Source organism: Panthera uncia (genome assembly GCF_023721935.1).
Source record: "Panthera uncia isolate 11264 chromosome B3 unlocalized genomic scaffold, Puncia_PCG_1.0 HiC_scaffold_1, whole genome shotgun sequence".
NCBI classification, from domain to species: Eukaryota; Metazoa; Chordata; class Mammalia; order Carnivora; family Felidae; genus Panthera; species Panthera uncia.
The window spans coordinates 32862875-33004765 of NW_026057582.1; the positions used below are offsets into that span (position 1 = coordinate 32862875).

The 141891-nt window shown below is 42.8% G+C and overlaps 6 protein-coding genes across 12 annotated transcripts in view; 3 read left to right on the top strand and 3 right to left on the bottom strand.

The window, feature by feature from the left end:
* Positions 1–4808: 4808 nt before the first annotated feature.
* RDH12 (retinol dehydrogenase 12) lies at positions 4809–13561 on the bottom strand. Its single transcript, XM_049612604.1, has 7 exons — positions 13494–13561; positions 11480–11598; positions 10836–10991; positions 10066–10170; positions 9047–9256; positions 7125–7314; positions 4809–4973 (listed from the first exon to the last, which is right to left on the bottom strand). Exons 1-7 carry the CDS (start codon positions 13559–13561, stop codon positions 4871–4873), a joined length of 951 nt encoding a protein of 316 aa, XP_049468561.1. The 3' UTR covers positions 4809–4870.
* Positions 13562–24588: 11027 nt separating this feature from the next.
* Positions 24589–42742, top strand: RDH11 (retinol dehydrogenase 11). 4 transcript variants are annotated; one of them, XM_049612606.1, is made up of 7 exons: positions 24589–24715; positions 27646–27764; positions 28114–28269; positions 29647–29751; positions 30309–30518; positions 33624–33813; positions 40864–42742. In XM_049612606.1, exons 1-7 carry the CDS (start codon positions 24711–24713, stop codon positions 40964–40966), a joined length of 888 nt encoding a protein of 295 aa, XP_049468563.1. In that variant the 5' UTR covers positions 24589–24710; the 3' UTR covers positions 40967–42742. The 4 variants fall into 4 exon arrangements, with proteins under 4 accessions (XP_049468563.1, XP_049468562.1, XP_049468565.1 ...); XM_049612605.1 differs by lacking the exon at positions 24589–24715 and adding an exon at positions 25032–25142; XM_049612608.1 differs by lacking the exons at positions 24589–24715; positions 40864–42742 and adding exons at positions 25032–25142; positions 36343–36801.
* Positions 42743–44593: 1851 nt separating this feature from the next.
* VTI1B (vesicle transport through interaction with t-SNAREs 1B) lies at positions 44594–74848 on the top strand. The gene is made up of 6 exons (XM_049612612.1): positions 44594–44716; positions 66289–66347; positions 68510–68701; positions 71475–71648; positions 73188–73249; positions 74520–74848. The coding sequence occupies exons 1-6, from the start codon at positions 44602–44604 to the stop codon at positions 74614–74616; spliced, it is 699 nt and encodes a 232-aa protein (XP_049468569.1). The 5' UTR covers positions 44594–44601; the 3' UTR covers positions 74617–74848.
* ARG2 (arginase 2) lies at positions 74810–106279 on the bottom strand. 2 transcript variants are annotated; one of them, XM_049612611.1, is made up of 8 exons: positions 106039–106279; positions 105067–105139; positions 82384–82561; positions 79836–79995; positions 78849–78943; positions 78555–78659; positions 77436–77569; positions 74810–75294 (listed from the first exon to the last, which is right to left on the bottom strand). In XM_049612611.1, the coding sequence occupies exons 1-8, from the start codon at positions 106147–106149 to the stop codon at positions 75089–75091; spliced, it is 1062 nt and encodes a 353-aa protein (XP_049468568.1). In that variant the 5' UTR covers positions 106150–106279; the 3' UTR covers positions 74810–75088. The 2 variants fall into 2 exon arrangements, with proteins under 2 accessions (XP_049468568.1, XP_049468566.1); XM_049612609.1 differs by having other exon boundaries at positions 77436–77572; positions 106039–106278.
* A 12673-nt stretch (positions 106280–118952) lies between these two features.
* On the top strand, positions 118953–126942 carry PIGH (phosphatidylinositol glycan anchor biosynthesis class H). Of its 2 annotated transcripts, none has more exons than XM_049612616.1 (4): positions 118953–119244; positions 124041–124250; positions 124724–124804; positions 126144–126942. In XM_049612616.1, the coding sequence occupies exons 1-4, from the start codon at positions 119065–119067 to the stop codon at positions 126234–126236; spliced, it is 564 nt and encodes a 187-aa protein (XP_049468573.1). In that variant the 5' UTR covers positions 118953–119064; the 3' UTR covers positions 126237–126942. The 2 variants fall into 2 exon arrangements, with proteins under 2 accessions (XP_049468573.1, XP_049468572.1); XM_049612615.1 differs by having other exon boundaries at positions 118956–119244; positions 124721–124804.
* PLEKHH1 (pleckstrin homology, MyTH4 and FERM domain containing H1) overlaps positions 126826–141891 on the bottom strand; it is a 53307-nt gene continuing 38241 nt past the window's right edge. For both annotated transcript variants that reach the window (XM_049612614.1, XM_049612613.1), the window contains exons 14-29: positions 141642–141803; positions 140609–140689; positions 140090–140272; positions 139582–139690; positions 138688–138800; positions 137868–138044; positions 137410–137507; positions 136742–136919; positions 136074–136229; positions 134876–134976; positions 133951–134092; positions 132665–132807; positions 132405–132534; positions 130378–130464; positions 129942–130088; positions 126826–129000 (exon numbers count right to left, since the gene is read on the bottom strand). In XM_049612614.1, coding sequence (XP_049468571.1) covers positions 128839–129000; positions 129942–130088; positions 130378–130464; positions 132405–132534; positions 132665–132807; positions 133951–134092; positions 134876–134976; positions 136074–136229; positions 136742–136919; positions 137410–137507; positions 137868–138044; positions 138688–138800; positions 139582–139690; positions 140090–140272; positions 140609–140689; positions 141642–141803 — 2169 coding nt within the window. In that variant the 3' untranslated portion in view covers positions 126826–128838. The remainder of the gene's footprint in view (positions 129001–129941; positions 130089–130377; positions 130465–132404; positions 132535–132664; positions 132808–133950; positions 134093–134875; positions 134977–136073; positions 136230–136741; positions 136920–137409; positions 137508–137867; positions 138045–138687; positions 138801–139581; positions 139691–140089; positions 140273–140608; positions 140690–141641; positions 141804–141891) is intronic.

The following is a 141891-nucleotide window of genomic DNA, read 5'->3' on the forward strand; positions in this document are numbered from 1 at the left end:
TTGCTGCAGTGTCTCTTTAATGATGGACTCCACGAGGTGTGAGGCTTGACAGTTTTCAACAGTCAAGCTTCTTGCCACTTAACTCTGAAGTGAAGTCCACATCCAAAGGAAAGCAAATATTGTAGAGAAGGAGGCATGGTGATACTTGATGCTTGAGTTCTGGTTATTTCTGAGATTCATCCCTGCCCTTTCCCACTATTCATATCCAACCCTTCCTTGAATTTATGAGCAAACTATTCTGCTTTTTGGCTTAAGCTTGCTCAAAATGGACGTCTAGCTTGTAACCAAAATAGGCCAAATACACACGGTGTGTCTGCCAAGGCTCAGAGGCATAGCAACACGGAGTACAGAGCTGAGTTGGACAAGGGCTAGGTGTCAGCCAAAATCTGTGACAGCTAGTCATCACTTAGGTCATCTGTGCCCTGGAACTGTTTGCTTCTTGACTTTTATGTTTCTTTGGTTTCCTTTTCCTCTAGTTTCCCAGACAGGTTTCATCTTTATGAAATTTAGGCCAGTCTCAGTTGAGTCAAAGGGAAAAATTTTCCACACCTGGGCTAGGCTAAGTAAGGGTTTCCAAGCATAACAGAAGCCAGGATCATGAAGGCAGTGGGCCTGGAGCAGCTAGAGAAGCACCTCAGGGCAGAGAAGTCCGGGATGACTGTAATCCCTGAGTCCTCCTCCACAGGATCTTGTCTCCCGTATCCTGAGGGGCACTCTGCCAGGCAGGAAGGCATATCCATAGCATGAGTAAAGTGGAAGGAAAATGGCCTCTGTGGTCATGGGAGAAACTGAGAAGTGGAGGTTGAATGATGCTAACCCATCCACTCCCAGTGTTGTTTGTGCTGGGCCAGGGCCTTTCCCTTGCTTGGTTGGTAACTTGGGACAAGTCTTTCTAAAAAGATGACAGGAGGCCAGGGCTGCCACTTGTTCCTTGTCCAGGTTGAACAGACTAGACAAAACTTCTGGTGTTGAGCAGGAGCCTATATGGAGGCACGATGAAGTCTGAGCACATGGCAGTTACAGAGAAGTAGGGCTGAGAGAGGTTGTGTCTCACAGGAGCACCTGAAGGCCACGAGAAATGGTTGAGTCTGGATCCGAACAAGGGGAACAACTATCGTTTTATATTATGAAAATACCAACAACATGTAAATCAATATACACACCTAATTTTTTCCCTCATTTTTAGCATTCTTTGCTGTTCAGTTCTCATATATTTGGTGTTAGGCACAAATGCATCCAACTATCTGAAATAGGATAGAAAACTTCAGATTGAAAATATTTTCCCTGACCAAATAACACTTCACAGGTTTCTTTAAGTGAGAGGCAGTGTAGTATTGTGGTTAGGAGCAACTGCCCTGAGCCCTCTGCCACTTTGAGCTGGCTGAGAGCTGTGCCACATGCCAAGGATGGCAGGAAATAATGCACATTTCAAGTAGAGTCATTCTTCAGGAAGGAAGGGATAGTATGGAGGTTATAATTAGGGGAGTTGCACTGGAGTAATTTCCATGTTTTCCAGAGACCAGGGTTAGATAACAATGCAGGGAATGCCCCCCCTTGCCCCCCAAGTCCAAAAGTTAAGAGAAAGAATTTCTCCACCAGACACCATGACCTTAAGGTCAGCCCTCAGCCCCCAAAGTTCCTAAGGCCATTAGGCTTGAGGGGAGCAAAGTCCTTTCCTTTTGGGTGCCAGATTCTCATGCAAATTGCTTTCATCTGTCTCCCCAGCTCACCCAGGTTCCTCCTAGCATTAGACCCTGAGGATCTTATATTCAACCTGCCTGTCTTGCCCTGAGTTCTAGGTTCTGCTCCCTTGCTGTTAGAGTACCAATACCCAACCTCTGTACTCCAGATTGAGGCTAAAAGCCCCCTTGCCCCCCGCAATTGGCCCCATGGTCTCTGAGTATCTTAGAAAATGTACAAAGAGGTTTTTCAGATTTCAGATATTTGACACAAATCAAGAGTAGTATAACCTTCATCAAGCCAATCATACTAGCAAGTAACCTGGCAAACGTGAAAAGTTTATAAAATGTAATAGCCCAAAGGATTCCAAACACACATAATGTAAAGATTCCGTGTATTTTTAGGAACAATCTTTTGAATGTGTTAGCATTGTCTCTCTGAAAAAGATGTCCCTCTGAAAAAGAAGACTCCAATTTAATAAAAATGGCTATACTTGAATGAGTGATAGTGGAGGAACCCAGCCTTGGGAGCGGGTTTACTCACGAACCGTGTACCACCAATACCAGTGTTGCCTAGATGTGGTAATTGGAACCAACTCTTTGTAGCTCATACCTGGTTTTGTTTCTTCTACCTACAGCCAGCCCCCTCTGAAGTGCATAAGTGTCCCACCCCAAGCCCACCCCTCTTGCTTCAATGTGCCAATGCTTATTAGTGCTTAAACTAGCACACAGATGGGAGTCCTTGCTCTCATACCCATTGTCTGCTTGTTCTCCTTACTGTGCAGAGAGCAGCTCTGCACGCTTGCCTTCCACAGCCCACACTCCTGCTTTTTGGTTTATGCTTGTTCCTGCAGCCCAGAAGAGACATCCAGGATCATCCATGCCCTGCAATGCTCTTCACCAGCCTTGCCTCCTACCCTTGCGTGACCTTTGGCTGTTTTGTTTTGTTTTTTTCCTCTCTTTTTTCCCCTCCAGTCTTCACCAGGCTTTTCATCAGACCCAACAGCCTATGAGCACAGACTGTAGGTCCCAATAGCAAGCATATATTGGTTGCTTCCCTAGTACTATCCCCCCACCCACCCCTTTGCCCCTTCATGTTCCCAGATTTTTCCTTGGAATTTTTTGCTTCTCCCACCATGGGAAGCAATACAGCATAGCAATTAAGAGAGCAGATCCTGGAGTCAGACTATGGGTGGGGGGGGTCCATTCCACCAATTATCAACTGTATGAACTTTGGCCAACTACTTAACTTCTCTGTGCTTCATCAGTAAAATGGAGATAAAAATAGAGAGTTCGTGTGAGGGCAGCTAATCCTAATTAATGTAAGTGCTGTATGTTAGCTACTATTCTTCCCCATTGGGTGGGGATGGCGGGATGGCCCCCAGCTCAGGTGTGGATAATGACTGACTTAAGCCAATTAACATAGCCCATCTGTAGTATCCATTCAGGCCAATGAGGCACAAGGAGATTTGCTGGGGCTTCAGGAAAGAAAAGCTTCCTCTTTTTTTCAGGACCATTTCTCTTTCCCTGATTTGCACAAACCAACTGTAAGAAGACATTTGTGAGACAACGAGGGAAACTTGAACTCCAAGAATTAACTTATATTCAAAAAGTATTAATGTTCTCAGGAGTGAAAACGGCATTGTGGTTTTGTAAAAAACAAAGGTTCTTATTTGGATATGCACATTATTTATGGGCGAATGTACAATGTCTGGAATGTGCTTGAGAATATTCCATGTCACCTCCAGAAAAAAATGTCATGGAGGAAATAGACAAAAAAAGATTGGCAAAAGTTACTGTTGAAGCTGGATGATGGGTAGGTACATGGGGATTCATACTACTTGTTACATTTTTATCTACTTGAAAATCTAAGGAATAAAAAGGTTTTTTGAAAAGTCTCCTTGCTATGGAAGGAAAGGGTATTTTTGTCATCCAGAGGCCCTTTGGATGCTTTAAAACTAGAACCAATAACATGATTTCCTGTGTCAATTAGCTGACAGATGGGGCACATCTGCACCTGCCTCTTCTTGGTGAACTTCAGCACTTGAGAGAAGCAGCAGGTGGCCCGGAAACACAGCATAAGAGAGCAAGGGAGGCGAGGAGAGACATCAGCTGCGATTTTTGGTCAAGGGTTTATGAGGGCTTGGTTTTTCTAAATCTATGTATCAAACTAAAAGAAATCCTATATTACCTCTGACCTTAATCTGTAGGGGATATCAGCATCTGTGTGATTTAAATCCCTTCTGTTACATGTTCTGTGATAAAATCGGAGAGCTGGAAGAAACTGGAGAAAATACCCAACTGAACCATCTTATTTTGCACTCAGATGTGATATTAGAAGATTATGGTTGGTTGGGTGAGATACTACTCACTAAACTAGAAGACTGGCTTCCCCACTTTGTTGCATTTCTCCCTTGCTACCCTGACAAAATAAATAAGGCAATAAGATGAATGCACAGACTTTATTTTCTCTACAAATTTAGGTAAAGGCAACTTTGTAGAAGGAAACTATCTACATGTTCAAAAATGAGAAAGCCCAAACTTACTCAGTATTATATGTTAATTATATCTTAATAAACCTAGCAAAAAAAAAATTTTTTTTAACTTCTTAAAAAGAACCAGAAAAAGAAAATGGGAGGGCCCAGCTTCATGCAGTGGCTCCAGGATGATCAGAGAAAGAAACTAAAGTTGGCCAAGGATTAGCCATGATTTTCCTGAGTTGGTCCAGACTCCGGAGTTGTGACTAGTATCTCAAAGAGAGATCAGTCCAGAGTTTGGGTCTATAGTCCCTGGAAATACAGTGTATAACGCTGACGCTCCTGTCACCTCAGCTGAGCATGCTTGCTGGCATTTCTGGTATTGGTGAGGAAACTGACCTAATTTTCCAGGCTCTTCTGCCATCCTTGTGCCCAGCCTGGCATCTGTGCAGCCCTCCTGCCTGGAGAGGGCAGCTGACTCTGCAAGCCTTGGGGAAGAATTCTCTATAGGTGTGAACATCTTGTGCCATGGAACAGCCTCACAAGAGAGTTGGGTGTGCAAAGTTTTCCAGAAGAGACAGGAGAATCGGAGCAGGACAGGATCCTCAACAGCAGCCAACCAGGAGGACAACCCTTCAGAACTGGCCTTTTCCTTGGTCCTGTTTCAGTATGATGTGGACTAGGCCTGATAAAGCTGTGGCTCTTCCATCAGCACTACTCCCACTGGATTCCTAGAAGCTCACAGCTGACATTCCACAAGCGCTCAGCTGTTTCGTTATCTCGGGCCCTTGGAGACACCCAGGTCCTCTTGCAGTCACTGGAGGGCAGAGAAACAGCATGAACGTCCAGGAGTGGAAATGGACAGTCTGGAAAAGTTTTTGGCCTCTTTATCAGAATATATTTCTTTTTTGCTTTAAAAATGTTTTTTTTTTTTAATTTTATTTTAGAGAGGGACAGAGAGAACAAGCAGGGTGGAGAGGCAGAGAAAGAAAGAGAGAGAGAGAGAGAGAGAGAGAATCCTAGGCAGATTCCATGCTGAGTGCAGAGCCTGAGTAGGGCTTGATCCCATGACACTGGGATTATGACCTGAGCCAAAATCAAGAGCTGGATGCTCAACCGACTGAGCCACCCAGGCGCCCCCAGAATATATTTCTAAATGTATAAAATATTTGGATGAAAAGGAACTAATTGTATTGAAATTCAGTTTTGAAATATTTTAAAAACAGGGGTGCCTGTGTGGCTCAGTCGGTTAAGCGTACGACTTCAGCTCAGGTCATGATCTCGCGGTTGGTGGGTTCAAGCCCCACGTCGAGCTCTGTGCTGACAGCTCAGAGTCTGGAGCCTGCTTTGGTTTCTGTGTCTCCCTCTCTCTCTGCCCCTCCCCTACTCACACTCTGTCTCTCTCTGTCTCTTGAAAATAAATAAATGTTAAAAATAATTAAAAAATAAATAAAATGAAATGAAATAAAATATTTTAAAAACAGCTTCGTGGTAAAGTGATCCACAGGCTCCTTTGTTAATGTGCTCTGTAACAAGAGCTAGTGCTGGGGCCGACAGCCACCTGCTTGTAAAGTGGCAGTGAGCAGAAGTGACATCGTGAGACACCTGCAACAACTGCCAGGGGATGTGAAAATACTTAGTTTTATTGGTGACAAAGTCACAGGTATCCCTGCTACTCTAGAAGGTGATGGCCGACATTGGTTATCAAAGTGAAATGTCAAATTTCAGATGGAGATTAGTGAAAATGAAGATGTAATTACCTTCCTGTCCAACTTCACAGACCCCTTGAATTCTATCCATGGACCCACTTGTGCCCCATGAACCCCAGACTAAGTACCCTGTTCTCTTTTGGAGGGAACAGGGGACTGGAAGCTAGACAGATTGGGAGGTGGGGGCAGAACACAGTGTTCATGGTGTTTTTCTTTAAATAGTATTTTGTTTTGGGGGTGCCTGGGTGGCTCAGACAGTTGACCATTCAACTCTTGATTTTGGCTCAGGTTATGTTCCAAGACTTTGGGTTCAAGCCCTGTGTCAGGCTCTGCACTGACAGTGCAGAGCCTGCTTGGGATTCTCTCTCTCCCTGTTTCTCTACCCCTTCCCCTGCTTATGCTCTCTAAATAAATAAGTAAATAAATAAATAAACAAACAAACAAACTTAAAAAAAAGAAAAGATTCTCTTTCTCTCTGTCCCTGACCCTCTCCCCCACTCGTGTGCACACACTCTCTCTCTCAAACAAACAAAAAAAAAAGAGTACCAAACACTTTCAAGAGCTTAAGCAACATTAGCTATTATTTATCCATTCTTCTACTGTTGGGCACTGAGGTCATTGCCAATGCTTCATTTAATAAATGGTGTACCAATCAGCAGCTTTCAGCAAACAGGAAAGAATAGCAGACTGGGATGGTTCAAGCCATGGAATGGGAAGGAGACTGAATCTTGCCCTTCCTTTTATTCCCAACATCTGAATTCCCATTGAGTTTGTGGCAAGACTCAACAGTGAAATGTCTATTTCTGTTATTCCAACAGATAGTACCACTCTTGGCAGCATTGGGGGACAATGGGGAGAGGTAACCTTGCCCCAGCGCTTTGTGCTAAGTTGTATTAAAGAATTTATTAAAGAAGTCAGCCAAAAACTTCAAGGAGGAGAAAAAGGATCCAGAGGAAGCCCTCTGGATGTTCTTTCCAAAGCATAACCAACAGGGACAGTCTGACGGCCCTCAGAAAGCCACAAAACTTACTGAAAATGTGGCACACAGTTATAAAACAGAACCATAAAAGCAGCTCTTTTCAAGTTTCTAATGTAAGCTCCCTTGGAAAAGTAACAGCATTTGGTGTGCAGGCCCAACCTAAACCTGGATTCCATTATCACGCACAAACTTGGCCACTAGCGCAGGGTGCAGAGCCCAGGGAGCCCTGTGCCTTACCACATACAAACTGGTGGAGAAAACCCGTGCCGCCTCCACACACCTGAAGTACTTGCCACTCAATGGCTCCAGGCCCTCAGCCAGGGCACAGTGCAGGCTGGTCTGTGCCCCCTCCCGTGCCGACTTGACGAAGGGGGAGAAGATCCGCCAGAGCAGACACAGCAGAAAGGAGTGCCGGATCAGCTCAGAGCTGACCACGCCTGGGTGCACAGCGTAGGTTGTGACCCCTGTGCCTGGGGCAAAGAAAGCACAGTTAGCCCAGGGACACATCGGAGCCCAACAGTTCATCTCCTGTGAAAAAAATGCACAAATGAGAAGGGACTCAGAGAACAAAACCCCGGGTTCAGAAGGTACCTCTCCCAGCCAAGTAGAATCTATCTCTTCCAGAAACATCTATAGCCTTCTCAGCCTTCTATGTTCCACAAGGAGTTCTTGATTGAAGATCCTTCCATTTGAATGCCACTTTTACTCTGTGGCTTAAGTATTAATAGTAGAAACAACCACATGTAGTAGTAGGAGTAGTAGTATCAATTATGGATAGTAGTATCTTTGAAATTTCTATAGAAGGAGCTTAGGGGAAGCGACTTGTTGGGAGGTAGGAGGCTGGAAACTTGTTTTGAGCTGTAATTGTTGAGCAAGCACATTTTATGGGGAGGGTACTTTGAGGGGTATTGATAGAGATAATGGAGGTTAACATGGTCCCAAGACACCACTGGTACCTCTACTATCTTTAGTACTTATTATGTGCAAAGGCTATGCTGCCTGCTTTACATGTATTATTTCATGTAATTCTCCATGAGTCTTGTAAGGTGCCCATTTACAGTTGACATAACTGAACTCTTGTCACAAAGAAGTTGAGTAAATTGCCCACGGTCATACCTAATAGGCTGCAGGGCCAAGGTCTGAACTCTGAGGAAGAATAAAGAGCATAGACTCTAGAGCCAGACTATCTGCATTTGAATCCTGGCTCAGCTAGGAAACTTTCTTGGTCAAGTTTCTTAATATATCTGTAGTGAGATATATCTATCTCTTCATTTGTGGAGTGGGGGAAAATAATAGCACCTACCTCATAGGTATGTTGTATTAAATGAGTTTAGACATGTATAATATATGGCACACACAAAACTCTCAATTATTATTGTCATTATTATTGTTTCTTCTAATAATTACCCTATTCTTCTACCCTCTGTATTCTGATAGTAAATACCATTGTTCCCAAACTCTGGTGTATTCCCTGTGGCAAATGGTCCCCCAGGTTTGCAGATGTCAAAGCCAGCAGCTCAGCAAAAACTTCAGGGGAGCACAGAATCATAGGATTAAGTGAAGCCTCACCTCATTTTACAGCTGAGGGAATGAAGTCAGGGGAAATTAAAGGGACATGCACATATACACAGGTGGATCATATGTGGTACACCAAGAGCTCAGACCCAGGGGGCCAAAATCCAATCTGGTCTCTCTGACTCTAGGTAGAGGCAGCCCTGTAGCTTAGCTCACCATGTGAACCTCAAGGCAAATAGCACACACAGAAGGAAGCACCCTGGATTTAAACCAGAGTACCCATATTCCAGTCCTGACTCCTCCACTTGCCATGTAACCTTGGGCTAGCCACTTCTTGAAACCTCAGCTTGGATCCATAAAATAGTAATAAGAGTACCTGCCCTGCCTATTACAAGAGGTTGCTGTGAAAAGTCAAATAAGATGGTAAATAGGAGAAAAGATGTGACATAAATGAAAGGTAACTTTATAGATTCCTAACCCCTGTTCAATTTTAAGTTTCCCAGGAACAAGAATTATTTTTAGTCTGTTTATGACCTTGTTCACCTTAGTGTGTAAAGCTACCATTGAAATGCGCATGTTTGATATCTTGACTTCGCAAGTTTCTGTGAACCTCTAATCTAAACAGAACCTCTAATCTAAATGGAAGTCCGTTTGCCATCTTAACCCTGGCCCTTTCTCCAGACTTACCTTGGAGCCTCCTGGCCAGCTCACGAGTAAAAAGCACATTAGCCAGCTTGCTGTGGCAATAAGCAAAACCTCGGCTATAGCGCTTCTCACCCTGGAGGTCATGGAAGCGAATCTTGCCAGCGTGGTGGACTACCGATGACAGGTTCACCACCCGTGAAGGAGTGGACTCCTTCAGCCGCTCCAGGAGCAAGTGGGTAAGAAGAAAGTGGCCTGTGAGGAGAGCCAGCAGGGGAGATTGAAGAGTGGGGTGACAGCTCAGGCTTAGGGGTGGGAGCTGATGATAGGACTTCAGCATTAACTCCCTATCTTCTGGGCATGAACAAATTTAGATGCTGTGATAACTCAGTGCAAATGATCAGTCAGAGTGAGTGGATTCCTCAAGGCAAGGGCCAGAGCTAGACTATAGGCAAGGCAATATAGACTTGATCTGTATTTATTTGTCCCTCTGCCCTGTCCCAGTCAGGAGAAATGCCTCCTGATGGCTTCCAATCACCCTCTGGCCATGATCACACAACTGAGGGCCCAAATACATTTATGTACAGAAGGAAGGATGGAATAGTAAGGTTAAAGTATTTGCCTAGGACCAGAGAACGTGTTCCATGAACTCCTCACTAGAGCCATGAACCCTGAACCCCAGCCTTATTCATACCTCAGACCCTCAAGATCTGCCTCCTCTGTAGCCTACCCCTTGACTTGCTTGGTCCTTAGTTATAAATGTGACCCCCTCCAGCCAAACACAGATTCCTGCACCCTGCATGCCTGGCCCTGCATGGGAAGGCTTGCACTACCACGGCCCCATCCAAGAATGACATTCTTCTTCCTGGTGTCTCCAAGTTTTGGGGCTTCTTAATGGTATAAGTAGGAGGATCTCACTTTTTGTACTGGTCAGGAGAAGGATAGTAAACAAAACCCCCAACTCTATGAAGCTCACTAGAGATTCTCAGTAGTGGTATAGGGTCATCTCCCTACAGAAAACAAGATGGGGTTTTCTTGCTTTCCAGTCACTCAAAAATACTTACCTAGGTGGTTGACTCCCAGGTGGGTTTCAAAGCCATCAGCTGTCTTAGAATATGGACACATCATCACCCCTGCATTGTTGATCAGAATATGGAGCTGCTTTTCCTCTATAAAGTATAACCAAGGAGACCCTGAAGTTAGCAAGGAGCCCACTAGCTGCCTGTTGTAATCCTGAGTATTTGCTTCTTTCCCTTCAACCTATCTCAGTGATATTCAATAACCACGGTCATTGGATTTCTAAATTTAGTTATTGATATCTGCCTGGACGTTCATTCATTCATTCATTTAGCAAATGTGTACTAAGTACTAACTCTGGGCTAGGCTCACTCAGCTATGCGCTGGACACCCAGTCATAAAACAAGACAGACATAGTCCCTGTCTTGCATGGATTTCATAGTCCTTGGTAAAAGGTAGTCATTTTCCAACAGACTGGAACATTCCAAAATGGTGGCAGCAGCACAACTTCATTTAGTGCCTGTGGCACAGAAGGTTGATTCTCAGGATGAGAAAAGAGAGTGGCATCAGGGCCACACCTTGATGCCAAGGTGCAAGCCCAGACAGAGAGCCCAGCATTCCCATTGCTGAGGAAAAAGATGATAAGGATCCTGCCCAGCTTGTCCACCACCAATTCCTTGCCCTGCTGGTTCATGTGGCAGAACCTGTCCAGTGAGATCGATGGTGGTTCTGATGTAAAGGTCACAGATGATACAGGGTGGAGCAATCAGTCCCACACCCAGTTTCCTGCTTTTCTGTCTACTCACAGGGGCCTTACCTGCTAGAAAGCCCTCAGCAAAGGCTCGGATGGATTTGGTATCAGATAGGTCCAGTTTCCGCACCAGCACCTGGGAGTTCTTTGTATCAGCTCGGATTTCACTGGCTGCAGACTCTCCCTTCAGTACATCTCTGCAGGCAATATATACTCTGGCTCCTGGGGCCAAAACAAAGACAGGGCAACATGTTCAAACCCTAGGCTGAAAAAGAGGATGTGAGCTTGAGACCGGTGGACAGAACATTCTCCTAGCCATCCCTAAACAGTGAGTGGCTATATTGCCATCTCAGGGTTCTCACAAGTGAACTACTCAGACCCTTTGCTGTCAGCTTAACCCTAGGCTGGGAACCCTGGCTTTTACACTCTGGTATTTAATGTGGCTTGGTATCTACCTTTAGAATAGCTGATTTGAGCAATATTTACATGGACGTCATTATTTCCCTTATACAATAGGGAAGGAGAAGGGAAGAAGGTTTGTTTAAGGGTACAGAGTAAGTTGGTGCCAGAGCTGGACTTGAATCCCAGGTTCCTTGAATTTCTGACCAGAACCTCCAAGCCCAGGAGGAAAGACAAGGAAATGTGGACAGAATCCCCAGTGATAAAGGCAGGAGGCACTGTCCTATGAACACAGAAGGGGAAGGACTTGCCTCTACGAGCGAGTTCTCTGGCCGTCTCCTTGCCAATGCCTGTGTTGGCGCCAGTGATCACCACTACCTTCCCAGGAAGTTGCACATTTGATCTACAAACCCCACCAGCAAAGAACTTCCTAGAGGCAAGGGAAACAAAAGGAAAACAAAAGCATTCATGCATTATCCTTCCCAATTCCAGACTGAGATCAACATAAAATCCATCCATCCTCAAAGAGAAATTTCTTTAAGTTGTCGTCAGGAGACCCAAAAAAGTGAATCTTTAGGGGACACTCTTTTCCCACTAGGTATCCTGCTCATTGGCTCAGGTTGTAAGATCATGTGCCCAGAAACTACAAATGATCATTTGGACGAAGTGAATAAGTGCTCTTGAGCCAGGGCCAACGGAGACCTTCCTTGTTAGATAACACAGATACCTAGCTTTTATCTCTAGAGGTTCCCAGAGGTCAGCTTCCTCCTCTAACCTGCATTCAAAACATATGCATGATGAGCATTAGTAGAATCAATGGTCCTGAGCCCTAGGTCTTCAATAAGCATCAACAGTGAGTAATTGATTAACAGCACTTCAAGAGTTCCCATATACATATATGGCTCTTGGGCTGCTTTCCAGTTTTAGAGAGCTGACATCTTCAGAGGCTTTCTGCCATCCTACTAGAAATTCCATTCTAGCCATCAGCACACAGACAGAAACCTCTTTTGTTCAGACATCTGTACAGAGAACATCCTTTCACATAAAGTTGACTTGACAAGTTCTGAAAAAGAGGGTGGGAACAGGGGAGAACTAACATTTCCTAAGCATCATCTGACTGGCACTAGGCACTAGGCTAGGCACTTTCCATAGAGAACTTATTTTATTTTTATTTTTATTTTTTTAACGTTTATTTATTTTTGAGACAGAGAGAGACAGAGCATGAACGGGGGAGGGTCACACAGAGAGGGAGACACAGAATCTGAAACAGGCTCCAAGCTGTCAGCACAGAGCCCGACGCAGGGCTCGAACCCACCGACCGCGAGATCGTGACCTGAGCCGAAGTCGGACGCTTAACCGACCAAGCCACCCAGGCGCCCCTAGAGAACTTATTTTAATCCTCTCATTCTGTTAGTATTCCCCTTTTACAGAGGAGAAGACGGGGGTCAAAGAAGTTCAAGTCATTTGCTAATGGTGGCAAAATTAGAACTTAAACCTGGTTTCTATGCCAGGACCTAGAGCAACACTCTGTTTCTGATGTGTTCATTTATCTTCTTTATTGTCGGCATTTTTTTAAATGTTTATTTATCTTTGAGAGAGAGACAGACAGAGCACAAGTGGGGGAGGGGCAGAGAGAGAGAGAGAGAGAGAGAGAGAGAGAGAGAGAATGAATCTGAAGCAGGCTCCAGGCTCTGAGCTGTCAACACAGAGCCCGACAAGGGGCTTGAACCGTGGATCATGAGCTGAGCCGAAGTCGGATGCTTAACCAGCTGAGCCACCCAGGTGCCCCTATTGTCAGCAATTTTTAAAATTTTCACTCAGAAAGCACATTTCTTTGACACCTCCAGAAATCCCACAGCAGAAAAGCCATCCCAAATCATTAGTTGAGGGTAGTCTCAAAGGTAAGAGAGTTTGTTTCCTTTGCAAAATTTCTGGTACTTAACAATGAATCTTTCAGCAATGACCTCCCATGGTAACCCAGCAGGGCAACCTTGAGTAGGAGCAGTGAAGAAAGGACATAGAGACCTTCAGAGAAACCCAAGGGAATAAAGTGATAGAGCAAGCACTCCTACCTTGATTGTCTGTCATAGAGTCAGCTATCCACTAGCATCAGAATTTAAACCAGCCCCTTCTCTCCCAGCCCCAGGTGCTTCCTTCTCGGTTTCATAACTACCTCCTTCCTGCTTTCTCTGCCCTGACTTTCTTTCCCCAGTCTCCATCCCTTTCTCTTCTTTCAGCAGCTGAGAACTCATCTACTTACAAGCTCTGTGGCTCCCAATCCAGGACTTTGCAAAATATTCCATGAGTTACTGAATTAAAACAAACCTGATGGATGGAGCTATCACATACAGGAAAGAAAGGAAGGAGGTGAGCAGTCCCAAGACAACCAGCATCTTTTCAACTTCTTTAGTTGCTGCCGCTTTAGCAAAAGCACCTTAGACTCCAGGTCTGGCTCAAGCTCCTGGTCTAACTCCAACTCCTGGCTGCTTCACGCTGCCTCTCCTCCTCTAGTTCCTCTCACTCCTGGGCACTCAGCAGCAGCAAGGCTCTATCTGAGCTTAGCCCAGAATCCCATTTAAATCCGAGCTGTCAGAGCACAGCCTGCTGGGAGATGTAGTTCTCGGGGAAGAAGATGGAGGAAAGAGCAGTACTTCAAACTTACTGGCAAAGGGAATGGGGGAAAACTAGAGCAACTACCGGCTAACTCCCCACCCTCGGTTATTTCTCTTATTTAGGGAATGTGTTCTCCCAACCACGCCCACCTCTACTCCTGCAAGACAGAATATTTTTAACTTTAGCAACAGACCCCATGACGCTTGGAATACAAGTGTGATTAAAATAGAAAAGAAGGGGGGCGCCTGGGTGACTGAGTCAGATGAGCGTCCAACTCTTGATTTCAACTCAGGTCATGATCCCAGGGTCATGGGGTCATGCTCCACATTGGGCTCTGAGCTGACAGTGCAGAGCCTGCATGGGATTCTCTTTCTCCCCTTCTCTGCCCCTTCCCCACTCACTCTCTCTCTTTCAAAATAAATAAATAAACATTTTTTAAAAATAGAAAGAGAAGGTAGAACCCCCCAGAAGAATAGTGAAAGAAGTCAGGAGAGTGGTCTCCTTTGGTGGGAAAGGGATAGAGACTGGGAGGGGGCATGTTGGGAACCTCTGTGGGGATAAGTGTTCTGTTTTTTGAGATGGGTACTGGTTACAGAAGTGTGCTCATTTTGTGAAAATTCATTGAGTCAAATGCTTGATTTGTGCACTTTTCTGTGTTTTATGTTATGTATCAATAAAGTTAACACATACGTGTACATACCAAGGAAAGAGTTTCAGTGCATGGGCTCTAGAGTGGACTTCCTGGTTCAGATCCCAGCTGATCTACTTACAAGCTCCATGGCCCTGGGTAAGTTATTCAGTTTCCTCACTGTGCAATGGGCATGGTAAAAAAAAAAAAAAAATATATATATATATATATATATATATATATATATACCTACTTGTTTTTAAGTATTAATTAAAGAGATAGAAATTTTGAGACAGAAACTTGCATATAGGAAACACTGTAAAAGAGTTGGCTGTTTTGATTAACTGTATTGATTCCTGGCTCCTTTGCTATCCCACTTGCTTTACTCATGGGGTGAAGGGCAAAAAGGGAGAGGTTGTGAATGGGAGTAACATTTCAGTTGGATGCTATTAAAGATGAGGGAAAACACAAGACAAAAAGCTAGCAGATATTCTCAGAGCTCTCTGGAAATGTGTGAGAGGGTGGGAGGAGGGTTCACAGCCCTTGCTCACTCAATATCCCTCTCCTGGATGGTACAACAGGCAAGGAGTCAGAACGATACCCAAGAGTCATATCCTGGTTCTGCTCCTTCCTTTGAAGCCAGAGGAGGCTCCAGGAGGATGCACGTGATGAAGAAGAATCCTGTGGCAGGCAGGTGTTCACTCCCTCATTCATTTATTTAACATATACTTACTAAGCACCTCTTGGTGTCAGGCATTGTGCCCAGTATCCTGAAGACACAGTTCCTGCTCCTTGGGAATCTCATGGGCCTGATGAACAGAACAGATCATTCCAAGGAGGGATCTCTCTTGACTCCCATGTTGCCTCTCTCCTTTCCTTCCACGTCTCCTGCTCTGGCTCCAGTTCACTGCATCCACGTCAGCTGCAGAGCCCCCAAAGTCCAAGAAGCCCCTGAGGAGATCTTCCCACTGGCACTCTCCAGGGCCCCTCTCATAGAAGTTGATGCCCACTGAGCCAGCATGGTCCAACTGATTGGGCAGTCTTTTTCTGACACACCCAGGGACACTGGGTCTGCAACACCTCACAGATTTTATGTGAAAACAAGATCTGTTGGTGTTTTATGCTTACAGTCCTTCCTTCCCTATGAAATCAGGGCCAGGATCAGCCAGAGAGACAGACCCAATGCCATACTACACAAGGGAAAGTACATCTAATGATCTCAAATCTGGATACCTTTGAACTAATGTTTTCTGGTTCCCCAGTGCTACTGAATCAAACCCAAGATCTTCTGCATTTGGGGAGATGATATTCAATTTATCCAGAATTATGGAAATACACAGTTTGCTAAACACACACACATTAAATATTATAATCCTAAGACCACCTTTCAGTGATTGATTAGTCCCACCAAATGTTAAACTGTGTTACAAAGCAATAATAATTTAAATAGTGTGGTGCAAGTGGGAGAATAGTCAGACAACTCAACGGAACAAAATGGAAAGCCAAAAAACAGATCGAAATACATGTGGAAATTTAGATATGATAAAAGCACTATTTCAAATCAGTGTGTGGGGCAGGAGCGAGATAGATTATGTAATAAAGTATTACACTACCTAGGTATCCAGCTGGGGAAAAGTAAACTTGATACTTATCTTACTCTTTACATCAAAATTTCAAATAGACCAAAGATGAAACTACAAAACATGGAACCATTAATGTATTAATAAGAACCATTGGACAAATTTTAAAATAATTTTAGAGTTGTAAGACCCTTTTAATAGGATAGGAAACCCAGATATTAAAAAAAGAAAACAAAAAAAATCTTCATGACAAAACTACCATATATTAGGCGAGACAAAAGAGAAACTGGTGGAGGGGGTGGAATATCACAACACATATTGCAGACAAGAGTTGAATTTATTTAGTATTTAAAGAACTCATACAGATAACTAAGAAAAAGAATAAACAACCCCACTGAAATAACAGTTTGAAGAACAGGAAATACAAGTGGCTGTCCAACCTCACTCAGAACAAGAGAGATGCAAATTAAAACTACACTGGAGCTACTTCTCACTTAACAGATTGGCAAAGACCAAAAAAATTATAACATGGTCCACTGATGACAGCATGAAAAAATAATGATGGACTGCTAGTGGGAGAGTTGATTGTTACAGCCTCCGGAGAGAAGTGTGATAACATCTAATAAAGGAAAGCATGCACCTGTTGACCTGGACATTTCACATCCATTTATTTATAAGGCTGTTATTGCAGCAATACGTATATATAGCAAGAGCTGGGAAACCTAACCGTCCACCAGAGTACAGCCATACAATGGCTTTTTTATAGCTATAAGAAAACAATAAACACTTTTTAAACATATGGATAATGGAACAATCTTTGAGACAAGTTAGGTAAACAATCAGGGAGGACGACAGTGTTTATAATATCCCACCATTTGCTTAAAAAATGGAGGGACTATATGGGCATATTTGTTTGTATATGCATAGACTATCTCAGAAAAGATAACAAGAAATAATAGATAATGATAGTCACTTCTAAAAGGACAGGGGGACTGGAGGAAGAAGCTTTTCACCAAATGTACCCTTTTGTACCTTGTGAACTTATAACCTATGGCTTATTAAAAATTAAATTAAGTTTTTGAGCAAAAAGATCCAGATGACTTTGAAACACCTTACTGGTTTAATTTTATTAATCATTGCAATACCACAAAACAAAGCTATTTCTCAAACCAGCATGGAGACATTCTTAAACATGTGTTGCCACATAAGCAAAGCCATTATTATGACCTTCATCACTGTAATCGACATTGTAATGATTACCTCATCATTGTAATCAACGCCAAAGGACCATGGAGCAGTACCTGGTTTTTAGGAACTTTCAGTCTGAAACAGGCATAGATATAAACCAGAGAGAGAAAACAGGATGAAAATACCAGAAGACCCAGTACAGAGCAGATCTGAAGTTCAGGGATGAAAAAGCACTCATCAGTTGCAACATCACTGAGAAGGGCCCTCTTCCTACCCCTGGCAAATCACAAGTCAGAAGATAACACCATCTTCCATGGCATTCTATGAAGCTGGGAAGCTGCTCCATGATTTGACCTTTGGTCCGAATTTAAGTGGAGTCACTGCACTGGCTACCTGGTTATCCCTGTGCTGATTACTCTAGAAAGGAGCCTGTTATGAATTAGAGTGGGAGAGGGGCAGCTGGGTGACTCAGTCAGTTAAGCTTCTGACTCTTGATGTTAGCTCAGGTCACAGTCTCAGAGTTCATGAGTTTAAGCCCCACGAATCTGTGTTGACAGCTCAGAGCTTGCTTGGGATTCTCCCTCTCTCTGCCCCTCCCCTGCTCGCTCTCTCTCTCTCTCAAAAAAATAAAAAATAAAAAATAATCAGAGCAGGAGAAAGAACTCTTTCTCTCGTTCCCCTCCACTAGTCTTAAAATCACAGATTCTGGAAGGTAGGCAAGTAAAAGGTCACAAATCCATTCCTACTGCAAATCATCCCCCACTTTCCTGAAAGAGCTCATACAGTGCCACATAGATATTTCCATTTCCAGTCATAAGGAGCTTGCTGCCTCCTCCCATGTCCCTACCCCAAACTTCACCAAAATGGAAACACATATTTGTATTTGTTTTATCCAATAATAATGATTGTTCTTTTTTCTCGATTTTAAAAGGTGAAATAAACACACTATCTTTCCAAAAAAGAAAGGAAAGGCAGGAAAGGAAAGGAAAGGAAAGGAAAGGAAAGGAAAGGAAAGGAAAGGAAAAAAGTTTGCTGCTAATATGTAAGTTCTATTGATTTTCCCCCCATGGGTCAGTGATTCTTACCTATAGCAGGCAGTGTTGACATTCCAGACCAGATAATTCTTTCTCATGAGGCTGTCCTGTATATTGGAGGATCTGTGGCATTCAGTAGTAGATACCAATAGTTCTACTACTGCCATGTGAGAACTAAAATGTCTCCAGACATTGCCAACTATCCCCTGGGGGACAAAATCCACTGCCTTCCAGGATGGGCCTTCACTATAACAGTATGATAAAACTTGGATTAGAGCACAGTAATAATGCCTTTGACTCAGCTGGAATCTAACCAAGCTAACCTGCTAATCTGGTCAGTCAGTATGTTAACTCTTCAGGGCCTAGGGCCGCTGCCCATCTCCAAATTCTTTTGCCCTTCAAAACTTCATCTTCTCCCAGCTTAGTTCTGTCTACCTCTTTTTTTTTTTTTAAGTTATTTATTTTTTTAGGTTTATTCATTTTTCAGAGACAGAGCGTGAGCAGGGGAGGGGCAGAGACAGAGGGAGACACAGAATCTGCAACAGGTCTCAGGCTCTGAGCTGTAAGCACAAAGCCCTACGTGGGGCCCGGACTCACGGACGCTGAGATCATGACCTGAGCTGAAGTTGGACACTTAACCAACTGAGCCACTCAGGCGCCCCCCCCTCCCTTTTGTTTTAATTTTTGTTTGAGAGAGAGAGTGCAAGCAGGGGAAAGGGGCCGAGGGAGGGAGAGAAAGAGAGAGAGAGGGAGAGAGAATCCCAGGAAGGCTACATGCTCAGTGCAGAGCCCAACATGGGGCTCAATCCACCACTCTGGGATCATGACCTGAGCCAAAACCAAGAGTTGGACGCTCACCTGACTGAGCCATCTTAGGTATCCCTGAACACGAATGTTTATAGTGACTTCATTATCGTCAGATGAGTCAGCAACTTCCTGGACCCTGGGTCCCTTGACCTCCTCATTTCCAAGAACCTCCTCCCCTCCCTCATCCCGGACCTTCAGTCTGTCCACACCAGGAACCATCCACCTCTAACGTACTACATTCAGACCCGCCACCATTCTACAGCACCTCCTACTCACTTAGCTCTCTTGTGGCATGAATCCCAACACTGCGGTTTTTTAGCGCCAGGAGTACCCCCAGACCACTATAGCCCCTCCTGTCATCACTTCCTTAAATTTTCCAATCGAGATTTCACTCTTCACTTCAGTCATTCTCTTGCCAATATCCTTGGCCTCCTGGCCCTCTTGTCTTTCTGTCCCAAGAGCCTAATAAAACCTCAATTCTGGATGAACCATCCATCTGTCTGCTTTGTGCAGCTGGCTGATGAGAGCTGCTCGAAAAAAATCACATCACCTTCCATGTTGGTGCCATTATAAGTACATAGCCGCCAACACTGCCCAGGGCCTCCAACTAAACCGTCAATCCTTTTTTTATTTCCCTAAACCCCACTAACCTAATCTCCACAGTGATTTTTTCACATGTGCACTCCTCTTCTTAAACTTCTTGCCTACCCCCCTCAATTTCAGCATGTGTTCTGGCCTCTACACACACATATACACATATACATACATACATATATACATACATACACATATACACAATTAGGACCATCAGAAAGAAAATTCTTTTATACTCTGCTACCACGCTCATAAATCTTTGAATTTATGCTTATCACATCTTTCTCTCCTCCTAAGATGAATTTCACTCCATCTCATCCTCTTCTGCTTTCTTGGGGACCCATTCCGTCACTTATCTTCTATCTCCCCATTCAACTTTTTCCTCTGTGCTCTTTAAAAATGGTCCTTCCATTCCACCTCCCCCTTCTGATAGGAACCTCTTCTCTCCTTCCCAGCTTGATAGAGTTGTCAATACTTTCTTACTTTCTACTCAGCCCTCAACCTATTCCAATCAGGGTCCCACCGACCACTTCTCTGAAACTGTACTCCACAACGTCACCAATGACGACTATGATGCTACATCTAGTGGACACATTTTAGCCCTTATCTTGCTTAACTTTTCAGTACTATGGCACATTTGAATACTTTCTATTTTTAACAGCTTTATTAAGGTGTAATTGATGTGCAATAATCTGCACATGTTTAAATTATACACTCCAATGAGTTTTGACATTTGTGTACACTCATGAAACTCTCACCACAGACAAAACGATGAATCTGTCCATCACCCCCAAAAGCTTCCTCATTTTCTTTGGTATAACCTTCCCATCCCTCTCCACTTCCCCCATCCCCAGGAAGCCACTGATCTGTTTTCCATCACCACAATCTATGATCCACATTTTACACTTTCTAGAGTTTTATATAAATGGAATCATACAATATTCACTCTTTGTTGTCTGACTTCTCTCATTCAACATAATTATTTGGAGATTCATTCAGGCTGTTGTGTGTGTTGGAAGGCTATTCCTTCTTATATCTGAGTAATACTTATTTCATTATGTGGGTATAGCATCATTTGTTTATCCATTCAACCTGTTGATGAGACATTTGGGTTGTTTCTTGGTTTTGGTTATTGCAAATAAAACTTTTATGATCATTCACACACAAGTCTTTGTATGAATAAACTTTCATTTCTCTTGGGAAATTACTGAGGAGTCCTATGATAGGCGTATGTTTAAATTGTATTTAATTTTGGAGAATGCCTGGGTGGCTCAGTCGGTTGATCATCCGACTTTGATTTCAATTCAGGTCATGATCTCATGGTTCGTGAGTTTGAGCCCCATGTTAGGTACTGCGCTGGCAGTGCGAAGCCTGTTTGAGATTCTCTCTCTCTTTCTCTCTCTCTCTCTCTGCCCTTCCCCGTGCACTCTCTCTGTCTCTCTCAAAATAAATAAACTTTAAAAAATTATATTTAACTTTAAAGAAAATTGACAAACTATTTTCCAAAATGGTTGTACCATTTTACATTCTCAAAAGCAGTGTATGAGGGGTGCCTGGGTGGCTGAGGTCCAACTAAGTGTCCAACTTCGGCTCAGGTCATGATCTCACAGTTCGTGGGTTCAAGCCCCGCGTTGGGCTCTGTGCTGACAGCTCAGAGCCTGGAGCCTGCTTCGATTCTGTGTCCCCCTCTCTCTCTGCCCCTCCCCTGCTCATACTCTGTCTCTCTCTCAAAAATAAATAAACATAAAAAATTTTAAAAAAAAGCAGTGTGTGAGAATCCCACTTGTTCCACATTCTCATCAATACCTGGCCTGGTCAGTCTTTTTTATTTTAGCCACTATAGTAGATGCATGGTAGTATTCTAGTGTGGTTTTCATCTGCTTATCCCTAATGACTAATGATATTGAGCATTTTGGGGTGTGCTCATTTGCCATCTGCATATCTTCTTTGGTGATGTATCTGTTCAAATCACTTGACAACTTTAAAGATTGAGTTATTTTCTTAATCCTGAATTTGGAGACTAAAAAAAACATTCTGACTACAAATACTTTATCAGATATGTGATTTGCAAGTATTTTCTCCCCATATTTGGTTTCTTTTCATTATCTTCCAAAGAGCAGAAGTTCTTAATTTTGATGAAGTCTAACTTATCAATTTGTTCTTCTTTGGATCATGCTTTTGGTGCTGTTAAGTGATATGTCTTGAAATAACTTTTTAATGCATTCCATTACACCACATTCCCCAGATTCCTTCCCGTGCCAGTTACCAATTTATAGCCTCTCAGCTCCAATTCATCCTGATTGCCTGCTCTGTAAAAGTGGAAATGGACACTTGAAATAGGTTTTTCTTTGCTATCTGGCATAATGTTAAACTTTGTCAATAGATGGCACTAGTGAGACATTGCAGGAGGAAAGGGGTTTGCTTCTTCTTTCTGCTAGCTGCACAGGCTTCTGCAGCAAGCTGGGCTCCTGCAACACGAGGCTCTTGCGGTGCACACACCTTCTCTCTCGGCACTCAGTGGCCAGCAGCTTCCTTTTCAGGGTTTTGGAACAGAGCTCCTTCAGTGAGACACCTCCCTGTAGACAGCTTTCCCTGGCACTGTATACATTGAATTTCCAGCAAATTCCACAGGTGTAGCACCACAGCAACGTCTCTTGCATTCAGAATTCAGTGCACTGTGCCTGACCTTCTCCAGCAAGGTCTGGGAGTGAAGGCGTCTCTTCCTTGGGGGCGCTATTTCAGCCCCAAGTGGTGGCTATTTTATATGATATTGTATTATTTCTATTACATCTGCTATTAAAATTTTAAATTATTATATTTTATTGCTCTTTTTTAAATGTTTATTTCCTTTTGAGAGAGACAGAGAGAGACAGAGCATGTGTGGGGGAGGGGCATAGAGGGAGACACAGAATCTGAAGAAGTATTTTTGTTGCTCTTCTAATCTTTAGAGTTCTCTTTACTTCTTCCTAGCCCACAGGTTGGCAAACCACGGGCTAAATACAACCCACTGCTTGTTTTTGTAAATAAGTTCTATTGGAACATGCTCACTCATCTACATATCATTTAGGGCTGCTTTTATGCTGCAACAGAGCGTAGCTCTGAGTAGCTGCAACAGAGACCATAGGCTCCCAAAGCCTAAAATACTTATTTTTCTTTACAGAAAAAGTTTAATAACCCCCATATTTGCCAGTTCCTCATTACTCTAATCTCCTGTTATGGTTCATAATTCTTTATATTAAACTTTCCCTGTTCAAATTACTGTGTGGTTTCTCTAATCTCATTGGACCCAGTCTAATACCTTATCAACCTCTCTGTCCATTTTTCAGGATCCATTTTCAGGCTCATCTTCCTCTACCTATTCCATAATGTTAGTGCTGCCCCAGACCCTCCTCTCTACTTTCTGTCATCGCTTCTCTAAGCCACTCATTTGCTTACCCATCTTCCATTATTGGGTTTAACCAATGGTTTTTAATCTGGGTTCTGTGAATGAAATTTCATGCAAATTTTGTATGGATGTGCAAATGCACATACATATGGGGAGGAGGTCTCCAGCCTCATCTTTGGGCAACACGGCTTAGTAGTTAAGGGCACAGACCCTGGATACACCTTTCTTAAGTCTGAATCCCAGTTCTGTCACTATGGCCTGGGATAATTTATTTAACCTTGCTATTGCCTCAATATCCTGGTTTGTAAAATAGAAAAAAATGTAGTCCTACCTCATAGAGTTATTGTGGGAATTAAGGTAGTTAATTTATAGAAAGCACTTGGATAGGGCCTGACACATAATAATTACTATTGAAGCATTGGCTATTATTACTATTTCTAGCACTCCCTCTGGCCCCTGTGCCCCAGCTAGACCAATGCTTTCCATTGCTCTGGTGCCCCTGCTTTCTCAGACTCTAAGCTCTCCAGTGGGCTTTTCCCTCTGCCCAGAGCACTCTTGCCTATATATTGTTTGCCCACTAGCTCCTGACCTTCCCTCAGGCCTCAGCTCAAATGTTATTTCCTCAAAGAAGCTTTTCCTGATCTCCAGACTAGGAGAGGCTTCATGCTATGATCCTTGTTGTTTCCTTCATGAGATCATGTTGTTTCCTTGCTTGAGTTCATGTTTCCCATGAGTTCATGTTGCTTCATGTTGTTTCCTTGTTGAGATCCTTCATGCTCTGATGCTTTCCTTGTTTTCCCTCATAACCCTCATCATAATTTATTCAAGGTGATCCTGAATCAAGACATTCCTCCCTGATAGCCCATAAGCTCTGAGAGGGCAGAGGTCATTTCTGCTTGGCTCCCTGCTGTACCTCAGCATAATGCCTAGTACACTGTAGGAATACCATAAACATTCATCAAATGAATGGATGGAATGAATAAGGAACAAAATACATGAAAGTCTTTTAATAAAGGTATAAAAACCTGTATACATATTAGGTATCACAATAATGAGCATATGACAAAATCTGATGATTATTAGATAAACTAATGTTAAATCAGTAAAAAATTGTATTGTGTGAAGGAAACCTCCTCTTCAAGTTCTATAAAACACTCATTAAAATTGATCTTGGAACATGTCTTTCAGTCAAATGGAAATGAATTATCCCAATTATTGACTTGTCAAAACATCCTCTGCCTCTACCTCCTGGAAGCCGGATATAGGCCTCAGATGGTAGAGCTGAAAGGAATAATTGAACAGGGAACCTGTTTGTTCTCAGAGAATTTTCATGGCCTTAATTCAAGACAGGATTATGCATTTTCACGAGTAAGCAAAACCAACTGTGCTAATCTGAGAAATTCATTGCTACCCTGGGAGTTAATATATCTAATCCAAGTCACCAGGAAAACTATGTTCTATTATCAATTCACATTCAAACAGGAGGAAAATGATAGCATTATAATTCAAACTAGACACAATAAAGTGATTTTCTTGGGAATGTCTTCAGGGATGGGTTGCTTACACTCCATTGGATGAAGGAATCCCTAAGGCGAAAGGATTCCCACCTCCCCATTTCTCTACCAACTGTCAGACCTCAACCGATCCTCCTCCGCTGTCTAAATGGCCTTAGAACACTCCCCAGAGGCCAATCTTTGATCTCCAGGAGAAACAATGAGGTAACTGCCTCACTATGGGGAAAACTGAACCACGGTCTGGACTTGGGAACCGGGAGATAGAGGACTGGGGAGATTTCGCGAGAACGCTGGTGGCCAGAGGGCTGTGGGAGAGCTGGACGATCCTAGAGGTCCTAGAGGCTAGATGATTGAGGACTTTTTGCGTGTCAGAGCAAGGGTCAGCTTCTCTGAGCAGCTGGAAGCACTAAGCTTAGGACCAAGCTGTGGACTACATTTCCCAGACGGCTTTGCTCCCTGGGCTGTCGTACTGAGACTAGGGCGTGTCTGGGAGGAGCAGCCACAGTCCGGCAAGGCTTGCTGGGGCATCTCGCTCCGCTTGTGCAGCCCAGCAGCCAGCCAGGATGGTCGGGGTCCTGCTCCTGCTCCTCCTTCTCCCCTTTTTCCTGTACATCGCTGCACCCAAAATCAGGTCTGTGCAAATGTATTGCCTTCTCTTGAGAAGAATTCAGGGGGGCGTTAGTCCTCACCGAAGCTCTGTTCTCCAAAAGAAGGAAAAGGAAAACTCCCTGGGGGGCCCCAGTAGGTCGAGGCCCGGAGTTCGGTTGGTCGGAGGAGGTCCAGCTGTCCTGGATGCGGGGGGACGAGAACAGGAGACTTCAGGCGGTGGGAGGGGGGCTGCATTCCGCAGCACCCCACTTTGTTTCTCCGATCCCTTTTTTCGTCTCCGCAGCCTTTGCTTCCCGCTCCAGAGAACCCCGTGTGCAAGGCTACCTCCAACACTTAAGTTTCCAGCATTGGGGGGTTTTAGACCCTAAAATGGAGTGAGGACCTCAACACTGTTTTCCCCTTAGCTCCCACGCCTTGGACTAGTCCTATCTGGCTTCTTGCTTCCAGCCTTTGAAGTACAATGGAGCGATTCGACTTTTTGCTTTCTGAAACTGTTCCTCGATGGGAATCGTGGTATCCGCAGACCCATTGCTTGATCTCTTGTTGCTGTTAGATTCGCTTTTTCTGTAAAGGAAAGAAATGAAAGGGTTTCGTCCTTGGCGGTATCCTGCCTTCAGAGCACGACTCATAACCTGGGGTTTGGGGGTGAGACAGAGAGCTTGAGGGGTAATGCTTTCTGGACCTAGTGACACAGTAGCCAATGGCTGGCTGAGTGACACAGAAAATCGGCGGAGTTGCACAAAGGCGCCTGCTGATTGGTTCTGAGTAAATCACCAGTAGTGACGGTGGACCAGTGACTGATGAGACACAACCCTTTCTGGGTGGGGGAGGGGGGAGGAGGGGCGTGGTCACCACCCACCGTCTTGCTCCTCTTCTAGTTCTTCCTCCCTTCTGAACACCTCGTGCTCCCACTCAGATGAAAACGCTTTTTATTTTCTTTAAAAAAATTTTTTTTTAATGTTTAATTTATTTTTGAGAAAGAGAGCATGAGCAGAGGAGGGGCAGAGAGAGAGAAGGAGACAAAGAATCTGAAGCAGGCTCCAGGCTCAACGCTGTCAGCATAGAGCCCGACGTGGGGCTCAAACTCACCAACCGTGGGATCATGACCTGAACCCAAGTCAGATGCTTAACCAACTGAGCCAGCCCAGCGCCCCGCTTTTTATCATTTTACACCACAAGATTCTCTTACCCAAATAGAATCTCAATGAAAAGTTGAACCTGAACTGAAAATACTGCTCACGTCTCTGTGAGATTTTTCTGAGGAAGATTATGCTGCAAGGGTCATATCTGCAAACGCCTGGCTAGGTCATGGGAGCTAGCCCAGAGCTAGACTTTTCATAGTTGGTTGTCCCTTTCATTCCTGTTGGTAAGGAGAAGAGCGAGCTCAGTGGAGGTCCTGATAGTTGTTGCTCCTGGAGCTAAAACTGAAAGGATGTGAGAAACTGAGCAAGGAGGCTTTTCTCTGAGAAGGAAGATAGCCTTAGGTGAGCACCATGAGTTAGTTTGCTTCCTATCGGCCTGTGTCCACTAACCAGGTAGCGTTCATGGCTAGGAGTGTGTGCTTTGCAATTCTCAAGTTCAATGAAAAATACTGACATGCTCTTTAAAATTGTATCTCCTAGTCAAGAGATTCTTTTTACTTGAGTCTTGAGATTTGCAGAGAAGAAAAAGAACAATTTGAGACCTGTTAATCCCTGTTTGTGCATTCATTTCTGTGGAAAAGAAGGATAGCACAGTGCTTAGGAACAAGAACACTCAACCAGCTCCACTTTGTACTGATTTATGTCTTTTCTTGAATAATTAAAAAAAATTTTTTTTAATGTTTATTTTTTATTTTTGAGAGAGAGAGAGAGAGAGCGCGCGCACGAGTGGGGAAGGGGCAGAGAAAGAGGGAGACACAGAATTTGAAGCAGGCTCCAGGCTCCAAGCTGTCAGCACAGAGCCAGACATGGGGCTGGAACTCACGAACTGTGAGATCATGACCTGAGCAGAAGTCAGACGCTTAACTGACTGAGCCACCCAGGCGCCCCTAATTTATGTCTTTTCTTTGTCTTAATTTTAATTGTGTGTGTGCATGCGTGTTTCTGTTTCTGTGTTTCACCTCAGGTTGACAAGCTTTCATAATTTTAACTTTTTTGTTGAATTATGTATCTCTAGGCCATAAAGTGCCAGTTGTGGGCAGATTGACATTAAGTGGACCAGTTCTTGCTTGTAGGCTGAGTCTTGTGATTCCCCAAGCCTGTTGAAGAGCTCAAACTGAAGCCAGGTGCCTGGACAATCAAATATTTATCTAGTTGTTATACTGCAAGGGGCAGCTCTAAGATTTGCCATTACAATAAAATCAATTTTGTTCTTGAGCAAGAGCAGAAAATTTTTCTTCAAACTTACTTAAATCTGTAAAGGGACAGTACTAGAAAGAACCAAAATAAACCTTAGCCTGGGATTGGAAGACATGGGGGTTGCAGGAACCTCTGGCCAGGGCAAGGAGAATGAAGAACTGATGAGCTCTCCCTTCCTCTCTACAGGAAAATGCTGTCTAGTGGGGTGTGTACATCAACTGTCCAGCTTCCTGGGAAGGTGGCTGTGGTCACTGGAGCCAACACAGGCATCGGAAAGGAGACAGCCAAAGAGCTGGCTCAAAGAGGCAAGATCATCTGCTTCTAATTCCCTCCTGCTACTGCCATTTTATCCCTCACAAGGATGACCATGCTCACTATTTCCTCCTAATATTGGAATTTAAGAACCTTCCAAGTGTCCCACAGATTCACTGGTCTCAACCTAGTATAATGCTCTGCATGTAATGGATACTTAATGAATATTATTTATTTTTCCTTTTTGATTTGCTCACCAGATACCTCTGTCGTGAAGTAGGGGTAAAATTCCGATTAAAAAAAAAAAAAACAGTAGAAAATTACATTCATAAATCTATAGGTCTGTAATGTCCACTCCAAAGCAGAGCTGACAGTTTGTCTCTTTTATATGTTGATTGGCAGGAGCCCGTGTGTATTTAGCATGCCGGGATATCCAAAAGGGGGAATTGGTGGCCAGAGAGATCCAGACCATGACAGGGAACCAACAGGTGTTGGTGCGGAAATTGGACTTGGCTGATACTAAATCTATTCGAGCCTTTGCTAAAGATTTCTTAGCAGGTAAGTGTTGAACCAGAGATTATGTTTTTGGTCTTGCAATCAACATAGCAGACTTAGCTAAAGGAAAAGGTCTTTCTCCCTCTTTAATACGTAGAAATACTAGATCGTTTATAATAAAAAACTTTCATTCATAGCTGACTCCTTAGTAACAAAGGGGAATGAATCCTCAAGAGGCAGAAATAAAAAAAAAAAAAATGGATTTAAAAAGTCATAGCATGCAAGGCACCTGGGTGGCTCAGTCAGTTAAGCGTCCGACTCTGGATTTCAGCTCTGGTCATGATCTTGTAGTTCATGGGATTGAGCCCGCATTAGGTTCTGCACTGACAGCATAGAGCCTGCTTGGGATTCTCTGTCTCTGCTCCTTCCCATTCTCTCTTTGTCTCTCTCAAAATAAATAGGTAAACATTAAAAAAAAAAAAAAAAAAGTCCTAGTAATGCATAAGAACTAAAGCCAAAGATCTCAAGGAAGTATCTGAACTCAATATGAGCTTTAGGGTCTGGAGTCTAAACACTCATACAGGGACAGAAGATAAGGACTCAGGCCCTGAGAGCTGGGGAGCTGTATCTCAGGCTTCACATAAGGTTGGGACTCACAAAAAGCCATCTTGTCCATGATAAAGAGGCATAAAAAAAACCTCGCCACCAGCTCTAAGGCATGACAAAAAAACTCATCTTCTCTTCAGGACATAGATGGTTAGAGAGTCATCTGTAAGATATTAGAACCTCAAGTTGGCATCATCTATGGGGGAGAATTTATTACATCACCAAATGATGTAAGAATCTTGAGCTGAGGAATTAACATAAAATCCTATAGAATCACATCAAAATCAAATCCAAGAGTAGTCTGTAGGCATCCCCTCATAATACAGGGATCTTGGCCTCCCTAAGTAAACAGCTTCTGCTGATATGAGCTTATAGTTAGAAATTAAAAACCACGTGAGAAAATAAACCAGGAGAAAGAGTTGTCATATGTAACAAAGAGGTGAAACCAGTATTTCTTTTGGTGCCTTTTGGAGTTCTCCAGTATCAGGGGTACATACAGAACATCCTTTTTTCTCCTGCTTGGATTCTTCCCATTCAGCCCGGGAAGTCTTTCTATTAGGAGAGCTGGGTAGAACACTTTTTCGAAAGCAATGAGTAAGTAGCTCCTTAATTGGAAAGATCATAAAGGCCACTTGGTTGTATAAGATGGAATTTTGCTCTGTGCTAAAAGTATGTAGGATTCAACTACAGTCTTAAATAATGAAAAACAATACAAAATACATCTGAAGGGGAAATGGAGGAAAGATTGAAGCCGTGGGTCCCCATTTCTAAGGCAGACTTCTTAGGTATCACCGCTGTGGCTGGCTGCTTCCACACTACATCTCTTCCCTGCAGAGGAAAAGCATCTTCACATTTTGATCAACAATGCAGGAGTGATGATGTGTCCCTACTCTAAGACAGCAGATGGCTTTGAGATGCACATGGGAGTCAACCACTTGGGTAAGAAATCTGGCCTCATCACAAAACTGGAGGAAACCTAAAGTTCTCCTTGGCAAACTTAGGGGTCAGATTGAGCTGTCCTTGTGATGCGATTGGACACTGGGCCCTAAAAGACCATAAGTGAATAGCGAATATTATGGTCCTGCCTGAAAGCCCAGGGATAAATTTGAGGCCCACTTGAGGCTACACCAACTTTTTAATCTGTGATTTGGATTCAATTTACTTTGGGGCATTTTTAACAGCCTAATTGGACTGAGGACTGTGTTGCTTTCTTTGTAGTGATCCTCACGGCGAACATTAGGTAGAGGCTGCCTGCTCTTAAAGAGTGATATTAATCAAAGTTGGAAGAAGACAGGACTTCATATTCACATGTTCCAGATCCCCCTCATGGATGGATGGCTGTCCTATTTTCCTAAACCCTCACTGAGCTTGTTCTGTAGTTGATAATGAATTAATGAGGCAAAAAGCCTTATTCCTGAATTCTCTGCAGAGCTCACCACGACTCCCTTAACCCTGACATTGGCCTCGAACTGTATTAATTCTAGTTTTTCTTGTAGGTCACTTCCTCCTGACCCATCTGTTGCTAGAGAAGCTGAAGGAATCAGCCCCATCAAGGGTAGTGAATGTGTCTTCCCTAGCGCATCACCTGGGGAGGATCCACTTCCATAACCTGCAGGGTGAGAAATTCTACAATGCAGGTCTGGCCTACTGTCACAGCAAGTTAGCCAACATTCTCTTCACCCAGGAACTGGCCCGGAGGCTCAAAGGTAGGCTTAGAAGAAATGAATATAGAGATATAAGTCAATGGGAAGTAGCCAAAAGCCACAGGAATACATTCTGTTTTCGGGAGCCTATCCTCTGGATAAAACCTGCTTTCATGACTATAACTGGGTATTATTTTAGTAAGTAGCCCAAAACTGAATATTGGAGGTGGCTGGCAGGAGATGGGGAAATTCTGACTTTGAGTCATAAGGCTTAGCTTTAGTACTTATCAGCCGTGTGACCTGTAGCAAGCTACTTAACTTTTCAGGACTTATTTCCTCATAAGTAAAATGGGATTATTTTATAGGTTATTGTCCTTATTAAGTCAGGTCTCATGAGCAAGCAAGGTTTTTTACTCATAATGAGACTAGATAGAAGGGAGGGACCTGAACTGGCACTAGATACAACCATTAGGATAAAACAGGTGCTAGGACAATGGTGGGAGGAGGGGGGGCGGGATGTTGCCCCCTAACAGCAAAAGGTTAAGTAAGAGAAATGCATGCTTGAAGAGGGAATTCTCCAGTCACAAATACACAGAGGTCCTTAGCACTGTCCACTCTGAATTTTCAAGAAAAAGAAAGGTAATCCAGGGTGGACAGCTGGAGTTACTTAGGAGTTGAGGCAGGCAGAATTCTGGCTCAAGAAGTCAGACATAGAAGCCCCATTGTTGGGACAGGATCATCAAGTTATGTGGACAGCAATGTGGGGGAAGGAAGCTGTGGTCAGCTCACTTCATATGCCCAGTCTATGCCCAGGACGTGACATTGTTTATCAGCTCAGGATGGATCAGAGTAACTGGATGGTGAAAACTATCCAAAGGGTTGGTGGGGGAGCTAGGGTGCCCTTGAGGTGGAGAGATAGACCCAGCCATGAGGATCCGATAAAAGCAGAGGATACACAAGTGAGGAAGCCTGAGAGATGTGAGGATTAGGTGGGAGACAGCTGTGGTGCAATGAAGGCAACCTGGGCATAACAGAGGAGTCGTTCATTCATCCATTCAGCAGTCAAGTATTCAGTATCCATGCTCTTCTATGCACTGATTCAGGGCTTGGAGATGGAGTGGTGCCTGATACAAGTACAGTCCCTTCTTTGATTTGGTTTAGATCCACTGGGGGAGGGAGATAATAAACAAGTATTTATACATTATCACATGTAAAATCAGTCTAGGAATACATGAATAATTCTCTTTGTAATAAGTTCCAATAATATAGAGCTAAAAGTGAAAAAAACCCTTTACTTAATCCCCACTTTCTCCCTTCTTTCTCCCCTCAAGGAACCACTGTCAACAACTTGATGTGCACCTGTCAATCATTTTTTATGCATTTATATACGTGTACATCATATATAAGGAACTGAAATTCCAACACAATATTTTGGAGATCTTTCCATGTTGTACATACAGATTTACCCCATTCCTTTTGTGGGCTGCATTATATTTCACCATATAGATGAGCCTCCGTTTATTCATTAATTTCCTTAACAACATCTGGAATGTTTCCTTTTTGTTGTTGTTTAATTATAATTGTAAATACTATGAAAGGGGAAGTACAAGGACCTATAATGGATTGGGGTGGGTGCTTATTCAGTCTAAGGGATCAGGGATTTCTCTAAAGAAATGAGTTGCAAGCTAAGCCTTTATATAAGATGATTAGAAATTAAATGGGTTACAGAGCAGGTGGAATGAGGCATCTGAGGAGGTTGAGGAACATTCCAGGCAGAAGAAAGAGAATGCACAAAAGTCTTGGCTCAGTTTGAGAAATGGAGAGGCTGCTGTGGTTAAAATGAAGAAAGCAAGAGGAAGAGAAATCTGACCTGAGACTGGTGAGGTCGACAGGGGCAAAATCCTTAGAGGCTATGGTAAAGATTTTGGTGTAAGAGCAGTGGAAACCCTTTAAAATGGGGGCAGGGCTGTGTACAGCAAGTGATTTCTATAGTCTAGGTGATTGATGACAGTAGCTTGGACTACAGTGGTAGAGATGGAGGGTAGTGGACACTCCTAAGAGATATCTAGGATGGGAAAACCCTAAAGCTTGTTGAGCATGGTAACGTGGGGAATCGTCAAGAGTTAGGAAACACTGCAAGATCCAGGTTTGGCCTTAAAAAGTATGAAGTTAATTGAGGACCTATGTATCTGCATTACTATGGGTCATCTAGAGTAGATGTCAAGTTGGAAATAATATATATCCACAGTCCTTCGTCTGCAATTATGAAATCCACAAAGACATGAAAATTCCATTTTTTCAGAAGCTTGACACCAAAGCTCATTTGGCAACAAAATCTCACCTGTACCAGGGAGATTAGGTAATAAGCAGTATATGTATAGGTGTTCGTATTATCTTTCCAAAATCAATAAAAATTTGGAAACCTCTTTGACATAGCCATGCATAAGTGTCATTTAGCACTTACCATGCACCAGATACTGTTCTAGCCTCTTGTACATAAGAACTCATTTAATCCTCAGAACAACCTTGTGAGGTGCAGGTATTAGGATTATCCCCATTTTAAGAGGAAACTGAGTCACAACATCAGGAGCTTGCTCAACGTCACACAGCTAATGAGTGGTAAAGCTAGGATTTGAAACTGGGCGGTCTGCCCACAAAGTTCATGCCCTGAACCACTACATTACACTGCCTCTCGTAGTCAGTTAAGAGTTCAAAGGAGTATAATGTACCAAAAAATGTGCATACTGTAAAGTTATAGAGAGGGATTTTAGCAAGCCATGAGAACTCCAACATTTGAAGTTTGAGTAGAAGATGATGAACTGGCCCAGGAAGCTAAGAGGAAGCAGCGAGAAAGGATAGGAAAATCAGGAGTGTGGGGTCATGGAAGCCAATAAAAAGGCAGCTTTGAGAAAGAAGTAGTCAGTAGTGTCAAGTGCTACTAATAGGTTGAGTCCTGGCTCTACTGTTTGCTAACAGTTAGTAACCTCTTTGAGCTTTAATCTTAACCTGTGAGATGGGGAGATATAAATTACTGTGAGGAATGCTTGTAATACTGTTGGGGGAAGGGAGTCTTCATGGGGTCAAATGTTTATTCGTATCCTCTGCTCTCTTCGGCCATGTGGCAATATCAAGTCCTGTCTTCCTCTCTCCCAACGGCACCCCCATTAGGCTCTGGCGTTACGACGTATTCTGTACACCCTGGCACAGTCAACTCTGAATTGGTTCGGCACTCACCTTTCATGAAGTGGATGTGGTGGCTTTTCTCCTTCTTCATCAAGACCCCTAAACAGGGAGCCCAGACCAGCCTGTACTGTGCCATAACAGAAGGTCTTGAGATTCTAAATGGGCATCATTTCAGGTATGAATATATCTGTTTTTGAAGACGGGGTTTCATTGCTCAAAGGAAATAATTTGGATTTGTACTCTTCTTATAAAGTACATTGGGCAACATAGCTTTTTTTGTTGTTGTTTTTTAAACAACATCTTTTGGGGCGCCTGGGTGGCGCAGTCGGTTAAGCGTCCGACTTCAGCCAGGTCACGATCTCGCAGTCTGTGAGTTCGAGCCCCGCGTCAGGCTCTGGGCTGATGGCTCGGAGCCTGGAGCCTGTTTCCGATTCTGTGTCTCCCTCTCTGTCTGCCCCTCCCCCGTTCATGCTCTGTCTCTCTCTGTCCCAAAAATAAATAAAAAACGTTGAAAAAAATTTTTTAAAAATAAATAAATAAATAAACAACATCTTTTGCATCTTTTTTTTTTTTTAAGTTTATTTATTTATTTTTTTGAGAGAGATAGAAAGAGAGATAGAGATCAAGTGGAGGAGAGGCAGGGGGGTGGGGAGGCAGAGAATCCCAAGCAGGCTCCATACTGTCGGCGCAGAGCCCAATATGGGGCTCAAACTCACAAACCATGAGATCATGACCTGAGCTAAAACCAAGAGTCAGATGCTTAACCAACTGAGCCACCCAGGCACCCCTCTCTTCTTTTTTTTTAATGTTTATTTTTGAGAGAGAGAAAGAGTACACAAGCAGGGGAGGTGCAGAGAGAGAGGGGGACAGAGGATCCAAAATGGGCTCTGTGCTGATAACAAATAGCCTGATGCAGGGCTTGAACTCACGAACCATGAGATCATGACCTGAGCCAAAGTCAGACACTTAACTAACTGAGCCACCCAGGTGCCCCAGCTTTTGTCTTTTGACTAGGGTTGTTACCTTTAAGAGGGGGACTGACTCATTCACATTTTTCGTGGTACTTGTAGGTTTGATTTTCTCCATGCCATCTTTTATTAATATGGCTGTTTCTTTTCTTCCTACTTTTTCTTATGTCCATCCAGTTTTCTTTGTTCCTTTTTGGACTCCTTGTTTTGTTTTGTTTACATTAAAAAATTTGTATTTTTCTATTGTCTTCAGGACTAAAATAGTATCAATGGACTCTGTTCTTGAATAAGTGAAGACTTTTAAAACTTTTTATTGTAGAGGGTTTTGAACATACACAGTCGTAGGTAAAATAGCATGTTGAATCCCACAGTACAGCCTCAACAACCATTAAGCCATAGCTAGTGTTCTCCCATCCCATCCACCAGCCCTTCACATATTTTTTTCCTCTCATGTTATTATTTTTTTAATGTTTATTTATTTTTGAGAGAGAGACAGAGCACAAGCAGGGGAGCGTCAGAGAGAAAGGGAGACACAGAATCTGAAGCAGGCTCCAGGCTCTGAGCTGTTGGCACAGAGCCTGGCACGGGGCTCAGACCCACAGACCGTGAGACCGTGACCTGACTTTAAGTCGGACACTTAACCGAATGAGCTACCCAGGCACTCCTCCTCTCACGTTATTTTGAAGCATGTCTCAGACATCACATAAGATTGAAATTTTAGCATGTTTTTACCTCCTCTTCAAGATTATGTGGAAATAACTTGCACTTTTAGAGAAAGGGCTGCAAATAAATTAAAATTGGAAAGAAAGGTAGATAGATCATGAAAGGCCCATAATGCCAGACCTGGAGAGGAGCCACAGAAGTTGTTTCAGTAGAAAGAGAAATAATCTGCTCTGTGCTTCAGAGAAACATCCCTGCTGACTTTGTTTAATGAATGGATAAATAACCCAAGTGAGAGATAATGAGTTCCTGATTTAGGGTAATGACAGTTGGAATGCAAAGAATGATTAAGAGAGAGAGGCCCTGAAGAGGCAGAATCTTTACCACTTGATGAATAATTGAATGAGAGGTCGGGGAGGAGTTGGTGACCTGGGGGTCAAGCCTGACTTACTATGAGGTTGATGATGACATTAACTGAGACAGCAGAAATGGAAATATAATGTGTATAGCTTAGGGTTCTCTGATTGCAAAGCAGTGGAAACAGACTCAAGCTAACTTGAGCAAGAAGGGAATTTATTAGAATATGGGGGTTCTCCTAGGTCCAAAGAGCAGACTGAAGAGCCAGGCTTAGAACACACACAGTGGCCAGTCAACTGGCCGGGGCACTGTTGCTGGAACGAGTATATGCCAACTATCTTTAGTCTTTGTTTTGTTGCTCACCATCCGCTCTCTAGCAAGGAAGCACTAGGTCTTCCATCCTCACATCCTCACTCCCTTGGTTAGGGGAAGACCAGCACTTGATTAATGGGCTCTCCAAACTGTGGGAAAGAGGTAATTTTACAGAAAGGAATCAGATTGCTGTTGCCAAAAGAATGTGGAATGGATCAGTTGCCCTCTATAATACACCTGGCCTTATACATGTTGAGTGAGTGCATATCCATAAGTCATGGAGTAGAAATGTATAGCAGATAGTTGGAAATGTGGGTCTGAAAGTCAGGAAGATAAATTTATATGGTTTTATACACTAGAATGATTTTCCATGAATGACTGGATTCTTCTTCCCTGGAAATTTTAAGGTTTTGACTGAGTAATCTAAAGAAAGCCGGCCTCAAATTCATGACTTAGTAAATATTTAATTGGCTTTTGAAGAGCCTTTCCAGTGCCAAGGATTCTCAATTGTAAGCATTTTGAAGATCCAACAGCAGCTGTGTTGACCACTATCAAGAAATGAACTTAAGTCTGTCTTGACTGAAACATTAGAAACTTTGCACTAGTTTTTCTTCCTGACTGAAACCACAAACCTACTTTTGTCTCTATGGATTTGCCTGTACTGGGTGTTTCATATAAATAGAATCATATAATATGTAGCCTTTTGTGACTGGCTTCTTTCTCACTTTGCAAAATGTGTTCAAGGTCATCCATGCCAAAACATGTATCAGTACATCATTCCTATTTATTGCCAAATAATATTTCATTTTGTCGATGTTCCACATTTTATTTATCCCTTCATTAGTTGGTGGGCATTTGGGTTGTCACTTTTTTTAATTGAATAATGATGCTATGAATATTCATGTACAGATTTTTTGTATGGACATTTTTCTTGGTTTATATACCTAGAAATGGAATCCCACTGGAATATGGGTCATGTTAACTCCATGTTTAACTGTCGAGGAATTGTCAGGGTGTTTTCCAAAGTGGCTGCAGCATTTTGTGTTGTCATCAGTAGTGTATGAGGGTTCCAGTTTCTCCCTCATACACTGCCCTTGCAGTGAGAGAGTGACACAGAGTGTGAGTGGGGGAGGGCAGAGAGAGATGGAGACACAGAATCTGAAGCAGGCTCCAGGCTAACTGTCAGCACAAAGCTCAACGCAGGGCCCAAACTCATGAACCGTGAGATCATGACCCGAGCCAAAGTCAGACACTTAACCAACTGAGCCACCCAAGCGCCCCTCTGTCCTTTGTTTTAGCCATTATAATAAATATGAAGTAATTTTTCTATTTATGTTCTTCTAGTTTTTCTCATTATGGTTTTCATTTGCATTTTCTTGCTAGTGATGTTAAGCATCTTTTCATGTGCTCATATTTGTTTATCTTTGTTGGAGAAATGTCTATTCATATCCTTTGCCCAATTTCAAAATGGATTATTGTCTTTTTATTGTTTAATTGTAATGATTCTTTATATAGTCTGGATGCAAGTCCCTTGTCAGATGTGTGATTTACCAATATTTTCTTCCACTCTTTGGTTTGTCTTTTTACTTTCTTTATGGTGTCTTTTGAAGCAGAGAAGTTTTTGAGGAAGTCTAATTTATTGACTTTTTTCTTTTGTCACTTGTGCTTTTGGTGTCCTAAGAAACCATTGCCTAACTGAGGGGCACAAAGAGTTATTACTATGTTTTCTTCTAACAGTTTTATAACTTGAGCATTACATTTCAGTCTGTGATTCATTTAATTTTTATATATGGCATGGGGATAGGGTCCTGTTTCATTTTGAATGTGGATATCCGGTTTTCCAAGAACTGTTTGTTGAAAAGATTATTCTTTTCCCATTGAATTTTCTTGGTAGCTATATTCAAATTCCTTGGGCTGCAATAGCAGAATACCAGAAATTTATTTTCTTACAGTTCTGGAGGAAAACAGTTTTCTTATAGTTCAAGATCAAGGTGCCAACAAGATTGATTTCTGGTTTCTTCCTGGCTTGCACCGGGCTGCCTTCTTGATGTGTCCTCAGATGGTTTTTACTCTGTGTGCACACTCCTGGTGTCTCCTCTTATAAGGACACTAGTCCTATTGAATTGGAGCCCTACCTTTTTGACCCTATTTAACCTTAATTATCTCCTTAAAAGCCCTTCCTCCAAATACAGTCACCTTGGGGATTTAGGGATTCAACATGGATTTGGGGGGACATAATTCAGTCCGTAACAGATTTATCAAAAATCAGTTGACCATAAATGTAAGAGTACTTCTATACTTTTTTATTTTTTCTTTTCATTTCTTAAAAAATTTTTTAACATTTATTCATTTTTTGAGAGACAGAGACAGCATGAGTGGGGGAGGAGCAGAGAGAGAGGGAGACACAGAATCTGAAGCAAGCTCCAGTCTCTGAACTGACAGCACAGAGCCCGATGCAGGGCTCGAACTCACAAATCGTGAGATCATGACCTGAGCCGAAGTCGGATGCTTAACCGACTGAGCCACCCAGGTGCCCCTTTTCTATTCATTTCTATGTCTGTCCTTATGCCAGTAGAATAGTCTTTGTATTAAGTTTTGATATAGGTCTTTTTACATATACTGGTTGATACTACCCAAAATCCTACTGGAAATATCAGCACCATGACCATGCTGATGCATAACCACACTTAAGTAGCTTTTTTTTTTTTTAATTTTTTAAATGTTTATTCACCCTTGAGAGACAGAGAGAAAGAGTGTGAGCAGGGGAGAGGCAGAGAGAGAGAGAGGGGAAGACACAGAATCTAAAGCAGGCTCCAGGCTCTGCACTGGCAGGAAGAGCCCCACATGGGGCTTGAACCCACAAACCATAAGATCATAACCTGAGCTGAAGTCGGACGCTTAACGGACTAAGCCACCCAGGTGCCCCAACACTTAAGTAGCTTTTACTGTGGTATTTGAATACATTTTACAGCATGTCATAGCTTATGACACACAGCACTTTCCATTGTGTCCATTGTGTGTGTCATTTGCTCTTCATTGTAACCTTGCAGAGAACATCAGGTATATATAGAGTCTACAGAGGCTTACAGAGGTCCAACTGAGAGAGTCATACAAAGCCTTTTGGTTCTCGGTGATGGTCTTTTTACTCAGCAGTGACAGGTTGTACTGGTCATGCTGGTGAGTTCCCTTAAACAGAAGTACCAAGAAGCCTTGTTTTGTAAATTTGAAGATATCTTTAAGTGGTGTTTCTCAAAATTCTATGTGTTTTAGAGGAAGTGGCTGAAAACAGATAACTGGGCCTCAACCCTGTTCTGATTCAGCAGGTTTGGATGGGGCCTGACAATCGGCATTGCTAACAAGCTTCCAGATGATGGCTCCTGCTAGTCCATAACGCACTCTTTGATTAGCAGTGTCTTAATGGACGTAGTGTTAGGAGTTTGCTTCATGTACTTATTTCAGACTTGCCAAGTTTCCTTTTCATCTTCAGAATTTGCTTAGAATGTCCTGGAAGCAGTTTTCTTAAAATAGTATAATTTTTAAAATTGCTTCTTATGTAACTTAAAAGATTGCAGTTCATTTACTCAATCACTTTATTGAATGCCTGCTGTGTACTAGATGCAGCGAATATAAAAATAAGTAAAAGGGGGCACCTGGATAGCTCAGCTGGTTAAGTGTCCAACTTCACCGGAGGTCATGATGTCCTGGTTTGCGGGTCTGAGCCCTGCATTAGACTCTGTGCCGACAGCTCAGAGCCTGGAGCCTGCTTCAGATTCTGTGTCTCCCTCTCTCCCTGCCCCTCCCCCCGACTTGTGCTCTGTCTCTGTCTCTCTCTCTCTCAAAAAATAAATAAATGTTAAAAAGATTTTTTTAAGGGGCACATGGGTGGCTCAGTTGGTTAAGCATCCGACTTCGGCTCAGGTCATGATCTCATGGCTCATAGGTTCGAGCCCTGCGTCAGGCTCTGTGCTGACAGCTCGGAGCCTGGAGCCTGGAGCCTGCTTCGAATTCTGTGTGTGTCTGTCTCCCCCTCCCCCACTCATGCTCTGCCTCTCTGTCAAAAAGAAATAAACATTAACAAATTAAAAAAAATTTTTTTAAATGAGTAAAAGTCTTTGAGAAAATTGCTGATAAGTGCAGAGTTTGAATACCCCTCCTGCATTTGTTTTTTTAGATGTTTATTTATTTTGAGAGAGAGTGCGAGTGGGGGAGAGGGGCAGAGAGAGGGAGAGAGAATCTTAAGCAGGTTCCATGCTCAGTGTGGAGCCCAATGTGGGGCTCAATCCCACAACTGTGAGATCATGACCTGAGCCAATATCAAGAGTCAGATGCTTAACCCACTGAGCCACCCAGGCACCCTGTCTCTCTCCTGTATTTAATGGGGATTTAAAATAATAACACAGATATTATAGTTAAATGTATACATATAGGGGCACCTGGGTGGTTCAGTTGGTTGAACATCTGGCTCTTGATTTCAGCTCAGGTCATGATCTTACAGTTCATGGGTTCAAGTCCTGCATTGGGCTCTGTGCTGGTGATGTGGAATCTGATTGGGATTCTCTCTCTCTCTCTTCTCACCTCCCCTGCTCTCTCTCTCAAAATAAATAAACATTTACACACACACACACACACACACACACACACACACACACACACACATATACAGCAGAATATAAAGACTTACTGCTATACATTACATATCAAACAGAGCATTCTCATCAGAGGTAGTCTAGTGAGGAGATCTAAATGGTAATTACATTTTCTCCGGGGCAAGAATTGGAGAATGAAGAGGTAAGACAAAGACTGGCCCTATGAAGTGTATAGAGGGCATGTCATCCCTGGGTTGTTTTTCTGTCACATTCCTTGTTCGAGGCAGAGAACAGATTCCATTCTTAAACCCTGTGTTTTAAGTCTCTCTCTTTCATTTCCAGTGACTGCAGTGTGGCGTGGGTCTCTGCCCAGGCTCGGAATGAGACAATAGCAAGACGGCTATGGGATGTCAGTTGTGACCTGCTGGGCATCCCCATGGACTGACAGGTGGTAGCAGTTGGACTCAAGAGAAACCTATAGCAGACTACTCAGTACTCCCTGCCAAAATGATTCTCCTTCATGGTGACCAAAATCGTCAGTACAAAGAAAACAAATCTTCCAGCCTTTCCTGCTTGATGTCTGAGAAAAGCACAGTGTACATTGCCAGATTCATCAAAACACCTTGCATTTACTCCAGATTTAGTTTGCCCTTATTACTGTCAGTTGCAAGAGATATCAGACGATAAGATCCTCAGATGACCTGCGAGCTGATATTTGCCGTCTGAAACCTACTACCTAGGAGAATCTTAGCTATGGCAAGGTCAATTTATGGTAGTTTGGATTAGTTTCTACCCTCTTTGTTCACAATATAGTTCCTCCCAACCACCATCCAACCTTCATTTCAAGAGGGCCACACTGCAGCCTCAGCCGAACTCTGAGTCACAGTGGCTTGACTCAAGAGCAGGACTCATCCCTCACCTGTTAAGAAAACCATCATATGCTAACATCTGAATTATTTCCGGAAACTCTTAACTGAATCTGGATTATGGCATGGCTTTATCTCTTGACAACCTAAAGCCACTGCTATTAAAACACTTTCCAACATCTAGACCACAGAGAAGAGCTTCCTTTTCTAAGAAGTTTGTGGGGTTTGGAGGATGGCAGAAATAAAAATCAAGCTTAAACTATCATTTTCTTACTGTTTCTCAGACCAGCAAGTGGGTAAAGAAAGGGGCAGTATGGGAAGATAGACCATCTACCTGACTTTAGTTAGTGACCCCAGACCGATGGAGGCCTTTTTGTGTCTTAGTTTCTCTTATAAAACCAGAAGAAGGAAAAGGCTATTTGGTGATTGTCACTGAGTTTACCTTTGTGTTCTTCTGTAGTCACACAGTGGGGCTTATTTTCACAGAATTCAAAATAACTACAAAGGAAGAGTATTAAACTGGACCCTGGTGGAGGCAAATGTTCAAAGATGGAGCAGTGTCATCCAGTCTTTGATACAAATGAGTAGACCAGCAAAGGGAAGTCAACTCTGTATATATGGTTAACTACTTACCCAGAAGCACATGGGTAGCAGGGAAGAAGTCTAAAACAGAAAAATCCTGGAAGATAATGCATGCAGTAAAGGGACTAGTTAAGGACTTAAAAAAAAAAAAAACAACAACAACAACAACAAACAAAACTAAAGATGGTAATATGTAACTGGAAGAATTGAGGGCGAGCACCTGAGTGAGCAAGACTGACACTGTACTGTCTTCATAAGCACCAATCAACCAATGTGGCAGAAAAAGTCCCAAAATAAACCCCCCCAATTCTTTATTCAGCAAAATTATCCTAAGGACGGATATTGGTAATTTACAGTCACTATAGTAATCTTTCAGGGCATTTCCTTACATTATCTTAACATGATTAAAATGTCTATTTGCTAAAAATCTACATTTAATTTGGAGAACTTTTATCAAAAGTAATGCTGCCAAAGGAAATTGGAGGAATAATAATGTTCTTATCACTTGTTTAGAATATGTTATTCTAATAGACTTTGATTTTCTTGGACTGACAATTACATATTCACTTTGGTGGGGTAAAGAGTTATGGGACCACAGTCTTCTCATATTTGTAAATGGATATTTTGTTGAACGTGTTTTGACCATCAAGCTATATATTTAAAAATGGTCATTTTATGGAAAAATTGGAAATTTTTAATAGTTAAGTAGCATAACTAATATTTTACTTAATTTATGTTAAACTATCAATGACAAATAAAAATTTTTTATTATTTGTAATGTTTTTACTTACCTAAATAAAAGCTGTAAGAATTAGAGTCAATGAAAGAAAACAATTAAATGAAAGTTTAGCTATAAGAAGAAAATGCTTTTCATTATTATGGTTATACAGTCATTTCTCATTTTTAAGGATAATTTGTCTCAGAGTCTAACCACAGTATAGTCTCCATTGAAATGCCATTAACTTTGGTTGTGTGATAATTTGATTATTCATTCACTCATTTCCTGCTTTTGTGATGCTTTTCAAACATTTTTTTCCATCTCAGGCTATTATGCCCCCCTTTTGCACCTGTCCTTTCTAGAACAGAGTTGTGGGACTTAATCACATTACACTTCCACTAACAACCTCAGATTTTGCTATCCTTATATTCAATGAACATTAAGAGCTCAATGCATTTGTTGAATCAGTGGTCATGAATCAGTCTGATAAAAATAAAGTTCCAGGAGATCTATGAATTATCAAATCACTTCCCCCTGAACAGTCATATATCGTTTAATATGTTTGGGAAGTTTTATATATTGGGCTGCCAAGCAAACATTTCAGAAAGGGCTTTGATAGGAAAATCATGAAATAAGTTGAAAATAGAAATTCCCTGCCATGGAACCATGAAAACCCACGTTGCAGAATAGGACTTTGTCACTGTTAACACATTACACGTAGTGGGAAAGAGACCCGATGAAGCAGAGTGCGCCTTGCTCACCACGTTATAAAATAACCAAGCACAGAGAGTGAATTTTTTATTCACCAACATATGCCCAGATACAGCATAATGACATGCTGAACATTAACAAATACCTGCTGAGGGGCACTTGGGTGGCTCAGTCAGTTAACCCTCTGACTTTTACTCAGGTCGTGATCTCCTCGTCCGTGAGTTCCAGCCCCGCACTGGGCTCTGTGCTCACAGCTCGGAGCCTGGAGCCTAGAGCCTGCTTGGGTTTCTGTGTCTCTCTCTGGCCCTCCGCCACTCACGCTCTGTGTCTCTCTCTCAAAAATAAACATTTAAAAATACCTGCTGAGTGAATGAATGCACCTAGGCGAGCACAGAGACTAGAGGCTGCGAGCGTATCTGGGGAGTCACTGCCTAGGGACTATTTCTGAAAGCATATGGCTCTGGGCGTTTGACCGCTCCAATAAAACGTTTTTTGTTTTGTTTTGTTTTGTTTTTACCGCTGCAGGGCAAGCAAGGAACCTGCCCCAGCTCTCTCTCAAGGGCTGAAAGCTAATGTTTAGTCAGGACACGAACTGAGGAAGTGAGAGACGCCAGACGAGGCGATGATAGCGAAGATGATTTCCAAACGCTTACGGATACCAAACTACTGCTTGTCAGCACTACCCACTGGGCCTGTGGCGTTGACAGAACCACCGCCCCCGCCAGCGCGTGACTTCGGAGTCCGAGTGGCTTCCACGCCGAACTACAGCCCCCGGCATGCACTGCAGCGACCGCCCCTCACCGGAAGGCGGGGCCCTGGAGACAGGCGGTCGCGCTGCCCGTCCCGCGGGTCCCCCACAGTCCCTTCCGTTGTGGCGCTCTCCCCAACCCTGAGCTGGGTATTTCCGGGGCTTCAGGACTCCGCTCGCTCCGATGCACCACCACCCTCCCAGGAGTCGCCCAGGCGGGCAGCCCACCAGACTTCCCGTCAGGCTTTCGCGCCCGCCTCTCCCTCAGTGACGGTATGAAGGGGGTGGGCGTTCCGGCTCGGGAGGACCCCGCCGCGGCCCCGGAAGCGCCTCGTCCCCGGCGGTGGTGGCGGCGGTCGCCGTGATGCCTGCGGGACTGGGTGGCTGACCGCCGGGATAGGAGCGGGGCCAGTGCCCAAAATCTCGGTGGCCGCTGCTCGAGCGCGGCCTGCGCCATGGCCACCTCCGCTGCCTCTTCGGAGCATTTCGAGAAACTTCACGAGATCTTCCGCGGCCTCCATGAAGACCTGCGAGGGGTGCCGGAGCGGCTCCTGGGGACAGCGGGGACAGGTGAGGCGAGGGTGGGACGCGCCGTGGGGAACTCGGCCCCTTGCGCGCTCTGGGAATGCGAGCTCCCCACCCCCTTCTCAGATCGGGTCCCTCTTCCCTCCGCTGCGCATCCTCAGACACGCCCCCTAGGGTTGGCTGGGTCTCGGCGCCCAGCATTTCCCTGCTGCTCCTTGAGGGTGCTCAGGGTTGGACCTCGGAGTGTCGTCTCTTTGGGATTCTCTTACCACTGTAGCCGTCAGAATTTTCTTGTGTCATTTTCACCGTGGCAAGAAGATCATAGGAGACCTTAAGTCTGTGTCCCTGTATTTCAGTAAAATTGCTTTCTTTTGTAGCTGTGTATTTTGCTTTATGAATTTTAGAGCATTATTCTCAAGAAAAATCCATAGTTTTCACCAGACTGACAAAGGATACGTAGCACCAAAAGGGCCAAGAAGCCAAAGGAAACATAATTTTGGAGTTGTTGAATGATCAGGTTTTGTGGGGGAAGTGGTCTTTAAAAATCAGGACTGTGAGTTTAGGTGTGGTCCCCTTCCCAACTTTCTGTCATTTGACTTCAAAATTCAGGTTGCTGCAAGCTTTGCTTGGAGGAGTTAGTTTTCCAGTAAAATCTCTAGGAAGACCTGTCACAGCTCTTTGCCACTCAGAACAAATATGTCTTGATGGCAAGACTTGATAAGACTTTATTTTGTAGTTTTTACTAAGGGTCAGAGCTTGAGTGTTTGCTCTGTGAGTTTCCTGAGGTCATATGAATTGAATAACTCTGGTCAGAATGCCAGAGAATGTTAAACATATTTATTGGGAGAGGCTGCTGTGTGCCAGGCACTCCCCTAAATGATGGTAGTATTGCAGATTATTGCAGTGAGGAGACTTAAAATCTTTGTTCTAGTGGGTCCCTGGTAATATATAAATATTAAGAGAAGAGTTATGCAGGGCAAAGGAATGGAGAACTCTGATAGTAAACAGGGTGGCTGTGAAAGTCTTCTTTGAGAAGGTGCCATTTGAGCAGAGACTTGAATGAAGGGAGTCCAGCATGTGAAAATTTGGGAGAAGTGAGGGTGAGGAGAAAAGAATAGTATTCCAAAGTTTCCTTAAGCACAGTGAGCTTGGTAAGCATTGCAAAGGTTCTTAAACAGAAATGAGCTCTTCTAGGAAGAGCAAGAAGTCCAGCGTTTGCCAGTGAAATGAGCAAAGGAGACAGTGGTAGCAGATGAGGGTAAAAAGAGTTACGCAGGGCCAGGTCACGTGTGGCCTTATAGAGCACAGTGAAAGATTTACACCTTTTTCTAAATCTGATGGGATGCACTTACAGAGTATTGAGCAAAAGAGTGATGGGATTTGATTTACATGGTTGAAAAATAGACCATTTTTTGCAGCCCAGTGCTGAATTAAATTTTGCAGTGGTGGTTTCTGGAAGGGTAAATAGTGCAAAAGGGTATTCCATTTTGAAAAATAGAAAACTGAGTTCTATTTGCCTTTATCATCTACCTAACTTTCTTATTGCTGCAAAGAAGATAATCAAAAAGGTGTGAATATCTAGCCAAGCACAAAATACTCTTTTTTTTTTAATATTTATTTATTTTTGAGAGACAGAGACAGAGAGCACGAGTGGGGGTGGGGCAGAGAGAGAGGGAGACACAGAATCCTAAGCAGGCTCCAGGCTCTGAAGCAGGCTCCAGGCCGTCAGCACAGAGCCCAACGCGGGGCTCGAACTCATGAACCATGAGATCATGACCTGAGCTGAAGTTGGACGTTCAACCGACTGAGCCACCCAGACTCCCCACAAAATACTCTTAATACAAGTTGCTGGTAGCAGACTTAGTTGTTTAATGGGTAAGTAAATACAATGTACACGTATCTATAGGTTATAATATGAATTTCAACAATTTTCCATCTCTTTTCGCTACTTTGCTCATACTGCTCAATAAATATTTGTTGAATAAATAGAATTTAGTTGGGCAAACACACTGTGTCTTATCTCTGAATCCTTTTTTCCTAGTTCTGAGATTACTTCATGAGCTTTCCAGAGCTTTAATTTCCATCATAAATTATTAGGTTCTGAATAATGTACGTAACAGCTCTTGAATTTAGCTTATGCTCTGTAATTGAACTGAATCAGTTTTTAATAACTCTTTCAGAATTACTGTGTATCAGTCACTGTCTTGGACCCTAGGAGTTTCAAGAGCTCTTGCCTTAATGGACTAAATTTACAGCAAAGTGTGTGATTGGTCCTAAGACAGTTTTGAGACCATAAAGAAAAGGTTGACTTGGGTGTTAGGGGAGGGAAGCAGAAAGGAGAACTAAGTATTAAGGGGTTGAGTGGGAGTTTGCCAGAGGGAGATAGGAAGAGGCAATAACAGAACAGAAAATCAAATACTTAGAACCATGAATGGAGCTTAGGGTATGTGTGGGAGATTAATAGTAGATCAGGAAAGTGAGACACAGCCAGATTGTGAAGGGACTTTATATCACATTAAGACATTTGGGCTTGATACGAAGAATCGGTGAAGGATTTTAAGCAGCTGACTAATATGGTCAGATTTTACTTTAGAAGGAGAATGCTGGTGGCTGAGTGGAGGATGAAAGAGAAACAAGAATCTGGATATAGGGGACCATACTAGGAGCCTTTGTGGCAATTATCTGGGTAACATGGGAATCTAGAGAGTCCTAAATCCAATTTCTGAGGCAGAAATTAAGATCGGACATGGGGAGTGAGAGACAGATTCAAGGGTGTCTGCATTTTCTCACTTGGTTATTTGGGTGAATGATGAACTTAAATAAGAAATATAAAAGTAGGTTGTAGATGAAAGAAAGCATCAAGTGTGCTTATAGAATAGAGATCATAATGTATGTCCAGTCTAGCCTGACAAGATATTTCTTCTCCTGCCACTAAAAATAACATTAATGGGGTGCCTGGGTGGCTCAGTTGGTTAAGCTCAGGTCATGATCTCACAGTTCATGGGTTTGAGCATAGTACTGTGCTGAGAGCTTGGAGCCTGGAGCCTTACTTCGGCTCCTCCCCTGCTCGCTCCCATGCGCACGTTCTCTCTCTCTCTTTCTTTGTCTCTCTCTCAAATAAAAATAAACATTAAAGAAAAAGAAATAACATTAATGAAGAAGATCTGTGAATTGGGAAGCAGTATACTATAATATTTAACAGCAAGGATTCTAGAGCCAGACTGCCTGGGCTCACATCCTGGATCCATCTGTTAGTAGCTGTGTGACCTTGGACAACTTACTTCAACCTAACTAGTTTCTCCCTGCAAAATGGGGTAAATCGTCGTATTTACTTCATAGGGGTCTTGTTAGATTAAATTAGTTAATATATGTAAAGCCCATAGAATGAATATTGCCTGGCATGAGCCATTCACCATTGTTACTATTATATAGGAAATGGGAGTTTTATTTAAATAAAACATAAGAATACCAGCTCTGTATGCAGCTATTGTCTTGCCCTACTTTCTCTTTTTTCCCAGAGCACTTATCATCTTCTTTTTTTTTTAATTTTTTAAAATTTTTATTTATTTTAGAGAGAGAGAAGGGGAGGGAGGGAGGGAGGGAGGGAGTGGGGGAGGGGCAGAGAGAAAGGGAGACAAAGAATCCGAAGCAGGCTCCAGGTTCTGAGCTGTCAGCACAGAGCCCGACACGGGGCTCAAACTTACGAACTATGAGATGATGACTCGAGCCGAGGTCGAATGCTCAACCTACTGAGCCACCCAGGTGCTCCAAAACTTATCTTCTAATGTACTAGACACTTTATGTATTTCTGATGTTTATAGTATAGTATTTGTCTTCCTTTCACTAGAACAGTGGTTTTCATAGTTTGGTCCCTGAACTGTCAGTGTCAGCATCATCTGGGAATTTATTAGAAATGCAAATTATTGGTCTCTACCCAAGATTTACGGAATTATTAACTGTCTTAACAGCCTGTTTTAACACCCATCCAGGGGATTTCTGATGCATGTCAAGTTTAAAAGCACCTGAGCCAAAAATAAGTTCTATATTTTCTCCACATCTTTGTCAGTTGGTGTTATTTCTTGTCTTCTGGTTATAGCCTTTCCAACAGGTGTGAGGTAATATCTCATGGTGATTTGCTTTGCATTTCCCTGATTAGTGATGTTGAGTACCTTTTCATATACCTGTTGACCATCTGTATGTCTTCTTTGGAAAAATGCCTGTCCAGATCTTTTGCCCATTTTTTTTTTTATCAGATTGTTTGGGTTTTTTGCTCCTGAGTTGTATGAGTTCTTTATCTATTTTGGGTATTAATCCCTTATCAGGTACATGATTTGCAAATATTTTCTCCCATTTGGTAAATTGCCTTTTCATTTTGTTGATGGTTTTCTCTGCTGTGCAAAAACTTTTTAGTTTGATGTAGTCCCATTTGTTTATTTTTACTTTTGTTACCTTTACTTTTGGTATCAAATCCAAAAACTCATCACCAATACTGATGTCAAGGAACTCTGTGTTTTTTTCTAGGAGTTTTATGGTTTCAGGTCTTACATTCAAGTCTTTGATCCATTTTGAGTTAATTTTTGTATACGGTGTAAGATACTGGTTAATTTCCATTCTCTTGCATTTTTCTGTCAAGTTTTCCCAAAACCATTTATTGAAGAGATCATCATTTCCTATGAGGTTATGGAAGAGAGTGTGTGTGTGTGTGTGTGTGTGTGTGTGTGTGTGTATCTCCTCCTGGTTCCTGACACACAGCTCCCAAAATCCTTGTAATTCCCTAAGTGATAAGAACACTAGGAGCATCTTTTGTTCTAATGAGGTGACTCTGTGAGCTCCTGGGTGGGGACTGGTCACCAGAAAGACCAACCTGTGATTAGAAGCTTGGATTTTCAGCCCTATCTTTTGTCCTCCAGAGAGGAAAGAAGAGCTGAAAATGGAAGTTAATAATTGATCATGCCCGTATGAAGTAGCCTCCATAAAATCCCAATAGTATATGAGGTTTAGAGAGCTTCCAGGAGGGTGAAAATATCCATACCTGGAGTGTGATGCACCCCGGCTCCACAGGGACAGAAGCTCCTGTGTTCAGGACTCCCCCAGACCTCACCCTGTGTATCTCTTCATCTGGCTCTTCACCTGTATTCTTTATCATAATCCTTAATAAATTGGTAAATGTAAGTAAGCATTTCCCTGAATTCTGTGAGCCACTCTAACAAGTTAATTGAACCTGAGGAGGGGGTCATAAGAACCTTCAATTTGTAGCCAAATTGGACAGAAGTTCTGGCTAACCTGAGGACCTATTACTTGTGATTGACTTTTAAAGTGGGGAGGGGGGGCGCCTGGGTGGCGCAGTCGGTTAAGCGTCCGACTTCAGCCAGGTCACGATCTCACGGTCCGTGAGTTCGAGCCCCGCGTCAGGCTCTGGGCTGATGGCTCAGAGCCTGGAGCCTGTTTCCGATTCTGTGTCTCCCTCTCTCTCTGTCCCTCCCCCGTTCATGCTCTGTCTCTCTCTGTCCCAAAAATAAATAAACGTTGAAAAAAAAAAAAAAAATAAAGTGGGGAGGGGTGGTCTTGTGAGACTGAGCTCTTAATCTGTGGAATCTGATGCTGTCTCCATGTAGATAGTGTCAGTTGAGTTGAACTGTGAACATCCAGCTGGTATTGCAGAGAAACGTTTGGTGTGGAGAAAAACTTCCACACGTTTGGTTGACCAGAAGTGTTCTGTCTGAGTAGTAAAGGAGATACACAAGAAACACAGGAGGGACTGAGTTTTTCTCTATACAGGAGAGAAAGACATAGAAGGGGGAAGGACTTGGTTTTCTAATGTAGTTCCCATTGTATATTCTTGACTCTTATTGTAAGTTAATTGACCATGTATGTGTATATTTATTTCTGGGCTCTCTATTCTGTTCCACTAATTTTTGCATTTTTTTTAATGCTAGTACCATACTGTAGCTTTGTAATATCAGGAGGCATGATACTTCCAACTTTGTTCTAATTGGGATCTTTTTTGGTACCATACAAATTTTTGGATTGATTGTTTTATTTCTGTGAAAATTGCCATTGGAATTTTGATAAGGATTGCAGAGTCTGTAGATTGCTTTGGGTATTATGGACCTTTTAACAGTACTAATTTTTCCAATCCATGTGCATGGAATATCTTTTCATTTATTTGTGTCTTCAGTTTCTTTCATCAGTGTTTTGTGTTTTTAGTGTACATATCTTTAACCTCCTTTGTTAGGCTTAGTGTTTTATTCTTTTTGTTGCAATTGTAAATGGCATTACTTTCTTAATTTCTCCTGATAGTTCATTGTTAGTATATAGAAATACAATAGGTTTTTGTATATTGATTTTGTATACTGCAACTTACTGAATTTATTTATTAAATCTAATAGTTTTTTCAGTGGAGTCTGTAGGGTTTTCTGTGTATAATATGCCATCTGCAAATAGTGACAGAATTTACTTCTTCCTTTCCAATTTTGAATGTCTTTCATTTCTTTTTCATGCCTAATTGCTCTGGCTTCCAATACTGTGTTGTATAAAAATGGTGAGAGTAGGCATCCTTATTCGTGATCTTAGAGGAAAAGATTTGAGCTTTCCACCAGTGAGTATAATGTTAGCTGTGGGCTTGTCACATATGACCTTTACTTTGTTGAAGTATGTTCTCTCTAGATATATCCAGTTTGTTGAGATTTTATATCATAAATGGATGTTGAATTTTGTCAGATACTTTTTCTGCATCTCTTGAGCTGATCATATGATTTTTGCCCTTCATTTTGTTAATGTGGTATATCATGTTGATTTGTAGATACATTCTTGCATCCCTGGAGTAAATCCCACTTGATCAAGGTGTATGATCCTTTAACGTGTCGTTGAATTCAGTTTGCTAATAACTTTGTTGAGGATTTTTGCATCTATGTTCATCAGGGATATTGTTTTTTTGTTGTTTTGAGAGAGGGCACAAGTGAGTGAGGGGCAGAGAGAGAGAGAGAATCCCTTGAGGGACAGAGAGAGAGAGAGAGGGAAGGAAAGAGAGAGAGAAGCAGGACTTACCTGAAGTGGGGCTGAAGCTCACCCGATGTGGGACTCGAACTCATAACTTGAGTCAAAATCAGATGCTTAACGACTGAGCCACCCAGGCACCCAGAGATATTCTTAATTTTCTTTCTTGTGGTGCCTTTGTCTGGTTTTGGTATCATTGTAATGCTGGCCTCATAAAAGTTTGGAGGTGTTCCTTCTTCTATTATAAGCTCTATATTTTGTCTGTTTTGTTTATTATGTATCCTAAGCACCTAGAACAGTGCCTTGTATATACTAGGTGCTCCACAACTATTTGTTGAATGATTGTAGAAGTACTGTGAATTGTGGAGAAACTTACAATAATATATGGTTGCCTATTAAAACTGGGTGTAACTTTATTTTTATTCTACCACATTTTCCACATTTTCATCACTTGTAAAATGGATATCTATACCTATTAAAACAAAGGATGGGATAACAGACAAAATATGTCCCTTTTTAGGAAGATTGTATGGCAGTGATAATCTGTTAGCATATGTGATAATTATTAATCCATTTTATATAATATTAAGTATGTACATAATTTTTAATGCATATTGCTTAATATATAATTACTTAATAATATTAAGTATGCCATAATGTCTAGTCTTAGTTTGTAGCATCTGAAGAGGTCTCTCCAAATACCTCAGAATGCTGTAAATTATTATTAGATAATACTCTGCCTGTAGTCATGTTCTAGTTTGGGTTTTGTAGCACCTGAAGGCAGCTCCAAGTGTATTAATGAGTGTTATAGAATTATTGAAAAGTTTCCATTTTAACTCACTCAAATTTCAGCGTGTGTCTTTGAGACCTCATTATTCTGGAAACCAGCAAAAATAGTCACTATAAAGAGACTATAGAATCATATGCAACTGGTTGGTAAACAATTAACTTATTGACTGCAGAATTTTAATTTTTCTAACACTCTTCATATTCTTTGGTGAATTTTGTTTTTACTCTTAGTTCTTTCTACCTAAGGATTTAATTTTAAAAACAATGGTAGTGGGGCACCTGGGTGACTCAGTCCATAAAGCATCTGACTCTTGATTTTGGTTTGGGTCATGATCTCATAGTTTATGAGTTCAAGCCCCACATAGGGCTCTGTGCTGACAGTGCAGAGCCTGCTTGGGACTGTCTGTCTGTCTGTCTGTCTCTCTCTCTCTCTCTCTCTCTCTCTCCCCCTCTCCCCCTCCCTCCCTCTCCCTCCCCCCTCCCCCTCCCCCTCTCCCTCTCCCTCTCCCTGTCCTTCCCATGCACACAGGCACATGCTCTTTCTCTCAAAATAAACTTCAAAAAATGGTAGTTGCTATTTATGAAACTCTCAATATGCCGAGCATTTGCTAAGTGCTTATTATGTGTATTATCTCTTTTAACCCTTTCAGACAACCTTATAAGGTCGGTACTGTTATATTTCTTATTTTCAGATAAGGAAACAGGCTTAGAGGGATCTAACACAGGCATATCTTGTTTTATTGCACTTTACTTTATTGTGCTTTTCAAATACTGCATTTTTTACAAATTGAAGATTTGTGGCATCCCACAGTTTGTGTTGAACAAATTTATTAACACCATTTTCCAACAACATTTGCTCAACTTAATGTCTGTCACATTCTCATGAAACTTCAGACCGAAATTAGGCCAGTTAATAACCCTATAATCGCCTTTTAGTGTTCAAGCGAAAGGAAGAGTTGCATGTCTCTCACTTTAAATCAGAAGCTTCAAATGATTAAGCTTAGCGAGAAAGATATGTCAAAAGCTGAGATAGGCCAAAACCTAGGCCTCTTGACCAAAGAGTTAGCCAAATCGTGAATGTAATGGAAAAGGTTTTGAAGGAAGTTAAATGTGCTGTTCCAGTGAACATAAGAATGATAAACAAGCAAAACAGCCTTATTCTTGATACGGAGAAGGTTTTAGTGGCCTGGATAGAAGATTAAACTAGCCACAATGTTTATTTATTTATTTATTTTAATGTTTATTTATTTTTGAGAGACAAGGAGACAGAATGCGAGTGGGTTAGGGGCAGAGAGAGAGGGAGACACAGAATCCAAAGCAGGATCCAGGCTCTGAGCTGTCAGCACAGAGCCCGATGCAGGGCTTGAACCCACAAGCCGTGAGATCGTGACCTGAGCCGAAGTTGGATGCTCAACTGACTGAGCCACCCAGGCGCCCCATAAACTAGCCACAATGTTATCTTAAGCCAAAGCCTAATCCAGAGTAAGGCCCTAACTCTTCAATTCAAAGCTGGGAGAGATGAGGAAGCTGCTTCAGAAGAAAAGTTTGAAGCTAGCAGAGGTTGGTTCATGAGGTTTAAGGAAAGAAGCCATCTTCCTAACATAAAAGTGCAAGGTGAAGGAATCCCCAAGTGCTGATGGAAAAGCTGCAGCAGGTTATCCAGAAGATGTAGCAAAGATAAGTAACGAAGGAGACTGCACTAAACAACAGATTTTTGATGTAGACGAAACAGCCATCTAGGATTTTCTTAACTAGAGAGAAGTCAATGCCTGGCTTCAAAGCCTCAAAGCACAGGCTGACTCTCTTATTAGGAGCTAATGCAGCTTGTGACTTTGCGTTGAAGCCAGTGCTCCTAGACCATTCCAATAATCCTGGGGCCCTTAAGAATTATGCTAAATCTACTCTGCTTATGCTCTATAAATGGACCAACAAAGCCTAGGTAACAGTACATCTGTTTACAGCACGGTTTATTGAATATTTTAAGCCCACTGTTGAGACCTACTGCTCCAAAAAAAGGAATCCTCTCAAAATACTACTGCTCATTGATGGTGTATGTGGTCAGCCAGGTGCTCTCTCATGGAGATGTACAATAAGTTTCATGCCTGCTAACACAACATCTATTCTGCAGTCCATGGATCAAGGAGTAATTTTGACTTTTAAGTCTTATTATTTAAGAAATACATTCCAAAAAAAAAAAAAAAAAGAAAGAAAGAAAAGAAATACATTCCATAAGGCTCTAGCTGCCAAAGGTAATGATTCCTCTGACAGTTCTGGGTATAGTAAATTGAAAACCTTCTGGAAAGGTTTCACCATTCTGGATGCCATTAAAAACATTGATAATTCAAGGAAGAGGTCAAAATAATGACTTTAATGGGAGTTTTGAGGAAATTGATTCCAGCCCTCATGGATGACTTTGAGGGCTTCAGGACTTCAGTGGAGGAAATCACTGCAGATGTAGTAGAAATAGCAAGAGAACTAGAATTAAAAGTGGAGCCTGAAGATGTGACTGAATTGTTGTAATCTCAGGATAAAAACTTTAACTGATGAGGAGTTGCTTCTTATGGATGAACAAAGAAAGTGGTTTCTTGAGATGGAAGCTACTGCTGGTGAGGATGCCGTGAAGATTGTTGAAATGACAACAAAGGATTTAGAATATTACATAAACTTAGTTGATAAAGCAGTTCAGGATTTGAGAGGATTGACTTCAGTTTTTAAATAAATTCTGAATAAAATGGTATCAAACAGTTTTCATGCTACAGAGAAATTGTTCATGAAAGGAAAATTCCATCAATGCAGCAAACTTCATTGTTGTGTTATGTTAAGAAATTGCCACAGCCACCGTAACCTTCAGCAACCACCACCCTGATCAGTCAGCAGCTATCAACATCAAGATGAGACCCTCTACCAGCAAAAAGATTATGACTCACTCAACTTCAGATGATAGTTAGCATTTTTCACAGTAAAACATTTACTTTAAAGTATTTTTAAATTGTGTACACTTTTTAGACATAATGCTATCATACACTTTAATAGACTACAGTATAATGTGAGCATAACTTTTGTATGCACAGAGAAACCAAAAATTCATTTGACTTGCTTTATTGCATTCTTCATTGTGGTCGTCTGGAACCAAACCTGCAATATCTCCAAGGCATGCCTGTACTTTTACCTCCTATATGATGTGAGATCAGATAAACTATCATAGGCTACAAATAGAGGGTGTAGTTCCTAGAAATGCCACGGTGGGGCACCAAAAGCAAATTTGCCACCTGATCCTGGTGAAACAAGTTATTTCCACAGCTTTAATGGGTCAAGGTAGTCTTTCTTGGGTTGGTAAATCAAACCACCTATAAGGAAGACAGGCTGTCGCCTTAGTTGAACATTGAGGTACACTTTCTTTAGTCTTTCAGAGCTGGCTCTTTTGTGGTGTGTCATCCACCCAGTTTACCAGTCACTTACATGTGACTGGTTTGGGAAGGCATGTGGGGTGGGGGATAGTGTTTGGAATGGCTCACTCTTGGTTTTGGTGCCCATTTTACCTATGCAGTCCTGCAATTTTGTAGTTAATTGTAGTGTTAACTCTAATTCCCTAAAAAATTAAGTCTCAACAAGTTTTACCTGTTGCTGAAGTCTATACCCAGGGAGCATAAAAATGCCCCTCAGTGCTATAATGTACAAAAGCCTTGGATTGGGAGTCAGGAGACTTGCATTCTAGAACTAGTGTTGCCACACATTTGCTCCTCTTATGACCTTGGGGAAGGCAGTTTCTGCAGGCTCTAGTTTCCTCAACTGTAAAATGAGAAGGTTAGACTAGATGATCTCTGAGGTCCATTTACACTCTAACATTCATTGGTTTCACAATTCTGAGACTAAAGCATACAGAAGCACCTACTGATACCTCTCAGTTGGGTTCAGCCTCTTTTGAACCTTTAAATATCTCCCTCCTTGGCTTCATCATCAGAAGGGAGAATTTCAAAGGTTTTTTTTTTTTTGTTTTTTTTTTTAACCTTAGGATTCCATAAAGGATCTCACAATGTGAAAGTCTTAAAATTGTTTTCAAAAAGAGCGTATTTCTTTTAAAAGTATATAAGCTGTAGAGAACTCCTAGGAGAAAGTATGTCATGATTTTAGGTAAAGAGTGGGAGTATCCCAATTCCAAAAAGACTGAGCATAACAGAATCATGAAGAGAAAGAAGTTAGTGAAAGGATCAGTATTCTGTGAGCTACCTCTTTGCCTCCTACTCTTATTTATGTAACCACTTTCTTTGAATCATTCTAGAGTTTGCCTCTTAAAAATGCAGATTTTCAGGGGGCCTGGGTGGCTCAGTTGGTTAAGCGTCTGACTTCAGCTCAGGTCATGATCTCATGGTTCACTGGTTCAAGCCCTGCATCTGGCTCTGTGCTGACTTCAGCTCAGAGCCTGAGGTCTGCTTCAGATTCAGTGTCTCTGTCTCTCCGCCCTTCCCCCACTCATGCTCTGTCTCGCTCTCTCTCTCTCTCTCAAAAATAAATAAACATTAAAAAATTTTTTTAAAGATGCAGATTTTCATATCTTTAATAAAGGAGGAAACTTTATGACTAACAGTTGTAGAAAAATCAGAGCTAGGAAGGGGGAATGCACTTATATGTGGAATATTTCTTCATTCTGTGTGCCTTGGATCAGAAGTGAGTGTGCTCAAGTTTGGAGATGTGCGTATTCAGAGGAGTGGTGACACTAAGCAACAGCTTATTACAAAGTAATATGATATTTCTCCATGGAAGTAGCCATTCTTGATTGCAGATAATATTTCACTGCTGGTGGCTGAAAACATAGCCTATTCAGGGATAGTGACAGCTGCTTTTGTGCTTACTTCAGTTACATCGTGGATGGTCAAGGTGCAGACCATTTGCCATGGCTGAACTTCTTACTATTTAAAACAGCAACAAAGCCTCATTTGTGAGCGGTGTAGAGTCAGAAATGGTTCACCTGGAGTATCTTGTATATATTAAGGGAATGTCACTTAACGTAAAGGAGGCATAGTAAAAGGTGCATTGTCATTTACTCTTGTAGGTAGTAGTAACATCTAAGGAGCACACTACTAGGTTTAAAGTTCTAGAAGCTATGGGGCTTAAAAAGAAAAAGTAAATTTCCCTGTTCTGGAGGAACTGGATTTCCAATTGAGAATATAGAATGTACACATCCAGGATGGTTTATGATCACTTAAAAAGCAACAGACGACTGACATGCTAGATGCTATTGTGATTAACAAAATGTAAATCCATATAAGGCATTACTGTGGCATTATATTTTACATGGGATTGGGTTCGAATGTGAAGGCTTAGGATGAAAACCAGAGTAAAGAAAATTACGCCAGAATATCTGAGGATAGCATATTGAATACCCACATGCCATCCCTCCATAAGCCCAACTCAGCTGTTTTCTTTGGCATTGGAAAAAATTGTCCTTCCTTCAATCGATGAAGTGCTGGCTTGTATTTAGGAGTCACAGTGAATGAAAAATAATATAACTTTAAAAGACCATGTCCCCATACACATGCTGCAACATGAATGAACTTTGAGGACCTTATGGTAAGTGAAATAAGCTGGGCACAAAAGGACAAGTATTTTATGATTCCTTTTGTAGGAGATACCTAGCCTAGTCAAATTCATAGATACAGAAGCAAAATGGTGGTTACCAGAGTCTGGGGGGATAGGAGGTGGAGAATTAGTGTTCATTGGGTATGAGTTTCAGTTTGGGGTAGTGGAAAGGTTCTGGAGATGGGGTAGTGGTGATGATTGCACAACAATGTGAATGTATTACTGCCCCTTAGCTGTATACTTATAAAAGGTCAAGGGGTGACTGGGTGGTTCAGTTGATTAAGTGTCCAACTCTTGATTTTGGCTCAGGTCATGATCTCACAGTTTGCTGCCAGTGCAAAGCCTGCTTGGGATTCTCCCTCTTCTGCTGTCTGCCCCTCCCTGGCTTGTGTGCACATGCTGTCTCTCTCAAAATAAATATTAAGCTAAAAAAAATTTTTTTTAAAAAAAGGTCAAAATGATAACTTTTATGTAAATTTTACCAAAATTGAAAAAAAAAAAGACTGTATCCCCAGATTGTGAAGATAATTTCAAAAGATGAGCTCAAAAAAAACAATGTAAGCAGTGGTAACTTTGTGGAATAGGTAGATTATGTGTGGATTTTCAGGGAGAACATTCATTTGGACACATTTTCAGAAATTAAGCTGCTCATAAGTAGGGATAATTTTTGCTTGTTACATATGAAGAGATAAGCTACCTACTTGTTTTATAGCTAAGGAAGGAGGTCTGGTCCCAAAGAGATGAAGAATTATTATCCATATTAGATGTTGAGTCAACTCCAAGGAAAGGACCAGAATCTAACTCCTTTTCTTACCAGTGGTTCCCTCTTTCACAAATGTTTTACCGGGTGATATTATGCCGGTCCAAGTACCATTTTTACTGTTACTTAATCATTTTTATATCAACTTATTTCTTATACATTTAATACATAAAGTTATTTTAAAAGGAAATTTTATATTACCATTTAAATAATCTATTTATTTAATGTTTACTTGTTTTTGAGAGAGAGAGACAGAGCATGAGTGGGGGAGGGACAGAGAGAGAGAGAGAGAGAGAGAGAGAGAGAGACACACACAAAATCCAGGCTCCACTCTCTGAGCTGTCAGCACAGAGCCCAACATGGGGCTTGAATTCACGAGCCGTGAGATCATGACCTGAGCCGAAGTTGGATACTAAATTGACTGAGCCACCCAGGTGCCTCGAAAATCTTTTTTTTTAGTTTGAAGTATTTGATTGTTTATTTTACATAAATTTCAATTCTCCAGCTATTAATACTTACCTTAATTTTTTTAAATTTATTTTTATATTGACTTTTTTTTAGGTATAATTAATATACGGTGTTACATTAGTTTCAAGTGTACAATATAACGATTCAACAGTTTAATACATTATTTAGTGCTCATCAAGAGAAGCGTACTTCTTAATCCCCTTTATCTATTTCACCCATCCTCACATCCACTTCCCCTCTGGCAGCCATAAGTTTGTTCTCTGTATTTAAGAATCTGTTTTTTTTCAGGGCACCTGACTGGCTCAGTTGGTTAAGTGTCTGACTCTTGATTTCAGCTCAGGTCATGAACTTACAGTTGGTGGGATCAAGCCCCACATCAGGCTCTGCGCTGACAGCACAGAGAGGCAGAGAGCCCTCTGCCCTCTCTGCCTTGTGTGCACGCATACATACTCTCTCCCAAACTAAATAAACGTTTAGAAAAAAATAATCTTTTTTTGTTTCTTTTTAATTTTGTTCATTTGTTTTGTTTCTTAAATTGCAAAAAATGAGTGAAATTGTGTGGTATTTGTCTTTTGTTTTCTGACTTATTTCACTTAACATTATACCCTCTAGATCTATCCATCTTGTTGCAAATGGTAAGATCTCATTTTTTTTTATGGACGAATAATAATATTCCATTTTATTTTTTTATTAAAAAAATTTTTTTTGAATATTTATTTTTGAGAGAGAGAGAGGGACAGAGCATGAGCGGAGGAGGGGCAGAGAGAGAGGGAGACACAGAATCTGAAGCAGGCTCCAGGCTCCGAGCTGTCAGTGCAGAGCCTGACGTGGGTCTCGAACTCATGAGCCGTGAGATCATGACCTGAGCCCAAGTCAGACGCTCAATCGCCTGAGCCACCCAGGGCCCCAATAATATTCCATTTTATACACACCACACACACACACGCACACGCGCACACACACACACACACACACACCCTCCACATCTTCTTAATGCATTTATCTGTGGATGGACACTTGGGTTGCTTCCATATCTTAGTTTTCGTAAATAATGCTGCAGTAAACATAGAGGTGCATATATCTTTTCAAATTAGTGTTTTTGTTTCCTTTGGGTAAATACCCCATAGTGGAATTACTGGATCATATCATATGGTGATTCTATTTTTAATTTTTTGAGGAACCTCCATAGTGTTTTCCTTGGTGTAGCTGCACCAGTTTACATTCCCAACAACAGTTCATGAGTGTTCTTTTTACTCCACATCCTCACCAACGCATGTTATTTCTTGTGTTTTTTTATTTTAGCCATTCTGACAGTGTAAGGTGATCTCTCATTGTGGTTTTGCTTTGCATTTCCCTGCTGGTCAGTGATGTTGACAATCTTTTCATGTGTCTGTTGGGCATTTGTATGTCTTCTTTGGAAAAATGATTGTTCAGGTCCTCTGCCCATTTTTTAATTGGATTATTTGGGTTTTTTTGTGTTTAGTTTGGATATTATCCCCTTATTGGATATACTATATCCAAACATCTTTTCCCATTTAGTAGGTTGCCTTTTTGTTTTGTTGATGGTTTACTTCGCTGTGCAAAGCTTTTTATTTTGGTGTAGTCCCAGTAATTTCATTTTGTTTTTGTTTCCCTTGCCTGGAGAAGCATATCTAGAAAAGTATTTATGTGGCTAATGTAAAAGAAATTACTGCTTATGTTTTCTTCTAGGAGTTTTACAGTTCCAAGTTTCACATTTAGGTCTTTAATCCATTATTTTTGTGTATGGTGTAAGGAAATGGTCAGTGTCATTCTTTTACATATAGCTGTCCAATTTGTCCAGCACCATTTGTTGAAGAGACTTTTTCCCATTATTTATTCTTGCCTCCTTTGTCTTAGATGAATTGATCAGATAAGTGTGGGTTTATTTCTGTGTTCTCTGTTCTGTTCCATTGATCTATGTGTCTGTTTTTGTGCCAGTATCATACTATTTGATTACAACAGCTTTGTAGTATGTCTTGAAATCTGGGATTGTGATACCACTATCTTTGTTCTTTTTCAAGATTGCTTTGACTATTCAGGGTCTTTAGTGGTTCCATACAGATTTTAATCATACATTAAATACATACATACAAATACAGATCATTTGTTCAAGTTCTATGATAAATGCTGTTGGTGTTTTGATAGGAATTGCATTGAATATATTTTCATTTATTTGCATCATAATTCAATTTGTTTTTATTAGTGTTTTATAGTTTCAGAATACAGGTCCTAATCTCATTGGTTAAGTTTAGTCCTACGTGATTTGTTATTTTTGGTGTGATTGTGAATGGGATTGTTTTCTTAATTTCTCTTTCTGCTACTTCATCATTAGTGTATAGAAATGCAACAGATTTCTGTATATTAATTTTGAAATTTTTTACAAATGTTTTTATTTATTTTTGAGACAGAGACAAAGCATGAGCAGGGGAGGGGCAGAGAGAGAGGGAGACACAGAATCCAAAGCAGGCTCCAGGCTCCTAGCTGTCAGCACAGAGCCCAAAGCAGGGCTCGAACCCACGGACTGCGAGATCACGACCTGAGCTGAAGTCAGGCGCTTAACCGGCTGAGCCACCCAGGTGCCCCACTGTATATTAATTTTGTAAGTTATGACTTTACTGAATTCACTTATTCTGGTAGTTTTTTGGGGGGGTCTTTAGGGTTTTCTGTATATAGAATCATGTCATCTGAGGGGCACCTGGGTGGCTCAGTTGGTTGAGCATCCGACTCTTGGTTTTGGCTCTGGTCATGATCCCAGGGTTATGGGACCAAGCCCCGTGTCAGGCTCCATGCTCAGTGTGTAGCCTGTTTAAGATTCTCTCTCTCTATTCCTCTGCCTCTCTCCTCTGCTCGTGTGCACAGTTTCTCTAAAAGAAGAAGAAAAAGAAAATAGGGGTGCCTGGGTGGCTCAGTGGGTTAAGCATCCTACTCTTGTTTTTGGCTCGGGTCATGATCTCACAGTTCTTGGGAACAAGCCCTGCTTTGGGCTCTGCACTGACAGCACGGAGACTGCTTGGGATTCTTTCTTTCCCTTTTTCTCTCCGCCCCTCCCACATGCACGCACACTCTTTCTTTCACTCTCAAAAATAAAACATTAAAAGAAATTGTGAGAGTGGGCATCTTTGTCTTGTTCCCAATCTTAGAGGAAAAGCTCTCAATTTTTCACCATTGAGTATGATGTTAGCTGTGGGTTTTTTGCATATGGCCTTTATTATGTTGAGGTATGTTCTCTCTAAACCTTTGTTGAAAGTGTTTATCATGAATGGATGTTGTACTTAGTCAGATGCTTTTTCTGCATCTACCAAGTTGATCATATGGTTTTTATTCTTTCTCTTATTGATGTGATGTATCACGATTCATTTCCAAATATTGAATCATCCTTGTATCCCTGGAATAAACCCTCTTGATTGTGGTGAATGACTTTTTTAATGTATTGTTGATTTGGGTTGCTAGTATTTTGTTGAGTATTTTTATATCTATGTTAAAATATGTTAACATAATATCTATGTTATATCTAGATACTGGCCTATAGTTCTCTTTTTTTGTCGTGTCTTTATCTGGTTTTGATATCAGGTTAATGCTGGCCTCATAGAATGGATTTTGGAAGCTTTCCTTCCTTTTCTATTTTTTTGAATAGTTTGAGAAGAATAGGTATTAACTGTTCTTTAAATGTTAGGTAGAATTCACCTGGGAAGCTATCTGATCTTGGACTTTGTTGAGAGTTTATTGATTACAGATTCAGTTTCTTTTCTGGTAATCAGTCTGTTCAAATTTTCTATGTCTTCCTGTTTCAGTTTTGGTAATTTATATGTTTCTCAGACTTTATCCACTTATTCTAGGTTTTCCAGTTTGCTGGCATATAGTTTTTTTTTTATTTTTTTTTACCTTTATTTATTTTTGATAGAGACAGAGCACCAGTGGGGAGGGGCAGAGAGAGGAGACACAGAATCTGAAGCAGGCTCCAGGCTCCGAGCTGTCAGCACAGAGCCCAATGCAGGGCTCGAACCCACAAACCATGAGATCATGACCTGAGCCGAAGTCGGATGCTTAACTGACTGAGCCACCCAGGCTCCCCTTTTTTTATTTTTGAGAAAGAGAGAGAGCATGCACACATGTGCATACGAGCAGGGGAGGGGCAGAGAGAGAGGAAAAGAGAGAATCCCAAGCAGGGTCCAAGCTCAGAAGTGAACCTGATGCAGGGCTTGATCCCACAACTGTGTGATCATGACCTGAGCCAAAATCAAGAGAAAGATGCTCAACCGACTGAGCTACCCAGGTGCCCCAGCATGTAGTTTCTCGTAATATTCTCATAATTGTATTTCTGTGGTGTTGTTATATCTCCTCTCTCATTTGTGATTTTATTTGAGTACTCTTTTTTTCTCTTGATAAGTCTGGCTAGAGGTTTATCAGTTTTATTGATTTTTTTTCAAAGAATGAGCTCCTAGTTTCATTGATCAGTTCTTTTTGTTTTTGTTTCTTTATCATTTATTTCTGCTCTAATCTTTATTATTTCCTTTAGGTTTTGTTTGTTCTTTTTCTAGCTCCTTTAGGTGTAAGGCACTCTGTTGTTTTAGGGGTTTTGCTTTTATTTGCCTGTATTTAATTTATTTCTGTGCGAATCTTTATTATTTCCTTTCTTCTACTGGCTTTGGGCTTTGTTCTTTTCCTGGCTCCTTTAGGTGTAATGTTAGGTTATTTCTTTGAGAATTTTCTTGTTGAGATAGGTCTGTATTGCTGTAAACTTCCCTCTTTGAACAGCTTTTGCTGCATCCCAACAGTTTTAGACTATTGGGCTTCATTTGTTTCCATGTATTTTTTTTTTTTTAATCCCAGTGTAATTAACATACAGTGTTATATTAGTTTCAGGTGTACAGTATACTGATTCAGTAATTGTATACATTACTCAGTGCTCATCATGATGTGTACTCTTATAATCTCCTTCATCTATTTTACCTAATCCCCCTCCTGCCTCCCCTCTGGAAATCACCAGTTTGTTCTCTATATTTAGCATCTGTTTTTGTTTCTTTTTTTCTGTTTTGTTTGTTTCTTAAATTCCACATATGAGTGAAATCATATGGTATTTATCTTTCTCTAACTGACTTATTTCACTTAGCATTATACCGTCTAGATCCATCTATGTCATTGCAAAAGGCAAGATTTCATTCGTTGTTTTTTTTTTTTTTTAAATGTTTAGAGAGAAGAGAGAGAGCACACATGTGAGCGGGAGAAGGGGAGGGGCAGAGAGAGAGAAGGAGACACAGAATCTGAAATAGGCTCCGGGCTCTGAGCTGTCAGCACATAGCCCAATGTGGTGCTTGAACCCACAAACCGCAAGATCATGACCTGAGCTGAAGTTAGACGCTTAACCAACTGAGCCACCCAGGCGCCCCTCATTCTTTTTTATGGCTGAGTAACATTTGTGTGTGTGTGTGTATGTGTGTATGTCACATCATCTTATCCATTCATCTGTGGGTGGACACTTGGGTTGCTTCCATGTTTCTTGGCTAGTGTAAATAATGCTACAGTAAACATACAGGTGCATAGATCTGTTTGAATTAGTGCTTCTGTTTTCTTTGGGCAAATACCCAGTAGTGGATTTACTGGATTGTAGGAGAGTTCTATTTTTATCTTTTTGAGGAAACTCTGTATGATTTTCTACAGTGGCTGCACCAGTTTGCATTCCCACCAACAGTACATGAGGGTTCCTTTTTCTCTACATCCTTGCCAACACTTGTGGTGTCTCCAAGTATTTTTTTATATCCTCTTTGATTTCTTGGTTGACCCATTCATTGTTCAGTAGCATGTTATTTACCCTCTCTATATATTTATGTTCTTTCCAAATTTATTCTGTGGTTGATTTCTGGTTTTGTACCATTGTGGATGGAAAAGATGCATTATATAATTTTGGTCTTTTTGAAAAATTTATTGAGACTTGTTTTGTGGCCTAATAATAATATCCTGGAATATATTCCATGTATACCTGAAAAGAATGTGTAGTGCACTGGTTTTGTTTTTTTGAGAGGGGGTGCAAATGAGTGAAGGGCAGAGAGAGAGGGAGAGAGAGAGAAGCGGGGCTCACCCGAAGTGGGGCTCAAGTTCACCCAATGCAGGGTTCAAACGGTGAGATCATGACCTGAGCTGAAGTCAGATGCTTAACTGAGTGAGCCACCCAGGTGCCCTTATATTGCACTGTTTTGTGATGGAATGATAGATCTGTTAAGTGGAAAATCTTGGAGACCTATCTAAATGATCTGAAAAATACAGTCCAGGCAAAACAATGCTGTTTTAGTTAAATGTTACTGGTTGGAAGCTGAAGCCTATTCTATTTTTGTTAAAAGAGATTAGTAATTTTTAGGTATTAAAGACATACTAGCACTGAAATGACATAATGCAAAGGATTGAAAGAGAATTGCAAAGGGAATGATTTTCTCACTGTGTGAGTCCGTGGTATTTGCATCATTTTACATATCACCGCCAATGGATATGGCTGAGAAATATGTACCATACCATGCAGTCTCCCCAGCAAGCAGAATAAGTGAGACTTGAATTTGTTTTGCAGAAAAGCAGTGGATGAGGGTTAATACAGAGAAATGTTTCACAGTGGAGGTGAACGTGGGAACAAGAATTTAGAACATCAGCATTGTTAAACATTCTTGTTGATGGTGTGCCTGATCCCTCTTGGGAAAAATAGAATGACAGTAATTAACTTAGACCTATAGTGTTTCATAGAATAATCTTGACCTTTGGGGCCAGATAATTCAGGAGTGTCCCAAGCATGGATATTTTTGTTCCCTGGGCCCTAAATGCCATTCGTAATACCCACTTCCTTCACTCCCCCGTCGTTGTGATAACAAGTTCCTGTACATGTCTAAATGCTTTTTAGAGGTGATTAAGTACTGTTACCCCATCAGGAGAGAGGGTTGGGGAGTTTATTGTAAGCAGAGAGAATGACCTCTACAAATATATGGAAGGCAGGACTGAACTCTTGAAACTTGCTTACCTTTTCCAGAAGAGAAGAAAAAACTGATCAGAGATTTTGATGAAAAGCAACAGGAAGCAAATGAAACGGTAAGAACAGGGAACAAGTCCTTATTTCTTCTACCTGGAGTTAGTCTTTTCCAGAATTATTACCCGACCACAGATTATTGATCTTGATTTGGATTGTATTGATCCTGTGTATTGATCTTGATTTGGATTATTTCTTACTAAGTGAGGCCAGTTGATGGGGTGAGTGATGAGAGGATTTGACAAACACAAATGGGTAAAGCTTACTCTCTTAAAATTAGTATTTGATATAATACATTCCTGATTTGAGTAGTAAGGGCATTCTCAAACCTTTACCTGGGTGGTCTTTTAATGTTTGTTTATTTTTGAGAGAGAGACAGACAGAGCACGAGTTGGGGAGGAGCAGAGAGAGAGGGAGACACAGATCCAAAACAGGCTCCAGGCTCTGAACTGTCAGCACAGAGACCAATGCGGAGCTCAAACTCATGAACCGCAAGATCGTTACCTGAGCTGAAGTCGGGTTCTTAACCGACTGAGCCACCCGGTTGCCCCTACCTGGGTGGTCTTTTAAAATGAAATTTTAAAAGCTGGCCATTAAGATGAGTTATTCTTCTTTGTTAAAATTATTATCACAAAAAATGTACCTCAGAAGTGGTTGTAGTTCCTTTCTGCTGTTTTAAAAGACAACATAGTGAATATGATTGATCTTGACAAACACATTGAAGACTGTTAAAGGAATCCCCTGATATTAGAGGGGGAGATTTCTGATTTTTAATATATAATATGTTCTCTTTAATTTCATTTACCTAACTTTATTAGATATTGCAACATCCCAGTTTTGATGGAACCTGTCTGTATATTGACGTTTCTCCCCTAAGTCCTCATAAAGAACCACTTGTCTGGTATATGGTCAGATCAAATGCAAGAACCAAGCAGTTGCCTTGAGTTTAGTTTTATTAATAAAAGCTGAAATAATAAAAATAAATTAAGTGAGAGAAAGAGAAAGCAAACAAACAAGCATAGTGGCTGGATTTGGTTCCTTGGGCAGGGCATGCATGGACTGGACAGGTTTCCAATCAGGACCCAAAATGGGCTGGTTAAATGTCGGTCCAGGCTGCCGAGCAATTTAACAACTGCTTCTCTCTTAATCTATGGCTTTTCTTTAAAAACAAAACAAAACCTTATTTTTTAGAAGTAGTGTCCCTCTCTCTCCATATCCTTATCCTCTAGCTTCATCAAACCCTTTCAGGAATTTGGGGTTAAAATCCAGGTTCCAATAGCCAAAGTATGGAAAGAGCCCAAATGTCCACCGATGGATGAATGGATAAAGTCAGGCCACCAGATTGTGGAAACTGTGGAAACTATGTCCTTCACAATGGACATACTAGAAACTCTTCTTAATACCTGTGTAAATCTGGGCATCTGCAGGATACCAGTTATAGAATCAATCTTCTTTTTTTGGTTAATATCTTTGTAGAATGTTAAACATCTTTCAGTTAATACCAATTTATTTGTTTGGTGCTTAGATACTTTTCTCTGAACTTAGCAAAATCAACCAATCCAACTTTGGCCATCCCAGGCAGATGAAAATAATTTATGGCTCTTGTGAACATGTCTGAGTGTTATATTTTACTTACCCAATAAAATGGAGATCTCATGTGGACCCCTGGTTATATAGGACATGGAGACAAACAATTGATTTTCCAAAAGAAGAGGAAGGAAGAAACCTCATGCCAGACCCCTATCATTTTTAGTACAGTAGATTTCAAAGTGTTTCATGAGAGTACTTGAACTATAACAGCTTAAGAATTTGGTATACTGGAAAGGCAATTTGAAGATTTCTGAATCCTGACTTCCCTTATTGTGTTATCTTGAGTACATTTCTTCAATTCTTACATATGAAATAGAAGTAGTATTTACTACCTTATTGAGGATAGGGAAGATTAAATAATACATATAAAAATGTTTAGTCAGATATAAAGTGCTTGTTAGTTTTTTTCACTCATTCATCACATATTTCTTGAATGCCTGTTCTATGCATGCTAGGCACTGTGCCAGGCACTCAGAGTAATGAGGTGAACAGATCACATGTGGTCCCTGCCCTCATGGAACATATGGTTGAATACTTATTTGCAGTTGTCTGTGGTTTGATTAGTCCATACTAGGCATGTGCCCAGATGAGAGAGAAAAGAACCAGGCTATCTACTCACTTTCTGCCTTCCCAGCTGGCAGAGATGGAAGAGGAACTACGTTATGCACCTCTGTCTTTCCGTAACCCTATGATGTCTAAGCTTCGAACCTACCGGAAGGACCTTGCTAAACTCCATCGGGAAGTGAGAAGCACACCTTTGACAGCCACACCTGGGGGCCGAGGAGACATGAAATATGGCACATACACTGTAGAGAATGAGCATATGGTAAGCCTTCGCTGTTTTTTGGTTTTTTTTTTTATCTCCTTAAGTGCCTGTGGCACAAAAATTAACCATGTCGTAGAGTACAGTTTATGTTATCAGTATTTATTGAACTCTTATTCTTCTCACCTTATCCTCTTTCCTGCATCCAGTTCCCCTCCCGCCTTGGGGTAACCACCTCTCCTGTATTTTTTTGTTGTTGTTGTTAAATTTTTTTTTTTTTAACATTTATTCATTTTTGATAGTGAGAGAGACAGAGCATGAGCAGGGAGGGGCAGAGAGAGAGGGAGACACAGAATCCGAAGCAGGCTCCAGGCTCTGAGCTGTCAGCACAGGGCCCGACGCAGGGCTTGAACTCACAGACTGTGAGATCATGAGCTGAGCTGAAGTCGGATGCTTAACCAACTGAGCCACCTGGGTGCCCCTCACCTCTCCTGTTATTTAATGCAGATCTTTCCCAACCATGCTTAGATTTCTTTGTATCTTTAATAAAACAGTGCTTGATATATAGTGGAGGAATACAAGAGTTCCCTATTCTTATTGTATCTGGACTTTGTATTCTGACCCATAAATCCAGTTTTTTCAGATATGCTCAAAAAATTCAGTTAGGTTTTTATCAGGATAGCCCACGCTTTCAGGAAGGGGCTCACAGCTTACTCAGTTGTAACAGAAAGTAAGCCAGACTGCCTCTCTAGACCCTAGTATTCTGATTTATCAAATTAGACTGACAGAATTGAAAATCTATATTCTGAAACTATCTAGAGAAGTTAAAGGAGTAAAAGTTTACAAAGACTAAATGTAATGTGTTGCATTTGGAATTATACTCCACTGTGCAAAGTAGAAATGGCCTGGCAGGTGGCCTGGCCAGGAGCATGGGAAAGAAATGGCGGGGCCTGTAAGTGCAGACTACATGTGTGTAGAAGAATCCTGTTTGATGATGCATCCTGACTATAGTTGAAGAGTTCAGACGATACTGGCCTGACATTTACTGGTGTCAAACTGGAGTATTTGAAAATGATATAAACTTTTCAAAATTCACTTGTAAAGGGAGACTGGGAAAAGGCAGATAGGTGAAGCTTGTTAAAGTGAAATGAGAGGTATAACGTGACTTTGGTCATTTGTTACCAAAAATAAACCAACAAAAAAAGGAGGGGCGAGATAAAGCCAAATAATAATTTGCTTTAAAATTACTAGTTTCAGAGTCATAAAAACAATTTAGATATACATACCACCTTCATTGGAATTACTGTTCCAGACCTCGAGTTGATTTATGTGATCTTACTGTCTTTTCCTTCTCTTCAATCTAATCAGTTAAAAATATCCATCTTTCATTAAAAAAAAAAAAAAAGCCTTATTCCTTATTCCTGCTTCTTTTGAGCTGAATTAACTGGGATTTATTTCAGTGACATTCAGTGGTTCCATCATCCACTGGCCTGTATGCCACATATGAAAACTTCTCATGTAGAAACCCAATATTTTGGCTGCCTGATGGTGGCATCAGTAATAGGCCCTGTGAACCGGCCCCTTTCTGAGTGGTGCATGTATAAGTGCTTTAATAGCTAAGAACTTAACTGTTCCTATTTGTCGGTGGTTAATTCTGGCTGACAATGGCTACTTCTGTCATCATGCCTTCGGTGCTTGGGATTATAGGTGGAGTAAAACTTTGGCAGAGATTTAGGAAATTAGGGCACTAGGGAAATTAGGGCAGCTTACTTGGCCCCAGATACCTCCTTCTCTGAGAGTAGTCACCAGTGTGGGCAACTTAAGAGTTTATGTTTTGTATGGCTGAGGTGAAATTCTTTTGGGGCTTACCAGGATTGTAACCAGTTAAATGTTTTCCAAAATGTAGTAGTGTCACAAATCATTTTGAAGTCTGAATGTACTAAAAATGAATAGCTTATTCATGGTGCATCCGTCCTCAGTACCAGTCAGGTGGGAATCTTCAGTGAATTAATCTATTTCTAAGGCTATGGAATTTAGTTGGTTTGTTGTCCTGTCAAAAGTTACAGGCTATACCCATATTCAGATAGCTCCTGCACCCCACATCTGGGCCACTGCCTCTCATAAATTGTTAGTCCAGAAAGTACATGAAATCATTGCAACCTCATCACAAACACAGGGGAAATGCTCTGTTTTTAACCTCCTTTTCTTGCATCACATAAGTATAAAACCAGTGGAGTGAAAGGTATGTCATCTTGTATTGGATTCCAGGTGCTTTCATCTGACCTTGAATATAATCTTAAAAGTAATGAGGGGCACCCAGGTCGCTCAAGTCAGTTGAGTGTCTGACTTTATTTAAAAAGATATTTTTTAATGTTTATTTTTTGAGAGAGAGGCAGACTGCAGGCGGGGAAGGGCAGAGAGAGAGGGAGAGACAGAATCGGAAGCAGGCTCCAAGCTTTGAGCTGTCAGCACAGAGCTTCACACGGGGCTTGAACCCATGAACCATGAGATCAGGACCTGAGCCGAAGTTGGAGACTTAACTGACTGAGCCACCCAGGCACCCCTAGTGTCCAACTCTTGATTTCGGCTCAGGTCATGATGTCATTGTTCCTGGGATCAAGCCAGCCCCACTTTGGGCTCTGCACTGACAGCATGGAGTTTGCTTGAGATTCTCTCCCCCACTCTCTCTCCGCCCCTCCCCCACACACTGTCTCTCAAAATAAGTAAACATTGCACACACTATATCCCTTCTTACATCAGAAGGGTCATAAGGAATGTGCTGGCAATGAATTTATGATGGGAGATGTTTAATATTTCCATTCCATTTTCTGGTCAGAATCGGCTACAGTCTCAAAGGGCATTGCTTCTGCAAGGCACTGACAGCCTGAACCGGGCCACCCAGAGTATTGAGCGTTCTCATCGGATTGCCACAGAGACTGACCAGATTGGCTCAGAAATCATAGAAGAGCTGGGTGAGCAACGTGATCAGTTGGAGCGTACTAAGAGTAGGGTAAGTCTGAGTGGATGGGGCAAAGTAGGTGGGCCCTTTATATCCTGATGCCTTACCACTGCCGGAAGTTATAGCAGTTCTGAATTCAGGGTCAGGACCTTTTAAGCACTTCAGCTTTTTTCAATTTTTAATTTTCTTGGTTGAGAAAGTTCTCTTGAAAGTTTTTTACCCCTCAGATGTAGAGGTCATTGGAGGGGCCAGGGCGGAGACAGAAGAAACCCAATTTCTGTATTTATGGAAGATTGTCAACTAAATCTAAGACTGTAGCCACTCCATCCTTTTATTAATTCCTGTATTACCAACCTGAGATTTTTCTCATACATCTAGTAGGATATTATCCCGTTCTTATGAAAGTGTCATCTACTTAAAAGATCCTAGGCTTTTGGGTTTTTTTTCTCATTTAGAGCCAAGGCTGTTTTCCACATGTCATAAAATAGTACCACTAACAATTTATAGAGGGGGTCAGTCCTAGACTATGACTCTTTCCTGTTACCCAAGGTAAGCTGGATCATTGTGGGAAGAAAACAGAAACAACTTAGGCCAAATGCCTGTATCAGTGGAGTCTCTATCACTCTTAAGAGGTTCTGAAAAACTCATTTCTCCCTTTCCATATACCTGCACAGAAATTTAAAAAATAGTGCAGCTTGCCAGTAGAATGTTATATCCTTAACGTTAAAAGGCACATCCAAATTGAAGAATAGATACTGTGGGCAAGGCTTGGATGGAAAATATTAGCTTAGTGTGGGGATTGTCTCATATCTTAATAGCTGCAATTATCCCCGTTTTAAAGTAAATCAGAATAATGCCTTTCCATCCTCAGTGAAAATTCACAACTACTGATTTCAAGGTAAACTGTGGAGAAGACAACTTGCTTACATATTGTATGGTTTTTGACTTCTGAAAAAAGCAGGTGGATTGGTTGAATTTAAAAGCTGTGGAATGAGCTGAGATCAACTTACCATGGCCACTGGGGAATGGGAACAGATGGTAGGTGGCATCTGTTAAAATATCCCCCAGCTATCTTGATTATCAACAGGCAACCAAAAGGAAATGATTTTTTTAAAGGCTTTTAAAAGATTAATTCCTTTCACAATTCAGTGCATCTGTAAAAGTGGTAAAGAAAAAATGAATCAGATCCCAAAAGTGGTAATTGACCAGCCTACGAAAACAAATACTAACCCAAGAGGCCCTCCTGGAATTTGGTTGATGAAATTCAAATCTTAAGTTGCTTCACAGTTACTGGTGAGGCACACTTGAAGCTTTTTTCTGTCTTGAGTAGCCAAGGTGAAGGATTAGCTTGGCCCCAGGAGTCCCCCACAATAACCTTGGGACATAATAATTCCTAAGCCTGCTTGTTGAGTACTAAGGTATCTTATCCTTGCCAGTTCCTTCTACTTGTACTCAGAGGCCATCATTCAGATTGGTTTGATGGGGTTTTTCAGCACACACCCTTTAATGCCCACTGTCAGTTTAGGAATGTTCAGGTTTTACGGTATCTACTTTTAAAAGGGGGAAATAATTGCTATTTTCTCTTCTCAGCTGGTAAACACAAGTGAAAACTTGAGCAAAAGTCGAAAGATTCTCCGTTCAATGTCCAGAAAGTAAGTTTTAAAAAGTCACAAAATTTCTCCTACCTCTAAGACATTAAACAGTGACTTGCAAAGGTCCTGATAAAGCAGAAAGAATAAAGTATTATCTTGTATAAATATCCCAGGACAAAATTCTTTGTTAAAATTATATGCTGCTTTGACTTGGTGCAGTCAAAAATTTGTCCACTATTAATCCCAGTTTACATTCTTCAGAGCACATGGGAGTAATACAGCTTCATGTTCCTTGAAATATAGTTGTATAAACTTGGTGAGAAAACTGTTTTTACAGCTACTGCTTAGTAGTTGCTTTTGGCTCTGCTTGTCCTTCGTGGAAGTAAGCCCCTTATCAGGGAGTTCTGTCCTGTTAGCAAGAAGTTGACTTAAAAAAAAACAAACCCTAGTGCACTAAACAAAACTACAACCTAGCCAGGGAACTAGTAGAGTGAGATTTTCCTAAACAGTGGTAAATGTCTTGTCAAACCAGAGGAAACCTTCAATTAGAGTTGCCTTGAAGAACCAGAGATTGAATTCTTTGTGTTAACAAAAGATAATATAACGGCTTCAAAAAGTTTACTGCTTTTATAAAGGTATCCTTTTGGGTTGATGGAGGAAGAGAGTAGTTAGATAGTGGTATTATATTTCTGCTATTTTGAAATATTCAACCTGATTTCAGAAATAATTTTTCAGGGTGCCTGGCTGGCTCAGTTGGTAGAGCATCTGACGCTTGATCTCAGGGTCATGAGTTCAAGCCCCATATTGGACATTGAGCCTACTCAAAAAAAAAAAAAAAAAAAAAAAGACATCTTTCATATTTAATAAACACTAGCTCTCCTAGAAAAGCCTTTAAAGTTTTATTTAAGTAGTCTCTATACCCAACATGGGGCTTGAACTCAAAACCCCAAGATCAAGAGTCACATCTTTTTCCTACTGAGCCAGCCAGATGCCTCTAGGAAAGCTATTCTTAAAGTGAGAAAGTAACTACTATTTGAAAACATTTTAGAATCAAGAAACCATTTTTATGCTTTGGTATCTGTTGTCACAATTTTCAACATTTCCGTGAGGTAGTGTTATCCCTAAATTACAGTTGAAAAAAGCTTTCAAGATGTCACTTGAAAGAACCTTATATACACACTAACTTCAGTGGCTATGTGATCAAACAAAATTTCAATCTGTCTCACAGTATCTAGCCTCAGCCTGAGGGTAAAACTCCTCAGTATTACAAATGGACAGAAATAAGGACATCCAGGCTTCTGACTGTTCCCTGCTTTGCTTCTCTTTGTAGAGTGACAACCAACAAGCTGCTACTTTCCATCGTCATCTTACTGGAGCTGGCCATCCTAGGGGGTCTGGTTTATTACAAATTCTTTCATAAGCATTGAACTTCCTAGAGGGAAGGGTTTGCGGACCAGAACTTTGACCCTGTGAATGAATGGTGTTAGGGATGGGGAATAAGCGGAGTGCTGCTGTAAGGTAATGGTTCAAGGATGCACTGTGTAGCTAGACTGGGAGAAGGGAGGGAAGACAGAAAACCACTTTACTGTGAAGGAACAGCAACAAGACCAGTATGATATACCAAGGTAATAAATGCTGTTTATGACTCCTTTAAATTTACATAGTACTCCAGCATATTAATAGCCTGTGAACTGCAAAAACAAACAAAAAAACCCCCACAAATTTACAGTAGTATTGGTCACCAAAATGGAGAGGGAAAGGAAACTTTACAATTGTGAGAATGCGCAAATGTTCTCATTAAGGCAATATTGACCCAGACAACCATTTAGTATATGTGCCCTCAGATGTCTCATAATTCTGGAATGCCCATCATGACAAACGTGTCAGCACACAAAGCTCCTAAATTCTCACACGTTCTTCACTTTCTGATTCATCCGGTGAACTGGGAGTAGGAAGTTGGTCATAGACAATGTGCCCTCCCTCCCTTGTCTGACCAAAACTTGAAGCAATCACATCCACTGCCAGGCCTGCGGTAGCCTTGGCCTCTTCCTCTGAAGCAGCCAGCTGAGGATTGACTTCAACAAGATCCAGTGCTGACAGCAATCCTGAAAGAACAAAGCATGACAAAACCTTAGAAGATTCCCTAGCTGCTCCTTTCATTGAGGGTCGTCCTACTAGATAGAACAGGCCAAGGTAAAAAGTAATTTTCTACTATTAAAATTACCTACGGTCAAGGAACCCCTTATACCTACCTCATCTTCTTGGGCATGAAGTTCAAACACTGTATACGAGAGTAAGATTAAAATCAATCATCCCTCTTCAACTAACAGAATAGGCATAGCTGTCAGGTTTTCTGTATGAGATGAGGAAAGAGCCTGTGGGGAGGAGGTAGGATTTTTCAGCCTACTTGTTGGGAAAACGTGCCATGTCCAGTATTACTAGGAACCTTCCAGATGTCTGTATGTAGTTGTATGAAGAGATCTTTTGAGCTGTTCCCCACTTTTGAACTCTGACGTTTTATCTCTTAAGGCATCACATGCCCTGAAGTATAGTTATTAGGGCAGATCTTAGTCTCACCCCTACAGGTTAAGGGCGGGTATGATGTTTGACAAGATGTTTAGGTCTCCCATCGTACTGACCCAGTATCTTGTGCTTAGTCAAGGGAAGACTTGGCCATACTTTAATCTGGACTTGTTACCTTCTGTGAGGGCTGAAGAACTTGTACTAAAGGGTTTGAGAAGGGAAGAGTAAACCCGAAGAACCTACCCAGACATGCCTTCTACTCCCCATCCCCAACACACAGGCCCACTTCTTTGAGGTAAACTTTTTTGTTGTTATTCTGGGTGAAGTTAATCTACCTCTTCAAGTCATTTGAACAGACTAGTATTGGAAAATACAAGTATCAGTATACTTAGACCACTTAGGGTGGCCATGAAGCCTGGAAACATGGGTGTATATACCTACTGATTTATAGATACTATAGTATAGTACATGACCTGCTTGGTGCCATTACATTTGTTCAGTCTACAGTCCTTTATTAGCAATGTGTAGTTCAATGCAAAACTGAAATGAGCAGGCATGTTACTGCAGCATTTCCACCAGTTCCTGTGTAAGCATCTGGGTCTCTGATGATTTGTGTGTCTGATTTCCACTGACTAAACCGGAAACTTTGGTGTAGCCCAGAAGTAATCCAGAGGGTTTGAGCTATTAGAAATAGGGGGATCTGGGTGGCTCAGTTGAGCCTCCAAGTCGTGATTTTGGCTCACGCTGTGATCTCACACTTTGTGAGATTGAGCCCCACATCAGGTTCTGCACTGACAGTGTGGAGCCTGCTTGGTATTCTCTCTCTCCACCCCTCCCTCCCTCTCTCAAATAATTAAACTTTAAAATATAAATAGGGGCACCTGGGTGGCTTAGTAGGTTAAGCGTCCGACTCTTGGTTTCGGCTCAGGTCATGAGCCCTGCGTTAGTTCTGTGCTGGCAGTGCAGAGCCTGCTTGGGATTCTCTCTCCTCTCTCTGTCCATCCCTCACTTGAGCTGTCTTGATCGCTCTCAAAATAAATAAGCTTTAAAAAAAAGTTTAAAAGGGGCGCCTGGGTGGCTCAGTCGGTTAAGCGTCCGACTTCGGCTCAGGTCATGATCTCGTGGTCCGTGGGTTCGAGCTCCGCGTCGGGCCCTGTGCTGACAGCTCAGAGCCTGGAGCCTGTTTCAGATTCTGTGTCTCCCTCTCTCTGACCCTCCCCCGTTCATGCTCTGTCTCTCTCTGTCTCAAAAAATCAATAAACGTTAAAAAGAAAAAAAATTTTTTTTTAAAAGTTTAAAAAATAAACTATTACGCTCTAGTATAAGGCTTATCCTATATGAAAGGACCCAAGATATTGTCCATCTTTACACTATCTTCCAGAAGGTTTAACTCTACCTTCTTAATTCCAAGTGAACTAACTTTTAATGTCAGGGTAAAAATTATAGCTACTTGGCCTTGCTTTTTAATCTTAGCCTTTAGACAATTCAGATGCAAAGGACTATATCAGTTTGGCAGGTTATTCAGTATTACCTTCGCATATTTTGCTATGAGCCAAGTCAAAATATGCCTATAAATGACTATTCCTTATTAGCCTGACCAAATGACTTTCAGTTATAAAAATTTAAGAAATATCGTATCTGTAATGGCATGGAATAGAAGACAATCTTTTGGCATGTTAGAGGTCAGTATATTTCCATAGTTAACAGGATGATCACTTCTTACCTGTATTGTGTATTTCTTCAGTAATATACATGCCTTCTCGATAGGTCAGTCCTCCTACAACAGGGGTTCCTGTGGCTGGAGCCAGTGTAGGGTCAAATGCATCAATATCAAAACTCAGATGGATTGGCCTTTGTCTTCTTGAGAGGAAGAGGTAAGAGAATAGTCATTTGGGTGTACTTGGACATTGATCCTTCCTACAGTCTTAGTTCCTTGATTTTGTTGCTGTTAGTCCTGGTACTTTGCTAATAGAGCAGATTTCCAGGTTTCCTATTCTGGATGTTACTGTGTATTACCATATTAGCTTTCTACACGCCATGTCATAATTTTGCCATTTGTGTGCCTCAGACAGATTAACTGCAGTTTATATTTCTGACTTAACCTAGGCATTAGAGTCATTCACATTAACAACTGTCAATAGAGGGAATTCTTCACTTTTCCTAGGAGATTGATCTAGGTTACAGTTGCTCAGTCTCTCCATATAATAGCAGCTGAACTTAATTGATTTGAGGTCTATAATCTTATCTCCCAATTCTAATTTCAGTTTCGCCCTGGTTTCCAAGAGTAGAAACTAGCATACAACACATATATGCTAGATAACTAAATTTCTTAACAGCTTAAGAAATGTAATTGCTACCTGGTAGTATGCCATTAATCACCTGGAAATAAAGACTCCACACTGAGCAAATGCCCTTATAATTAGCATCTGTTGGCATTCATCTGCCATCTTTCTAGCTATACTGTCAAGATTTGCTCAATATAAGACTTTCAGATGAAGCAGTTGTGAGCTTAGGAAAGAATGGAACAGTTGAACAAACACTTCTCCTCTCAAAAGATAATAATTAAAAATGGACTTAAAAAAAACTTCATGAGAGACAGAGGAGCTGGGCAATGACTTCAAGGAAACCCCCTCCCAATCCCAGAGGAAGAATATGACCTATGTTTCATATTCTCCCTTTCCAAATTATTTGAATTTTTTTGTATGTGTACATATTTTGCTTTTATTTTAAAAAAAGCTGCTATCCTCAAGACATGGGCTAAAGTGTGTTGTTTATTGGGAGTCTGCCCTATTCCCTTTGGGACTTTTCCCTTTGGAAGTAGACATCCACTGTAGTTACTTACTTGCCAATTAGCAGATCAAATGTCTGTTCCATAACCTTCTGGATACCAAGTCGATCTATGTCTCTCATGGAAAAATACTGGATATCATAATTCTTTAAAATAAAACTGGATGAGATATAAAGGAAGGAGTCCTTAGTTTAAAGAGCATTTTTAATCAAATCCTTGTTGGGGTGGGATTGGGGGTGAGTCTGTCTCTATAGTGACCTACAACAGGTTAAGGCAAGGAACAACCTATCAAAAGGAACATAAATATCCGAGACAGGCCCAAAGCTTAACCCCAATGTATCAACTTACTGTTCAGGAGGGTCCACATCTCTCAGACCAATATACACGATACTTGGGGAAGAGATACAAGGTTTGATCCAAGAAAATCCTGGGAGTTGTGGTACCTGTCAAAAGAGGAATGGACAAGACTCATCAAGGATTCTTGGTCTGACCAAGATAATTACTGTGTGCTTCTCAATGTATGCAGGCTGCTTTCTCCTCCTACCTACAAGATATGCTTAAAGCAGCACAAGACACACATGCACTGGGAAAGAACTGATAGAAGTGGAAATGATTCAGAAGGCAGGTAGCTGAAGAACACAAATTTCCTGGAATAAAAAAAAAATTCTCCTAAGGTAGCCACGGTTTCTCATTAACTTACCTAAATAACAGGAACACTGCTGATTAGCCCTTTTTCACCCCTTTGTACATTACTGAATTGTTTACAGAATGGTTCTTGAAACAAAACCCAACTGCCATCTTACGTTGCCTACAGCCAAAACAGGAATTCTGCCTAATGAATAACTTTTGTACTATCCTGCTTTAACTTGGTCCCTCACTGAGGGGAAGGATATACAGATTCTAGTCTATACCTAATACGGACTCCCATGTTTTCTAAACCACCTAGGAAAATATTACCGAGAGGTAATCATAATTTTACTTTCCTCTGGACCAGTGGATCTGAGAGTGAAGCAGGACTGGGGACCTCTAACCAAGAAGTCCTCGTGCTATAGGTATATCAATCACTAGAGTTATGCCACTTTCCTTTCTTGCAAGATTATGACACACACACACCCTTCCTCGGAGCAGGGCCCATATCCTGGTCCTCTTTATATCCCTAGCATCTAGTAGACTGCCTAGCCCGTAATAATTTTGATGAACAAATGAAGGAATACTAAATATTTCTACCACCACCATCAGCCCATCCTTCACAGAAATCGCATTGAACTAGTTCCTCAAAGCCCCAGCATAATCCATGCAAGCAATTCAATTTTCTTCTCATTTCAGCCCACTGACCTTGTCCTGTAGTTCTCTGAGGAGAAATGAAACTGGCTGTCCATGGAGATTTCCAGATGAAGTGGTGAGGGGTGTATTGATGTCAGCATGGGCATCAACCCAGATCACACAAAGGTCTGGGCAGTGTCGGGCGTGGCCACTAATGGTACCAATTGCCAGGCTACAAGAAACAAACATGATAATCGAGGCCCTCTGCTTGGCAAACATCACCAGTAACAAATATCCTCATGTCAGTGCAGTTCACACTTTGTCCTCAGGGCAAAGTCAGGGCCCCAGACCGCGGCTGGATTTGGATGACCTAACAGTCCTCGGCCTGTAGTTCCCAAAGATTAACCTTGAGTGAGTTAAGGAGAAGTGGAAGGTTCCAAAGATTCAAAATTTGTTGACTGTTTATCATTCTAGTTTGACAGAGGTCATTGCTCTCCCTAAAATTTGATATTAGTCCTGGCCCAGAAAAGGACCTTACCTTTTTTGTTCAATGAATGAAATCCAGTTAAGTGGTATGTTCTATATGTAACAACTCACAAATATTTAATACTTAAGGAAGACCAGGGAGATCTAATTATTACTTTCAAAGAATCAAAGAAAAAAAAAAAGAATAGTTCTATTAACTTTTTAAGGATAAAAATTAGCATTATAGCTTTGTAGAAAGATTATGTGCTACTTCCTCAAAGGAAAAGTCAAAATTGCTAAAGACATTAAAGTAACAGGGGAACCCAATTAAAGATCTCATTTATCAGATCACTAAATAAACATTTATTTGCATGTTATCTTCTATTAGCATGACATTCATGTATCAGTGTTTTTTGCCTTTCCTTGTCCTGGGACTCTGTGTGTACATGGGCTAACTGTCCTGTCTCCATTGTAGGAATACAGCTGATGAAATCGTGGTTGGAAAGCTGCCCAGCTCCCCAGTAACCAAAGAATTTGACATAGATGGGAAGTGCAGCTTATGCATTTTAGAAACTAAGTACAGCTATCCTTCTTGGTCAGTATAGCATGAGACAACATTTTAAGCTCCATGCCCCACAAAGGGACTTTTTGTGGGATAGCATGGTCTAGTGTGAAAAGTGGTGGACTTTCCTGTTTGTTTGTTTTCCAGAAAGCTGTGATCTAGCACAGGTTATCTAGTTTTTCTAGACAGTTTCCTTTTCTGAAAGGGATAATAATTTTGGCTTAAGTCAGAGATAGTTTGATGTCTAAGACCATAGTTTATATCATATTGTGTAAATGGAGCAGGGTGACCTAAAGATGCCTCCTTCCTTTAAAATGTTCAGTAGCTGTTCAATATGTACACTCCTCCCTTCCTTTCTAGAATCTTCCAGATAGCCTTAGTTTTAGCACTGAACAGAAAAATCAGGAACAGTGAAAAGGGCTGCAATGTAGATAACTACAGAAAAAAGAAAAGCCAAACATTATGATGATCACGTTGATAAGCAGTTCCCAAATAGACAACCAAAAGAAAGTCAATATAAATGAACTTCAAGAGATAACACTGAGCTAAAAGGAAGAAGGCCCACCCTCTGGTTGATTTAACTGGATCACTGTAGAAAACCTAGCTACTGTCTTACTCTACCTGAGATTTTATTCCTAATGAGATCTACCTGCATTTCCAGTTGTAACAAAGATTCAACTTCTGTTAAGAGATCTGAAAAGCTCTGTGTGCACCTCAGGGGAAGTTGCTAGATTGACTCTCAAAAGAAAAGCTAATTGCCTTAAGAATTTGCCCTCTGAATTTGAATCTCACCTCTGCTACTTCCTGGCTCTAGAAGTTGGATAAATTATCTGACCTCTGTCCCTCAGTGTTCCTAACAGATTAGGTAAAACTGTATCTGCTTCATGGCGTTATCATGAAGATTAATCATGAGATCTATATGAAGTGCTCAGTACTCATAGTACTTCAATGCCTTTTTTCTTTCTGCCAAAACCCTTCATTACTTAGCTCAAATAGGACTGCTCTGGCCCAGAAGGATCTCTTCTTTCTCTCAAATTCTGTAGAATTCAATATTTTTTTTTTAATCCCATGTGTATTTTATTTCATCTAGTCTTAATAAATCACAATTCCCACAGTCCCTAGCACTACTTGAGAAGACATCAAGCAGTGCTCAATAAAGTACATGCTGATTCACTAAGAGAAGGATCTTAAAGTCCATACTGTGAAGGTAGAGAACATACTCACATGGCAAGTGGAGAACCTGAACATACTTGCAAAACTGCTTAAAACAATTCAGCCTACTAATGTATCCTTCCAATTCTCTCGAATAGCCAAATGAAAGTCATAAGACAGTTCAAGAGAGGAGCATGTTTCTAAAAACTTTGATTGTCCATCTCTGAACTTGTCCTCATACTACACAATGTGTCCTACAACGAAAACCATAGGTGCCTCCATCAACTCAGGATCGTAGATCTTAAGATACTATTATGCACGTCATACCTTCAAAATTCTGAAGGGTATTTTACTTTTAAGTGAGGAAGTAGACAAGCTAACTCATTAGACCACAAGCACCATACTATCCAGCTCCTCCACCACCCCTGGATCCCAGCTTACCTGTGGTCTCCTCCCACTGTGACACAGCTGTAGCCACCTGACACAGCTCTACTAACCACCTCAGCCAATTCCTGGTTGGCAAGGCCCACTGAGCGAGGATTCACAATCAGGTTGTTGTAGAGATCATCTTTAGGGACTGGAGTAAAACTCAAATCTCCAAAATCTTTCAGGCGGCAGCCTGGGAACAAATTGGGGATGACAAGATTAATTGTATACGTTATTCCAACTCTTACTGGCCTGGGCCACAAATAAGAACTTGTGACAAAGTGCACACATCACACTCATTTTGCCACAGTAAAACTCAAAATGTCACATGACTGTAGCAGGACTGTCACATGATTATCTCAGTCCTCCCAGCAATCCTGTGGGGTAGATCCTATTAGGAACACCATTTTGCAGACAAAAAAAGCTGGGTTATGGAAAATGAAGCCCAGAAATGTTCACTGACTTAACCTAACAATCACAAAATTAGTAGCAATTAAACCTCATATCCCAGAGTTATAAAGGGAAAGTAAAATACCAATATGAACCAATAGAATTTAAAGAAAATTAAGTACTATTAATTTAGAGCAAAAATACATACATAGTAATTTTAATATTATAAACTTTTTTTTTTTTTTTTTTTTAATAAAAGGCCAATCTGAGGACCTAAAGCATCCTAAAAGTAAGAGAAAGGTCTTTGTTACCAAGATCCTAGGCAACGTTTTAATTGCTTGACAAAAATTCTTAAACTCACAACTATCCTATTAGACCACTAAAATCATGCTGTTCTATAGATGAAAAAATGGAAGGTCCCAAAATCACAGAGCTGCTAAGTGGCAGAAGCAGGACCCAAATTCAGGCCACCTACCCCTAAAACATACATTTTTGACTACACGGTTTCCCAAAGAATCCCTTTTGATCCCTTCTCTTTAAGAACTGAGCACCTGGGTGGCTCAGTCGGTTGAGTGTCTGACTTTGACTCAGCTCATGATCTCACAGTTCATGAGTTCAAGCCCCACATCGAGCTCGCTGCTGTCAACCTGTCAGTGGGGGCCCTGCTTCAGATCCTCTGCTTGCCTCTCTCTGTCCCTTCCCTGCTTGCACACTCTCAAAAAACAAATGTTAAAAACACTAGTGAGACCTTTTGTAAAAAAACACAGGTTGGTGGAAATGGAGGAGCAGCAAACCTCTCACAGGTTTACCTACTACAGCATACACCTAGACCAGCTGCTGGACACATCCTCCGAGCAGCTGACTCAGTGACAGCAGTGGAAGCAGCATTTGCTCCCAGTGTGCCTGCAGAGACAACCAGGAGGCACCGCCCACAGACAAGCCAGAGATGGTGAATACACACACCTGCTGGATAGCAACGTCCCGCGCAAGATGGCGGGCATCTACAACGGCAAGGCCTTCCCCCAGGTGGATGTCAAGCCCAAGAGGATCAGCCACTACCTGTGGGAGTTCTCCCCTACCTACAAGCCCATGAACGTGGGGCCCCAGCATCGGGGCCACCCACTCCTCCGGCTTAATCCCCCTCAAGTAGCCTCTTTGACCAATAAAAGCACAGACTTATCTTAAAAATGTTTTGGTGGGGAGAGCACCTGGCTGGCTCAGTCAGAGGGGCATGCCAGTCTTGATCTCGGAGTTGTGGGTTTGAGCCCCACGTTGGGTGCAGAGATTAAAAATAAAATCCTTAAAAAAATTTTTTTTCTCATTTTGAAATAGTGATATATTCTGACAATATACTATATTTTTGCTCTTAGATTCCACATTTTCCAAAGAATTATGACACCAGTCATTATATGTTAATTTTTACCTTACGATAAGTACCAGTCTTGCCATGTAACCATTTAATAAACTGGTTGGATGCCATAAAGGCTTAGGACTAAGTAATCCAACTCTATCACGAACAGATCTGAACTATCAGAGAACATAATGTTACCATAGATTGTATTCTTAAGACCCTGCTTCTCAAACTGGAGACTAGGTAAGGGCGGTGAAGGGGAAGTGGTCACAGGATAGTAATTCTGGAAGAGATTTGTGTTAAAGATTTGGATTAGACCAGCGCGGACCCATCTTGAATTTAAACTGTACAGTTTTGAGCTTTACTTTTTGAGCCCATTCTCTATTCAAAGCAAACAACTGAGAAAATGTAAAAATTTGAGAACCAACAGCCTGTAACATAAGGCCAACCAGAGGATCACTACTAAAAGGGATATTGGAAGCAAAATAGAAAACTTTATCCTATTTCCAAAATTATGATACACCTACAGCTGCAGAATTCTGTATGTATCTTTTGTTCATTGCGCTTTAATCCTATAAAAACAGCCAGAGAAGATCTGGAAAACTTAAAGAGAAAATACTAAAGGCAGAAGAATATGATAAGCCAAAGCCATTGGGATACAAGATTAAAAAATATGACCATAAAAACATCTATAAAAATCTTTTAAAAAGAAAAAGCCATAAGGGATAAGCACTTTATAAGATCTCAGTATAGGAGCACAGTTTAGATTTAATAGAAGCTTTGACTAACTTTTAAGTCAGTATCAAGTCTTGCTATTGGCAACAGTCTTGGGCTGGACAGATTTTGAATGTCCGTGCCTACACTTGCTATATCCGTGTTTATATCTGCACCCCCTCTGCCACTTCTAGGATTTAAATTCTTAATAGGTATAAGACATCAGGGCATGTCTGGTGTTTTATAATATTAGGTATACAATTAGAAAAGGTTTATTATCTAATTAAATAATGTTAATATTAACCAACTTTTGAAGACTACTTTAACTCACTATTCACAGGAAAATAAATACATAGGAATCAACCCAGTGGATAAGTGACAACTTGGGGAACATACAAGTCCAGTCATGGAACTTGTAGACTCATAAGTATGACAATACAGAACTCAGCTCATTGTTACTGACTTAGCAGAAAAAAGCTGCAGAAAGCCTATAGAGGAACCTTAAGAGAATTTGGCAGTCTTAAAGAATACTCTCCAAGGAAGACAGACTCAATTTCATAAAAGAATTTTGCTTATTAAGTATGCAACTCCATGATGCGGATCACCAGATTAATTCACAGCCCAGAAAGTGGGTTCTTCTAAGATTATCCAACTCCCATTTGCTCTCCTTCCTTACTCACCAAACAGCCTGCTCTGGTTATTCACTTAGTTTCCCTGTTGCCCTCATACCAGCAAGAGGGCCTCCTAACAGTGGATATTGGAGGGACTGTTGCTCATCATAATTTTGATTGGGGATTTTGGTTTATACATCATGGTTAACAGGAGTCTCTGGGTTGGAAAGCCTGATAAACTCCACACGTTATCTAGATTTCTGTTCCTAACTAATTTGAAAAGATACATGCACTCCTAGGTTCACCACAGCATTTTTACAATAGCCAAGACAACCTAAGTGTCCATTCACAGGTGAATGGGGTAAAGATGCGGTGCATATATATACACCTACAACGACATGCTAGCCATAAAAAAGAATGAAACCTTGCCCTTTGCAACAACATGGACAGACTTAATGAGCATTATGCTAAATGAAATGTCAGAAAGATCATACCATATGACTTCACTTGTATATGGAATCTAAAACACAGAAGCAGACTCAAATAGAGAACTGATAGTTGCCAGAGGGAGGGGGTGGAGGCATGAACAAAGTAGGTGAAGGGAAATAAGGGGTACAAACTTCGTTATAAAATAAGCCATAGAGATTAAAAGTACAGCATAGGGAATACAGTCAATAATACAGTAATGTTTGCTGCCCAGTGGGAACTATGCTTATCACGGATGTACAGTGGATGTACAGAATTGTCAAATCACTATGTTGTGTACCTGAAATTAATATCGTGTGTCACTATACTTCAATAATAAAATTTAAGCAAAATGAACTCTCCTCTTCCTGGGTCCACAAAGCTGAGGACCAGACCCCCTGAAGGGATTAATATCCTGAAAGGCCCTGCCTGAGTTGCCTACCCTATAGTACTCCCATTTCTGCTCTTTATGTTCCAAAAGTGCCAGGCAAGGACTAAGGACAAGGACTGTTAAGGGAATGAAAGGAAATTTAGCAGGGACTGGGGGGACAGGGGTCAAGGAACTATTCCCACATCAAGTAAAATTTGTACCAGCACTGTGTTGCTATTTTCATTGTTTTCTTTCCTTACTGGTAATAGAAAATTTTTATAAAATTTATAAGGGAAGTGTCTAATGGTGAAAGTCCCTACCCCACTTCCCAGGCTTGACTACTCCATCTTTGCTTGACCTTTGTGCATAAACATAATTCGTACTTTTTAAGTAGGCTTCTGCCCAGTGTGGAGCCCAATGTGGGGCTTGAACTCACGACCCTGAGATCAAGACCTGAGCTGAGACGGAGTCAGACGCTCAACTAAGCCACCAGTGCACCCCCATACTATTCTTTTAAATAAGGTTGTTGGAGTAGGCTTAACTGCTGTAACTAACCTTCCCCCAAACAATGGCTCAAACACAGTAAATTGGTTTCTTGTTCCTTTAACATCCAGGGTGGATATTGTAGGTCAGCAGGAGGCTTTCCTTCGTGCAACGATTCAGAGACCAAGCTCCTGGCTTGTGGCTCTGCCATAATTAGGGCTTTGCCATTTGTGTGGCTGAGGTTGGGTTTCCCCAGGATCAAGGCAGCAAGAGAGGAAGAAAGCCCTGAGAAGGCAAACATCTATTTTTAAAGGCCTTGGGACACAAGTGGTACATCATACCTGCTCACATGGTACTGGTCAGCAAATCAGATCTAACTTCTGTCCAGAAGAGAAAGGATTTGGTGGACAGCTAGCAATCTCTGCTGCAAGTAGTACTTTTAAATTCTGCTGCCATAACTTTTAAGTGATTAAGAACTCAAGATTCTTGGGGAGCCTTGGTGGCTCAGTTGGTTGAGCATCCAACTTTGGCTCAGGTCAGGATCTCACAGTTTGTGAGTTCAAGCCCCACATCAGGCTCTATGCTGACCGTGTGGAGCTGGGAGCGTACTTCGGATTCTGTGTCTCCCTCTCACTCTGCCCCTTCCTGGCTCATGCTCTCGCTCTCTCAAAAATAAATAAACTTTAAAAAAAAAAAAAAAAAACCTCAAAATTCTAAAGCTTATGTGCTGATCTGTACAATTGGCAATCCTAACTATCCTATTTCATTATAGAGCTGAATCAGCAAATGTACTATGCCATCCTGATATAGCCTCTCGGGGCCTTTCTCCTCTAATGCCTGCTATACTGATAGCATTGGAGCAAAGGATTAGTGGAGAAGAGTCCAGGATTGGTTTCTAAACAGTGAACAAGGTTCTGAAAGAAGAAATGCACACAAGCCAGCTTTGAAAACAGTAGAGCAATTTAACAGAAATGAGAAGTTCGCAAATTGGAGCAGTAATGCAAAGGAGGCTGAAGAGAACATGAATTGTAACCCAAGGGCCAGCATTTTTGAGGAGTGGGGAGGCTGAAGGGAGTTTAGTTTTTTATAAGAACAGGATGAACAGAGTAATAATGAAGCTATTACTTTATCTGAGTGCTATGGCAAATTCTTCCTGTTCAAAGGCAAAAAAGTGGTGTCACTAAATTTTAGAGAACCTTAGAGTCCTAGTGAAGAGCAAATAGAATATGGAAAGAGCATCTGCCTGTCATGCTTAAGGCAGCTGTCCCTTTGTCGGACTGTTTGTGCTTCAGGTCAACTCATCTGCAAGTCTTCATCAGATGAGACATCAGGTTTCATTGCTACACTTCCTTCTAAGAAGGCATTGTAGGACAGAATAAACCTAAGACTTCAAAAAAGCTCTCGTGATAAACAGATTTAGAACCAACTTGAAAGGGCTCTCATTTTTCACTTGCAGTGGGAAAGTAAACCTCTGTAGATACTGGCACAGGCTCACTGCTTCTCCAGTGCTGATAATAAAAATACACCGAATACTACTCTGATCTTTTAAGCCCAAATGTTACCTTTAGCCTTGATAAACCTCTCTAGGCTCCATCAGAGTGGAACGAGAACACAAGTGCATCAACAGAATGATGTAACCAACTGGTGGGGAAGAAATCAAAACAGCCCTTAGCAGTATCTGTGGACAGCACTTCTATCTCAGAGCCCTGATCACTAAGGAATCCCTGAAGGAAGCCAGTGACAGGAAAGGAGGAAAGGAACAAAATTGTCTCCATACACCACACCGTGCTACATGCACTACAGATAGCTGCTAATCCTCACGTCCTGCTGTTACTGTCATCCACACACTTCAGAGGAAGAAATCCAGCAAAATTAATAGTTCTGTGTAGGACAAGCCTCTGAGCCCTTTGCTCAGAGGTTCACAGAAGACAACGTTAGCACGAAGGTAACATTTCAACAGCATGAAGGTTCCCCATTCTGCCACTGCTGACTTTTTTTTTTTTTTTAATGTTTGTTTATTTTTGAGAGAGACAGAGACGGAATGTGAGTGGGTTGGGGCAGAGAGAGGGAGAGAGAGAGAGACACAGAATCCAAAGCAGGCTCCAGGCTCTGAGCTGTCAGCACAGAGCCTGACACAGGGCTTGAACTCACGAGCTGCGAGATCATGACCTGAGCTGGAGTCGGATGCTCAACTGAGCCACCCAGGCGCCCCCTGCCACTGCTGACTTCTACTCACAAGGAGCTCTGACCTTCCAAGCTCCCAGCAAGTCAAGAGAAATGGGTTCAAAAGGGGGCTGACACCCGGAAGAGTCTACTGCACCACAGGTAGCCCACTGGCAGAACAACAGAGTTTGAGAAAAGCTAAGGACCTATTACTGTGCCTTTTTTCAAACTGTCCCTGAATAGGATGGCATGTTTATTATGACTTGTCAGGAATAACAAGTCAGTGAAATGTGGAGAAATACAAAGACTCAGAGATCTCATTTAATGCTGGGAGGATACTAATACTGGTGGCTTTAAAGCTATAGACTCAAATATCATACGTGACAGATTTAGCCCCACACAAAGGGAAGTCCTGGCATTATAAAGGGATGTAACTGCTAATCCTTAGGACCTTAGAAGGGTACTAGAGAACCAGCTTATTGAAAACAGTGGCAGTGTTGCCTGAAGTCTACATTAGGAAAAGAAGGCCAGTTACTTCAGGCCACTTGACATAAGAATTTCTGTTACCTCTAAAATGTGATTTGGGTAATAACCTTCGAAGAGACTTATTTAAGGTAAACTCATTTTTTATTTAGGGCCATTTAACTGCCAGAGGTTATACAACCTCCAGAATCATGTGTCCTGGAGGCCTGTAAAAATCTGCTCTTCTTAGACTCAGTATCAAGTTGAGTGCATTAGGGCAAGAAATCCTACCACGCAGAGAACACGTATTTGTTGTAGTTCACATCTTCTGAGTCTGAGGAGGCTGCTTCAGTCAGGCTCCTAACACCTCCTTCCTCCCCACCCAGTTCTCTGAGGCAGTGAGGAGCACAGCTGACGAAGACCAGGGCAGGGAAAGTGGCATTGGCTTGAGGACAGAAGGTGAGCCAGCCAGGCCAGTCATTTCAGACATGTCCATCTGACATGTACCAGAGTTAACCTCAAGATCAAAAGATACAAACATGGTGTCAATAGATGCCTTTGCATGAATGTGATTCTTGAGTAAAAAAATCTAAATATAGAACTCAAAACTTCAGGGGCACCTGGGTGGCCCTCAGTCGGTTAAGGGTCCGACTTCAGCTCAGGTCATGATCTCACCATTCATGAGCGCGAGCCCCACGTCGGGCTCTGTGTTGACATCTCAGAGGCTGGAGCCTGCTTCAGTCTACTGTGTCTCCCTCTCTTTCTGCCCCTCTCCTGCTCATGCTCTCTCTCTCTCTCTCTCTCTCAAAAATAAACATTAAAAAAAATTTTTGAGAGGGGAAGGGAGGGGAAAAAATGTTAAAGTTTAGTTCGAGACATGTAACCGAGATGACTTGCAGCACCAGTTTAACTTCCTTGCTAGTTGGTGTTCTAGCTATGTCCGTCCTCTCCTAAGGAAAACAGAGTATCACTGTCTGAAGATAAGCTTAGCAATGTATGCCCTCTGAACCAAGCTCACATCAGCCCTCTAATGCCTCTAGATCACGGTGAACCAGCTCAGGCCTTCTCAGATGGACCGCTGGCTGACAGCACCCTAACAGCCCAGTTCTAGCACAGGCAGGATCGAGGGAAGAGGAGGGTTCCTCCGGCTTCACAAGACACAGCAGTATAACCATTTTCCCTCATTCAGAACAAGACTGTTGAGCTTATCTGGAAAAGAGATCTGCCATTGTCAACATGCTAACAAAACTTCAGCCTGCTCCACTGTATAACCTCAGGAAGAGACAGTGACAATCCCTGGGGATAAAATACTGCTCTTCAGAATACGTGATCTTTTTTAGGTTCTTGATATTCTACCTTGTTCCAGAAAGGATTTAAAGGGCAACACATCAGGCTAGTGACTACAGCATTGCCAGTTAACAACGGTTGTGATGTCCAGCTCCCTGCCCCAGACCCTGGGCTGGCTTCCTGGTGAGTGTTCCCAGGGAACCTCAAACCAGACAGACTGCATTCCAGACCACTCTGGGCTGAAAGCAGAGCGCACACAAGATGGCCACAGGAAGTCAAGTGCCACAGTAGATGCAAAAGGAAGAATCCTTGCCCTCCAGCCCCTAACTTCCTAAGAGTCAAGATCTGCAACCAAGTTCATTTCTTGAGCTTGTCCTATCTCACGTGCTTTCCAGGAGTATTAAATGAGATAACAAGGAAAAGCCTACACATGCTAAGGATTACGTATTTGTTCAGTTGGGTGAAGCACCTTTGTGGTTTGTCTCCCCACCCTACCCTTTTCCTTGAAACTGATGGTGTAACCTAAGACTTCCCAAAACCTGTTTGTAATAGGACTATGTCATTTTGATAAAATCAGTTTCTGGTGAGAAGTAGCAAACACACATAGGTCCACTGATTTCTCATTGAAATGGCTCCTATAGAGTCCGGTTCTCACTCACAGCTTGAATCGTCCACATCTCCTATAAAAGAATATAAAGGCAAAGCCAATTAATCTTGGAACACCAATTCTCAGAAGCCCTAACCACAATGCCACACGCCCTGCTGTGACTCAATTCTTGGGTCACACAGGAAGTAGTTTTCTACTTCTTTTTCTATTCAGTAATTCTGGTCTCTTGGCAGGGGGTAGGGAGCCAGGAAGATTTGGTCTATCTTCTCCCAATCTCAGCATTACTCACATCTATTATATTAATACACCCTCACTACCAAGAGAGTCTGGTCATTAAGAGAGAGGGAGGGGCACACCTGGGTGTCTCAGTCAGTTGAGCATCTGACTTTGGCTCAGGTCAGTATCTAGTGGTTTGTGGGTTCAAATACCATGTCAGGCTCTGTGCTAACAGCTTGGAGCCTGCTTTGGATTCTGTGTTTTCCTCTCTCTGCCCCTCCCCCATTCACGCTTGAGCACACTCTCACTCTCAAAAATAATCATTAAAAAAAATTTTTTTAACAAAAAGGAAGAAAAAAATTAACTCAAAGACTAAATTATTTAAACCAACCACAGTAATCCCTTAGGTTCCAGGACTCTGAACTGTGCTATGTTGGATGTTGAAATAAATAATGCAACAGCTCTCTAAAGTAACTAGAGGCCAGCCTGACTTGAAGAAGCACTCACCATCAGCGACTCAGGTCCTGATGAAGAAACATAGGTTTCGAAGAGGGGACAACAACTGGCTGTTATCACCTACTTTTACATTTAGCTTAAATAAATTCATCAACTAGTAGCCTAATACCTTGTAAGAGTTAAACAATTTGATATATGCCAGTTACTCTGAGTCATACATTCTCAAAAATCAGGAGATCAGCTGGCTTCTGAGGAGCCAATCATTTTTTTTTTTTTTTTTTTAGGAGCCAATCATTTTGAGAGAAAGGAAACAGTGATCTGGGAAAATCCCATGGGGCATGATTTGAATGAAGTTACAGGAGAAGGCCAGGATGCTTGCCCCTGTCTTCCTTCAGCACAGGCGGACTATGTGCTTCCTGTGTGCCAGGCTCTCTAGTAAGTCCTGGGGATGTGGAGATGAGGTATGGCCACAGATTTCAACGAGCTCCCAGCCTGGTGAGAGGACAGTCCAGTGCTTACTGCTGTGAGGCAGCCGGGCACTGTGTGTGAAGGGAACAGAGGAAAGTGCTGACTCAGACCCAGGAAGAGCCAGGAGGACTTATCAGGGGCACTAGCTGAATCTTGAAGGCATGAGCCAGGAATAAAAGGGGAAGGGGAAAAGGCTTACCAAGCAGAAGAGGCATATAATACCTTCAGCCCTAGAGAACAATTCACAATTCCCCTGAGCCCAGGGTTCCTGGGAGGATTGTGGAAGGAAAAGGCAGGAGGAGGCAGAAGAGGGGGCAGGGCCCAGAACCCAAGCAGTAGGGTCAGGAAGTGAGAAATCAAAATCTACACTGCAGATCCAGTGTACTGAGGGCCTGAGGGAAATGGACTGGCCCGGACTAGAGCAGCTCCACAAGGGGACTGTAAAGATAAAGCAGTAGATTCCAGCAATACTTAGAGGGGGTGTGGAAATAAAGGGCCTGCCCTGCAGCTTTCTGGCTCTACTTCTAAAGATGAGAAAGACACAGGGGAAGGGAGTGGAGATGATGAGGTCAGTTCTGGATAGATGGCCTTGAGATGTCAGAGACTATCCTGTTGAAAACACACAGAAGCAAGTACAAGGATCAATTCTACACAGTGTTCAATGATGAATAACATCACTTCTGATGGAAGTGTATATACTGCCACCAACTTTGCAGAACTGCCAGGGGGAAAAAAAAAGCCTGAATCTGACCAAGGATCTAGATCCAATTATCAGTTTACAGGAAACACAAAAGAACACATCACAGGACACCACAGGGATGTAATCTGCAAAATTCAAACAGATTATTACACAAATGACCTAGTTTCCTCCACAAATACACCACAAGGAAGAAGAAGAAAAAGAAGATAAAGATCCCAAGTCAAACAAACTGTAAATAAACATCGCAAAAAACTTAAGTCTGTCAAACAATGTCGACATTAACTGGTTTAAGGGCAGAGACAAAGGAAAAATAGACTTAATTTTCCCTGTTTATAAGGGGAAGACTCCTGGCTCCCTTTTGTTTCAGAAGTTCTTTCTCTGTCCTTTTCAAATGCATGTAAACGTTTATAACATTAAATAAGCCTCTTGTCAATCTCCTACCCCAGGAATGTTTCCCTCAACGACTGGAAATTCAGAGGCTAACTTCTGTGGGCACAGGGGGTGGGCAGCCTGCCCCAATTTGCTAAAATACCTCCTGCCTTAGGATATGAGAAGTTTGTTTTCCTCTGGTGGTTGTTCAAATTTCTATGATAAAGTTAGGATGAGCTCTGACAAATGTTACTGTCAAATCCTCTAACCAGAGGACTAGTTATTATTTATCTTGAAAACATGTAATGAGCTGCACCTGGGAGATTTCTTTATCTTTGCAATCTCTTAGCAGATTTCCTGATTGAATGCTTATTCAATAACTGCTTTCTCTACTACCTTTATGGAAAGGTTCTCTTGGTTGGGAGGAGATTTATTATTATTATTATTATTATTATTATCATATTTATCCAACACTGGGCATTTGATATTCTTTTAGGTATGATAATAGTATTATTGTTAAATTTTAAAGAATTCTTATATTTTGAAGATATCTAATGAAGTATTTGCAGATAAAACAATAGGATGTCTGTGATTTGCTGTGAAAGGCATGGAGTAGGGTGATTGCCATGTATTGATGATTGATGCTTGGGCAACAGACACGACAAATGCACTATGTCACTGTATCTACTTTTGTTATGTTTGTACACTTCCATAATAAGAAAGTTAAAAAGAATATACACATGGAAGCCAGCTGGGATACAGGTTTGGAGCTGAGAGCAGAAACAAGTGTTGGAAATAAAGCTTTGGAGGCATCAGCATACAGGTGACAGAAAAGCCATGGGAATGGACAAACTGCCAATTGAGACAACATTAAACCAAGAGAATCAAGGGCAGAGAACCCATGAGGAACACCAGCATGTAAAGGGGGGGTAGCAGAAGATCTAGCAAAGCAACCAGAGAGCTAAAACCAGAAGAGAATGGTGTCTGTTTCAATAAAGGTGTGGCAGACAGTGTCGAATAAAGGTGAATGTTGCAGTGTCTACTGTGTTAGGAAGTAGGAGGTCTGAGACCTCGGCAAAACCAGTTTCATTGCAATGATGGCTCAAGACCTCAGATTATAGCAAACTGCAGTGTGAAAGGGCAGCAGAGAAGCCAGGATGGTGGCTCAGAAGAGAAACAACTGGACAACAGCTGGAAGGCTACATAAAGACCAAGGAGGATGGCAGGACGGTAAGATTTGCAGAACAAAGGGAGGGAAGGGATAATTGTTGAACGAGAACACTCAAAGGTCAGGAGAGATGGGATCTAGAACCCAGGGAAGTGGTATGACTGTTAACTTGTCCAAGATCTGTCCTTCACTTCTTCTGCAGAGACAGAACTTTAGTTGGGAGCATGACCTCTTAGAATGGAGACTAAACTCGGCATCTTCCCTTGTTCCTTGCTGTGGCCATGTGGCCCTTTGGGTCCAAAACGATAAGCAGAAACATCCTGCAACTTCTTGGGAACTTCCCTTAAGGGAAAGCACAGAGTTCTCCCTTTGCCCACTTCTGTCCATTCTTGTGCCCTGCTGCCAGAAACGAGGCCACACCATCTGGGACCACTAGACAGAGGCCTTGCTGGTAACACAGCAAGGTAAGAATCTAGGTCTGAACTTACAGAGAGGCCAAACCAGCTCTGGACTTCTCTCCAGATTCTGTTTACTGGAGAGTGAAACTATTTTTCTTAAGCCATTGTTATTTTGTGCTCTTTTCACATGCATCTCCCTAATACTGTTAGGACTGTATCCCTCATCCTCTGAGAGTGGGTCGATACAACTAATTGGGGGATGACAGGGAGAAGAACTGTAAAGGAGTCCATGCCTTAGTTGGAAAGACAGGGCCATGAGGATTATGGGTAAAGACTTGAAGTATCTGTCATGGGAAATGAGAGAGGGAATACACTAGGAACACACAGGACTTTAAGAAATAGGAGACCACCCACTTATGATAGTGCCATGGAGTTTCTTTGGCTGCTGCAAGAGCTGAGAAGACAGCTGACTGCACCAATCCAGCCATCAGGTCATATACAGCAAGAAACGAGATTCTCAACTACTTCTGCTGATTGTAGGGGCTTGGGAAAGTTTCTCGAAGTCTTCAGGACATACTTTACTTTTTTTGTTTGTTCATTCTCAGCTTTGATTTATAGAGCAAAACAGTGTGCTAAGAAGCCAAAAAAATTCTTCAAGCACGTGGCATTTTTATGTCTTAAGAGAAGCTACAACCTTGTTCTTAAAAAATAAGTTAGAATAGAATATGAATTAAGGCTTCCTTTAAATTGTGGTAAAATACACATAAAAATATCCATTTTGGGGGGTGGCTCAGGTTAGGCGTCTGACTCTTGGTTTTGGCTCAGGTCATCATCTCACAGTTCGTGGGTTTGAGCTGCATCAGGCTTTGTGCTGACAATGTGGAGCTTGCTTGGAATTCTCTCTCTCCCTCTCTCTTTGCCCCCCCCCCCCCCACTCTCTGTCTCTCTCTCTCTCAAAATAAATAAATAAAAACTTTAAAAATATATTTAAAAAATAACCATAAAATTTTTTTTTAATGTTTTATTTATTTTTGAGAGAGAGACAGACAGAGTGCAAGCCAGGTAGGGGCAGAGAGGGAGATACAGAATCTGAAGCAGGCTCCAGGCTCCGAGCTGTCAGCACAGAGCCCGATGCGGGACTCAAACCCCCAAACCACGAGATCTGACCTGAGCCAAAGTCAGACGCTTAACTGACTGAGCCACCCAGGTGCCCCTAAAAATAACCATTAAAAAAAATTTTTTTTAATGCTCACTTATTTTTGAGAGAGACAGACAGAACTCAAGCAGGGGAGGGGCAGAAAGAGGAGACACAGAATATGAAACAGGCTCCAGGCTCTGAGCTGTCAGCACAGAGCCTGACACAGGGCTCAAACTCACAAACCATGAGATCATGACCTGAAGTCAGACACGTAACCAACTAAGCCACACAGGTGCCCCTAAAAATAACCATTTTTCTAAAACATTAATTTATTTTTGAGACAGAGAGAGACAGAGCATGAACGGGGGAGGGTCAGAGAGAGAGGGAGACACAGAATCTGAAACAGGCTCCAGGCTCTGAGCTGTCAGCACAGAGCCCGACGTGGGGCTCGAACCCACATACTGCGAGATCGTGACCTGAGCCGAAGTCGGACGCTTAACCGACTGAGCCACCCAGGCGCCCCAAAAATAACCATTTTTAAGTGGTAATAAGTACATTCATATTTTTATATAACCGTTTTAACTACCATCCACCTCTAGGATTCTTTTCATCTTGCAAAACTGAAATTCTGTACCCATTAAACAATATTTCTTCATTCTCCCTTCCCCCAGTCGCTGGCAACCACCATTTTGTTTTCTGTCTCTATGAATTTGATTTCTCTAGGTACCTCATAAGTGGAATCATACAGCATTTGTCTTTTTGTGACTTCTTTCACTTAGCATAATGTTCTCAAGTTTCACCCATGTTACAACATATGTCAGAATTTCCTTCCTTTTTTAAGGCTAATATTCCCTTGTATGAATACCTTCTTGTTATTGTGTATAATGCTATGGACATGGGTCTATAAATAGCTCTTAAAGACCTTGCTTTCAATTCTTTGGGGTATATGCCTGAAGTGAAATTGCTGGGTCACATGTTAACTTTATTTTTAATTTTCCAAGGAACCACTATATTGTTTTTGACAGCAGCTAAGTTATTTTACATTCCCACCAACAGTGCACAAGGGTTTCTAATATCTCCACATCCTCACCAATGCTTGTTAGTTTCTGGGTTTTTTGATGCTGGCCATTCTAACAGGTATCATTTGTTCTTAACAAATTAAGAATGACACTATAGCAAGAGCATAGCACAATGTCTAGAACATGACAAATGGATCAAACAACTTTGAAACAAAACGTGTAAGTTAAATTCTTTGCTGCCTTTATAAGACTGGTTATACGGATATTTGCCAAATCCCAATGTCTTTAAGAGATTTGCCTTTATTCATGCACACCAGTGATATATGCTCTTGCCACAGCATATTGCTAAGCAAATTACTAATTACAGAACAGCTTCATCACCTTCCAGAAAGAAACCAGTGCCCACTGCCAGCCACTCCCCATTGCCTTCTCCCCACTAGTCCCTGAACTAGTCTACTTTCTGTCTCTATGGATTTGCCTATTCTGGACAATTCATATAAATGGAATCATGCAATGTGGCCTTTGTGCCTGCTTTCTTTTACTTAGTATAATGCTTTCAACATTTACCCATACTGTAGCATGAATTAGCAATTCATTCCTTTTTATGGTTCAATAATACTCCATTGTATGGATATAGATTTCTTTTTTTTTTTTTTTTTTTCAACATTTTTTATTTATTTTTGGGACAGAGAGAGACAGAGCATGAACGGGGGAGGGGCAGAGAGAGAGGGAGACACAGAATCAGAAACAGGCTCCAGGCTCCGAGCCATCAGCCCAGAGCCTGACGCGGGGCTCGAACTCACGGACCGCGAGATCGTGACCTGGCTGAAGTCGGACGCTTAACCGACTGCGCCACCCAGGCGCCCCTGGATATAGATTTCTTAAAACAATGCAGATCAGGGGCACCTGGGTGGCTCAGTCGGTTGAGCGTCCGACTTCGGCTCAGGTCATGATCTCACGGTTCATGAGTTCGAGCCCCACGTCAGGCTCTCTGCTGACAGCTCAGAGCCTGGAGCCTGTTTCAGATTCTGTGTCTCCCTCTCTCTCTGACCCTCCCCCATTCATGCTCTCTCTCTGTCTCAAAAATAAACGTTAAAAAAAATAATAAAATAAAATAAACAATGCAGATCTACCATAAAAATCCATATTTCTGGCTTTTCTTGAAAAATTGGAGAGAAGCATAGAAAGCCCTCCCCCCCTTCCCATGCAGCAATCACTGGCTAGAGCTCAGTAATGGCTTTTGTTCCCTGAACATTCCAGATACCTTTCTGTCTCTGAGTCTTACTGTTTCATCTGCCTAAAATGCTCCCAGATTCCTTTCTTCACCTGCCAAAGGTCTGCTCACATGACTCCCTCTGAGTAAGGCCTCTCCATCTACATATGCAATGTTTACTTAGTATTCCCCACTCCTTGCTTCATCTATTCCACAGTACCCATTACCATCTGACATACTGTAGATTTTACTTACGTCTGTTTCCAACCACTCTTCATTAGAATGAGCTCTAAGATAACAAGGATTTGTTCTGTTCACTATTATATTCCCAGTATCTAAGCCTTAGCAGTACTCAAATTTTTTGAATATAAAAGTTAGTGAATGGGGGCGCCTGGGTCTCGCGGTCAGTGAGTTCGAGCCCCGCGTCGGGGTCTGGGCTGATGGCTCGGAGCCTGGAGCCTGCTTCCGATTCTGTGTCTCCCTCTCTCTCTGCCCCTCCCCCATTCATGCTCTGTCTCTCTCTGTCTCAAAAATAAATAAACGTTAAAAAAAAAAATTAAAAAAAAAAGTGAATGAACTTGTTAGTTTGTAGGGACTAAAAGCTGTTTTTTTTTTTAAGGTTTATTTATTTTTGAGACAGAGGGCGACATAGCACGAGTGGGGGGAGGGGCAGAGAGAGAGGGAGACACAGAATCTGAAACCAGCTGCAGGCTCTGAGCTGTCAGCACAGAGCCCGATGCAGGGCTCGAACCCATGAACCGTGAGATCATGACCTGAGCCGAAGTTGGACGCTTAACCGACTAAGCCACCCAGGCGCCCTAAAAGCTGTTTTTGAGAAATAAACCTGAGAGGTGCCTGGCTGGCTCATTCAGCTAAGCATCCAACTTTGGCTCAGGTCATGATCTCACAGTTTGTGGGTTTGAGCCCCACAGAGCTGCATCAGGCTTTCCACTGTCAGCAGAAGTCTGCTTCAGATCATCTGTCTCCCTCTCTGCCCCTTCCCCACTCAAACGTGCTCTCTCTCAAAAATAAACATTAAAAAAAAATTTTTTTTAAGAAAAAAAAAAAAAAAAAAAAACCAGGGGCGCCTGGGTGGCCCAGTCGGTTAAGCCTCCGACTTCGACTCAGGTTACGATCTTGCGGTCCGTGAGTTCAAGCCCCGCGACCAGCTCTGGGCTGAAGGCTCAGAGCCTGGAGCCTGCTTCGGATTCTGTGTCTCCCTCTCTCTCTGCCCCTCCCCCGTTCATGCTCTGTCTCTCTCTGTCTCAAAAATAAATAAACGTTAAAAAAAAATTTAAAAAAAAAAAAAAAACCTGAAAATGATGTTTGAAAAGCTTTGATGCATACTCTATATTACTCACATTTTAAGTTCGAGTTTTAGCAAATGTATACAATCTTGTAACCCTCTTTAGATATATACTTAAGATCTAGAATATTAAAAATGATTTTTAGGGGTGCCTGGGTGGCTCAGTCAGTTAAGCGACCGACTTCGGCTCAGGTCATGATCTCGCGGTTTGAGCCCCGCGTCGGGCTCTGTGCTGACGGCTCAGAGCCTGGAGCCTGCTTCGGATTCTGTGTCTCCCTCTCACTCGCCTCATCCCCCCCACCCCCTACTTGTGCTCTGTCTCTCTCTCTCTCAAAAAAATAAATAAAATGTAAAAAATAAATTGTTTAAAAATAATTTTTAAGTCACAGTAACACATTACTACAGTCAGGTATGCCTGGAACTTGAAAATATCTTTAAAACTTGAGGTTCTTTTCCCAAGTCACATTAAGGAACATGATGGTTCAGAAATCAAAGCACCAAGAGAACAGGGAGTTGCTAAAATCCAAAAAGATGAAGATATAGTCCTAAATTAACTTACGGCCAAAGAAACTGTAACCTAATGAGTTATATTAACTTACAAGAAGACTGTGTCAAGTACTAGGGAAAAAGCAACCAAAAGAACAAGAATTTATCATCAAGGGCCTAGAAAGAGGGAGGATTTTGAATATTGCAGTCCACGTGGCAATTTTTTCCTCACTGGAATATGTCAACTAGGTATCAGTCAGGATCTCTAAGCTGCAAGCAACAGAAACCTATTCTGGCTAATTACAGCAGAAAAGCAATTTATTCAATTTGGGCAACTCCCAGAGTCTTTAAGAGGGCCAATATCTGCTTTAAAGGCCATATTACCAGGAATAAAGCCTCCAAAAGTCATACTGCTGGATGGTCCAGGAAAGAGCCTATTGCTACGGTCACCTCCACTACTGGGAAGAGGAACCGCATGCAGCTGGCATGGCTGACCCCACCAAGACTGGACAGAAGCCACTGCTAGCATTGCTACCACCCCTGCCCATCACAAAATTAACTCTTTGCTGCCCTTTCTTCTTGAATCTCAAGTCAAAGTTTAAGATGGGTGCTTCTGTTCGTGGAGCCTAGGTCAAGTGCCCACAACTCTAGCTACCATGAAAATAAGGCAGAATGTGGGTGGAGAGAAAGCTGAGGTAGATTAGGGTCAAATTATGTGGAAGCTGTCCTTTTGGTTGACACGTGGAACACATAGCACTAGGGGCTGAAGCGCAGATATCAAAATGTAAAACTATTAAATGAGAGTGTATTAGAAAACTGTATCTAGTACAAGCCTGAGATTTCACTGTTTATTATAGGGTCAGGCTACATTTTAAACATATGAGGCTTTAAGTCCAATTTAAAGAAAAACACCAAAATGAAAAATATGGCAAATTAGCAAAGATAGTATATGAATGACAGGACTGAGAAGCATGGATGCATGTAAAACTAAGCCAAGGAGAAAGTCTTAGCTCACTCTGGTGGCAGCAAAGAATGTGAACCAAGGAAGGCAAGAATGGGACAAAAGATATCATTGGAAAGTTATAGTCAGGTGTCAGGAGGACACAAGTACAGCAGTACCATTATGCTGAAGGACTCTAATCATTTAGGAGGAAAAAAAACAAACAAGACTTTGTGATCAACATGTAAGGCACAAAAGGGAAGAAGCAAAGGATTGTGATGGTCTTAGAGTTGGACTTGAGTAAACTGGATAACGAGTGATAGCATGAAACAGACAGTGGAAAGACAGCAGGAGAAGTGTATTTGAGGGAGAAGATAATGAATTTTGTTTTGAACAAGTTGAGTTTGAGACATCTGTGAGAGGGCGGGGGAGGCTCCTTAGAACAAAATTGGAGGAACACTCGGGTCAATATTTGAGGGTTGGGAAGGAGAGGAGGATCCCACAGAGGAGTCCAGGAGTCAATGGAGAGAAGAGACTCAAAAGGGAATAGTGTCTGCTAACAGAGTATTTCCAGAATACAGTGGTCAGTTGTACAATAGAGAGGTCCAGCAAAATAAAGGCTGACAAATCCGTGGGCTTGCTCAAGGTAGTTTCAGTGGAACAGCAGGGTGGAAGCCAGGCTCAAGTAGCAGTATTATACAACTAGACTCATGAATGCTGATTTTCTCTACCAACCACTGAAAGCAAATACACACCCCTGAACTCACACACCAATCTGTACCAAATGAACAGCTCTCGTACTTCAGATCTTCACGTGAAGCAGCTACCTCGGGCCCTCTCTCGTTCTTCCTGAAGCAGACCAGATTCTTGGGTCTCAACCAAAGAGATTTCTGTTCTGATAGAGCACCAAATGGAACAGGAAGAACAAAGGTCTCTAGCCTAGTTGAGGGTAATCAGAGTAGCTCCCACATGGCTTCCTGAATAAACTCTGGGACTCTTGGCTTGGTCACAGTGGCAGTTAATTTAGATGGTTGTTTCAGTGGCCGGAACCTCCTTTCAGTGCCACAGCTGAGTCAAATTACCTAATTACAATGATAAAGGCCGAAAACTTCATCTCACTTTACAGCTATCTTCCCCCCACAGAACACTCCTTTAACCTCTGAAGAAAAAAGGGGCAAATTACCATGGCTGTCAGAGCTAACCAGAATCAGGAGCAGAGGTACCGCATCTGAGCCTTGCCAGAGCAATTGCCTCTTCATCTCTCTCAGGCTCTCCTTATATACTAAAATAAGTGGTTACCTGACAGAGGAACCATTATTGGTGTCCTTACCAAATCCGGGAAAAGGGAAAACCAAAAGCAGACACTAAGTCAAATACATTCATTCAAGAAAACAGGAAGTTTGACCAATGCTATGACAACACCAGCAGCCTGTGACAGCAGACTTGAAAGCAAGGAACAAAGGGATTTGTGAACGTTACCTTTCTATGAGTCTTCTGTCCCCTCAAATTTGACCCATGCTGCTTCTTCGAAAGTACTACTTTAGTACTGTTTCACAATATAGCAATGGAAACTTCTCATGGTACCTTTCTCCAACATATTTTTGGAGATTAGCCAAAACCACATGCTGGAAATCTGCTGAGTGCCACAATCATATTAATATGCAATGAGATTTTATTTTGGGCTGCTGTTGATACTGGCCTTCCAGTCTGCTACAGGGTAAGGATATAAATTGTAAAACTGAAAATATCTGAAAAAATTAAAGGGAAGACCAAATAAACCGAAGCTTCACCATCACTGTAGGGTGAGCGTTTACAGAGGAGTTATTTGAGGGAGTAGTATTTGAGGGAGAATGGCCTTTCCCAGGTTGGAGTGGGAAAATTCCATGAGCTAGGACAGGAAAGGTCTACAAAGCATGAGTAAGGGAAGCTGCTATAAATGTGCCCTTCCCTTTCAATCAGCAGCCTCAGCTGAATATTGTAAATGTGTCCCGTGTCAGAGGCTGAAATGGATTCATCAGTCTCTTAAGGTAGAACTGAGCACTGAGCAGGCAATTCGAGCAAGGCCAGGCCCAGTTCATCAGATGGGCTGCAGAGGTTTACCCAGTATTAAAAACCAGGGATCACCAGAAATTGTTGTCTTCAGTGTAAAACGATGCCTTTAAAAAGGGCTTGGGGCACCTGGGTAGCTCAGTCATTTGAGCGTCTGACTCTTGATTTCGGCTCAGGTCACAATCCCAGGGTCCTGGGATAGAGCCCCACACACATCAGGCTCTGTGCTGACAGCGTGGAGCCTGCTTGGCATTCTCTCACTCTCCCTCTCTCTCGCTCTCAAAATAAATAAACTTAAAAAGGGATTTAAAGGGACAGTATCCTCATTTATAAACAGGAATAGAAACTTCTTCCCTTTATGACATTAAAACTAAATCTCAATTTATCTTTAATCTTCAGTGATGAACCTGGAGAGTTATTAAAATGATCAAGAAAGAGGGGCACCTGAGTGGCTCAGTTGGTTGAGCATCTGACTCTTGGTTTCAGCTCAGGTCACGATCTCAGGTCACGATCTCACGATCTCAGGTCATGAGTTCAAGCCCCATGTCAGGCTCTATGCTGACAGAATGGAGTCTGCTTGGGATTCTCCCTCCCTCCCTCTCTCTCTGCCCCTTCCTGGAGGGCACACATATATGCTCACTAGCACTTTCTCTCATTCTCTCAGAATACATAAACTTTTTTTAAAAATGATTAAGAAAGAGACCCTATTGAAGAAGAAACTTTAATTATTTAACAGAGGAGAGTTTTGAGTATTCAACCAAAGACACCATATCTAGACGTAGCCAGAGGTATATGAAGTACACCTCAACTCAAGGTGATTTTGGTGACTTCATTATTCCTCTGTTTTAGGAGGATGATCCACCCTAATGAACTCAATGATCAGCAGAGGAGATTTCAAAGCAAGAGTAGGGAAAGGAGTTGTAGTTCACCTAGATTCCACATGATTATCTTCAGGACCTACAGCTCCCTGTTGCCATGCATTTTGCACTTACAGCTTCAGAAAAGATCTGTGAATGGTCCTAATGTGAATGGAGGAAATGACCTTAAAAAGCAGCTAGAAACATTCAGGTAAAATAAAAGGAAGAACATTCCTCCCATTCAAGTTGGAATTTGATGCCTTCTTACCAAAAGAAGTGTTCTCTATTACTATATAAATAGCATTTATCTGTGGGTCATCTTCAAGAAGTTTAGAGTACTATCCTAATCACACAACTGCAACTTTACTGCGGATTACCTGGGCACTTGTGAAAATGCACATGTCTGGGTCCCACCACAGAGCCAATAAACCAGACTATTCCATGGAGGAGCCTAGGACCCTGTATTTTTAACAAGTAACCCAATCTCTGTTTCTCTCTCGCTCAAAAATAAAAGCAAACAAACAACAAAACAAGCAACCCAAGTGATTTTCATAATCAGGGAAAAGTTTGAGAAATACTGATCTAAGGCTCTGCTTACAGTAATATAAGGCTATTCATCCTGGGGAGGAAACAAATGACATGGAGAGAGGAAACTGGCTAGACTGATGAATCAGAACCGCCTCATGACAGAATTAAGAGAACTAGAATTTGAGGGGGGAAAGCTGAGCGGTTAAAGCTGGAGCGAGCGTTCTTAGCACTGCTTGGTAGCCACTAAGTTTGCTCCAGGTCCTGCGTCACTCCACCTCCTTGCCTTCCACACACAGTTACTCTCTTTATTGCAAAAAGACTGCCTGAAGACTCCCGGATAGATCTTGAACTGCAGATGGAATCCAAGGGAGGATGAGAGATGCTTCCCAAGAACACAGCGGATACTCGGCAGTCCCTGGATATAAGAGGAGACTGAACTGGTCCGTTACCGGCCATCACAGACATCTCAAATCCAGCTACTTACCTAAACTGGAGAGTCTTTTCATCAAGCCAGCTTCTCGGATGGCAGCAGGACCACGTTCCACTCCTTTTCTTTTCTGTCACACAAATTACACATTTAGATCTGAGGTCAGAGGATTGGAAATAAGACCACTTTATTTCACAAAAATACAGAAATTTGCTAATTCTATACTTAGTTCCCAACAGATCCCTCTGAAAACCTGTGACAGCATTAGCCCTTCATTTTATTTTCACCTGAGGACTGCTCATTTCAAACACTTGCAGGGAAAGAGGGGAAAACAACTATTACTGGAATCCCATCAACCTTCCAAGCCCCAGGCTGTGGGAAGAACAAGCAGAGGCCAAGACAGGGGAAGGGGCTGAGCCAGGTCAGGATCCGGCGGCCGGGGGGTGTGTGAGTGTGGCTGGCAAAGGCCTGAGCCCGGACTTATAGAGCGGTGAGCTCTCCACGACCGCAGGTTTCCTTCATTGATCAAAACAGCCCCTCCCGGCCTCCCGGCCTCCCGCCGCGAGAGCCGGCAGCGCCAATTTCCCCGCCAGTGAACGCTTTCTGAGAATAGACCCTGAAGCCTTAAATCCTCGGTCGCTCTCTTCAACCTCTTCTCCCTCGATTTTCCACCGGGTATTCTGGCCGGTTTCTTCCCCTTCCAGCCCCTCCATGAAATCCTGTCCCTCCTCCCCTCCCCTCCAACACCCCAAGCGGGTCCCACCACTTTCTCGCTCCTCCAGGGGAGGCCGCAGAAACCCGCCAGCCCGCGGCCCCCCGCCCGCAGCGCAAACAGGATGCCCTCCATCTCCTTCCTCCCTCCCCATCTTCTACCAGGGAAAACCCCACGTGCTCTCCCGGTGCCCAATAGCGGGAACTCACCACCTCGTGCCCCTCCGTCTCTCCCCATCTTCTCCTCGCCTCCCCGTCCCTCACCCCACCCCCGCTTTCTCCAGGTTCTGCCCCACGGTGCCAGGTCCCGGTTCTCACCTGTCCCTGTGAGAACGGGGCTCCGATCACAGCCACCGAGTGAACCGACTTCTTCAGGACGGAATGCACTCGCGTCCGGAGGAGACGCGAGAGGCTGCTTCTCAGGGACATGACCGGCAGCGCGGGACACAGATGACCTAGAAGCTACTTCGTGCGGCTAGCCGTCTTAAGTGAGCGCAGCCGCTAGGCGCCGGGCTTACCTACCCGGGCGCCAGTTGCACCGCCCCGCCCCGTGACGTTACCACCGCCCGGCCACGCCCCCACGCCCCCTACCAGCCCCCCTCACACCTTCCCACAGACCCCGCCCACTGTTCCTCAGGGCCTAAACACGCCTTTGATGACGTCATCCAGCCCTGGCTGGGACTCTCCCTCCAGGGACGAGCCCCTACAGCTGACGCCAAGAGGCTTGTGTCGGTGTCTGGCCAATAAGAGCGCAGTCACGGGCAGGTGTGTTCCTTGGCGGGAAGCGGCCAGCACCCTCGAAGTTAGCGAACTTGCTAAACACAGGAACCAATTCGAAAGCTCGCAGATCGGGACTCTCTTCACACAAATGCGTGCCGCGCAGATGCCAACTCTAGGGAAGGGCTGCCTGGTCTGGGTCTGGCTGGGCTGGTCTGACCCCACTTGAGTGCTCCGCCAAAACGAAGCTACCATCCATCTCCTCTGTTCCATCTCAACTCTGGGTCCAAAAAACAAACTTACCCATCTTTGGGTGTTGAAGGTTAGGAAATCAAATGTAGACTAGACCTCTCTGGGTCAGGCATGTCAATAAAAATTCACTCTCCTAGGTATTTTGGATGGGGAGGTTAGGATTATACAAAACAATTACGTTCCAGATGTTTTCAATTCTTTACCTGAATAACGGGAGCACTGGTTATTAAACACCAAACAATATATCTAGATTATTTCTAAATTTGGGGGAGGTTAAAGAGCTGAAAGTAACTACTCAGAGTTTTAATAATATTTTAATAATAACCAACTAAAGTTCCAAGAACATTTGGCCTACTAACAATTCCATAAATAAGGGACTATTTTAAAGACGAGAATACAACATCAGATCACTTTCCCAAAGTCACATAGCTTGTAAGTGCCAGAGCCGTGTGACTCCAGATTCTAAGTTCTTAACCGTGGCATTAGGGCTTGCCGAAATTTGCACGTTAGTCCTACCAAAATACATTTTTACACAAACAACAGAAAATTATCTCACCTGGTATCAACTCACATGCTGCTTTCCAAAATATTTAAGAAGTCTCCATGGCAACATCATAACTCCAAGGAGCTTTAGTATTATAAGACAGTTTATCTTTAGAAGATACATTTTATACCTGTCTCCCCCTGCTGGTTTAACAAAGACATGTCTGAAGCTTTAGCAAAATAAGCAGGATATAACCGTAAGGTAGTAGTTCTGAAAGTGTGGTCGCTGGGCTGGCAGCATCAACCTTCGCGTACATGTCAAGTGGAAATCATTAGGTTCTACCCCTAAATTTACCAACTCAGTAACTCTGGGGGTGGAGCACCAGCAACCTAAATGTTCACAGTCTCTCCAGGGTCAGGGGCTGTAGGGAGCAGTAGGGGTGTAGTCAGGGATTCACAGTCACTGATACTGTCACACTTGTTCAGATCCTTGGAATTATCTTGGTACCTTTTTCTTGCCCTTCACCACATCCAGTTTCTTCTCCTTGACTATGTTTTCTGAAATTAATACTGGCACAGTTCACTTCAGGCTCTCCTGGACTCCTGTGAAGGCTATTTCTTAAATACTTACTGTGGGTCACCAGATTGACCTTTCTAAAGTGCTACATTAATCCTGCATGTTTTTTCACTGGTTTTCCATTACCTACAGTTTAGTCAGAGGTGAATTACCAGTTCCACATTATTATGCTCCAGGAGAGTGAACAGTAGATTGTCATATTACTATTACCCTTTAAAATTCTAATGATTATTACTTCTATATATCTGAAATATTTTATGACTCATTTTTAAAACCCTGAAAAATAACTGGTCTGCTTTTATTTTTAAAACATGCATTTATTTTCAAAATAAGTTATTAAAGGTAATATCCTAAAGTTATAAAAGTCATAGAAGAATGAGCTAAGTTTTAGAAATTTACTTTATATTTTTTAATGTTTATTTTTGAGAGAGAGAGAGAGAGAGAGGCAGAGCATGAGTGGGGAAGGGGCAGAGAGGGAAACACAGAATTCAAAGCAGGCTCCACGCTCTGAACTGTCAGCACAGAGCCCGTCGTGGGGCTCATACTCACAGCCTGCAAGATCATGACCTGCGCTGACACTTAACCACCCAGGCGCCCCTAGAAATTTACTTTAAAACTTGTACTGTTATACCATAGGTCTAGGACCCTGCTTCCTGAGACCCAAAACAAGTTGTGCTGCCTTTCTCCTTCCTTTATTGGAGAACATAGATACTCTGCCTCTTTAATTCAGCGCCTGCCAACACACACTCTATCCTTAATAGGCTGCTAGCAGAGCGTGTGGGGGGAGTGGGGCAGGGGACAGGGTGGTGAATAGGGAAGACCTGATTATGGTGTTTGCTGATTTCCATGGTGTGTATACTCCCAAGCTACCATTGTGATGTCACTGATGATGGAGTTGGGAAAAGGTGCTCATCATACAGTATTTCCACCATACAAATATGATCAACATAAATAACGTCAAGAGCATAAATAATGGCAAGATACAGTAAAATAATTAGGCAATGACAAGTTTTGAATGTATGTTATCTTTGTTCCTAATATAATTTACTTGTAAGTTTATATAATTTGATTTTTTAATAATAGCGTTTAACAACTTGCTCAGACATTCTTGAAAATTTAGCGATAGGGTCTTGCAGGTGGCTAAAAGCAGTCTCCAGCATACCATTGTTTACTGAAAATCCAAGGAAACTCAGAAGAGTCTAAACAAAATTCTCAAAGGCAGGGACCATAACCCTCTCTGCTCATCACTTCATCCCTTCCTGAATACAGTGCTTGGCACATAGCAGGAGTTTGGCAAATAAACCTTCCAGATTCTTACGAAATCCTTACTCATGAACCTTGGTCTATGGCTCTGATATGGAATGGAATGGAAGTCCCCAGGGGCATCTGGGTGGCTCAGTCCTTAAGTATCTGACTTTGGCTCAGGTCATGATCTCACAGTTCATGAGTTTGAGTCCCATGTCAGTGAACTTGAGCCCCACTTCTGGTAAAATATGAGCCTCAGGTGAGCCCTGCTTCTCTCTCTCTCTCTCTCTCTCTCCTCCCTTGTGGGATTCTCTCTTTCTGTCTCTCTGCCCCTCACTCACTTGCACGCTGTCTCTCTCTAAAAAAAAAAAAATTAGGGGTACCTGGGTGGCTCAGCGTCTGACTCTTTTTTTTACGTTATTTTTTTATTTTTTTATTTTTGAGACAGAGAGAGACAGAGCATGAACAGGGGAGGGGCAGAGAGAGAGGGAGACACAGAATCTGAAACAGGCTCCAGGCTCTGAGCTGTCAGCACAGAGCCCAACGCGGGGCTCGAACTCACGGACCGCGAGATCATGACCTGAGCCGAAGTCAGATGCTTAACCGACTGAGCCACCCAGGCGCCCCACAGTGTCTGACTCTTGACTTGGGCTCAGGTTACGGTCTCACAGTCCATGAGTTTGAGTTTGATGCAGGGCTCTGCGCTGACAGCATAGAGCCTGCTTGGGATTCTCTCTCTCCCTCTCTCTCTCTCTCTCTCTCTCTCTGCCCCTGCCCCACTTGTTCTCTATCTCTCTCAAAATAAATAAAAATAAGCTTTAAAAAAATGGAGTGGAAGTCCCTGAAGATTTCGTTCCAGACTTCTACTTTTACATGCTAAAGAGCTGAGTTGAACTCACCAACCACACCTTTAGACTCTAAAATTTAGAGGCTCTCTTTCATTTAAAAAATTCATTCATTCATTCATTCATTGAACACTTTACTGAGCACTTAGTGTGTGCAAAGCATTGTTCTATGTACTGTGCATAGAGATGAAGACAGATAATAGCTCATGACTCCCAGTGCTTACATTCTAGTGGGGAAACCAGTCAAGCAGTTAAATAATCTCACATAGTAGTAAATGCTATGGAGAAAATAAAACAAGGTAATGGGACAGGAGGTCATGTTTTAGCAAGGGGTATCAGGGAAGGCCTCTCCAAACTGACATTTCAGCCAGACACCTAAATGATGAGAAGGAGCTGGTCTTAACAAGTTCTCTCTGGTCATAACAACTACTCTCAAGGGAGTAGAGCCTTCTAGGCTTACAGGAACAGAAAGATCCAAAGCCATAAAGTTGAAACATGCTTGTGGGTCAGAAGAAGAGCAAGAATGCCTGTGTAGCCCAAATGTGCAGAGCAAAGGGGGGTGTAGGTGTTGAGTCAGAATGACAGGCAGAGAACAGATCTCAGAGGCAGCCATGAAGAGCATGAACTTCAGAGGAAGAATTTTTTACACAAAAGCAGAGGGTTAAATGTTCTGAATCTGCATTAGGGAGTTGGGAAAATGTGGTTCCTTCTTTCTTGCTTTGCTCTTCTATCTGGGGGCTGGGAGAATTAACATAATAACCCTAAGATACAGTTAAGGCAACAAAGCAGAGGCTACATTCTATGGGGGTAAAATATAGAGTCTGTCTACCACCCAGTGGGGACTCCCAGGTTCATAGAAAGGCTGAATAGAGAGGAATAAAGGAAGGGATGTAACTGTAAGTGCCAGGTTTAATTGCCTGCACACCCCACAGCCCGGTGTGGAGGTAGCCACCCGAGCCCCTTACATACTCCTCACACACCCCCATCACCGCCACAAGACAGAGGGGTTTTCAGTATGAGCCTTGATCAGTGACAGGGACACAAAAGCAGCAATATGGCTACCATCAAGGTATAAATGAAACTTAGTGTGAAATCTGTCTTGGCACCAGTGGAAGGCCAAGGCTACAAAGGACACCTGAACACTTTGTTCTTTCTTCAGGTTCCATTCTTAAGCCTCTACCCGACTATTCTTCTGTTTGGGACATTTTGTAACCAAACTACCCCGAGTTCTCTCCTTGGTGAGTTACAGAGACTGCAGGAGGTGGAGGAAACTTTATTTGTGGCAAATGAGATCCTGGGGAATAACTTTCAAGGCCAGGACCCCTGAGTGGAGGTGAATGCGTTTCTTTTATTTAGGGTTAGGATGCATGTTCGGAAAGGGGAGTTTTGTCATCGCGTGTAAAGGTGGGCATAAGGCTGCACAGCATATTTAGAAGACATGCCTATACTTGTATCCCACGTTAATGAAGCTTGTGCTCCTCCTTGGGCTGAGATGTTAACAGTATAATGAAGTAGAGGAAACCGTCAGGTACTCTATGGTCCATCTACTGTGGTGTGAGTCAGTGGCCAATCTCAAACTGGTCTAGGCTAGCAAGCTCTTGCTATTGTTTGCCTCTAAAAGATAAGGTTAACATTCCTGTGAAGAAGGGGGAGGGGGTTGTCTTCCCAGCGACAATTTTAACCTCATTAACCCTATGAGGCACAGTTTCCCTTTCTCCCCTCTCCCTTCTTCCTTTCCTTCACTTAATTTCTTGTCATCCTTAAGGTTTCGGTGTCAAAGTCCCTTCTTTGAAGAAGCCTTTCCAGACCTCTTAAGTTGAATTAGACATAATAACAGTATTTGCTGAGTCTGCTGAATGATTATTATATGCTTTATATGTGTTATTATACGCTTTACAAGTATTATTTAATTCTCCTCACAAGGCAATGACATAGACACTATTATCTCCATTTAAGATACGGTAACCGAGGTGGTGCCTGCATGGCTCAGGTCATGATCTCATGGTTCATGGGATGGAGCCCCACATCGGGATCACTGCTGTCAGTGCAGATCCCACTTCAGATCCTCTGTCCCCCTCTCTCTGTGCCCCTCCCCTGCTCGCCCTGTTTCTCTCAAAAATAAACATTTATTTTTTAAATATATATATTTTTTTAATGTTTAAGTTTTTTTATTTTTGAGAAAGAGAGAGAGAGTGTGAGCAGGGGAGGAGCAGAGAGGGAGGGAGACACAGAATCTGAAGCAGGCTCCAAGCTCCAAGCTGTTAGCACAGAGCCCAACGTGGGGCTCAAACCCACAGACTGCGAGATCATGACCTGAGCCGAAGTCAGACTTTCAACTGACTGAGCCACCCAGGCACCCCCGAAATAAATAAACATTTAAAAATAAATAAAGGACTCTTTCTCCTTGGAATCAGCTCCTGTGAGAGCAGGAATGGTATCTTACTCACTGTCATTTAACACAGTTCCTGACACGAGGTGTTCAATAATTTTTTATTGAATGCCTGGATATTAAATGGCACGTGAAAGTGTCTTTTCAAAGAAGTCCTATCTCTTTCTGGTAGGAAAATTCCAAGGATGTAATTCCCATTCTTATATGGGAACAGAAGATTTCATGGAATTAGCACTCAAGCTGAGCCTTAAGGATTTTCCAGGAAGAATCTGGTGGGTGTGTGGGGAATCGTGAGAATACTGATATCAGCTAAGAGGCATGAACTTGAGTGATGAAAGTAGAAGGAGAGAACCAATAAATATTTGAGAGCCCACTTGTCAGGCAATATTCTAAGTGCTAGGGATACAGTGATAAAGAGTCCAACTTCTCCTGGAGAGAGAGAATTATAGGCACTAATGTGTGTGAAAAAAATAAAATAAGATGATGTGGTTGAGGGTATGTATGAGAACTGGGTTAATTAGTACAGTCAGGGGGATAAGGAATAGATGTTAAAAGTACTCTGCTGGTGGGGCACCTGGGTGGCTCAGTCGGTTGAGCATCTGACTTCGGCTCAGCTCATGATCTCACAGTCTGTGAGTTTGAGCCCCATGTCGGGTTCTGTGCTGACAGCTCAGAGCCTGAGCCTGCTTCAGATTCTGTGTTTCCCTCTCTCTGCCCCTCCCCCGCTCATGCTCTGTCTCTCTCTGTCAAAAATAAATAAACATTAAAAAAAAAAAAAGTACTGTGCTGGTACAGTAAATCATACTTAGCTACAAATTAGGGATGGAACCAGAAAAGGGAGAGGTGTTAAACCTGGATGAGGAAGAACATTATGGAATTGGAGTAATAGTTCTGAAGGGGTTAATAGTCTACCAAAGTAGTATGAAAATTACTTGAAACAGAAAATATCTGATCAGCAGCTAAAGAAATAAATAATAAAGCAAGAAATTTAAGCAGAGCCTCCCAAATACAGCTGCCATGTTTCCCTATATCTTACCCCAATGAGGGAATCTCCTGATTGGAAAAGACTGACCATCATAAAAAGTGTGAATTCAGCTGCTCATTAGCTTCAAAAAGCCCAACAGAACTTTCCACACTTTTAAGTATGAAGCCCTAATCCCCCTTTTTTAGGTGTTAGTTATAACTTTATCTCTGGCTATCTAGTTACTCATTACTGAACAATTCTCCTTTCTCTGGGTAATACATCTATTGTTCAGGTAATTTGTAGGTAACTCACATTCAACTACATGAATCTGAGATGGTAGAGGAAAAGATTTCCTCCCAACACTACTCAACCCTGGCAGCCGTTAAACATAAACTAGGCAGCTTCCAAAAAATGCTCATGCCCATACCCTCCTGGCCCCCCACCCATTTTTATGCAATTATCTGGGATGGACCCAAGTAGTAGAGTTTTTAAAAACTTTTCAGGTGCTTCTAATACACAGGTTAGAGAATCCAGTATTAAGTGTTATATCTTTCAGTGCTTCTCAACTTTTTTTTAAATGTTTATTTATTTTTGAGAGAGAGACAGAGCACAAGCAGGGAAGGGGCAGAGAGAGACAGAGACACAGAATCCAAAGCGGGCACAGAGCCCGATTCAATGTGGGGCTCAAACCGACAAACCGCGAGATCATGACCTGAGCCGAAGTTGGATGCTTAACCGACTGAGCCACGCAGGCGCCCCAGTGCTTCTCAACTTTTAATGTGCAAGCAAATCACCTGAGGATCTTGTTAAAACTCAGATTCTGTCTCTGTAAGTCTGGGGTGAGAACCAAGAAGCTGCATTTCAAATGAGCTCCTAGGTGATGCCAATGCTGCTGGTCTACTTACTACACTTTGAATGGCAAGGCTTTCTTCACCCAAGGTCTATTCACCTTTCCTTTTCAATCTTCAGAAACATTTCACCTGAGGGTAACTTATCACCTAGGCTACACAGTTGTGGCTTGATCGAAACCACTTAAAGAAGTTGTTGCTATTGACCACATGAAATTGAGTTGAGACTGTAGTGGTCTAATCAAACCTGTTTGTCAAACCTACACCCATCAAACTAGATCACTGTTTTATTTTATTGTATTTTATTTTTAATTTTTGTTTTTTAGTGTTTATTTATTCTTGGGAGAGAGACACAGAGCATGAGTGGGGGAGGAGCAGAGAGAGAGGGAAACACAGAATCCGAAGCAGGCTCCAGGCTCCGAGCTGTCAGCACAGAGCCCGACGCGGGGCTCGAACCCACGAACCGTGAGATCATGACCTGAGCCCAAGTCGGATGCTTAACCAACTGAGCCACCCAGGCGCCCCACTAGATCACTGTTTTAACTAAGCTTTCCCACAAGCTTGTTTTATTCCACTTAAAAAACCTTTAGTGTACAACGACACAAGGTGTCTTGATGTTAAAAGGGGAGAGAAACCTTCCACATAAAAGCCAGGTGTTCCTCGACTTGAAAATATTAAGCGTTACTATCTTAGAATGCCACAAGATGGGGATATGACTCTATGAAAAGCAAAACAAAAACAAATTCTACTTTCTGCTTTATCTGTTTCAATAGGCTTCTTTTTATATGCCTATTTTTTCTACTGTTCTGCCTTACTTGAAATAATTACTCGCCATTTTCAGCGGATAGGAAAACAACAGTGTGATAATAAATAAATTATAGTAGAATAACATGATGGAATGCTATGTAACTATTTTAAATGGTATTTATTTTAAAAAATCTGTAGAAAGGGGCACTTTGTGTGGCTTTGACTCAGGTCATGATTCGTGGTTTGTGAGTTGGGGCCCCACATTGGGCTCTGCTGTCAGCGCAGAGCCCACTTTGGATCCTCTGTCCCTCTTGCTCTCATCCCCTCCCCCCCTCTCCTTCTCTCAAAAATAAATTTAAAAACTTAAAAATCTGTAGAAATATGGAAAATGTTTGCCAAACATTAATTTTTAATTACTGTTAAATTAATTAAACAAAGGAGCCATCAGGGTGTTTCTATTAGGTTAGCTGCCTCCCTAAGCAAACCAAAGCCTAAACCTGTCAATGCCTCAAGGTTAAGAAATCCAAACCTAGGCACAACTAATCACAGACAACAAGGCCACCTTAAGCTATAGCCAATCACATAATTCCCTGCTTTCCTTCCACCTCTTCTCTATAAAAGTCTTGCCCCTACCTCCCACCAAGTGGAGAGCTCCTAACTACTTCCTTTTGACATTGCCTTATTCAAGTGGATGTTTGCTCACACTTAAAATCTTAAATATGCCCGTTTATAGTTTACCAGCACACACTTATGTTCACACTAGGACTACAATAATTTTTAAAAGTGTAATTAATAACTAAGAGATGGAATGAGAGAGCAACATGTAACACTGAAAGGCTATTAGGATTGGGTGTTATATTTTTATTTCATTCAAAAACGTTTTGTATTATATCATCTTTTCAACAATATAAACATTAAAACAAGAGGATCTAAATGGTTGGGAAAATGAAGATTTACTTGTTTAGGTGGCAGGATTATGGATGTATTTTCTTTTATATAATTTTAATTTGATGTTGGGAAAATCATAAACATATCTTATTAAAAATGGACAGGTTGGGGGCGTCTAGGTGGCTCAGTCAGTTAAGTGTCTGAGGCTAACTCTTGATTTCGGCTCAGGTCGCGGTTCGTGGGTTTGAGCCCTGCATGGGGCTGCCCCTCCTCCGCTTGTGTTCTCTCTCTCTCTCAAAAATAAATAAAACATTAAAAAATTAAAAAAAAAAAAAAAGAGCAGCCTATCTTGACAAATACAGAGTCCAGATTTCTCAAGCTTCCTTTCTCTGCTTTCGCAATTCATTAGGGTATTAGTTGTGGTCCTGCAAAAAGGTGTTAAACTTTCTCAGAGGAACTTGCCAATTGCTAAGTCGAAGTTCTTTTTGTCAGCTGCTTTTCCTTGCTGATGAGGCTAATGAATATTGTGAAGTCCAACATTTAGAGCTAAAACAATCACTCCTTGCTGTTTTTCTTTTTAAAGCTTTTTTCTTTCTTTCCTTCCTTCCTTCCTTCCTCTTTCTTTCTTTCTTTCTTTCTTGTCCCAGGTGGCATCTAACCAAATGGCAAATACTATACAGAGGTTTCAATTTCTACTGAGGTGTCAAATTGCATAACAGTTAAGATGACACTGATCTGACAGAGCAAGGAGTTATAAAGATTTCGGGGGGCACCTGGGTGGCTCAGTTGGTTAACTGTCCAACTTCAGCTCAGGTTATGATCTCATGGTTTGTGAGTTTGGGCTGCCCTGCGTCCAGCTCCGTGGTGACAGCTCAGAGCCTGGAGCCTGCTTGGAATTCTGTGTCTCCCTTGCTCTCTGCCCCTCCCCCACTCACGCTCTGTCTCTGCCTCTCAAAAATAAATTTAAAATGTTAAAAAAAATTTTTTTTTAAGATTTTGGAATTATATTATCACAATATTTATCCCTAATATTCAAAAAAGTACACTAGGTATCTTTTTTTCTATGACTCTACAGTTGTGAACATTCTGAACCTGCACAGGTTCTTTTTAAATTTTTTTTTTAATGTTTATTCTTTTTTTAAAATTTATTATTATTATTATTTTTTTTTAATGTTTATTTATTCTTGAGGGAGAGAGACAGAGTGTGAGTGGGGCAGAGGCAGAGAGAGAGGGAGACACAGAATGCAAAGCAGGCTCCAGGCTCTGAGCTGTCAGCACAGAGCCCCACGCAGGGCTCAAATTCAGGAGCCTTGAGATCATGACCTGAGCTGAAGTCAGCCGCTTAACCGACTGAGCCACCCAGGCTCCCCTGAACCTACAAAGGTTCTTTTAACCTTTTTTGTGCCACATCACAATGTTTTAAAACGAATACAATATATAGGATTTTTTTAAAAAACAATTAAACAAACTGAATTAAAATACAGTCATCAAAAATTTTATTCATTTTGAGAGAGAGAGAGAGAGAGAGAGAGAGAGAGAGAGAGAACAAGCAGGGGAGGGGCAGAGAGAGAGGAAAAGAGAGAGAGAGAATCGCAAGGAGGCTCTGCACTATCAGTGTGAGATCATGACCTGAGCCGAAATCAAGAGTTGGACGCTTAAGCCACTAAGCCGCCCAGCCACCTCAAAATATTTTTAAAATGTGTAAATAGTTGTATGTGTCTCTACTGCCAGATCAAATAATAAGATCTAGAAGTGGATCCCATAATTACTGCAATTTTGAAGTAATGAGGAGTGGAAATGACATTTTGAGATAATTATTGTGAAATGAAAAGTATTTGTGGTTTCTATGAGAGTGACAAAAATCACAAGTATTGTTAATACTAATTGCATTCATAGCCAAAGAAAAAAAAGTTAAATTTCAATCAGAAGTTAATGAAACCAACGATAAACCTCTGATTGTATCCATGGAGTTCAGGTTAAGAACTCTAGGACTGAAGGTTTCCCCAAAATATCGACAGTGTTTCTCTCAGTGGTGTAAATAATGGGTGGCTTAAGTTTTTCTTCTTTTCTGTATTTTTCCAAATTTCCACAATACGCAAAGTTCACTTTTATAGTTATAAAAGACATGCACATGTTATTTACAAAAATGAGAGGGGTGTATGGCTTGGTAAGATTTAGGGTATAGAAATAAAATTGGAAAAACAAAGCAATACTTGAAGAATATCCTTTAGAGGAAAAAATATAAACAAAATCCTGGATGGAGACAGAAAAACGGAACCTGACTTTCATAAGAGAGACTTAAACCTGGTGAGACTGTTATGCCATTTATCTTTACAGACAAAGGGATCATCAATTCTTTAATACATGATGCTGCCTCAGGGCTGAAGCACCATAATTCTTTTCACAGGCCACAAGCCACTCTTGAGCCACATCCGAAGTTAAAAAAAAAAAAAAAAAAGAAGAAGAAAAAGAAAGAACCCACAGGCCGCTGTTACTCATGAGTTTAGTAATTTTATTATCCATACCTTCTACATCTTTCTTTCTTGCTACGGAGTCCCAGCCAAGCCTCATTTGTCTACTCAATGCTCCACTCAGTGGTTCGGAAGAGAGAAACTCCCAGGCCCTACAAGACGCTCTTGGACCTGAGCCCTACCTCTACCTCCCCAACTTCCAAATGCATTCTCCATGTGGCAGCCTCTTGATTCTTCCAATAAGTCAACCTTGTTCCAGCCTCAGGGATTTTGCCTTTCCTGGTCCTCCAACTTGGCAAATTCCTCCTCCAGAGCTCTCCCAGACCAGTCCGGATCCTCTCTTGGGAGCTCCACGGTCTTTCCTCAGAGAGATTTTCCTGACTGTCCTATTGCACGTCCCCAGGCCACCTCTGCCGGTCATATTACTTTCAGCAGCACTCTTTGCAATTATTTACGTATTGTTTCTCTTACTAGGAAGGAAGGCACTTGAAGGCAGACCTTCAATATTCACCGCTGTACCCTTGGCGCCTAAAACTACCTGGCTCAGGAATGAATGAATGAGTGTATACCTGTGGATCGATTCCTTAGAGCGTACTCTGGCTTAGAAATAGAAATCAGTTTGCCGAGAGAAAGCGCAACAGCGCTTTTAACAGTGGCTTTAATCGGCAGACTGAGTTGGCCCAATGCAGTCTCTGCAGTAGACAATCACAAAACCCCGGCCCAACCTAGCGGCGAATTACAAGTTCTGGATCTGCGCCACACCTCTCGTCCCGGAACCGCGGCTGCGCCGAGCGTGAGACAGGGGCGAACGGGGCGGGGCCGAAAGCCGCTCTCCGGAAGTGGGTCCAGAGCCGGCGAGAGTTACGCTGGCGGGCGGTCTAGAGCGGCGCGTCCCGGCCGGGAGGGAGCGAGCGAGACATGGAAGATGAGCAGAGCTTCTCGGATATCTGTGGCGGCCGCCTAGCCCTGCAGCGCCGCTACTACTCCCCGTCCTGCCGAGAGTTCTGCATCAGCTGCCCTCGGCTCTCGTTGCGCTCGCTCACCGCTGTCACCTGCACGGTGTGGCTAGCGGCCTACGGACTCTTCACCCTCTGCGAGGTAATGGCCGGTCGGCCCCTTCCCGAGGTCGGAGTCGGGGGCTCGGGTTTGAAAGGGTCTTTGGGGTCTTAGGGTCGAGTCTGGCCCTCCCGCCAGACCCTCCCGCTGTTGTAGGGTCGGAGGGCGGGAACTCACTGGTTCCGCTGCTGCACAGCTATTTTCTTTACGTTTAGTGGTTTGTACTCCTGTACTTTATCCCTCTCACGGGTCGTGCTCTGCTCTGCGGTTCCACCTAGCATACAAGTAGTCCTTGCACGACAGCCTAAAAGTTTAACTTTCATGTGCTGTACGTAGTACATGCTCGCAGTAATTCAGTTCCAAGAGTTGAGAGAACTATTAAGTGGGTCGTCCTCATCCATCATTTCCACTCCTAGAGGAATCACTGTTAATAATACCTTAGGTCTTAGGAAACTTGTCTTTGCCTCCACAATATGTATGTGTGAACACACACACACACACACACACACACACACACACACACGTTGAGAGCTTGATAATTCTTCCTAATTTCTGTTTTTTAAGGCAATCGAACACCTCCCCCCCAGTCCCTTCCCCCAACTTCGAGTATTTTCTAAAGAATTATGGAGTTTCAGAGAGGAGTTGTTTCTGTGCTCACTTTCCAGTCTCATTCCTACTTTCTGAGCCTCAGTTTTCACATGTCTAAAATGGAATTGCTGTCTGCCGTTCTAGCTTCACTGTATTGTGAGGGTCACATGCAGTAGCTTTGTGACAGCCCTCAAATAAAAGGAGTCACCTTAATTGCCCTTTTCAGGATGAGTTTAGTTTTAATTTCATATGTAGTGCCCTGAATTGAATATTTTATTCCAGGAGTGATTGGCCAGAGCTAGGACTATTTATTTCTGTAATTTGGATATTGTTTTGACTACTGCATTCATTGGCTTTTTTGCCACCAGAGTGTGGTAATTTGGCACAGGTATATGCAAAATTAAGTTTGCTGTAATTTGTACCAAACTGTATCTAAAAGTTGGTTCTTTTTTTTTTTTTAATTTTTTTTTTAACGTTTATTTATTTTTGAGACAGAGAGAGACAGAGCATGAACGGGGGAGGGTCAGAGAGAGAGGGAGACACAGAATCTGAAACAGGCTCCAGGCTCCGAGCTGTCAACACAGAGCCCGACGCGGGGCTCGAACTCACAGACCGTGAGATCATGACCTGAGCCGAAGTCGGACGCTTAACCGACTGAGCCACCCAGGCGCCCCTAAAAGTTGGTTCTTAAGTCAGTTGAGTTGGTTAAGTTGCGAGGACAGTCCTCCCTCCCCCTAAAAAGATTTAATTTATAATGTAGTTGAATTTTAATACTAGCCTGAATTCTGGCCATGTGCCCATGTGAGGTGAAGGGAACAGATATTTATTAAATGCCCACTGATTGCCAGCTGCTTTCCTGAATGCCTAGTTTTAACCTTAGAAGAAAACCAAGGCTCAGAAAGAATAATAACTTATCCAAAGTCACAGAGCTAGCAAACAGCATACCTGGGGTTCAAACCCAGGGCTGACTCTGAAACCGTTTCTTTTTCACTATACTGTCTCCTCCGTGGAGAGGGCTTGCTTAAGCAAAATTTTTAAATAGAAGTCTTTTTTATGCCAACTCCTTTTTGTACTCTCATCCTGGTGTGTCCCACTTACCTCCATCACGTGCCCGGGGCTCAGTAACCTTATCTTCCTTTAAACTCTACTGCAACACTTCTTAAGGGCTCTGTGTACCAAAGTTTCTTACCTTTCCTTGTGTTCAAAACTGTTTGTCAGAGTAATGAATCTCAGGGGTGAGAAGAAGTCTGATGAAAGAATGTATAAAAACATGAGACTTAATTTCAGCCCAAATAAATACTGAATTGTTAGAATTTCAGACAGAAAAATGAAGTATAAAGAATGCAGGCAGTAATGAAGTTTTGAGCAGGGATTACCTTATTAAAAAACTGATACGGATTAAATCCTCTAACATTTATTGTTCTTCATCCCTTCTTTCCTTCTTGTTTTTGAACTCACAATTCTATTAAAATTGTAGGTTATTACCTTATTCCAACCGGGAATGCTTTTCCCCCTTCCTTTCCTCAACCAAATATATCTGTCAGTAACCATCACCTCTCTGCACCAATGAAATCCTTCCTTGGAGATCTTCATGGGATATCCTTGTGTGCTTTGATGTCTCTCTCTCACTCTCTTTTAATCCTTTCTTAGGCACAGTTTTCATAGTATTCTCCAAAAATATTTTATATGTATTAATTTTGCCTCTAATACATCTGTAAGGGCCAGGACTGAATTTTATTTCTCTGTATTCATCCATAATGCTTATTCAGTTAAGACTGTGAACCAGACATTGTATTAGATACTAGACATTTAATTAACTCAAAATAGGTATTTCTGGATCACCAGAGACCCTGCACATAGATTTTTCTACCCTCCATTCATTAGTCAACAAGTAATTATCAGTACAGAGGTCAGCAAACTTTATCTTTAAAAGGCCAAATAGAGGGGCTCCTGGGTGGCTCAGTCAGTTAAGTGTCCAACTTCGGCTCAGGTCATGATCTCGTGGTCCACTGTCCATGGGTTCAAGCCCTGCATCAGGCTCTGCGCTCATGGCTCGGAGCCTGGAGCCTGCTTCAGATTCTGTGTCTCCCTCTCTCTCTGCCGCTCCCCTGCTCACACTGTCTCTCTCAAAATAATAAATAAATATTTAAAAAAAAAAAGGCCAAATAGAAAATATTTTAGACTTTACAGGTCTCTGTCTCATAGTCATCTGTTTCTTTAACAGTTCTTTTAAAAGTGTAAAAATCATGCTTAGCTCAGGGTGGACCAAACAAAAATAGATCACGGGCCCAGACTCTTGATCCAACACTTAACTATGTGTTAGGTAGAACGAAGTAGAAAAGTATTTTCAGAGAAAACCAAAGGCAGCCAGTAAAGCAATAAAAACATATTTTATTCACTATTGCAGTAGGAGAAAAGAGATCTCAGTGTAGAATTGGGCTCAGTTCTGAATACAGCAAGGACAAGTGGGAATTTATAGCCAAGGAGCACAGTGGGGGTCAATGGATGGAAAATGGCTAAAAAGAAACATCAAAGGTGAAGGGAGATTCTGGCTAAATTGACATGATTTTTGCTAAAGGCAGGTGAGGGTCATCAGATTCTTGGTACAGCCTGTTGGGTAGTGCAGGCCCAATAAGGATGGACACCGAAGTTGAGGGTTTAGAAGAGCTTGACTAGAGTTAGGTCAAAGAAGGCATCATGTCAGTCATAAAGAATAAGATACTTTGCCTTCCGTCGGTTAAGTGTCTGACTTTGGTTCAGGTCATGATCTCCTGGTTTGTGAGTTCAAGCTCCACATTGGGCGCTGTGCTGACAACAGGGAGCCTGCTTGGAATTCTTGCTCTCTTCTCTTTCTCTGCTCCTCCCGTGCTCATGCTTTCTTTCTCTCTCAAAATAAACTTAAAAAAAAAAAAAAAAGGATAAGATACTTCTTGTCTTCAAGGAATGACAGTAAATTACTGAATCTCTTTTGAGAGATCAGTCAGTGATTTTTTTTCTCTGTGCCATCCTCCTAAATAATAGCTTTTTTGGGGGAAAAAAATAACGGCACATGAAAAAACATACATCAATTGAAAAACACATTCAACTTCAAAAGGCTGTAAATGTGGTTTTTTTTTTAATTTATTTTTTTTAACGTTTATTTTTGAGACAGAGACAGAGCATGAATGGGGGAGGATCAGAGAGAGAGGGAGACACAGAATCTGAAACAGGCTCCAGGCTCTGAGCTGTCAGCACAGAGCCCGACGCGGGGCTCGAACTCACGGACCACGAGATCATGACCTGAGCTGAAGTCGGACGCTGAACCGACTGAGCCACCCAGGCGCCCCTGTAAATGTGTTTTAGAATCAAAGGAATAAATACCATTTTTGAGCCCATAACACATTAAGTTAGTCATTTCAGCTACTCAGTCACAACCCAAAAGAACTAAAAGAGTCCTAAATGATACAATCTTTGTTATTTAACAAAACAAGAAGTCAGGAGGTTGGAGGGCTCTAGAAGGCAGAAGAGGCTTGGTTGATTTTGATTCTTTTCATATTCCTGCTCTTCCACCCTTGGTGTACTCTACTTGTCCTCAGCCTGGCGTTCTACATTTGTCTACAGTCTGGCAGAGTAGTAGTAGCCCCATAGTAGTTCCAGGCATCAAAACTTTTAAGAGGAAGGGACCTTCTCTTCCTTACGTCTCTTTTTAAGACGGACTTCATTTTCCAGAAGCCTCTCCAGCAGACTAGCCAGAGTTGTGTCATGTGCTCATTTCTAACGCAGTCATTGGCAGAACAAATAGGAACCAATCATGATTCACCCCCAAGTTCTATTAGGAAGGAGGAGGGGGGCTGTTGAGTACTCTCTGCTACCCTGTGCTAAGCATTTTACTATGAACTGTCTGGTTTTGCACTGTCTATTCTGCTGATGGAGCATGAGAGAAAATGGTGTGCATCCTTAAGTTTCAGTTTTGGAAGAAAAATCTCTGAGAGTGGTGCGATGGTAGATACTGTTTTGATGGAGGTTCTCCTCCAACACCTATACATTTACTGCCTGGATATATTTCATCATCTGCTTTCCCAGCACACAGCATACAGAGCTGAAATAAAAGTGATTTCCTCTTCCTCCATGCATGTTCTTCTCATCTGTTCAACTCGCAGCAGAATACAGACTTTTTTTGGCATTGCCTAGAGGGGACCTGTTAAACAGCAGAGATCTGTGCGGGAGGATCACTTGGTAATCTTATCGCCTGTGTCTGGCTCTCTCTTCAGAACAGCATAATCCTCTCTGCTGCCATCTTCATCACCCTCTTAGGCCTGCTCGGTTACCTCCATTTTGTCAAGATTGATCAGGAGACCCTGTTAATCATAGATTCCCTTGGTATCCAGATGACCTCATCTTATGCTTCAGGCAAAGAAAGCACTACCTTCATTGAGATGGGCAAGGTGAAGGATGTTATCATCAATGAAGGTATTTACATGGTAAGTAGTTGAGTAGTATTACAGGTTTCTCCCATGGCCTTTGCCTGGATCTAAATGAGTCTTACTTAATACCTAAAGTGTTTGATGTCACAGAATTAAACTTGAAGACTCTGTTCCAGTATTGTAGTGTTTCCTTTATGGCTAGCGTGTCTATAAACCTTGAAAGTGAAATTTCTACTGAAAAGGTACATTCCTTTATTTTTAGAGATATAATAAGTTTTCATAGATAGGGAGTCAGCATTTCAAGTTTATTTTTTAGCCTGATTTCAAAATCATCTCTGGTTGTTGCTGCTGCTGTTTTGTCATTTTCATCTAAAGAATGAGAATATACTCCCTCACTTCAAAAGTGATCAAGTGTTCTACTACGTAGAGATAACCATTTATAAAAAAGTTTTTAGCCTTCCCTCGAAGAAAAAGAAAACAAAATGAGTTTCACTTAGATTTCTGCTATTTGGTTTATTTTCTTGCAGCAGAAGGTGATTTACTACCTCTGCATTTTATTGAAGGATCCGGTGGAACCACATGGGATATCCCAAGTAGTACCTGTCTTCCAGGTGAGCACAGAACACTTGTCTAAAGTTTCTTCAGAAAATCCGTTACCTTTCCCTGCTCTCTGCATATCCATTGCTACTTATATTCGGTAGGAATGTCAACTTTTGTTGTCAAGAACGTTTGAGGACACTTGACAGCTACTTTTAGTGAGAGTTAGGATTTTAGTTATTTCAAAAGTTTCTTTCTGAAGCAGATATAGGCTTTCAGAAATACTATGAATTTATACAAATTTTAGAGAAAAAATATATAGGAATTTCTGCCCACAAATCACCATTCATCTACTCTGTTAGGCTGCCAATATATGCTTTTACATAGATGTCATTGATCTACACATACTGCTGTATACTTTTTGTGTCTTGCTTTTTAAATCTAATATACATAATTTCATGCATCTACAGAGGCCATTATACTTATTATTTTAAATGGTTATATTATCATGTTGACTAAGTTTATTTAGCCACCCTACTGCAGGGTTTTGAAATCATCTCCAGGTTATTTTTTGTCTTGCTCTTACAAAATTTTCTCATACAAACATGATTATAGTAAATTACTTTGTAAGTATATAAAGTATTTATGTATATAGTTAACTGTCTTACTGCCCTTTTTCACAAAAAATTTAAGGCTGCTAAGTGAAAATTCTTTTGCGTTACAGTTCAGAATTATCTTGTTAAAGCTTATGAACAGTATCATAGATTTTTACAGTTTGAGATTTGGCTCCAGAGATTGGACAACTTTACCATACTTTGAGAATTTGTACTTGTTTTTCATAGGCTTGGCTAACAGTGGATTTAGTTACTTGTTTACTTTAGTATGTAGGTAAAGGAATTTAAAGTTACTAAATTGCTCTTTAAATGACAAAGATACTTTTCATATTTCCTTGTATTACCCACCAGTATTTCCTCTTATTTAAAACTATCCATCTCCTCTATTAATCAAGTAGAATCTAGATATTGATTATGCATTTGTAACAATTTATATATTTTGGGTAACAAATTTTCATTAAATACGCTTTCCACATATATTTTTCCCATTCTGTGACTTTTCTGTTAATTTTGGTTGTATTGCATTTCACTGTACAAAATATTTTAATATTTACATATTAAATTGCCTTTCTTGCCCTTGAGGACTGTTTCACAGCTGTGAATTTCCCAAGAGGGTCTGTCCTTTTGCTTTCTTAGCCAGTAGGGTGCCATCTGGCCTGAGCTTCTGCTTCTCTGGGCTCACGCCTGAGCCCTTTAGACCCCTGATGTGCTGAGAGATTGAGGTTGCACATGGATGCAGCACCAGTACGCGCTCTCTTACGTTCATCTTGACTCTGCATTTCTCCCCTTTGGAATTCAGAGTGCCAAGCCCCGCCTGGACTGCTTGATTGAAGTGTACAGGAGCTGCCAGGAGGTCCTGGCGCACCAGAAAGCCACATCAGCAAGTCCATGAGTCCCAGCATTCAGAAGGCCAGTATTGTCTTCCATGGGAGATGACTCCTAAGCCATAGTGGCTGGTTTATTTTCTGTATTCTAAACCATCGGGTGGACACAGTCCTAGGAACCAGTATGGATGCAGTGGATCTCAGAGCCATAGAGCAGGTGACTGGAAACCTAACTCATTGTGTGATGTTGAGCAAAGTCCTTCTGTGTATTGTAGTGATCCGCTTGTAAGGTTTTGCCTACTTTACCAACTAGGGGGAGAACTTAAGAAAAGACATGTCAAAAGTAATGTTAACAAAGAGCACTTTGTGAAATTCCTAAACACATTCAGGTTTACTTTTTGTAGAATTTCTGGAGCAAGACCATGGGAAACTGACATCAGCTATCTTAAGAAACATAATTTCCAACTACATAGTACCCCTGTATAAAAGTTAAGGAAAAAAAAAAGTCAAGCCGTTCAGGTACTGGTGAGTAGGAAGAAATGTCCTACAAAAGACTAGTCTCTGTTCACCTAGCTCCTTTGTTCTGTACAGGGTTAATTTATGATGACTCTCTTAATAAATCGATCTCCTTCCAAAACATACACAATAATTGCCTGGTTCACAGACAGTTGCTTTTTATTGACATTGAACACGGCATTTCAGTCTTGGATGTCAGGCACATTAATACTCTTCTTACTCAGCATTGTCTATGGTTTCAAACACTTCTTTTGCCAAGAGGGATGGGACAAAAGACCAGACAGAAATTCGACTTTGGTTTCCAGACAGGTTAAAGAAGGATAAACACACAAACTGCAGAAGCTTTTGATTATAAGGCAGTATCTTCTGTACTTAATACACTATGGGAGAATTCCTGAAAGGCTGGGAAGGAGCTAGGGTGGGGGAAACAGCTTGACCCCCAAGTTCAGTGTGAACGCAGCTCCATTCTTGCTTTTTCCTTAGGATCCTTTTTTTTTTTTTTTTTTTAAATTCCCAGGTAGATAATATTATCCTCATGGGCATTAGAGATACTCAGGATATTATAAAACTAGAGCTGTAATTCCTTTTACATCAGCTCAGGAGGGGTTATTCAGGAGACTGTGGTACATGTGATGTTTGAATTGTTCGAGGTAGAAATGTCTCAGCTAGATCTCATATCCTGGGGGAAAGGCAGCAACAGAAACGGGAGACGGCTGTAAATTGCCAGCCTTGCAAAGTCAAGTTTAAAAGACAGATGCTCTAATGTGCTTTTTTTTTTTTTTTAATCATGTTTGTCAGTTTAAAGGGTGAGGGGGGGAAGCTTATAGCAGCTGAGGTGTTCAGATGAACTAGTTCCAACCTTGAAGGTTTTGCAGTGTGCAACACACACACACTTTGTGGAAGTCAAAGGCTTGGTTCCTGGATGCTCCTGCTCAAGCCACACAGTTTTCAGCCCTTGATTGATAAATGGTGAGACTGCCTTAGAGCTATGAAATAAAGCTCAGCTTCTCCAATGGCACAGAATCAGAGTATAAATGAACTCTTTTGTCTTTCTGTTTTCTGTTAGGGGAGGGTGGAGGCAAAGATCATCTCCTTTGCACTCAGCAGAAGGCCTCAATTGCAGATGGGGAGATATTTATATCACCAGGGTGCTTTCAGGCTAGGACAGGTATCACCTGTGTACCTTCTGCCCTTGGACTAATTCCCAGCAGAAGTTTGCCATTGAGTCCTGAGGAGCAAATTCAGGCCCATGAGCCTGGATTCTGTTTCTGACTCATCTATGATGGCCTCACAAAACAGCAAAAAACAGTGCATTTGCTTGGGTTTTTCAAAGAGCAAGGAAACCACTGGTGACCATCCCATCCTACAGCAGGAAGCATAGCCTTTGCTGAGCCCTGGCCAGTCATTAAAATGAGACAGGGAGAGGTCAGATTGGACTTAACTCCCTGACCTTGCTTGCACCCAGTTGGGCTCACAGAGTGTGAGGAAGAACAGCTTGAATCTCAGCAGGGATAGTGCCTTTTCCTTGTCCTGCAAAGATAGGAACTCTTGCCCCAGAGGGACACTGCAAATGCCTACTCATTTGCAGTGGGGAAGGGGAAAGGTGAGTCTATTCCTTTTCCTCTAGCCCTGCCAATACCTTTCCCATCTGGAAAGGGAAGTCCAGTTTTAGTGAGTTCTAGGCTTTTGTCACAGTTCAGGTGAATTGGAAATTTTAGTCCTGTCTTGTTCAGGGATGTTGGGAAAACTTCAAGTATAAATCCCCACATAAGGACCATATACAATATAAAAGATACCATCCTTCCTAAGAGTATCAGTGCAGAAAGCTCTGACTTATGGCACTGACGCCCTCAGTAACTAGTAACATGGACCATCCCAGTCTTGTATCTAGAATCGGGCAGCATCCAGAGCTCAGTATTCTTGTGGGAAAAAAAGTGGTTTTTATACTGGGTCTGGATTTTTAAAAGTTGGGCCCTGAAACATGATAAGGCACCTAGAGAATGAAGGCTTCATGGAAAGTGAAATAACACATTTCACAGAACAAGCTGGGGGAGGGCTGTTAGACCCCATCACAGTAGTATCACACCCCAGGACACCAATCTCTAATCACAGAGGCACCAGGTGGTTGGAGGGGGAAAGGGGTAGGAGAAATATTCACAGCAACGTTGGCCCTCTGGCAGCACATGGAACAGAAGCAAAAAACTGCTGTCTGTCCAGTTCCCGTAGCTGGCGGGCAGCAGGTGGGTTCGTAGGTGGGTTCACAGTTGGAGAGCAATGGTTCATGTAGCTGGCCATGATGAAGGTAGCCTCTGCAATCTAAGGAGACAGCAGAAACAAAGGAATTGAACTAGCCTTGGCCTGAATCCTGGCTTTCTCCCTAGCTGTTATACTAGGTGTATAACCTTCCTGGGCTTCAGTTTCTTACCTCTTAAAATATCTGGGAGGTTCAGAGGCTCAGTGACACAGTACCTGTTAGTCTGAAGGGCCACTGGCGCACAGTACCCTCCTGAGAACAGGAGGAGCAATATTCTCTGCTTACCTCCGAGTGGGGAAGTGGTCCTTCCTGGAGGAAGGTGTCTGTATAGCCTCTCCTATGGCAGGGGTGGTATTAAAGAGAGGAGGAGGTTTGGGATACTCCAGTTTTACGATTAAAACAACAGGGTCTCCAGTGACTTTCAGAATGGAATCAGGAACTATTAATCAGAACTTAGGTTTTGGAGCCTTTATAATTGTTATTTTTGCTAGTCAGTATTTCCTGTACTGAGTAGGAACAAAGCTCTTAAAGCAGTCTTTGGGACTGTCTTAAAGACCACAAGGGGGGGGGGGTGGCGCGTGTACAGACTGTCCCACTTTGTGACTAGTGTTGGCAGAGCCCAGGAGAAGGTGACAGCACACTGAGGAGGACGCTGCCCTGGCCCCTGGATCAGCTGCATGAAGAGCAAGTGGGCCCCACCTCAAGCCTGCGTGGTGCTGGGCTGCGAGGGCTGAGAGGCCCATGTAGAGAGCATGGACGTAGCCGGACCAGAGTGCGTGCCCTCCCGGCCAACCCCTCACTGATGAGCTCACCGGTGACTATTGAGATGCCATGCTACCTGAACCCTTGGAGGACTGACTACAGACAAGGCCAAAAGTTGTACCTGGGACAGGGCCCTTCTAGAGTATGGTCGTCATAACCCCAGCATCCTTTCCTAACTGCAAGCCCACCTCATCATACTAGGTAGATCTGAGTAACATGTTTTAGCAGCTGTCAGACCCACCTTGGGAGCAGCCATCCGGAAGAGCAACTTCTCAGTGTGGCCTTTTCCAGAGCTCTGGTCCAGAATGGATCTGATCACAAGCATGAAGTCATCCCGGCAGCCACCGAAGGTCATTACTGAAGAGTAGGGGTAAGTGACGTGCACATGCTGTGAGAAGAAGCCCGTTAGTTCTAGGGAAATTTTCCACCTGCCTCCTGAACTAAACCAGCATCCCCTGTCTATTGTGGGCACTGGTAGCCTTAACCAGAAAGGGAGAACTCTGAAGTGGTCATAATTTGGAGATTCATGTCTTGAATGTCAATAAGCTGTATCTAGACTAGAGGACAGCAAGGCTGGGGCGAGGCCTCACTTAGCTCAGGCCTTTGAGTGCAGACAGAAGAAAAGATGCTGTTCAGGAGAAGGAGGGGTCAGAAGGCCAGCCCTCATCTTTCCATACCATAGTGCTGTGGTCCAGGATGCTGACCCCATCCTCATTCACAGCAATCCACACCAGAGCATTCTCCTTGGAAGACAGCTGTGCAGGCTGGGGAAACAGGAAAATCTCATCACACATGTCCACAGCTAGGGAAGCTGAACTGACAAGAGCTTTCTGAGGAAGAAGGCACATCCAGGGATCTGCTAGGCAGTGGTTTCCAACCTTTTTCACATCTTGGAAAACATGAAAGATGGTACTTGCACAGCCTGCCAAAGTAAATAGCCTTGGGGCTCTAGCTATCTAATTACCGTCCCAAGAGGAGAGGGGTACCTATAGCCCATCCTGCCATAGTACACTCGTTGGGAGGCTCTGTGCTGCACAATAAAGGCCAGCCCTGGCCGCTCTCATGAGCATGGAGACTGGGCTATTTTCTAGTTCACACAAACTGACAGCATTCTATCCAGTCTCTCCCAGCTGAAGTGCATCTTGCTTCAGCCAATTTCCTAGGGGCTGCAAATGAAACAGGAAAGCAAGCAATCTGAGGGGCTTTAGGCACTACCAGTGAGAAAAGTAACTCTTTGTTGGACAATTCTTAAAATGACTAACTTTCACTGCCAGGACTGCAGTAGAGCAATCTGGATTTCCTATCTCTCCTACCCAAAAGGCTGGGGAAAGGGAAGGACATGTCCTCCTTTTCAGAAGCTTTTCCCAACCCCCCAGACAGAGGATCCCAGGGTCCCCCATTATATGCCTTTATAACACCCTTATACGCCTTCAGAACACTTGTTACAGCTTACAAAATAATGTATGTATTTAGAGAGAGAATATATATGATTATCTGATTAATGTGTACCTCCTTACTAGATGGGAAGCCCCACAAAGGCCAGGACTGTGTCTGATTCGCTCATCTCTTGTAATCTTAGGCAGTGCCTGAGACCTAGCAGGAGCTTAACAATTCTTTATTGAATAAATGAGTGAATGTCCACTGTCTAATCTGTACTGTTAGTGAACAGGATCATGATCCAGCTTTGAGGATCCTCTGAGTATGAATAAATTTTATGCACACCAGACACCTGGAGAAGAAAAGTTCCAGTTGAAATTAATATGGGTCACCTGGCCTTTCCTGCAGTGAAACTAACTGTTGCCTGAGTAATTTAAGAGTCTCCTTTGGCCATGCTAAGTCAGCAGAGATGTATTCATTTAGGTTATATATTGTTCTATCTTTTGAACTTTTAAAAATGTTTATTTTTGAGAGAGGGAGAGATAGTGTGAGCAGGGGAGGGGCGGAGAGAGAGGAAGACTGGATCTGAAGCAGGCTCTGCACTGACACCAGACAGCCCAATGCAGGGTTTGAACTCCTGAACCATGAGATCATGACCAGAGCCGAAATCGGATGCTTAACCGACTGAGACACCCAGGCGCCCTCTTTTACACTTTTTAAAAAATGAAAGCATTCTTGAGGGTGTTATGTCAAGTTTGAATCCTTATGTGTAAATTAGTCCTTCCCCCACCCCGCCCAGGGGTAGCATTGTAAAAGAAATTAAAAAAAAAAAAAAAAAAAAAAAAAGGAGGCACTTGGGTGGCTCAGTTGGTTGAGCATCCAGCTCTTGATTTCGGCTCAGGTCATGATCTAATGGTCCTGGGATTGAACCCTGTGTTGGGCTCTGAGTTGGGCATGGAGCCTGCTTGTGATCTCCCTCTCTCTCTCTCTCTCTCTCTGTCTCTCTATGTCCCTCCCCTGCTCTTATTCTCAAAAAAAATAAAAATAAAAAAAAATAAAGCAGTCAAAAAGGAAAGATGAACATCACCCAGAAATAATCCTGGCCCAAAAGCAGTGATCATAACTCTGCTCTGGACCCTGGAAATCTGAGAGAAAGCCAGAAATGGGTGGAGAAACAGCGACCTCTGGTGGTTGCTAGTGTGCAGGTGGGCCCTGGAGCCTGGACTGACTCAAACGTGACCAGATGTGGGCAGTAGCTTGAGAAATTCAGGGCATGTTCCTGAGGGTGTGGTAATCACTCCTTTCCCTGGACACCACCCACACTTACCTGAGCAGCAAAAAGCTTAGCACCAAAGAAAGGCCATTTCCGGGCCACTGTCAGGTAGATGCGGATGCACTCAGGAGGGGAGCAGCCTTGCAGTGCGGTCCACTTTGTGGTCAGCAGATCTGCCAGGTGCCTGGTTTGGATGGATGGAAAGAGATGGTGGCCGTGAAGTGCCAACATGTTTTCATTGCAACTGGAGGTCTAACCTGGCTCCACAGTCCATGCCTCCCCACAGCAACCCCCTCCAAGACCTTGCAGCCTACCTCAGCTGTTCAGGGGGTGCCCCGTGTCTGTAGCGCCTTGGGTAGAACCTGTCTAGGACTTGTTGGAGGTGATGCTGAAGCTTGGCAGGGGGTGTGCTCCCAGGGCCTGGTGGGGTGGGCCTCTCTAAGTCTCCATATTCTACCTGTGTTGGAAGCACATGGAGTGAGCAGTCAAGAATCCAGAGGTGGATGGGGTGGGGATGGGGCTGGGGCTGCTGGAGAGGTGAAATAAACCATTACTTCATTACTTTATTGGTGGGGTGTGAACGGATGCGAAAACACTTCTTGTGAACAGACCCTGTGTCTCAAGTTTCACACACACTAGAGAAACCACCTTATGGTCCTAGATGATTATTTACATCAACTTGCCTTTGGCAGCTGAGGTTAAGTGCCTTATCCAAAGACACAATTAGCGGCAAAGGAAAACTATGGATATTCTGGCTTCTAATCCAAAAATATGAGATCCAGAACTGAAGATGCTACAGCTCCTAGAATATTGCAGTGTTCCAAGCCTTTGAATCAGACACCTCACTCAAATCCCAGCTCTGCCATCTGCCAGCTTTGTAACTTTGAGCAAGCTGCTTAAACTCTCTGGGCTTCAATTTCTTCATCTATTAAGTGGAATTAAGAACTAACAGGGATAATACATATAAACTGTTCAGCAGAGGACCCTCTATAGAGTATTGGGTAAACGCTTATTATTATAAAGATCAACTGTTATTATTACTCCTTCCTCTCCACCATGTAGATTCAGACCCTTTCTCATGGGAACCAGGAGGGCATCCCAGATACCTTTGGCCAGATAGCCTCCTCAAGGTAATAAGGAGACGGGTCAAAGTCTGAATGCGTGTTCCCCTTCCTAATTCTACTTACAATGCTTTACAGTTGTAAGTACAAATTTTGCCACATCCATTATGTGATATACATCATTTCAGTAGCATACTGAAGGAAATGCAAGGACGCATTTTTGTTTACTTTACACAGACAAGGAAACTAAAGCACAGACCACTGCAGTGACCTGGCCAAAATCTCACGGTGGGAAAGCGGGTAGCACTCAAAGGCAAATCTTTGGATTCCATGTCCAGAGTTCTGTCCGTAACCTGTATCTGCAGTGAAGGGCTCTGCTGGGTAAGGAGTCAGCTTCCCTCCACAGCCAGGGACAGCGAGGCCACCCTCCCCCTCAGGCACCACAGGGTCTGCAGTCTCCTGTTTTAGGGTGTGTGGTACGTTCCACGTGTGAGTTCAGACACGGTGCCCTGATCCTGCCAATTCCTGAACTGCCTTACCTGGGCCATCAGGGCAGCCATCTCGAGAGCCAGCTCCTTGTTGACAGGAAACCTCCCTGCCACTATCTCCCCGCTAGTCTGGGAGGCAAGCAGCAGCCGCTCCCGCTCCGTCTCCCCTTTGACTTGACTCCGAAAGTACAGCCTACAGGGAAGACAGAAGAAGCCAAGACTCAGTTGGGATCCTGAATGGATGAGGTTGTCTTGGCCTCTGTTTATCTTGATTTCCAAAGAAAGAAACTACTCTCTTTATACCATCTGTGAGCCTATTTTCTATTGCCTCCAGAAAAACTTAACTAAACATGACACAGGGCAGATACAGGGCCATTAGATCTCAGCAACAGTGGCACATGTTACACCTGAATACACCACCACGCTACTGGATCAGGGGAGGGGATCTGCTCCCTGGAACCAGAGCCTATTAGGGAACTGGATGAGTTAAAGATTCCAAGAGACTAATGGAAATTATTTGCCTAGAGACATACCTGGGATGGGATTTTCTTATTCAGATGGATAAAAAAAAAAATCCTGGTATCTACTTCTGTGTTTCCTGGAATTGTTATAGGAGCTATTTATCCTTTAGCCTTAAATAGTGCTCATACAAAGTTTTACTCTCCTAATGTAACACATGCAGCCATCCCACAAGGTTGGTCTGTTTCCTTGGCAGGAGTATGCGCGTGTGCGCACGTGTGTGTACATACGTGCGGTACAGAGACTGAGAGCCTGAGCTGTCCAGGTTCTCCAAGAGGATCAGCAGAGCCTCATTAGTTGGCCTCATTAGTTGGGGCCCCAACTAATGACCACTACACAGTGTTCTATCTGTGGATCCACTGCCTGTCCGGCACAGGCCATCCAGCTGGGGGAGTGGCAAGTGGCGCCCCAGTGGCAGCCCTCAGTCTCGGCCCCACCCTCAGGCGGTGTTCAGGACCTGTTCTTGTACATCAGCTTCACCACACGTGTGCCACCCTCAGCCTTTCCAGAGTGCAGCTCCTTCAGGGCCTGTTCCCACTTGGAGATGGCATCACAGATCTTAAAAGAGGCAAGAGAGGAAAGTCAGAAAAGCCCCTGATGAAGAGAACAAGGACCAATCCGGGGCAGGACCCAGGCAGGGCGGCAGGGCAGCAGGGCAGCATCGAGTGACTGTCCTCCATTAGGAGGCTGACTTGCAGGCCTCATGTGCCTGGGACCAGAGAGGTCTATAACAACCTCACAGACAGAGGTAGGGCCCTGGGCATGGTGTGAGCAGCAAAGCATGGAAGTCTGCCCCCACTGGCCTTAACACCTGAGGGGGCTTTCCCAGAGGCCAGGCAGGCGTCAGTCAAAAACCATGGCCTCATATTACCAGCTCTGTTTCCATTCCACCGACTGCTATTCTCTTGAAGTATACCCAGAGGCCTACCGTGTAGCAAAGCCAAACAGACCCCCTGACATTTATAAACAAGATATGTGGCATAGTTCTTCCAGGCAATGGTAAATAAAAGACTACAGAAGCCTTTGTCCTGTTGCCATAAAAAGAGCAGACACAGAACCAAAACACTCCTACTCATCAATGCTACAATACGTTCCCACAAACACTTCACATCTTGTCTGCTAATCCCAGACAAGATAGGTCTGAAATCCCATTCAAGGGTCCTTTACTTGTAGAGGTACCATATAGATCTACCTGCTTACAATTTGCTTGAACCAGTAAGTGCAGGCCCTGGCAGATGGAAAGATTGAGGGGCCAGGGAACAGCACCACATCCGGTGGACCTAGGTGTACAGCTACCCACCTCCGTGTGTGGATTGTGTGACTGGCAGCAGCCCCGGTTGGAGCTGCTGCTGACAAGTGCCTCCCTGTCCTTCCTACACCACGCTGAGAAGCAGCTTTTCCCCGGGACACTGCACAGCCCTTCAAGGGCGGGAGCGGTGTGGAGACAAGGGCACACACAACTTCTCTCTGCCTGTACGGGTATGTTTTAGGATGCCACAAAAATGCTGGCTCGGGGGAGCACCTTGGACTCCAAACCCAACAGGCTGGGGGACAGTAAGGCACCAGCCAGGGGGCTCTCTCCCCATCACCAAAACCCGGAAGCCTGGAGGCCTCCCAGGAGGGGCTCATTTGGCTTACGGGGAAACCATCATCACCTTGATGCTCCCCTGCAGGCAGTGTTCCAGGTCCCTGCCAGAAGGGTCATCTGTGAATAGGGCAAAGCCAGAGTGGGAGGACTTCCTCATGCCCGTCTCTTGGTTCAGACGCTGAAGGAACTCATCAACGGTGGAGGAGCCGTCAAAACCAACCACCTGCACGAGAGAGGTGTTAGTCCCAGAGGAAATTTCGTATCTGGGAGGTGGAAAGGCTTGGCTGAGAGGAGCAAGGGCAAATGCAAAAGCTAAAGGAAGCTGGTTTCCATAGTCACACACAGAGGGTGAGTGCTTCAGAGACAAGCGGCCCGCTATAAGCTGGAGGCAGACAGAAGCTCTGCTGCTCCTTGACTGCTGCTCTTTTGGAGGTCTTTTGTCCTGCCCCTTTCTTGGTCAATGTCTCGGCTTCCCCGTTCGTGCAGTGGTTTCTAAAGATCTACTTCCCAGGTGCCAAACAGCAGAGCACTTTTGGAGTTCAATCTCCTTTCTGCCTCCACACAGGCAGTAACGGTCCCACCCCCACCTCCACACCCCAGGCCCATCCTGCTGGTTTGCCTATTATTAAGAGTCTGCCAAGCCTAAGGAGGTTTAACACCCACCTGGCCCAAAGATATTCTCTGGGCCAGTGATATGAGAAGACTCAGGAGAGGGATCCCGCGCGGCCTCCTCACCTGGTAAGTCCCATTGGCGAAGTGCACGGGGATGCTGAAGGGCAAGGAGTGGTGGAAGGGGTTGCGCAGCAGGATGGACACCACTTCCATGCGTGACGGCCTGGCCTCCCGCTCCCCCACCTGTAGAGTCCGCTCCACTGCCCGCTGGCAGTAGGTGGCATACTGGCCAGTTTCATTTCTAAAAAGACAGGGAAGAAAGAAGAGAATGCCAGGGAATTCATTCACCCCTGCCATCTTGACACCTTGGCTGCCTACCCTGACCTAGCCAAGACCGAATCCGCAGCTGGGCAGGCTGTGAAAAACGTGACACTCTGGTCTGGGGTGTTAATTTGTCATTCAGGGCCTATGTGCTGCAAATTGCTGGCAGAGATATTTCCTCTGGAAGCCAGAAAAACATGGCAACAGACCATGAAAATGTGGGGATGACTTGGGGACACCGGAGCTTCACGTGAGCACATCCACAAAACACACATACACAGACTGGTGTGCAGAGCGGCCCAGGCCTCCACATGCCCATCTGTGCACACAGCACTGAGGTCTCCGTGTCTCCATGACCCCTGTGCAAACCACAGGGGCAGGGTGATTTGACCCATCTTGGTCCCCCCGTCCCTCTTCGCCATGCCACCGTCAGCAGTGCTAGAGTGGCAGAGGAAAGGACCCTCACTCACGTGGGATCTGCATGGCGCTGGAGCTGCTGTTTGATGTACCAGAGGAAGTGGTGCTGAGGCAGGAAAAGTGGGGCACACAGAGCCAGGAGCTGCCAGCACTGCCAGGGAACAAGCAGCATGGGGTGAGCGCTGGGTCTGCGGCAATGCCCGCCCTCACAGTCCTGAGCTACCAAGGCTTCAGTGCTCTCCAAACCAGGGCCCCCCACCTTCTGTGGACGGCAGGATGGCCCATCCTGGTCAGGCTTTGTCCAGAACGGCAGTCACCCAATCTGACTATGCACAGACATCCAGAAGGGGCACAGAGAAGGCAGGTGTACTGAGGCAGCTTGGAGCACTGAGGCTGCCCATTGGCCACCAGGCCTAGAGGGTACCTGCTCCATTCCCTCCTTCCCCCTTCCCGGCTCCTGGGCAGTCCCTGCCAATGGCCACCGTCAGCTGTTTTGCCCCAGGATGCCCACCTGCATGAGGGAGTACTTCTGAGGTGGGCGGCAGCTGGTCTGCTTCATCAGTTGGCAGTAGATCTCGCTCTGCAGCTCGGGGTGAACCAGGCAGACCTGTAGTGCCGTCTGGGCCAGGGACACGTGGTAGTCTATGGAGGCCGCTTCCACAGGCACGTTGATGAAAAGCTGGCAGGACTGGCACGAAAATGGTGGTGGGCCCGGGCAGACCAACAGCCCCTTGACTAGCATCCGCGGTGACAGTGGGCAGATTGGGCCGTCCCCCCCAAGGGCTCTAGGCAGGCTCCAGTTCACTGTAGGAAGCCCTTTCTAAGAGGGAGCACTGTCACCGCTTGAGAGCATGTCTGCCTGCTGAGAAGGCTACTCTGGGATAGAATCTATCCTTCTTCAAATGTGTCTGTTACATAAGCAAGACATTCTTTTTTTTTTCTTTTTAAAGAGAACATTCAGATGGACACAAAGAACACTGTAAAATAGGTCAGAATCTCTGAGGTCCAGAAGCAACATACACCTGGCCTTTCCTGCTGTTCACTAGAAGAGAAAGGGAGTTCCTCCAGGGGGAGTTTCACCGGCACTTCCCAAGGAAGCCGGGAATGCCTCCCCACCATAACTGACGGGGGGGGGGGGGGGGGGGCGGGGGGGGGGGGGGGGGAGCTGTGGGACTCTTTCCCTTCCATTCAGATCTTTCTGTGAGCTCCCCCTAACCACATGGGTCTCTTCTACCTGAGCACCACCAAGGTGGGCAAATTGCTCTGGGAGAGTCTGGGTACGTGGCGAGGGCGCCACCTGTTGGTGCACCTGGGTTCCATTCCCGCTTTACCTTGAAGAGCTTGAGAGCCTCCGTCTGCAGGGCCTCGGAGGGCAGGGTGGTGAGGGAGGTGTATAGCCCGTCTTTGCTGTAACACAGCATGGGGTGCCTCCAGAGAGGGGAATCTGCCCAAAGCACAGCACCAGGGGTGAGGGAACTTGCCTCCCACCTCCACTCCCACTCTGATTTGTGAAGAAAACAAGGGTTAACTGGAACACACGGACCGCACTGGATTTATCCGCAGAGTGGGGGGTATGCAGTTGTACACTGCATCTAGCACACTCACAAGCATGGCTTACAGGAAGGTGGCTACTGCCTTCTTCGGGGGGCTGCAGTGGGGGTGAGTGTGTGGGGCCGTGGGTATCTGCGCGCAAGCATGTGTGTGCGGGAGAGGCCCCTCCCTGCAGTGTCAGGTATGGATGGACAGTGCCTGTCAGCGGGGAACACACAAGGAACAGTGAAGGGGTGTGCGGCGTGTGCCATTAGTTCCTCAGGGTCCTGAGAATCAGTGGCAAAATAAAGACCCTGTGACACCCCAGGCTTAGGTTAGTCTAATCCCAGTTTAGGCTTCATTCATTGATTAACAAACTTTTAACCAGCTTCCTTCCTTCCTCAACTCTCTGCCCGGCCAGCAAAGCTGCAGTGAACAATGTAAAACACTGACCCACTGGAAAGTCTGCTTCCCAAATAAACTCCCCCAGATAGAGAGTGGTCACCTCAGAATCTCACCAGAAACAGGGGCTCTGGAGCGTGGATGGGAATGCCCTTTTGTGGCTTAGGTAGTTTTACAACAGCTTCAGAAACGCTGCTATAAATGCTAACAGAAATGCTTTCTTTGGGTTTCTGACCAACCGTTACCCAGCCGCCACCCTCCAACCCAAGCAGTGACGGCCACCGTTGCCTTACCTGGGTCTCCCTCCCCATCCATCAGTTTCCCAATGAGCTGCTCATAGGCAGTGCCAACCCGGGCACTGCTGCCACCTGCAGCCACCGTGAGGTGGTAAAGCCACGTGTCCTGGAAGGGGATGGAAAGCCATCTGATGAGACTGGAGTGGGAAGAATGGAGGCAAGAGCTCCAGAGAAGCTTCCTTGAAAGGGTCAAACTCAGGGTAAAGTTAGGCTAGTTTGGCTGACACAAGTCAAGGCCAACAGTCTCTAAGAGGGAAGACCTGGGATCAGGTGAACATGAACCCAAGTTTCTACGCCTGAGGTGCTATCTCACGGCCCCAGTGGAGAGATGCTGGTCACTGAGAGTGAATTCAGTATGAGGAATAGTGCAACCAGGGAATGAATACTAGTTGCCAAAATGTCCAGAAGGAAAGAAACTTGAATTTGGGGAGGTTGAGAAAGGAAAAGGGGAAGACAAGAATCACAGGACCAAGCTTGGCCATGGAGGCCCAGCCCCCTCCCTTACCTTTTCATGCTTGGTGCCAATGAGGAGGTAGGTAGGGCTGTGCTCTCGGGGGTGAATCACCAGGGTGCAGTGGGAGGAAAGCAACTGCCTGGTTCCGCCAGCCTCATAGTCTTCGTCTGAGTCACAGGATCGATCTACTTCCTCTATGCATGCATCCCGCACAGGCAGATGGCCCAGGGGTCGCTGCGAACATGAGCCTTCCATGAATGGGAGAGCCAGCAGGGAATGGGGGAGTGTCTTCTTTCTGAACCCAAAGTCCCTGCTGGGCTGGGCATCATAGATGTGGCCTGGTCACGGATGAGGGAGTTAACTACAGCTCCCTGGCTGAGGCTTGCCTGGTGAAGCACAGATAGACCCCACAGGTGGAATTTGTGGGCCATTCAGTCTAGAGGGATCCAACCAGCTGGCTTCGTGCTTGTGGTGGAATTAGATGGGATAGAGGGAAAAACTGGGGCCTTGCATTAGGAATGTGGTCTGGAGAAAGCAGAGAGTGGGTGCTATCAGGAAGCCAGGGAGTACCTTGTCCTCATGGCTCCGATAGTAGTAGAAGGTTCTCCCAACAAGAGCACACCAGACCAGCTTGGAGTGGCCATGTTTTACCTAGAAGACAGAAATTAAGACAGCATTGTGAGAACCAGGTAATCCCAGAAGTAAATCCAGGACTGGCAAAGAGAAGCCACAGGGAGGCAGATCTCAAAACCCCTGGTCAACTCAGGTCCTTAGTGGAGATGCCACCCAGACGCCCTAATAACAGAACCAGCCCTTTCACAGCACAGGTCCGTGGCGGGTACCCTGTAACACCCCACTCACCCTTGCACTACATGCCGTTAAAAGATTAACCAGGCCAATCAGATGTCCTGTTCCAAGCATATGGACACAGGAAGAACTTGCTAGTCAGATCTATGGATGTTGAGAGGGAGGGCAAGGCCACCCAGGGCAGGCATGGGATGCTAACACCCCTGGGAAAACATAAATCACTAGGGAACAGCAAGTGCACAACAGACAGAGGAGAGTGACAGGAGCACAGAATGAAAGGGGAAGCAGACGCAGAGACAGAGCCAAGACTGCTGAGCTTGCTCATACGAGGGGCTTTGCTTCCTGATGGCGTTCTCATCTAGTTAATGTGCTTCCTTGTTAACTTCCATTTTCTTGGGGTTAACAGGAACTCTGCTTCTCACAGCCAGAAAAGCCCTACCTCAAACACCTTTAGGGCAGGTCTGGGATGTTCTGTCTTTGAAGGGCCACACCTACCTCGCCTACATCACTCCCTCCCACCATTCATACTGAGGCACGGTAGATGCAGGCAGGGGTGGGCAGCAACTCCTAATAACCTTGAAATAGGTACAAGACATTCCTTTCCCTCCTGTCTTGATGATAACTGTTGTGCTAACAACTCTGGTCTCTGTTTTCATTCACCGACACTTTGTGAGGCCAACCAGCTGATCCCTGTGAGCAAACTCCTGCAGACAGGAGCTGTAAGGAGGGCAAGACCCAGGCTCCTGGCCCCCTGGCTGTCGGGGCCCACGTTCCACCCCACCAGCTCCTCCCATACCTTAGTCAGCCAGCCCTTCACGGTGGGCTTGATGCCACCCTGCGGCAGGGCCAGAGGCCCAACGGCCTGGACCTTCAGCAGGCTCTGCAGTACTCGGATCCACTCCTCCAGCAGGCTGGGTGAGTCAGCCGTCAGGTAATAGGTTTTCTTCTCAGAGATAAGCTGTGGAGGGCAGAGTGGGGGGCCAGCGGCAGGGAGACAGGAGGATGGAACGCCAGGGACCTGGCTCTGAGGTGGCACAAATCCCTGA

Coding starts and splice junctions, on each gene's coding strand:
- VTI1B (XM_049612612.1), top strand. CDS start 44,602: ATGGCCACCTCCGCTGCCTCTTCGGAGCATTTCGAGAAACTTCACGAG. Junction 71,649..73,187: donor TGGAGCGTACTAAGAGTAGG/GTAAGTCTGAGT, acceptor TTCTCTTCTCAG/CTGGTAAACACAAGTGAAAA. Junction 73,250..74,519: donor CTCCGTTCAATGTCCAGAAA/GTAAGTTTTAAA, acceptor TTCTCTTTGTAG/AGTGACAACCAACAAGCTGC.
- RDH11 (XM_049612605.1), top strand. CDS start 25,075: ATGGTCGGGGTCCTGCTCCTGCTCCTCCTTCTCCCCTTTTTCCTGTAC. Junction 25,143..27,645: donor ATCGCTGCACCCAAAATCAG/GTCTGTGCAAAT, acceptor TCCTCTCTACAG/GAAAATGCTGTCTAGTGGGG. Junction 29,752..30,308: donor CATGGGAGTCAACCACTTGG/GTAAGAAATCTG, acceptor TTTTTCTTGTAG/GTCACTTCCTCCTGACCCAT.
- PIGH (XM_049612615.1), top strand. CDS start 119,065: ATGGAAGATGAGCAGAGCTTCTCGGATATCTGTGGCGGCCGCCTAGCC. Junction 119,245..124,040: donor GACTCTTCACCCTCTGCGAG/GTAATGGCCGGT, acceptor CTCTCTCTTCAG/AACAGCATAATCCTCTCTGC. Junction 124,805..126,143: donor AAGTAGTACCTGTCTTCCAG/GTGAGCACAGAA, acceptor TTTGGAATTCAG/AGTGCCAAGCCCCGCCTGGA.
- ARG2 (XM_049612609.1), bottom strand. CDS start 106,149: ATGTCCCTGAGAAGCAGCCTCTCGCGTCTCCTCCGGACGCGAGTGCAT. Junction 82,562..105,066: donor GAAAAGACTCTCCAGTTTAG/GTAAGTAGCTGG, acceptor ATTTGTTCCCAG/GCTGCCGCCTGAAAGATTTT. Junction 77,573..78,554: donor TTTGATCTGCTAATTGGCAA/GTAAGTAACTAC, acceptor CTTCCTCTCAAG/AAGACAAAGGCCAATCCATC.
- RDH12 (XM_049612604.1), bottom strand. CDS start 13,561: ATGCTGGTTGTCTTGGGACTGCTCACCTCCTTCCTTTCTTTCCTGTAT. Junction 11,599..13,493: donor GTGATAGCTCCATCCATCAG/GTTTGTTTTAAT, acceptor CCTTGCCTCTAG/GAAGTTCTTTGCTGGTGGGG. Junction 10,992..11,479: donor CAGAGAACTCGCTCGTAGAG/GCAAGTCCTTCC, acceptor TTTTGGCCCCAG/GAGCCAGAGTATATATTGCC.